The 135,358-nt window shown below is 32.4% G+C and overlaps 7 protein-coding genes, 1 non-coding gene and 1 pseudogene across 16 annotated transcripts; 6 read left to right on the forward strand and 3 right to left on the reverse strand.

Annotated features, from left to right (window-relative positions):
- Positions 1 to 39,208: 39,208 nt before the first annotated feature.
- LOC133682117 (F-box/LRR-repeat protein At4g14103-like) lies at positions 39,209 to 44,500 on the reverse strand (annotated as a pseudogene).
- Positions 44,501 to 47,057: 2,557 nt separating this feature from the next.
- On the reverse strand, positions 47,058 to 48,140 carry LOC133682951 (uncharacterized). Its single transcript, XM_062106479.1, has 2 exons — positions 47,636 to 48,140; positions 47,058 to 47,542 (listed from the first exon to the last, which is right to left on the reverse strand). The coding sequence occupies exons 1-2, from the start codon at positions 48,138 to 48,140 to the stop codon at positions 47,058 to 47,060; spliced, it is 990 nt and encodes a 329-aa protein (XP_061962463.1).
- A 28,903-nt stretch (positions 48,141 to 77,043) lies between these two features.
- LOC133682624 (uncharacterized) lies at positions 77,044 to 82,405 on the forward strand. The gene is made up of 7 exons (XM_062106047.1): positions 77,044 to 78,305; positions 79,784 to 79,900; positions 80,692 to 80,870; positions 80,955 to 81,048; positions 81,203 to 81,280; positions 81,409 to 81,510; positions 82,029 to 82,405. Exons 1-7 carry the CDS (start codon positions 77,814 to 77,816, stop codon positions 82,164 to 82,166), a joined length of 1,200 nt encoding a protein of 399 aa, XP_061962031.1. The 5' UTR covers positions 77,044 to 77,813; the 3' UTR covers positions 82,167 to 82,405.
- Positions 82,406 to 86,738: 4,333 nt separating this feature from the next.
- LOC133683091 (BTB/POZ domain-containing protein At2g04740) lies at positions 86,739 to 91,002 on the forward strand. 2 transcript variants are annotated; one of them, XM_062106608.1, is made up of 6 exons: positions 86,739 to 87,316; positions 88,784 to 89,061; positions 89,179 to 89,543; positions 89,862 to 89,898; positions 89,969 to 90,102; positions 90,513 to 91,002. In XM_062106608.1, exons 1-6 carry the CDS (start codon positions 86,839 to 86,841, stop codon positions 90,859 to 90,861), a joined length of 1,641 nt encoding a protein of 546 aa, XP_061962592.1. In that variant the 5' UTR covers positions 86,739 to 86,838; the 3' UTR covers positions 90,862 to 91,002. The 2 variants fall into 2 exon arrangements, with proteins under 2 accessions (XP_061962592.1, XP_061962591.1); XM_062106607.1 differs by having other exon boundaries at positions 88,784 to 89,543.
- A 117-nt stretch (positions 91,003 to 91,119) lies between these two features.
- Positions 91,120 to 96,477, reverse strand: LOC133683090 (fimbrin-5). Its single transcript, XM_062106605.1, has 15 exons — positions 96,310 to 96,477; positions 95,882 to 95,982; positions 95,621 to 95,791; positions 95,243 to 95,487; positions 94,985 to 95,156; positions 94,853 to 94,891; positions 94,617 to 94,685; positions 94,383 to 94,499; positions 93,893 to 94,104; positions 93,255 to 93,410; positions 92,983 to 93,182; positions 92,546 to 92,712; positions 92,356 to 92,452; positions 92,047 to 92,138; positions 91,120 to 91,652 (listed from the first exon to the last, which is right to left on the reverse strand). The coding sequence occupies exons 2-15, from the start codon at positions 95,966 to 95,968 to the stop codon at positions 91,416 to 91,418; spliced, it is 2,061 nt and encodes a 686-aa protein (XP_061962589.1). The 5' UTR covers positions 95,969 to 95,982; positions 96,310 to 96,477; the 3' UTR covers positions 91,120 to 91,415.
- A 5,429-nt stretch (positions 96,478 to 101,906) lies between these two features.
- Positions 101,907 to 105,176, forward strand: LOC133682310 (rho GDP-dissociation inhibitor 1-like). Of its 8 annotated transcripts, none has more exons than XR_009836657.1 (7): positions 101,907 to 102,718; positions 102,825 to 102,891; positions 103,206 to 103,424; positions 103,514 to 103,638; positions 103,796 to 103,921; positions 104,033 to 104,069; positions 104,691 to 105,176. XR_009836657.1 is itself a non-coding variant. In XM_062105595.1 (6 exons), exons 1-5 carry the CDS (start codon positions 102,443 to 102,445, stop codon positions 103,871 to 103,873), a joined length of 765 nt encoding a protein of 254 aa, XP_061961579.1. In that variant the 5' UTR covers positions 101,907 to 102,442; the 3' UTR covers positions 103,874 to 103,921; positions 104,033 to 104,281. The 8 variants fall into 8 exon arrangements, 2 of the variants coding, with proteins under 2 accessions (XP_061961579.1, XP_061961578.1); XR_009836658.1 differs by having other exon boundaries at positions 104,697 to 105,176; XR_009836656.1 differs by lacking the exon at positions 104,691 to 105,176 and adding an exon at positions 104,142 to 104,221.
- Positions 105,177 to 113,073: 7,897 nt separating this feature from the next.
- On the forward strand, positions 113,074 to 115,152 carry LOC133682805 (fasciclin-like arabinogalactan protein 7). The gene is made up of 2 exons (XM_062106335.1): positions 113,074 to 113,382; positions 114,184 to 115,152. The coding sequence occupies exon 2, from the start codon at positions 114,204 to 114,206 to the stop codon at positions 114,990 to 114,992; it is 789 nt and encodes a 262-aa protein (XP_061962319.1). The 5' UTR covers positions 113,074 to 113,382; positions 114,184 to 114,203; the 3' UTR covers positions 114,993 to 115,152.
- A 1,087-nt stretch (positions 115,153 to 116,239) lies between these two features.
- Positions 116,240 to 116,313, forward strand: TRNAI-AAU (transfer RNA isoleucine (anticodon AAU)). Its single transcript has one exon. It is a non-coding gene; the product is annotated as a tRNA-Ile (tRNA).
- A 9,483-nt stretch (positions 116,314 to 125,796) lies between these two features.
- Positions 125,797 to 127,166, forward strand: LOC133681645 (fruit protein pKIWI501-like). Its single transcript, XM_062104737.1, has 2 exons — positions 125,797 to 125,954; positions 126,310 to 127,166. Exons 1-2 carry the CDS (start codon positions 125,940 to 125,942, stop codon positions 126,811 to 126,813), a joined length of 519 nt encoding a protein of 172 aa, XP_061960721.1. The 5' UTR covers positions 125,797 to 125,939; the 3' UTR covers positions 126,814 to 127,166.
- The last annotated feature ends 8,192 nt before the right edge of the window (positions 127,167 to 135,358 follow it).

Here is a 135,358-nt window from a genome sequence, read left to right on the forward strand (position 1 = left end):
TTTTATAAAACAATTGTTATTTTATTCTCAAATATCACTGAGTATTTTTTTATTGTACAAGATCTTATATTTTATTACGGATTTCACAATTAAATGACTATTTTATATGTTCATACTAATATAACTTCCAAGAGCAAAATTCATCTCATTTATATAATTAATTTGTCTTTGCAAGCTTCGTTAGGAGTATAATGTTATTTTTATTTTTTTTATTTAAGATACCTAAAGCTTAATTTTTCTTAACTTTTAGCCAGGAGTATTCTTGTATTTTTGCTTTTCATAAGCAAAATACAATTACTAAAGTGTCATTGCAAGCAAAAAATATATAACTTGCATTAAGAGGTTTTTTGGTATTTTCATGTTGGTTTTTTTGTTGATATCATGTTGGGTAAAGGATAATATAATCTTTTGATAATTTTTTTTTTAAAAAAGCAATTGTTGGTACATGCAATGCATAAGCCAGCGAGTAAAAGGAGCCCATGTTTTTTGTGGTGCATGTATGCTTCTCAGGCTGACAAACACCACCATCCACGGTGGTGTTGGAAGCGGCTCCTCGAGATCTTTATAATGGATGAGCGCAATGTGGCACCAATAAACTTTTTTCATAAGAAAAATGCAATTACTAAAGTGTCATTGTAAGCAAAAAAATATATAGCTTGCATTAAGGGGTTTTTTTTTGGTATATTTATGTTGGTTTGTTTGTTGATATTATGTTGGGTAAGGGGAAATATGATCTTTTGATAAATTAAAAAAAGAAAAAGAAAAACAATTGTTGGTACATGCAATGTATATGCCAGCGAGTAGAAGGAGCCCATGTTTTTTTGTGGTGCATGTATGCTTCTCGGGCTAACAAACACCATCATCCACGATGGTGTTGGAAGCGGCTCCTCGAGATCTTCATAATGGATGAGCGCAATGTGGTACCAATAAATTTTTTTCATAAGAAAAATGCAATTACTAAAGTGTCATTGCAAGCAAAAAAATATATAGCTGGCATTAAAGGGTTTTTTTTTTGGTTTTTTTGTGTTGGTTTGTTTGTTGATATTATGTTGGGTAAGGGGAAATATGATCTTTTGATAAATTAAAAAAAGAAAAAGAAAAACAATTGTTGGTACATGCAATGCATATGCCAGCGAGTAGAAGGAGCCCATGTTTTTTTGTGGTGCGTGTATGCTTCTCGGGCTGACAAACACCACCATCCACAGTGGTGTTGGAAGCGGCTCCTCGAGATCTTCATAATGGATGAGCGCAATGTGGCACCAATAAATTTTTTTCATAAGAAAAATGCAATTACTAAAGTGTCATTGCAAGCAAAACAATATATAGCTGGCATTAAGGGGTTTTTTTTTGGTATTTTTGTGTTGGTTTGTTTGTTGATATTATGTTGGGTAAGGGGAAATATGATCTTTTGATAAATTAAAAAGAGAAAAAGAAAAACAATTGTTGGTACATGCAATGTATTTGCCAGCAAGTAGAAGGAGCCCATGTCTTTTTGTGGTGCGTGTATGCTTCTAAAGCTGACAAACACCACCATCCACAGTGGTGTTGGAAGCGGCTCCTCGAGATCTTCATAATAGATGAGCGCAATGTGGCACCAATAAACTTTTTTCATAAGAAAAATGCAATTACTAAAGTGTCATTGCAAGCAAAAAAATATATAGCTTGTATTAAGGGGGTTTTTTTTGATATTTTTGTGTTGGTTTGTTTGTTGATATTATGTTGGGTAAGGGGCAATATGATCTTTTGATAAATTAAAAAAAATAAAAAGAAAAAAAGCTGTTGGCACATGTGGTGTATATGCCAGTGAGTAAGAGCCCATGCCTTTCGAGTGGTGTGTGCAGACTTCTCGGGCTGACAAACACCATCATCCATGGTTGTATTGGAAGTGGTTCCCCGAGATCTTCACAGTGGATGGATGCGATATGGCACCGATGAACTATTTTCTCCTCCTTCCCCTTTTCTCTCTCTTCTCCTTGGTAAAATACAAAGGTGTCTTTTAATTTATTTTTCATATTTATTTTAGTTCTTATTCTTTTGATTTATGTTTGATTTATTTTTTATCTTTTTTTATTAATTTTTTTCTTCAACTTAGTCTCTCATCACTTGATTTTATTTGTTTTTTATATCAATTTTGGTCCTCATTCTTTTAATTGCTATTTATATGTCTTTTAGTTTTTTTTTCATTTCTAATTTGATCTTTATTCTTTTGATTAATATTTGATTTTTTTCATCTTTTTTTTTCATTACCTTTTCTTCTTCAATCTAGTCCCTCTTCATTTGGTTTTATTTTATTTTTTGTCATCATTCTTTTAATTGCTATTTATTTTCTTTTACCATTTTCCTAATTGAATTGTGTTTTTTTATTTCATCCCTTAGTTTTTTTTTGTTTAAATCCCTTTTTTATTTTATTTTTCTCCTAATTTCACCCCTCAATATTTTTTTATTAAGAATTTTACATTGTTATTTCTTAGGGTTTGCTTTGTCCTGAGGCTCATGATATGGTCGAGAGTGTCAAATATTAATACGAGTTGACTTCACTCTTTTTTTTTAGGTTCTTTTTAAGTTTTATTTTTTTTTACAGTCTCATCCTTTAATGTTTGATTCATTAGGAATTAATCTTTATGTTTTTTTTCTTTCCTGTTTACGGGGTTATCCCAATTTTATACTCATGATCCTAGGGTTAACGAGTTAACTCGAGTTGATATAAATATTTTTTTTCAATTGCTTTTTTTTTTCAATTTTTTTTCAATTATGCCTTTTAACATTACATTGTTTGATAATTGAGCTTCATTGTTATATTCAACTTGTTTTTGATGGGGTTGCCCTAGTATCACAATCGGGTCATAGACTGGTTGGGCTCCGATATTTTTTTTCTTTTTTTCATTATAATTTTTTTGTTAGTTTATTTTTTGTCATTGCATTTTTTTTATTTCATGTTATCGAAATCATATAATTTTATTAGACCTAGTCAAGTCAATCACTTGCATCTCAGTTTTTTCTTTGGAAACACTTATGTCACCTTAACATTTTTTTGTTTTACAATGAGAAAAATTTGGACTAGTCACGCTGTGCGGATCACTTATTTAGTTTTATTGCTAGATGGCTTACTTTAATATTGTTTTTTTTTTGAATTTTTGTGAATTGGGATGTATGCCATATATCACAAACACAAAACACATTATAAATACAAATTAGATCAATTGCCTACAATATATTGTGGGTTAGATAATTTATTTTTTAAAAATGTAAAGAGGAAATATCCAAACATTGTTAATGTTTCTCTAGTAAAATAAAATTAAACTATGTAGGAGTTGATCCAATATAACTTGATCGACTTAGCTGGTTTAAAGACAACCTAGAAGACCGGTAAAAATATTATTTTATTAAAAAAAATTCAAGACGATATTTATTTTAAATATTAAGATGGAAACTTATTGAATTGACTCGGGTCAATGAAGGTTACCTTACTAAATCCATAACTTAGGTCGTGAGACCATGATAAACTCATAAAAAGTAAATCAAAATAAATTAAGAAGCCCTATTCTCAATCAACCCAGTGTTGAAGGATGAAATTAAAAAAAAATTCTATTAAAAAAAGAATGAAAAAAACTTAAATCAACCTGAGTTAACTCTCCAAACCTATGACCTTGTTCACAAGACCTAAATAACCTCATAAAAAGCAAACCAAAAAATGACTGGAGTCAACTCAGCTTAACCTGTGAATCGGATCATGAGATGAGATAATCTCATAAAAAAATTAAAATAAATCATGAAGTCCGCTTCTCAACCAACCTATTATTGAAGAATGAAATAGAAAAAAAATTCAATCTAAAGAAAGAATACAATAAAATAACCCGAGTAAACCTGTAAAACCCGTGATGTTTGTCATGAGACCAGGATAACTTCATATAAAGTAAATAGAAACAAATCATGATGCTTAATTCTTAATCAATCCAATGTTAAAGGATGAAATTGAGGGGGGAAAAAGAAGAAAAAGAAAAGAAAAAACTCGAGTCAATCGAGTTAACACGCCAAACTCGTAATATAGGTCATGAGACTAAGGTAACCATATATAAAGCAAACCATAAAAAATATATAGTGGAAAATAGAAGGGGGAAAAACATAGATTGAAAAAAAAAACAAAGAAAAAAAACACTATTATAATGAATAATGTTTTGTGAGTTGGTCTAAAGTAAAAACACCATGTCTTTTAGTTTTTTGTTAATTACCCTTAACACATTAAAACATTAACACAAAACAACTAAAATTAATACAGGCTTTACTATTTAGAATTAATTGTCCACACATTTACAACATACTATTCATTGACTAAACATTTTTGTTCCATTTTTATATTTTGATCCCTGTAGTTTGCAAAGTTTACAAGTCAGTCATTGACCTTTATTTATTTTTTAATTTATTCTTTGAAGTTATCTTATCATAGTTTTATACATTTAGGTATATTTTAATTTGTTTTATCTAGTTTACCTAATTTATCGGTAAAGTTTTCAATGTTAAATCAATGACCAATTTTATAAAATAGAGTTTTAGCTTTTACTTAGAAAATAAATTGAGAAATAGAGGAAAAAATAGATATAAAAGAAAAAAAACATACTTATTTTTTCATAAAAGATCAGCAAAAGTTTCATTTAATCTCTCGAGTTTCATTTTTCTCATAACCTCTCGAGTTTCATTTTTCTCATCTTTCATCTTTTTTCTTTTATGTTACTATATTCTAATTCTAAACTTAATTTTTTGTCACGTTTTATTTCTTAGAGATTTAAATAGAAGAGCTAAAGACGTTGGAAAATTTAAGGAAAGAAAAAGATATTGAGTGGCTAGATTTTAACTATCAATAACTTTGATTTTAGTATCTATAGGCTTGAGTTTAAAAGAAAAACTTAATGGAGGTGGTTTCCACATTCAATGATGCTGAAAAAAAAATAGATATGGGCTTGGATTTTTTTATTTGAAATTTAGTTTTTAGGCATGTTGGAGGTTGTTTTGGGTTGTTAATTAGGATATTGAGATTCTTAAGATACTTTTTAGGTTTTTTTAGATGAAAATAGATAGAAAATTGAGTTTTTTATGGTCCACATACTCTCTAACCTAATTTTTATACCACCTTCGGTGACCGGAGCTTAAATTTAACAAACAACTTATTGTAACATGGATTAAAATAAAAAAAAATAAGCAAATGATGTTTCTTTCAAATTCTTTGAAATAAAATAGGCTCTTGGGCTTTTACTTAAAGCCATGCGCTTAGCTTGACCTTTTAAGCCTGCACACTTGGCTTTTCATTTTATTTTTAAGTTTTTAATGTGTTTGTTTTATTTTATCATAAAATGTTTTTTAATTAGGATTATTACAATAAAATTTTAAAAATCATTCATTCATACCTTACTTTTCAAATAAGATTTGAGCTTTTATGATAATATTTTCAATTAGTTTATATAAATTATATATATCTAATATGTAATTTTTTTAAAATTACTCATTAATATTGAATGAGATTATATTTTTTATTTTTATTGTTTACATAATTTTCTTTAATTAATTTTCTTTTGTGTTTTGATTGTAATTTGCTTCTCATATGATGCTAAATTTTAATTTAAAAAATTAATTTTCTAATAAAAAAACATTTTTGCTAGAAAAAATGCATGAATTAGGAATGAGGATTTTGACTAAAGAAATATTTTTTTCTCATTGATATAAATCATTTGAATTATTGTAAATGTTTATTTTAATTATATTAGGTTTTTATCCAAAAACTCATGCTACTTACAAAACTACGTGTTTTTTTTTTGTCAAAACAAAAAAGAAATGCATTGATAAGAAAATTAAATTTTAACTAAAAAATATTTTTCTTATTATTTAAATAATTTGAATTCTTAAAAGATTTAATAGAAAGAAATGCATATAGATCAAGTTTAGACTTTCTAGAGTCTACCATATTAGAATCATATTTGCATTTTTGCCATTGATTTTGTGTGTTTGGTATTGTGGTGCATAATATTTTTCAAAAGTGCTTTTTAATTGAAAATGCATTAAAATGATATATATTTTTTTTAATTTTAATTTTTTATTCTAAGACATCAAAACCATCCAAAAACACATAAAACACATCAATTTAATGTTTTTTTTCAAGCGACAAACAATTTTAAATGCACTTTAAAAAACATGTTATAACACAAAACAATTCAAGAATAACCTACCATCAGCAGTGGTGGGAGCAAATAATCTCAAATTACTGGACCAATTGGAATATTTATTGTATATATTTATATGATCTTGAAGAAATCACAACAATTGGAAGTTAGCTTTTCTGTTGTAGATTTGTTCATACATATAATCCACTAATTCAAGTTTAAAGTGAGGGTCAAGAACTATGAAGATTTCGAGAGCCCAATTATTCTCACTTCAAAACTCAAGAAATTTCATCTTTATTGATCCAATATACATATGTTCACTCCTTTTCTATTTTAGAAAATTCTTATAGACGAAACAAATATTCTGAAAATATACATCTATGCTTGAAAAATCGCTTATATATATGGTTGGTTTCTTGCTCAACAATTACCATGATATTTGGTTTTAGGTCCTTCAGTTTGATAACACTTTCTTGATTGCTCCTTCTTATGCTAGCAATATGTGGAGTTGAAACACCTATTTTACAATAATAGTCTCATCCTCACATGTTATTTTGAGATTGATCGCAAATTCTATCTTAGCTACAGAACTAACTAATATTTCTTTGAACCAGAAATCAATGTCGTACTCTTGAGCAAGTGGAATGATAAGTTTCTGACTATTGCAATTTAAAGAGAAAAAGACTTTTATTTTTCCCATATAAATCTGGGAGCTTCACTAGAAGATATACATAGAATTTTGTTTTACAATGTAACATAAACATGAATTCAGAAACATATATGAATTCAAAAAAAATAGTAAACCCTCTCATTTATCTTTATCCTATTTTATCTTTAGCAATAACAGTTGAGGATTCTTCATCCTGGTTTTGGTTTGAACTTGAAAGTGATTGAGTTAAGTTGGATCGTGCCTCAATTTGCCCTTACAAGTTCGACGAGAGCTCACAGATGTTAAGGTTATGTCTAATAGATGTAAAGTGAGTTGGAGGTAAGGGCTTTCTGAGAGCATCTACAAGTTGATCCTTTGATGACAGAAACTTTACATCCAGTGATTTGGACGCAACCTGATCTTGAACAAAGTAATAATCTATAGAAATATGTTATGTTCACGAATGAAAAAGAAGATTAACAGTCAAATACGTTACATCAATATTATCATACTATAAAGTAAGTGGGGATGATAATTGAAAATGCAATTATGTGAGAATAGATTATAACTAGATTAGTTTTATAAAGGTGTTAGCAATAGCTTTGTAGTTTACTTTTGTGCTAGATTGTTTTCTGTTTTCATGAATTCTAAGATATTAAGTTAAGACCAAGGAAAATAAATTAACCTAAAGTTAAAGGTTTATCATAAGGACACCCAACCCAATTAGAGTTAGAGAAAGTATTAAGAGAAGGCGATTTAAACCGTTGGAGTAGCATACCATGATGTGGTATGAACCTGAAGTAGTGTAAGATCCTTTTGACGACATGAACTCACATACTTTATTTACAACAAATATAATATTTGGACGAGTAAAACTTAAGTATTGTAAGCTCCCAATAGTGCTACAATAGAGTGTTGGGTATGAGAAGGGATCTCTATAAAATTGACTTCGTGTAGCGGTGGAGATCATAATGAAGAAATTGGTTTAACAACTGTCATATTTGTTCTTTGAAGAAGGACTTGGATGTATCATTATTGAGATAATAATAATACAACTTTTATTAAGTGAGCTTTAACTCCAAGAAAGTAGTTTAGAGAGTCAAGGTTTTAAGAGAAAACTTGGATTGAAGAATAGAAATGAGTTGGTGAGATTTAGGATGAGTCAAGGCTAGTGATTACAATATCATCTATATAAATTAGAATGTACAAAGTGTTGGAAGAAAGATAGGTGTGATATAAGATAAAAAAAAAGAGTAATACAAAGTTAAAAAAAACTCAAGAACAAGAAGAAGATTGAGAGGAAGATATATTTTTATTAAATGTTTCTCTTTAAGCTCTCTTAGCTATTCTCTCTCCTTTTGTATTTCTTAAAAATGTTGAATTACAAGCCTTTTATAGGCATAATGTCCTAAATAATCAATGAATTAAGTTAATACAAGGAAATCCTAATCTGAACAGGAATTGTATTTTGTCGACTAAACTGGTTAACCGTTTCTCAATCGGTCGAGCAATTTATTTAATCCAACCGATTACTCGGTCTTAACTAGTCGACCTGTTCCCAACTGGTCGATCGGTTCAACTAATTTTTAGAAATCAATTTATTTTCAACATCCTTCCTAAACTTGATTTCTTCATAACTCCCAACATATTTCTCATCTTGATAAAAATATCATTTTTTATTAGCTTTGTGAAGATATCCGCGACTTGGTCTTGTGTATTTACATACTTAACTTTAACTTTCTAGTTTCTAATGCAATCTCATAGGTAATGAAATCTTGTGTTAATATGCTTACTTTTATCATGAAATATTGGATTCTTTGCTAATGCAATAACCGATGAGTTGTCTACATAAATTTTAATGGGCTTCTCTTGTGGCATTCTCAATTTCTTCAATAATCTTTTTAGCCATATGAAATGACAAATACATGATGTAGTAGCTACATATTCAACTTTACATGTTGACAAAGTGACTATAGATAGCTTCTTTGAATTCCATGTAAATTTTATGTCTCCCATGTAAAAAAAAAAAACTCGTAGTGCTCTTTCTATCATCCATATCTCTAGCCCAATCACCATCATTATAACCCACAAGTTCAAAGCTATTAGAATAAATATAGAACAAGCCAAAATCAATGGTACCTTTGATATACCAAAGAATTAGCTTTAATGCTTTGACGTGTGTCATGGTTGATGTCTTCATAAATCTACTCACAAATTCTACTCCAAAAAGAATATCTGGACGAGTACATGTCAAATATCTCAAACTCCTAACTAAACTTTTGAATGTTGTAGAGTTTATCTTCTCTCCTTCATCATTATTTGACATCGTTACTCCACACTTAACCGAAGTATTTACTTTTGCACAATCCTTCATCTTGAACTTCTTGAGAACTTTCATTGCAAACTTCTCTTAATTCACAAAGATTTCATCTTTTTCTTGTTTGATCATAATCCTTAAATAGTAGTACATAAGACCAATATCCTTCATCTTAAACTCCTTGATCATTGTTTGCTTGAAGTCTTCAAACATCTTTGGATTATTTCCTATAAAGATCAAGTCATCTATATATAAAATTATAATAAAAATATCACCCCTCTCTTTGATCTTTACATAGATAACATATTTAAGGGGGCATTTAACAAATCCATTCTTTAATAAAATAGCCATGAATGTGACTATACCAAGCTTTTAGGATTTGCTTCAATCCATACAAGGCTTTGTTCAACTTTAATACCTTGTCTTCATATCCCTTCACTTCATATCCAATATGTTGCTCAATGTAGACCTCTTCTTTAAGAAAACTATTAAGAAAAGTTGATTTGACATCCATTTGATAGATTTTATATCTATGTTGGGCATGAGTGGTAACGATTAATCGAATGGTCTCCACTCTATTAACTGGAGCAAATACTTCATCATAGTCAATCCTATACTTTTGACTATGGTCTTTTGCCACCAACCTTGCCTTGTACCTTTCTACTTCTCCTTTGGCATTTTTCTTTTCTTTGAAGATTCACTTTACACCTATCTATTATTCTTTTTAATTGATGAAATCTTATCATCCATAACAATTCTCCATTTTATAATTTTTATTTCTTTTTCAAACACTATATAATCACATGTAGCAAGGTGATAATATAGTATTACATCATCATCAATAGGATTAGTTACCTCATATAAGTCATCAAGACACCTCATCTTTATTGGTGGACTTAGTGGAGTGTCACTACATGTGCTTTCATTAGAAGAAGAAGAAGAAGAAGAAGAAGAAGAAGTTGAGCTCATTGGTGTTGGTGGGGGTGTAACTATAGGTTCTTAATGATCTTCATATCTTTCTTCCTTTTCATCAAGAATCGGTAAGAAATCATATTTCTCACCATCATCTACCTTTCAATCCCATGATCTATCTTCATTGAACTCAACATCTCTACTAATCACTATCTTTCATGCATTAGGATTGTAAAACTTGTATCATTTGGACTTTTATTCATAGCCCATGAAGATTATTTTTTTGCTTTTATACTTCTTACTTGATCATCTATATGCATAAAACTAATGCTTTCAAAACTTTTTAAGTGAGAAACACTTTGTTTTCTTCCACTCCATACTTCTTATAGAGTCATGCCATTCAAGCCTTTAATAGGACACCTATTTGATTAGTAGATAACACAATTTACAACTTCAACCCAAAAAATTTTAGGCATCTTCTTGATATTGAGCATGCTTCTTGCCATGTTGAGGATGCTTCTATTTTTTCTCTCCACCATACCATTTTTTATAGGGATCTAGGCACCGTTAGGAGTCTCTTTACTCCATTATCTTCATAAAACTCATTAAAATCATTATAACAAAATACACCCCCTATTCGTCCTAAATGATTTTATAGAATAACCATTTTTATTTTCAATTAATGCCTTAAACTTCTTAAAATAACTAAATACATTAGACTTTTCTTATAAAAAGTATGCCCAAGTTTTTCTACTATAATTATCAATAAAAAGTAGAAAATACAGATTTTTACCAAACAAACATGGTTTGATAGGACCACAAACATCGATATGCATTTCTTGTAGGAGTTAACTTGCTTATGATGTAAACTCCTTCAGAAAACTCTTGTAAAATTGCTTGCCCACTAAACATCCTTCACACAACTTATTTGGATGTATAATAGATGGTAGACCCTTCAACATCTCTTTTTGTGCCATCATTTTCAAGCTATCAAAGTTTACATGCCCAAGTCTTATATGACAAAACCAAAACCCATCCTTCACACATGTATTTAGGCATTTAGGCACATTCATCTCTATATTTAGCAAGAACATTCTATTCTTTGTCATGACTATCTTTGCAATTATAGCTTTTTTAGTGTCAATAATGTCAAAGTACAATATTTCATCTTAATCTTATACTCCTCCTCCAACAATTATCTAAAGCTTAATATGTTTCTTTTCACCATTGGTATATAATAGAAATCACCAATAAATTGATGACTTTCATCTTTTAATTTAATCAAAATCATATCTTTTCATTTAATGACAACCTTGGAATGATTTACAAAGATGACATTATCTCTAATTGCTTCATCAAGTTCCATGAACTTGTCTTTGTCTCCACACATATAGTTGCTAACTCCATTATTTAGATATCACATGTTCTCTTTATCTTGTATTCTCTCATAATGCACTAATAATAGGGTGGCTTGATTCTCCTCTTTTATTACTAGATTTGCTTCTCCTCAACCTTCTTGGTCAGACTCTAGAAATCCCTAATATAATGACCTTTGTTTGACAATTATAATATTTAACTTTTGATTTATCAAACCTGGATTTCAAATTACCACTATCAGTATAATTAGTCGATTGGTTTGCTTCATGCGGTTGACCAATTGACTTGTTGAGGTTGTCTTTTCCTTCTCTTCTAAATCTGTCTCTTCCTCCTCTTTCTTTGGTTTATCCACGTCCTCTACCCCTTTGTGAACATCAAAAACCATCTTACTTTGAAAAAAATGCTTGTGCACCCACATCCTCTTAAATCTTATTAACTCTTTTCTCATAGGCTTGTAATTTTGTCATAAGACTTTGGATTAAAAGAACATTTATATTTTGTGACTCCTCTATAGCGACCACCATATAATATAACTTTTTTTATAGTGAGCGTATGATCTTCTCTACCATATATGTCTCTTCCATCTTCTCCTCATATCTCTTCATTTGATTGTATATAATCAATACTCTTGCAAAGTATTCGAAAATATTCTTCGATTCAAGCATATTTAACTTTTCAAAGTCACTACGTAGCTTTTATAGATGTACCTTTCCACATTGTTAGCTCTTTAATTTAATTCTTGCAAAACTTTGCATGCTTGCTTGCTGGTGGTTGCATTATCCACTATCTCAAAAGTGACAACATCCAGACATCGATGGATGATTGTTAGTGCCTATTGAACCTTCCTTCGTGCTTTTTGTATAGCCTTCCTTTAGGTTGAAGTTAATGTTGTTCCATCTATAGGCTCCTTAAAGCCTTTTTTATCTGTCTCTCATATATCTTTGAAGCCTAGCAAAGCTTTTACTTGAATACACCAAGTTTCATAGTTGTCCTTTGTCAACCTAGAACATTGAAATGAGAAATTTGGATTTACTATGTTAAATATTCAAACTTATGCTCTGATACCACTTATTAAAAGAAAGACAGGTGTTGTATAAGATTAAAAACAGTAAAGCAAAGTAAAAAGCTCAAGAACAATAAGAAGATTGAAAGGAAGTTATACTTTTATTACATGTTTCCATTAAGCTCTCTTAATTATTCTTTCTCCTTTTGTAGTGCTTATTAATGCTGAATTACAAGGCCTTTTGTAGGCATAAAGTCTTAAATAATCAAGGAATTAAACTAATACAAAGAAATCCTAATTTCAACATGAATTGTATTCTACCGACTAAACAGGTCGATCATTTTTCAACCGGTCAACCATTTTATTTAATCCAATCGGTTGACCTATTCCAAACTGGCCGATCAGTTCAACTAATTTTCATAAATCAATTTACTTTCAATACACAAAACTTTGGCCATGCATGTAAATGAACATAAATAAATCAAATTTAAAACCAATAAAACCCAAGGCAATTAGTTGCGAGCTGAGTTTGGAGTACCAAGCCCGTGAAGCTTACTTCAAGCCATAAGGAGACTTTTTTAGGTGATTAACATGATTTGGGAAGACAAGATATTGAAAACTAGGTCATTCTGCTATATAAATATTTTCTTCAATATCCATGAAAGAATGCATTTTTCATATTCTACTGGTGAATGAACCAATTAGAAGAAATAACAAATGATTTATAAATATAACTAAATAGTAGGCTTAACCACTGGACTCTAAGTTTTTCCTTACTTAAAACCCACTTGTTGGTGATATAACCATAAATCATGCCTTATATTTTTCAATATATTTATTTACCTGTTGTTTAATTTTGAAAACCCACTTGCAGCTTACTATATTCATATTAGGTTATGGAGTACCATTTTGCATAAGGTCTATGAATTCTTTATTTATAGCTTGACGCCATGTAGGGTTTTTAATAGTACATGTAAAAGATATGGGTTATGACTCAACAAGATCTAAAGGAAGAGCTATAGTATTTTAAACATGAGGTTGACGAGCTAATGTACCATCTAAAAATCGTTTGGGTCTGAAAATCTATTTGCGTGCTCGAGTTTGCACCAAAACTAGGATCAATAGTTATAGAGATTAATGGTATGGAGTCTGTATATACAAGTTTTTGTTGAGAACTTAGTAAAACACTTGGTGGTTGGGGTAACCGAATAGTTAAAGGAAGTGAGGTACCTGCAATAACATTAGTAGAATGACAAGGTACATGTGTTAGAAAAAAAGAAAAAACAGACTCATTACGTATAACATCTCTTGTAATATAAGTACGTCCAGAGGATGGATTAAAATATTTGTAGCCCTTATTGTTGTGGATACAGCCAAGAAAAATTCAATGAGATGAACGAAAATCCATTTTATGCTTATTGTAGGCACAACAAAATATTTTTTAAAAAAAGTGTAATCAGGAACTTATATAAGAGGAGTTTGGTGATTGATGATTAGGAAAGGTAGTCAATTAATAAGATAAACAACTATGATATATGCATTGTCTTAGTATTTGTGAGGAATAAAAGCAGTAGCATGCAAAGGGAGCATGGTTTCAACTAAATGTCGATGTTTACATTCCACAGAACCATTTTGTTAATGAACATGAGGACATGATACAATGAGAAATGACAAATGATGGAAAAAAAGTATGAAGTTTGTGATATTTCCTCCCTAATCAGATTGAATTGTTTTGATAGGTAGGCCAAACTAACATTCAACATGATTTTTAAAATTAAAAAAAATAGATGAAACCATAGATTTGGAAGAAAAGGGAAATGACCAAATATATTTGGAATAGTCATCTACAAAGAAAATATGATAAAGATTGTTATGACTAGATATGTGGGATGAAGGACCCCATGCAATAGTAAATAACAAATCTAAAGGACCTTCTGAAGTAGAGTTAGACAAATGAAAAGGGAAGTTTATGATTCTTGCCAAGTTGACAAGAATGAAAAATGTTATTAAACCTAATACTATAATTAACTAGATGGTGATCAGATAAAATATTTCGAACAATACGAAGAGAAGGATGGCTAAAATGATTATGTTGTTGATTAATAGAAGTCTTAACATGAAAAAGAACAAGAAGAGGATTATAAATCTTAGAGAGCTGTTGCAAGGGATAGAGACTATTGAAGATTGCTTAAAGAGTTATCAAGATTCTGTTACTTTAATCTTTTATTTACAACAATAATAAATGGTTGTCCTAGTCTTTAGGAGTTATTAGTTTGTTAGCAGGTTATACCATGATTTGGTGCTATAAGTTAGCAATTCAGTTTATTTCATTTATTATATATTTGTAAGGATTGCTTTCAATCAGCAAGTAATCAATTCATCTCAGTTCTATAAAACAGTATACAAGAGTTTGCTGTGATTAAATTTCTTTTTACTTTTTTTCTCCACTTGAATACTTTTAAATGGTATCAGAGCTTTCTTCTTAGAGGGTCTGTAATGGAAGTTGAAGCAATCTTTTCTTATATTACCTCTCCTATCTTTGATGGAGAGAATTATCAACTTTAGACAGTGAAAATATAAACTTATTTGGAGGCCTTAGATATTTAGGAAGCTATTGAAAATGATAATGATGTTCCTCCATTACCAAATAATCCAACCATGACCCAAATCAAAGGCCACAAAGAGAGAAAAACAAAAAAAAACAAAAGCAAAAGCATGTTTGTTTGTTGTTATTTCAACAACCATTTTCATAAGAATAATGTCTCTTAAATTAGTAAAAGATGTCTGAGATTATCTGAAGAAAGAATATACAGGAGATGAAAGAATTCGTGGAATGCAAAGCCTAAACTTGATACGAGAGTTTGAGCTACAAAGAATGAGAGATTCTGAGACTATAAAGGAATACTCAGATAGGTTGTTTGGTATTGTTAATAGAGTCAGATTGTAGGGAACCACATTTAGAGACTCTATAATTGTTAAAAAGATATAGGTTCCAGTACCAGAAAAATATGAAGCTTCAATTACTACATTGGAGAATACAAAAGATCTATAAAAAATTATATTGACAGAACTTTTGAATGCCTTTCAAGCTCAAGAACAACAAAGACTTATAAGGTATGATCGTTTTGCAGCAAGAGCTTTACCAACCAAGCATCAAGATTCTGAAAAGGATAAGAAGAAGTTTTTCAGGAAAAATTAGGCTTCAAGTAGTAAATTTACTGTCAATCAGTTTTAGAATAAAGGAAAAAATTTTAAAAGAAAATTCCCACCATGTCAACATTGTCATTTACCATTCAAATGCAGGAAGAGACTTGATGTAAGGTGTAGCAAATGCAATCAACTTGTACATAAAGCTATTATTTACAAAACTAAACCTCAGAAACAAAAGGAAGATGCTCAAGTTACTGGTCAAGATATTGAAGATCAAATGTTTTTAGCCACGTGTTTTTCAATTTAAAACTTATTAGATCATTAGCTTATTGACAGTGGTTGCACAAACTACATGACTTTTGACAAAAGTCTTTTCAAAACATTGTAAAAGTTCAAATTGGAAATGGTGATTGTATAACAGCTAAGGGAAAAGGAACCATTGCTATCATAACAAATTCATGTACAAAAACAATTTCAGATGTTCTCTATGTACCTAACATAGATCAGAATTTGTTAAGTGTTGGATAACTAATAGAGAAAGGTATGAAAGTGATTTTTTAAGATCAATTCTGTCATATTTTTTATGTTGCTCAATAAAAAATACTACAAGCTAAAATGAGAGATAAAAGTTTCTCATTTTTACCATTTAAGAAGGAGCATACAACTTTTTCAACAAAGCTTAATAACATAGAAGTGTGGCATAAAAGGCTGGGATACTATCATTAACAAAGAATGCTTAGTATGAAGAGAATGATGTTGTAAAAGGTGTGCCTTTATTTACTGATCAATTACCAAACTGTCAAGCTTGTCAATTTGGCAAGCAAAGTAGGAAACCATTTCCAAAATCAACTTGGAGATATGCACAAAAACTCTAGTTAATCCATACTGATGTGGCTGGTCCTTTAAAAACACCGTCATTAAAAGGTAGCAGCTATTACATTATTTTCATTAATGACTTTACTAGAATGTGTTGGATTTTTTATTATGAAATACAAATCAGAAGTAGCTGTGATCTTTTAAAGATTCAAGAAGAATATGGAGAATCAGAGTAAATGCAGAATTCAAGCCATTAGATCTGATAATGGTAAAGAATACACTTCATCAGAGTTCAACCTATACTATAAAAATGCTGGCATTAAACATCAATTCATAGCTCCTTACACTCTATAACAAAATGGAGTTAATGAGAAGAAAAACAGATACATAATGGAGATGGTCAGATGCTACATGAGAAGGATTTGCCCAAGAGTTTTTGGGCAGAAGCAGCTAACACAACTATTTTTCTTCAAAATTGACTTCCAACAAAATATTTGGAAGAAAAGACATTATTTGAAGCTTGATACAATTATAAACCTTCCCTAAGCTTTCTTAAATTTTTTGGAAGCATATATTTTGTTCAGGTTCCACAGATCAAAAAGGATAAGTTTGATAGGAAGTTTATACCATGTATTTTTGTAGGCTATAGTTCTGTTTCTAAAGCCTACAAAGTATATCATCCTCAAACTCATAAGATGGTCATTAAAAAATATGTTCATTTCTATAAAGAGGAACAATAGGACTGGAAAGACTCACAAAACAATGAGCTGTTTGGAGATCAAGTTAAAACTCAATGACAAGATGAATCAATTGATCATTTACCAATCGGAGTAACAAGATCTCTTATAGACATTTATTAAAGGAGCAATATAGCAGTTTATGAACTAGAAGGATATGAAGAAGCTCACTAAGACCCTAGATGACAGAAAGAAATAAAGGAGGAGATATTAATGATAAAAAAAAATACACCTAAGAACTGGTTGACAGACCACTAGATAAAAACATCATTGGTGTAAAGTTGGTGTTCAGAACTAAACTAAATGTAGACCAGACTGATTGTTAAGGGGTATGCTCAGATATTTGGTGTTGATTATTCAAATACTTTTGCTTTTGTAGCAAAAACGGACACCATCAAACTATTATTTGTTATTGTTGCACACAAGAATTAGAAGGTATTTGAATTAGACGTTAAATCATCCTTCTTAAATGGTATTCTGTAGGAAGAGATTTGTGTTGAACAACCGATTGAGTTTGTAATTCAAGGAAAAGAGTTTACTTGCTAAAAAAGGTTCTCCATGGATTAAAGCAAACACCTAAAGCTTGGTATAACAAAATTGATAATTATATGATAAGTTTTGGCTTTTGAAAAAGCTTCTTTGAAGCAACTCTCAATGTAAAAAAGACTAACTGTGATATTCTCATGATATCACTCTATGTTGATGATCTTCTAGTGACATGATCTATGAACAACAAGTTAAAGAATTCAAGCAGAAGATGATACAAGCTTTTGAAATGACTGATCTTGGCCTCATGACATATTTTCTTGGAATGGAAATCAAGCAAAGCAAGAATGAAATATTCATTTGCCAGAAGAAGTATGCAAATGAGATTTTGAAGAAATTTTAGATGGAGAATTGGAAATAAACAACCACTCCAATGAATCAAAAAGATAAGTTCAACAAAGAAGATAGAACCGACAGAGTTGATGAAGAGAAGTTTAGAAGCTTAATTGGTTGTTTGATGTATCTAATGACAACCAAACTTGATATACTTTATGCAACAAGTCTTCTATCTCGTTTCATGCATTGTCCAAGTGAAATACATTTAAGAAGAGGCAAATAAATTTTAAGATACATCAAAGGAACAATCAGTTTTGGTGTAATTTCAAAGGAGGCATAAGTTAACATTGTATGGCTTTTCTAATAGTGATTGGGGTGGGTTTATTGATGACATGAAAAGTACTTCTGAATTCTATTTCTACCTAGGATCAGGAATGTTTTCATGGTCATCTAAAAAGCAAGACATTGTAGCAAAATCCACTATAGAAGCAGAGTTTATTGCAGTAACAACAACAATAAATCAAGCATTGTGGCTTTAGAAGATTTTATGTGATGATTTGCACATAGAGGAGAAACAAATAATAGGGATCTCAGTGGATAATCAAGCAGCCATAACATTTTCTCACAATCCAGTGTTTCATGAAAAAACCAAACACTTTAATATCAAACTCTATTTTTTACGAGAGGTGCAAAAAAATGGTGATGTTATGTTGATCTATTATAAGTCTAAAGATCAACTAGATAACTTGTTTACTAAACCTCTTCTAGTGAGTAGGTTTAAGTTTCTAAGATAAAAGATTGGAATTTGCAGCTCCTAAAGCAAGAAGGAGTGTTAAAGATTTCTTCAAGAGTTTTCAAGATTCTGTTACGTTAATCTTTCATTTCCAGCAACAATAAATGGTTGTCCTAGTCTTTAAGAGTTGTTATTTTGTTAACAGATCATAATATAATTTGGTGCTATAAGTTAGCAATTCAGTTATTTCATTTATTATATATTTATAATGATTGTTTTCAATCAATAAATAATCAATTCATCTCAGTTCTATAGAGCAGTATACAAGAGTTTGTTGTCATTAATTTTCTTCTTAGGAGACCGTTATTACTATTTCCTTTGAGTAGGAGGGCTCCAAAGATTGATCATTAACACATAAAAAAAGGATGGGTGAAATTTAAAATACACATTGTTATCCTTAGCAAATTGATAAATTGATAAACTAAAAGGATTTTTTTTTTATGTGGGGAACATGAAGAATGTTTTTTTAAACAAAAAGATTTAGAAGATGAAAAAAGATATGAAAAACCAACATGATGTATATTCAAACCTTTTCCATTACCAACTATAACGTGATCCTATCCGGTGTAATCCATAGTCTGTAAATTCAGATTGCCCAAATCAGATGTCACATGATGAGTAGTACCTATATCGGAGTACCATGCCTGATCATATGATGGCGAAGTGGTTGTGACATAGGCTTGAGGTGCTGGTGGAGTTTGAAACTCTAGATCAAATTTGTACCAACATTTTGGAGCTGTGTGGCCAACTTTAAGACAAATTTGGCAAAAGGGAAAAGAGGAGCTCGATTTATTTGTTTAAGGGAAGGATTTGGAGGTTTACGTCTTCGTCCATACCCTCAACTGTAGGTGCCACGAGGAGGGATACTAGCCAGAAGAGAATTTTCCACGTTCATTATTCTAGGGAAAACGAGTGGCCAGATTTACAGAGATATCAACAAAGGCAGCAACTCGTTCCATACATAACTCACGTGTGAGAAGATGACCAAATTAATAACTCATCAAGTTGCATTGGTTCTATAAGAGTGTTAACCGATGTAGCAAGCCAGGTAAGATATGAGAAATAAGCTCAGAATCTCTCAAAGGTTGTCCAATGAATGAAAGTATGTCAGCAAGACCCTTTGCCTGTTGAAAATAATCCTGGATAGAAAGACTACCCTTTTTTAGTGTGCCTAGTTGATAGATATTGTTCATTTGATGAGCTCGTGGAGAACATTTTCTCCAAAGTGAGCCAGACATCTCTGGAGGTTTCAAGACCATTAATATTGGTGAGGATGGGTTCAGAGAGGGAACATATTAAGGTTCTCAAAATGAGTTGATCTTGCTGGAAACAAAAATCATAGGCAAGATTTGACATGGGAATATGAGTGGAGTTTGTATGAAGCATTTTAGAAGGTATGGATTTAGTACCATCTATGAAACCAAAAAGTTTTTGGCTACAGAGATAGGGGAGCTTTCCATGACATAATTGTCACGAGTAGGTATGAATGTTATATGGTGAGTATGATGTGTAGGTGTATGATTGAAGTTGGGATCAGGAGAGGAAGTGATAAAGGAGGACATGATTAACACAATATATAAATCAATAAGCTCTAATACCATGAGGAGAAAAAGTCTGTGAGGTTTTGTTTTCCCCCACGGATCTGGGAGCTGCACTAAAAGATATGTAGACTTTTGTTTTACAATGTAATAGAAATACGAATTCAAAAATATATGTCAATTCAAAACAACAATAGACTCTCTCATTATCTTTATCGTATTTTATCCTTGGAAATAATAGCAGTTAAGGATTCTTCATGTTGATCTTGCTTAGAATTTAAAGGTGTTTGAGTTGAGTTGGACTGTGTCTCAATACAGCTGATCATCGTGTCTTGATAGTCCTGGTCTGATATTGGTCATCCGGAATGATTTTGAGCAATAAACAGGTTTTTCGTAGTATGACATCCAATCTCTGTAGCTTAGAACCATGGAGAAGTCAATGAATTGTGGAATGGTTTTGATCTTTTAAGGTTTGAAATATGTTGAAGTTGGTGGCGATGGTAGCAAATAGATGAAGGCGGATTTCGGCAGCCGACAGAAATTCCATTTTCTCAGAAAGAAAATCTGCAAATTTGAGATCACCATCTGAAATTGCCTTAACACAGTCCATAAATTAGTTGACAAGAGAAGAGTCCATCTCTGTTAGCACCAGATTAAGATCCGGTGGTCGTGTGGATGGATAAATAGAATACATTATTTCTTTTTCTTTCTTTGGTAGCTTATAACTAAGTTTCTGTGATCCATTAGCCCCCCATTTCCTACCTCTTTCCTTGTTTCTTTTCTTTTCTTTCTTTGTTGACTACGCATTGCTATGTTCATGCACGCAAATAGCCCTACGTATGCTGTCTTTACTCGCGGTCCACACCCCTTTGCCACCGAATATTTTTGCTATTATGTTCACACCCACACAAGACATCTTCTATTTGGTCGAATCTAGCAGGACCCGAGCTTACATCTTTCCTTTTTTTTATCCTTACGTTTCTTTCCAAGTTCTTTGGCTCCTTCCTAGAAACACTCCATTAATTAAACTCATTAATTGCTTCATTCTGCATTGCCAATTGATCATCTTAGTTTAAATTAGCATTTCACACGTTCAATCTTCATCAAAATGCTTTGTCCCATAGCACGCACGCTCACACGCTAAACACTAGTCCTCTTCTTGCATTTGCCATGTGGTCATTGCCGAAATATGTAGAATGGCTTGTTGGCTTCTGCCATGGGATAGAAAGGATGGCCAGTCAAAGTTTCTTTGCAACCAATGATGACAATAACCAAGGAAATGTTCAAGCTATCAACATTGTAACCGAATACATTAATATTTGTCTTCTTGGGAACTCTGTTAATTGCAACCATTGATGAAAACCTTATATGTTGACCTCAAGGACTGATCAGGAAAGAAATATTTGGTAAAAACAAAGAGTTTTTGCTATATCCCTTTAACCTGAACATTTGAAGGCCTTTAAGACAGTTATAGCTCTGTAATTATGTTCTGCTTTTACAATATTACTTGAAATCAATTACAATCAATCCTGGCAGTAATCTATGATATAATGTAGCATATTACTTGATCTGCTAAAATTTGGTAATAACACGAAACCTATAACTAAAAACATAGAAAAAACAATAGGAAGCAAACTGAGCACACTTAGATGTCTTCTTTTGAATGGATGCTATTTCAGAACAATAGATTCTGTTAACCTAAATAAATTCGTAATTATTTTCAGGATCATGGTTCTTGCAATAAGATCCGAGGATTTGCTTTCATATAAAAGAAACCAAATAAGATACTTAGGCAGAACAAGCTCTGGATGCCAGTGACAGGATAAGGGATCCGACGTCTCTAATCAAAGTGCGCGCGCGCGTGTGTATATATATATATATTTATGCATCTCTTGAAAAGCAATAACTCAACTCATGCAAACATGGACATTATCAAGGAATGTTTTCTTTCAGTTACAGCTTTCTTGATCCTGGTCTGGGGCAGACTAAGGTACCTTAGCATTACCCAAACATCTCAAAACCCAGAAAAGCAACCTCTGCATTTTGATAACATGGCCTCAGAAATGTTGCAACCACCACTTCAAGCATTACATCCATCATATACACCACCTTCTTCTCCTGGCGTCGACATTGAATCCCAGTTACGAGAATCACAGGCACAACCCTTTCTTACCAATTATAATCGAGAATTATCTCAAACCCTAGAAACACAGCCCTTACATTTCACAGCACACAGAGATATTGTTGCAAACAGCACAATCACAGGCTCCTCATCTACTATGAAAACAGAGCTACAATTACCACCTCCATCACAACAAACACCTTACCCTGCCATCAATCCACAACAAATCAATATGGTCATTGTTAAGCAGTTAACTCTAGAATGGCCTGACGTTATCATAGCATTTTTTTTATGAATCAGCAATTTAAATAGCTCTCCAATACGAAAAACCTCAACATCCCAAACTCCCTGTTTCCTTATTCTTGCTTTCTTTTGCCATACTACTCACCTTTTGTTCTCTTCTTGTTTCACAATTAATAAGCAATAGGTTTCCTGATGTATCCAAAGTATTGGTATCCCTTGCTGCCATTGCATTTTTCACCACCATCACATCTCCATTGACCCTGAGCCTGAGCCTGAAGTGAAATGCTAGTAATATTGCTCTAACCATTGTACGTCTAATGTTATCTTGTGCTAGAAAAATCTGCGTTGCGGGAGAGTTGGGTTGTCAGATAGTGATCTTTGTGCATGTTGAGAGTATTAATGATTTGCAGTCCTTTTTCTTAGGCAAACAGTATTGAAATTCAGGTCTCGGAAAAGCAGAAGTACTAGAGTTCCAGTTGTCCCTTGCTGGTTGAAGCGGATCTTCCTCCTTTCTCTGCCTCACGATTGCTTCAAACCTCAGCTGCACATAACGACTGTCACTACCATAATTTTTATAAAGTGAAGAAGCAGAAAATTTGTATTTGGTTACTTGAATGAATGGAGAACTGCAGGAACTTTCTAGACTAAACTGCACTTGAGGAAGAGAAGAGTTAGATAGTTACAGGATTCTCTTAATTGTCATGCCTAATAGACTTGCCAAAAAGCTAACTAAACTGAGCTAACATTTGCGAGCTAATGACTGTATTGTTTTGTTTTTAGTATTAATCACAGTGATCAATCCACAAGTGACTTGAAAAAAGAGCATCAATGTGGTATCAGAAGACCTCCATTTCTCTTTTACTAACCAAATAAATTGACTATAACTGTAATACCCTTGTACAAACTCCTGATACCTAATTCTTTGATGTGACCTGAAAAAACAAAATTTTAGGAGCTAATTGAGATCTGTAGTCCACTAAGTAGGTTATTATTACGGCATTTTTTTATTTTTTAAAACTTTAAGCTCATTTTCCTTAATAAACTATAAACAAGCTCTTCCAACATTTAGTGAGTTTTGAATTCTTATTCTATCATGAATCTTACGATACACATTTGTTTAAAGGGTTTCCAAGACACAGCTACTTCATTAATATAGAGATATATCCACTAGTGAGTTTTGAATTCTTAATTTTTTTTATATTAAAATTAAATTCTTAGTGTTAGATATCCAAGTTGTATCACTATACCCTTTTAATATCACTAGATCACTAGTATAGTGTAACTCATAGTCCAAGATGTACTTTAAATATTAAAGAACTCTATTTATTTCTTTTTAATAATCTATAATTGGATTAGAAGTAAATCTACTTGGTTTGCTAATTGATTATGCAATATCTGATCTTGTACAATTGAGAACATACACTAAGTTCTCAATTATTTGAGAATATTTCAATTGGTGTATTCCCTCACCTTTATTTTTGGACAACTATACACTTTTGTTTATTGATATTTTGACAATGTTGTTGTAAAAATTTATTGAGAATTTTCTCAATATAATGAAAAAGAGACAATATCAATCTATTAGATGTCTTAATAATTTTGGTTTCTAATATGACATCTGCAACATCCAATTCTTTCATGTTAAATTTATTAGTTAATGTTTTTCTTGGTGGGCTTGATCATGTAATAATTGCTATCTAAAATTAACATATCATCTATATAAAGACATATAATGACATAATCTTTATGTAATGTTTTGAAAAATAAATAGAAAAAGACAACAATGTCCTTGGAGGCTTAGAAGTAGGTATAAATGAATAAGTAGTATTGTGGTAATTGAATAAAACTTGATATGTATAAATAAGATTAAAAAAAAATCTGATTTGAGAGAGTGAGAATCGGCAAGAGAGAAGAAAAGGGGAAAGAAGAAGAAGAGAAAAGAGAAAACGATAAAGGAAGGAGAAGACAGTTAGAGAAAATAAGTTTAAAAGGTAAGATTTATGCTTTGATGTGTATAATTATGTTATTTAGCTTTGATTTTCTGTTTTTGTTGAAGATTAAGGTTTTGAAGATTTTTTTTTGGGTTTGATTGATCAATTAATTAGAATATTATGTACTAATTGTTATGGATAATGTGTTATTTAGTTTATTTGGAAGATTTTAGGTGAGGATGATGATTTTGAGTTATGATTTGTTTAAATGATGAATTTGAGTTAAAAATTTTGGTATATCAGTAGGTGATCTGTGGAAAAATCTGGGTTTGAAATTGAAGATGATGAAATTTCATTTTGGTCCCTTAATTTATAAAAATTACAATTTAGTCCCTAAACTTTGGAAAAAGTACAAATTGGTCCCTAGAGCATAATTCGAGATTTTGGACAGAAATGAGGATTTATTATGGGAAAAATTCCAGTATAGTTATGAGTTCATGACATTTTCAGTTTTTTCCTCCATTTTGATAAAATTACAATTTGATCCCTAAAAATCTGATAAAATTCCAAATTGATCCCTAGCTATAACTTTAGTTTTTTAGATTGTTTTGATGAATAATTGAGGGTTATTTTGTGAATTATTATCAAGTTTTATGATTTGTTTTCTTTGGAATTAAATTTCGAGAAAACTATTTAATTTTTGGGTTTTTGGGAAAAATGACTAATTTGTTCATAAACATATAGAGTTATGAATTAGACTCTTAGTTAAGTATATTAAATAGGTTGTAAGTTATTTTCAAGTTTTTTTTATATGTCTCATTTTGTATTCAAATAATTCTGATATTCTACATGCGGGACATTAGTATGATTTTCTTTGGTATCTGTTTTCGAGTTTTATTAGTTTTTGAGTCATGTGAGTGAATAATTTTTCATATGCATGAGAAATAATATAAATATTTGAATTGTTAATACGAATTGGATCATGCTTCTTGATAATACATATGTTGATTATTATCCTTATTACGATAAGGCATAATCAATTGTTGAATCTGAATTCTTGATATGAGCCAATATATACTTTTGAATTGATTTCTGATTTGATAGCTCCTTATGTGATTGATGTCATGAGTTAAGTCTTGAATTATGAATATGTTTGTTTGATTATGATATGAACCTATGGTATGCTAGTTAGAATATTCATGTTAACAGGGTAATATTAATCTTTGTGTACATCGTATCTGAAATCCTAGTTGGTCGAGGGAGTCACCAACTTGTGTGGACTGATCATCTCAGAGTATTAAGCCTCATGCTTATTATATTTAGATTTTCTAACAAGTTTTACCTTATGATATTCTTATTATGGCCTATTTGAGAAACTTTCTTATAAGAACCTAAAGCCATAATTGTGTATATATTCCTCATTGTCTTAATGATATCCGAAGAGGTGTTAAATATAGTTGTAATCAAAAGAAATAGGGTGACAATTCTAGGAAACAGGTAAAGGAAAGTAAATACTACTGCAAGTATCATATTGGACCTTGTCTTATCTGAAAAGGGGTTAAATGGTACTTTTAAACCCGTGGAGCAGAAACTAAAAAGCAATGCAAGGTTATTTGCCTTAACATGTGAGGAAGCTAGTAATGGCAATGATGTAGTTACAGGTACTCTCCCTTTTAATTATGTTGATGTTTCACATTCATTTATATCAGTAAAGTTTATTGCATGCTTAAGTAGTGTATCTAAAAGGCTATTTGTTTACACGGCTGCAGTTGCTTTTAAAGTAAACCGCATAAACTAGGCGTTTGGTAATATGAAAAAGGCAATTTAGTATTTGGTGGGACCCATAAATTTTTTCCTCAAACCGTCGTTTCGCATACAGCAACTGGGAGCTGCTTCTCGTGTAATTCACATGGGCACTGTTCACAACAGTGCCCATGCCAGGTAATGCCAGGTGAATTATAATTCACCTGGCAAATTGAGAAGCATACGTGAACAGTGCCAGGTGAATTTTTTGGCACTGTTCACGTGAACAATGATCATTGGATCACGTCCGACCCGGTAAAAAAAATTATTTTTTTTAAAATTGTGTTTTACTTGAAAAACTAGTGTTTAATATTATTTAATAACACTACATAAATTAGAAGAACATCGCATGATAAGGCAACATTTATGGAATTTGATCACAATTTCAATTTTGTTTCTGATGATATTTTACCTGATTTTGTTGCACACTCAAAAAACTATGGAAACTATAGTTCTTATCAGATGAATTTCATACGTGATGAAATTGTAGATAAGTTAATGGAATAATAAAAAAATATTTGATATAAAATATTATTTATTTAATGATGTAATAATGGTAGTTAAATCTACAATATTTAAATTAAAATCCATCAATATTAATATATATCTTTTTTAGTTATTTTATAACCTCAATTTAAAAAGCATGTTTAACCAAACACATTAAACTATTTTTTATTAAACCACAGTTTTAACCAAACATATATAAATACCAAATCAACTTCAACCAAAAATACTTTTTATAAAACAACTTTTTTTCAAACCATAATGATAAAAGCTACCACAATACCAAACAGAGATGAACCACTATATATTGTCACTCATGTTGGAGAAGTTTTCTTTGCACTGAATGAGGACAGAATTTATTGGCTCTAATCGTTTGTGCTTAAAATGATGAAAGACCAACTTTTATATCCATTCACATTCTAAAATATATCCCCGGTGATCCCCATATGATCTTGAATAAGTTTTTCTTAGTAAAAAACTCTGACTAAGATGACAACCCACATAGGAAGGCAAATAAAAATCTCAACAGTCAAAGGTTGATGCTAACTATAATCACACTCTATACTAAGGACAAACAAAATTTAAATATCAAAGATCAAGAAGATGTCGTGAAAAATCTAAAAAGCCCGAGAAATTCAGATGCTGGAGGGCATGCCTAAAATATTCAAGAGGTTGACTTATCGATAAGGAGATTTGTTTCCTATCTTATAATTATTTGGATTTGAATCTTAAGAGTTATATCCAAAACGATTTATTAAATTATTATGAAGATGTGTTTATAAAATATTATAAGAATTAGACTTATTTTTGACATGCAAACTAATGTGATGTCATGAAATAAAGGAAACACTTCAATGAAAAAATATCCACTATGAAAAAAAAAATGAATAGATGCTCGAATATGGAAAGAACATACTACTGGCCTTTGGGATGTAGGAGATGTCTTAGGCGAGGACAAGATTCTCCTCCGCTACTCTCCATTGTCTAGGGCTTATGCTTCTATGCTCAGTGCCCTCAACTCAATGAACAAATTTCAAATCGGAGAGGAAGACAAATTTCACCTCATTAAATCAATTTGACAATGGAGCCCACAGGAGCTCCTCCTCCTTAACCGGCCCCTGCCTGTCAAATGTTTTTTTCGTTGTTGTCAGTTGGGAACTTGGGAATCATTGTCGGACATCTAAGCCAACCACCCCACCTTTCACTGTTGTCATGTTACAATCTCAAAGAAAAGGTCAATTAAGTGCGGCTAAAACGGAGATCTGTGAAAATTTATTTTGAATTAAATTTATTTTTTTATATTATTTTAATGAATTGGGATGATATTAAAAAGAAATTAAAAAAATATATTTCTTTTAATAAAAAAACATTTTAAAAACCAACCATCTATATATATCAATTCTTTTATGCCGGATCTGTGGAAATCTTGTAAGAACTCTGCACAATAAATTATCAAATTAACATCATGTAAAGTATAAAAACAACTGAAGTACTATGAATGGTGTTGTTAAGGTTCGGGAGTTTTATTTTTATATGTTATTAAGGTTTTATGAGTTTAAATATTGTACATAAGTAGTATTAGAATCGTTTCCACCTTTAAATATCGATTTTGGTCTAATAAAAAAATTACAAAAAAAAACATGGTCTTTGGATTGTTGATTTATAAGATTTTCTTTTAAAAAAATAAGATCTAAGAATTAAAATTAGAAATTATCACTAAAAAAGCCTGCCTTAGGTGAGAGTCTAGGACGAGACATACAGATCGGAATAGGAGTGATCTTTTAAGGATTTTTAGAATTTGATTGTCCATATGTATTAGTATCTTTTCTTAATTTTAATTATGAATTTGGGTCCAATAAAAAAAAGAATTACGAAATGAAGGATAGATGTTTATATGCAATTTCATATAAGATTGTTCTGAACCAATAAAGTATTGGTTTAGCGGTTAAGACATTACTATATCTATACATGGATGAGAACACAAGTTCGACTCCCAGAAAATATACTTATTGAGATAGACAGCCACGAATCTCGAACAAAACGAGACTCATTCTTTAAAAAGATGTAAAAATATCCGGATAAAAATAAAAAATACCTAGATAAAAACAAAAATAAAATATAAAATTGTTACGAGGAGAAGCTCTAACAGTTAAAATTTGAAACTTTTATTAAAATATCGTAAAAGGAGTGGAATATGAAGACATGAAACTGTTTTTATCGTTTCTCTTATTTATTTATTTTTTTAAAAAAAACCTATAATTTCATTAATGAATGCATATCATTGCTTACAACTTCCCTAGCTACTAATTGAGTGAGGCATTAACTAAAATGATGGCCAAATAGCGATAAATGTTAGTTGGATAGAAGCCAAATGAGGACCCGCTTGTAAGAATTGTGACCATAATTAATAACCAATCAAACCACCACAGCATAAAGCTAGGGGAGGTCCATAATCTTACATATATAGAGTCAATCATTCTTGAGGGTTTCCGGCTTTAGGAATTAAGGGGAATCATCAGAAAGTAAAACAATTTTCACCTTTAGGTAACTGCTAATAATCGATCATCCACGAAGGGGGCGGGGGTGTACTTTTGTTATGCAAGTCAACACTTGCGCAAATCATGTATCTGATTGATAGATCGATGATATTCATATTTACAAAAAGATATATAGTTTCGAATATTTATGTATCAGTTAATCTATACTTCAACGATGATTTTCTGGGTTTTTTAGGTCTTTAATTCCTCCACCGAGCAACCATAAATGGACAACAAATGGCAATAAATGCCTTGTTGCTAGCACTCATGCATTATGAGACCTGCGGAGAATTCTTAGCAGTCAGGAATAGTGCTCTTTGCCTAATGCAGAGTTTAAAAGAAAAGTTCATATATATACATAGTAAGAACCTAGAACAATGTCTCTTCCAGTACGTAAACACTTGCAAGGCACCTCATTTTGATGGATCAAGGTCGACATACAGGAAGGAACGAAGCTTTAATTAATTTCTTATGAGTTATGCGCAGTCGATTGGATTTCCAATCACAGTTAACATATATACTGTACATGTCTGATCACCTTCTTCATATACAATGCAATGTCTTGTAGCGTTCTATAGCGTTGCGTGATCATGAATTTCGTATCAATTCTACTGTGGACAATATTAATTTGCCACACGAAACCATGTGCTGAAGTTTATTATGAGTTTGGTAGGACTCGCACCGCGTCACCCGAAAGGGACCATTGTTAGAAGAAAAGCGAAGCTACACCCATTTTCTTAATTGCGATCGATTCATGGATTTATGGTGGACGAAGCATCATATTTATTCTGGAAAAAACTTTACTGCAAAAACAAGTGTACGTGTGATTTTATTCTGATTCACTTTATTACCAGCAGGCAAGATCATGTCTGGGAATTGCCCCAGGTTTTGCCAATCATTTAAATGAAAAATATTTTTTAACTAATTGTAAGTAATTGCCATTCATTTTTTATAAAGATTTTGCTTAAAGCACTTGCCTGTATAGCATAGAATATAAAAAAAAGGAGAGGAAGTAGTTTAAAGAATCACAAATCAAATATATTAATTATAAGAAAGTGATCATGATGTGTACAAATTTGGAATCAATCAGCCATAATCTATCTCAAGATGAAATTTTTTTAATATAAAACTAATTAAACTTCACTATTAAATTCAATACATGAAATCTCATTAATTATCAATTGTCTTCACCCTATCCAATATTGACCTCTTAGTTAGAGTAGCAAGGGATTTTTCATGAAAGACAAGCAGAATCACACGGTTTTTTTTCTCCATTTTACAGAAAATTGGTTCATTTATTTTGATTTTCAAATAAAATCATTGATAATTATAGCACAATTATTGGCGTCTTTCCTCTCTCTTGCTCCCAAATCATCAACCATGAATAAGATGCGGTGAAATCGAATTGCAACAAACCCATTAGAACAACAAACAGGAGAACCGACTGAAATTTCTATAATAAATTATATCTTAAAATCTTACCTATTAATTTAAATTTTTAAAATTTAAAACCATTTATAGTACTAAAATTCAATCACTGTATATAAAGGTGTGACAGATGATGAGACTCCCAAAATCAAGGCCAGATGTTTCTAAGCACAAAAAGTAATTAAAGAAAATACAAAATTAATGAAACCAAAAGAGATGATCTATTCCCTTAGGGTAGGCTAAGGCCACTAATTGATCTGAGGAACACGTAAGAGTCATTGACTGTTAGAAGGGAAGACAAAGAGAAGCACCCCAACGTGTGAAACAAAAAGGGGACTGATGTTCATTTGATTGGCCCCACGTTCAAGAAAATTAAAACCCAACCTTTGAAAACAACATTAACGGGAAACGCTCGTCATCTTCTTGGGAACGCCCTTTCCTCTACCCCTTTCTCTCCTTTTCTATTCCCTTTTTATATATTAATCTTCTTGTTGAGCGTTCAAGTTCTAGGACGACACACTACTCCTCTTTACTTTTCTTGTTTAGCTATCTCTTACTCCTGATCTCTTTCTTTCTCGGCACTAGAGAGATTAATTAGAAGCAAAGTTACGGAGAGATAAATGAAAATGGGTCTCAAGCTGATCAGGAGGAGGAAGAAGAAGAAGCGTGATCAATTGTCTGGCAAGATCAGATCATACGTGCATGCTATACATTCAAACTTACCTGCAAGTTTCTTTGGCCCAGAGAAGGATTAGAGATATACACATGGGGTTTGCTTTTGGGAAGTCTGGTCTCGGAGAAGAATTCACCGAGGCAAACAAATTATAAATTTAGCGGCGTACATGGGAAAGCCAGGCATTTGACTTGTTCTTCTTTTATCTTGTTTATGTTCATGTTCTTGGTTTCGATTCTTGTTTTTCTTTTCTTTTCCTGTTATGGCTTATAAAATATGGGGAATGGGGTTAGCTAGAGAGATAGGGTTACAATAAGAAATATATTCAAACTGCTCTTAGAATTTCCAAGGCAGATTTGCTGGCAATGAAATTAACAAGGTTTGGCTGGTTTCCCGGGTCTGATGTCTTCTTTGCAATTTGCAGTCCTTTTTTTGTCATCAAATGATCAATCATGGAGTACTTTCTACATATAAACAGTATTATAATTAATGTTAATGCATCACTGTTTGATGATTGAATGTTCTTTGGTTTTATTTTACTATTTTATGTATGAATTAATCCATTCTGTACCGTATGTGGATAAACTGTTCATATTGCTGATGTATAAAATCAAAGGAGAATGTCTATGCAAGAGACTTTATCAATCTTGATTTGCAATAAGAACTCAGTTTTTTTTTTTAAAAAAAAAAACCTAATTGATTTTCAATAATTTTAGTATTTTACTAGCTATATATATGAAATATTGTGTAGTATCATCAGGCAATTAATTTGATTTCCCAGCCATACTAGAACCGTGTGAGCCAAGGCCTTGCCTTCAACTCATGCTGGTCCTACTTACTTGTTTGGTGTGGTGTTGTATCAATGGCCGAATTTAAATATATTTGGTGCTTCTCATCTGCAGTGTCGGTTTCAGGGTTTTGAACCTTCACCCACCACCATGATTAATTTAACATCTGTACATATAAATGATTTAGACAATACTTTCAACCAAAAATAATTCCTGGATAGTAATATACTACATGACTATTTGTGTGTGTTATGCTGTGGACCAGAATAATTGTTATATAATATCGGGGAAATTTTCTAGTATTATTTTTAAACCTAGTAAAGTAGATTAAATTTCTTCTAACTTGATTCCTTTTTTATTTTGGATTTTAAATTATACTGCATAAGAGTTATTTTAAAGTGACTCAGTTAACGTTATAAATTTAGAGAGTATATATATATATATATAAGACCCAAAAAAAAAATCTAAGGACAAAGATAACCAAAATAATCAGTTAAATCTTTTGATTTTAAAATAATATTTCAATATGATATTTTTGTAAACATTGAGAAGTGTATATATTAGATTAACCTGGGTTAACTGACTAAACTTGTGATTGAATTTCAATAATATTTTTTAATTTAATTATATGATAACAAAATATGAATATCAATTCAAAATCAATCAAATATTGAATAATAAAATTAAAAAAAAAAACCGTAAAAAAAACCTAGACACTTGAGCTTGAGACAAGCCCACATGCTTAAGCCATAATTTTTTGAAGGAGTCGGCGACTTGCCTTCCACCCCTTATAACTTTCTTTAAAAAATTAGATTACATGTCATTTGTTGGGTTACAGCCTTAATTTTAAACATTATTGTGTTGGCCAAAAAATCCAGGAGAGGGTTTTTTGGGTTGAAAATCCATTTGTCAACTTATTTTCACATAAAACACACTTTCAAAACATCTTAAAAAGTCTCTAAATTATATTATTACCTCAAAACACCTCAAAATCAACCCAAAAGGTGAAAATCAACTAGTTGAAAAATCTTTAAATATATGAGTCCGATATCGTTTTTCAATGATATTTAAAAAAATCATCACCGTCAAACTTTTAATGTCCAATAAAACTAGTTAACATCAAGAATGACAAGTTACTTCATTGAAAAATGATCAAATCAATGATTTTTTTCTATCATCACTATTTTCAATTGATGTTCTCTTTTTTCTTTTAAAATCATGAACTAAAAAATAAAAATAAAAAGAACTTTTGGATAAAATTAAAATTGGTAACGATTTGGGATTAAGCATCTTTTTTCAACATGCTTTACATTTCAATCATTTTTTTAATTTGGTATATTTATTATATTTATTAATTTTTTAAATAGTGAAGCACCTCAACTCACCTTATTTTCCAAAAAAATTTATTCCTTTCAATTTGAGTTATTTTGTGGCCTGGTTAGATTAAATTAGGAACAATATGATAATATATAAGTATATATTAACAAAAATATCTTCAGGGTTTTCTTACGTTTTTTTTTTTTAAAAAAAAAACATATTTGTTACTTCTCTTCGAGTTTTTTTTTTAATTCTTAATTAAATTCAAAATTAAATTCAAATTCAAATTCAAAATATAATATGAGAAAATAGAAACTGATTCATGATTTAACAAATGATGTCTCAAAGGGCTAAATAGTATGTGTCTGCCTGTCGTGGCACTCAAATTGTTGTTCGATGACGTAAGATTATTGGAGAAATATATGAAGCAGAGTGGTATTTTAGTTTTGCACGTAGTAGAAGAGTAGAGGGTGTCGGGAGTTAGGCCATTTCAAAAATTACGGCTCGCATTACGCCCGAGGCTTAAATTACTTGTTGACCACCAACTCTACTCTTCCTTGTTTTCTTTTTAAGTAGCGGCCCCTCCCAAGGTTTATGTTAGTCCATGTGATTGTATAGTGTTTTAAAACATGTCCTTGATATTTATAAATTCACCCCTTCAACTTATTTGGACACGTCTTTTTATTTAGAGAATATTATTTTTTTTATTAACGTGGGTGTTTGAGTCTGCTTGCGCATACCTCGACTAATCCCGCGAACTATGAAGTTACCGACTATGTAAACCTCTAATGATCATGAGGGTACTCGAACTCGTGATTATTGTTTTATTTTCACTACTATATTGAGAAATATGAGCTAGTGATAAAATCTGAAGAAAATCAAATAGTCTGATTATTTTTTTTTACTTTGAATAAAATTATAATTAGCAACTCTAATCTTCGTCGATCATTTATTAGAAGGATGTTTTGATATGCTCATATGAAGGATATCTTTTTAAAAATAAAAAATAACAATAATCAAAATTGGTTCCTGTTGCAACTTCACCTTAGCTGTCGATTTGTATTTAAGAGTAATTGTAGCCTATTGCTAATTAATAATGTTTTTTTAAGTTAGTAGAATTAAAGGTGTGTCTACGTGCGTGCATGCCTGTTTTTTTAATTTGTAATTAATTTATTTATTTTTGTTTTCATGTATGATCGTGGGAAATGTAACGGGGACTTTGAATGTTCAACGACAAGAATGCCTTGGAATATTATAGTTTGATTAAACATTGGATATAAAAAAAAAATATGATGTTAATATTTGACACTACAACAACACCTCATTGACACGTGAATGATTCCTTTTTCTAAGATAGGAAGCGGGAAAATCTTATTTTACTTCGAAACTAACTATCAAATTTATTTTATGAGAAGAGAGAGAGAGCAAAAAAGAGAAAAATAATTAAGTGATAAAAAGTAAAAATTATTTTCATAAAATCATCTTCGATGGGTTTGATCAACACAACTTTCTCTTTTTCGTGTTTATTTTATTCATGAACTCAATATTAATCTCTTTTTAGAGAGCAGATTTTTCAATATTCCCAAGTAAAATGACCATAGTGGGTTGTTTGTGGTTTGATCAATACGATGAGAAAACATAATTATTATGATTATAATATTAATTTTATATATAAAACTAAAAGAACAAAGTGATTCCTTGTAGCATTGCATATAACTCAAGATCCATGGTGTTCATGATGGATTGCACTATGGAATCTATAGTGTTCATGATTTCTTCTTCTTCTTCTTCTTCTTTGTTTAGGTCCCTTTCCACTTTTTTCATGGCTTGGTCCTCCCTAGTCAAGATTTAATTTCATCCATGTCATCCTTATAAGCCATTATTACAGTTACAACTCAAAACTAAAGAACTAAAATGAAGACATTGTACACACACTATAAGTTATATCTCTCCAGGTTTTTTTCAACATTCTCTTGGCTAGAGCTCTGGTGGTTTTGATTTGATGGAGTTGGGCTTGAAATGGGAATTCTTGTATGTTTCAGCTTTTCCCCTCCTTCTCCTTACGCTCTGGGCCCTTCGTCTTGGCATTCCCCGATGTCCTCTGATCAGATAAATATAGTTGCCCTTACCATTCCATTTTAGTCCAGTTTGCAGTTACCACTTTTCCCAATGCTTACACGACTTGTTTTGACACATGAGCTCTTTCCATTTAATGCCTTTGACTTTGGAGACTGGTTTCCTCAACTTTCAACATCCTCTCAGGACTGCCATGGCAACTCGGCCTCAAACAAGCCCTACTTTTTCCTATGTCCGGATTAATTGGTGTCCTTTCAGGTTACAAGCAAACTATTTTTGCCCTTTTGGGTTTTCTATTCTCTACTTTGTTTGGTCTTGACCTTGTTATCCTCAAGCCTTGCTTTGTCTACTGGTTTGAAACCCAGGTGCAGTTTTTAAGTGAATATCTCTTGCTCTAAACTCTTCTCGACTGTCATGTCCTGTATTTTGATATTATTCTCTCTATTTTTTAGAATAGTTATGAGAAAATCTCATTTATTAGAGGGACTTGACACTTGAGTTTTTTTCTTTTTTCTTTTTTCCCTTTTCCTCGACACTTTTTTCATGTTTATTGCTGTCTATTATTCGTCGTTATAAAAAGATATTTCATTATCCATGTACCTGCATTTTTGTTCCTTTTTATTTTATCACAGGCGTTTATCCACTACAAGTTCAAACAGGTTGGTCCTCACGTTTTCATTCAATCATTTCTTTAGCTCTGTTATCTTTCATGCTGAGGGATTCCTAGCCATATAGGGTTATTTGGTGCTGCTCTTGAAGAATGTGTAAGGGCTTAATTACTTAGTGAAAATTAAGGGTTTTGCAAGCATTTATGGCCTTTTGGTTGAAAATGTAATCAAGAAAAGAGAGCTTAGGAATCGACACCACCATAGAAAATATGTAACCATGAAATCGGTAAGCATTGATAAGAATGGACAGGTCGTTGAAAACTTTCATTTCCAATAAGTACCAGTCCTCCCACCGAACCAAAATACTAAAGTCTTATCTTCTTTTGACTTTTGTTTAATGCCATACCTGTTTCGGTGTCTGTTGTTTGAGTTGTTTCTGCTTCATTCACCTTTCTCCTCCTCTTCCTTTGCAGCTTATTTTACTTTCATTTGACTTTGAATATTGGGAATTCTTCATTTTTTTTTTCCAATTTAATTATCGGTTGATCTCGCCATTATCCCTTTTTTTCTTTACCTGTCATGTTGCTCCTACTTGTGCTGCCTTATAAGGGTTGCTGTTTTGTCTTCTCTCTCGAATTTTGTTTTTTTTAATGTTATTTTGCTCTCTCTGCAAACAGGCTTACCTGTATAGCTTCATCTCCACCTTTTGCAAATTGCTTCGAATTCATATTTGTAGATACGTCGCCTTCCTCTTGCTTTACTTTTTCTTAGCTGAAATTCAAACCTTCTTCATTCATTCATGCTACAAATTCCCTTCTATCTTTCAATGATCTTTTATGTTTTCTTTAAATTTGCTCCTCGAATCCTTCTCCTTTGGTGGTCATTGCTTTCTTCTTTTTCTCATATTTCAATCATTCAAGACTTTTTTATGCTTGATAAATCAGTTTGCACAGGTCCACCGCCATGCTTTTTACCCCTTTTTGCTTGAGTGGTATTTGTGTTTTCCTCTAGGACTATTTTAAAATCAGATATCTTCTTTCTTTCCCCCTCCTTCATTTAGGGCAACATCCTCTCTCTCAACAACTTGCTTTGCTTAGTAAATGTGTTTACTTATATTTTTTTACTTAATTTTTACCTGATAAATTATTATTTCTTCTGTCAAACTCACTTCTAGTTGCTGCAATGGTTTCTTGTGCTCACCTAACCTACATGACCAGCGTGTCATGGGCCCAGACTCAGAAGAACCACGTAAAGAAATGATGTTGCCTACACTTTTAATGCCCCTGCCTCCAAATCAGAGAAATAAAAACAACATAAAGCCTTAATAAAAGGTTTCATCCTCATCATTTTAAGTTGTTCATATAATAATCTTCGAGACATTATTTAAAATAAAATATTTTATAACCATCTTGGTCTAGTAATAAACAAAATTTGTTATAATGTGATTTCATGTTTGAACCCTGTAATTATTAATATGATAGCTGCTAAAACTTTATATGATCGTTAACTTTAAGATCCATAGAATTAGTCGAGGTATACATAAACTAACCCGAACACTCATGTTAATAAAAAAAAAACATTTTATAAACCACACAACCTTGCAATTATAGTTGCTTTAATTAAAAAAAAAAAAAAGACTACTTCATGGATATTAAATTACGATCAACCTATTTATTCTTAAACCATTCAAGGGGCTATCTATTCTATTATCGGTACACTTCTAATTAGGTTAAGAAAAAAACATGAAACACTTCTCATACTTTATCTAACAAGATTTCTTGATTTTACAAGTCAATTAATTGTTACACAGGGAATGCTGGCAATTAAAGATAATGCAAATGGAGTTAACATACTCGCACTCTTTTCGTAGAAGAGAAAAAACTAGTATGTATAGAGGGGGGGGAAAGGTCTTATGCAGTATGAAGGGATATCAGTACTGAAAAACAAAATATAGAAAACAGTAAAAATCCCTATTGCTGTAGGGATTTAGACCCGTTTATTTACTGGAAAGTAGTTTTTTTAAGAAAATAAATTCCGGAAAAGTAAATTATTTTCTGATGTTTGATAGTGGAATGAAAAATAAATTGAAAAACAATTTCCAGTATTGGTTATGTCATGGAAAATAAGCTGAAAAATAACTTATTAATATTTTATTTTTCTCAAATTTATTAAAATAATAATGAACAAATCTTACAAATTAAAAAGTTAAATGAGAATAAAATTGAAAACAAAATATAATTTCATAAATTATCTCAAATAAAATAAATAATAATCAAAATAATAGAAATCAAATCTAAAAAAATTAAAAAATAAAAGATGAAGAAATTAAAATAATAATAATTAACATTTCATAAATTATTTCAAATAAAATAAGTAACAATCAAAAGAATGAGGATCAAATTTGATAAATAAAAAATTTCAATAAAAAAATGATAAGGAAAAAACAAATAACAATTATAAAAATAAGGACCAAAGTTAATATAAAAATTAAATTTTAAGAGATAAAATTGAAAAATAAATATTCAAAACAAAATATATATAGCAATTAAAAGTTTGAGTACCAAATTTGATATAATCAACTAAGACATTTCTAAATTTTTTACAACTTCTGAAAAGTGTTTTCCGTCCAAATTTTTTAGAAAAATACTTTTCTGGAAACCAAGCCAAATTTTTTTTTAACCGGAAAGTGTTTTCCGTTGACCAACTTTTCTGATGGCAAACAAATACAGAAAAGTTTAGAAAATAATTTCTCAAAAATCAATTTCAAAGAAACATAGCATTAATACGATAAAATGACAATTAATCATCATAAAATATGCTGGATCTCTTATATTTCGAACATTATACATACATAATGGTTTTTCCTTGTAAAATTGAATTTCTTCTGCTATTGTAAACCATAAACTTGCCATTTACATATTATCTTTTAATGGAAAATAATGCCTATGACCTGAAATACAAAAACATTAAACATAATGAATTATGCTCCTCCTTCTATCATTATAATGATGTAGAGTTACTTGATTTATGTTATAACATATTGAATTATGCTTCTCAATGATTCGGCAGTTTTCTCCATCTGAATGATTAAAAGTCAGTAAGAAGAACAATTCCGATCTTACTTGCAGAAAACATAGCAAGTACGTATCTTATAGGAACTGACCATGTCCTTGTATAAGATGAAGACTTCCACCTTAGGAGAGCATTTGAATATCTATTGCAAGACCAACCAACGATCATTTCCACTAGCTTCAATCTCCAAACGAGTTAAATTCTGAAAATCAGGAAGATTGTCAGAGAAAGGCAACTTCTTATGAACTGTGTCTGATAGCGTCTGTAACGGGGATGTCTATGTGAGGGAGGGTGTGATCAGACCATGGAAAATTTTAAGCACAACAGTAAAATGACGAAGAAACTTACCTCATAGTAGAATCACACAATTTTCAGTTCTTGACAATAGGCATGATCGGTCTCAAAAACTGAACTGTCATGTCAATATAATCATCTACTTGTATGGTGAAGACATGTTCATAAGCAACACGGAGAGCTGCCTCTACTAGTGAGTACAGAGGCTGCAGCATCGTGGGACACCAGTTAGTTTAAGAAGCTCAAGGTTAGGGGCAAGAATAAGGGGTGTCTAGAAATATTGTAGTAGTTGTCTTTTAAATTGTTTTTTTATTTAAAAAAATATTAAAATAATATTTTTTTATTTTTAAAAAGTATTTTTAATATAGCATATCAAAACGATTTTAAATATAATAAAAATAAAAAATTAATTTTAAATAAAAATAATTTTAAAATTTAACAAAGCAATGATTGCACCGCACCGCCCGTCAAACACCACCCGTGCTCTACAACTAGGATCCTTCACGTAATAAGCAATAAATGTAAATCTTATGATCAAGCGTTCCAGTGAGCTTGAGCATGCATATACAGGCGTTCCTGGCTTCATGTTCAATTTTCAGTGCTTCAAGGACCGGGGAACCTGCTAATAGTTTCTCTATGGAAGCATGATCATCAAGCATCAGGAGGTCTTGAAGATGAAGGACCTTGAGACATGGAAAGCGTACACCAACCCCAAGAAGATCAATATCAATTCGATAACTAAGGTCCGAAACCACTAATTTCTCACAACAAAAAATTCTCCGAGGCAACAGAACATGATCAGACGTGTATAGTATAAGCTCCTCAAGATTGTCCTTAATTGCAGCAGAAATCCATTGCTTATACAGGAAGAAGGATTGCTTCCATGTACTCTGAGATGAAATTTTGCAATAGAGTTTTCAGGAGTTATGAAAATAAGAAAACCTATCCTGTTAACAGAGACCAAAGAACAATAACAAAGAAGGGTTGCAGAGAATTGTGTATATATTATTTGAATGTGTCTCTGTACTGAGATACAATAACTATATATATACATAAGAATATGAGTTAGTTTAGGAATGAAATATGACAAATATGTAATGAAATATGACACAGATACATTTGATATGGTTGCTAATATTGTGCAAGGCAAATCTCCTATAATCAAGGAAATCCTATGTAGATGTCCAGTAATCACGCTAACACCCTCCCTCAAACTCAAGGTGGTATAGTAGATGCCATCTTTAGTTTGCGTAAGAGATCCTGAAAACGACCTGGAAGAAGTGTTTTGGTGAAGATATCAATTGTTTGTTGTTTAGAGGAGACTAAAACCAATCGTATAGTGCCATAAGAAACATGATGTCGTACAAAATGACAATCAATCTCGATGTGTTTTGTACGCTCATTAAATACATCATTATGAGAAATTTGTATAGCACTTTTATTATCACAATGAAGCATAGTGGCAGAAGAATGTGGAACACCCATGTCAGTTAATAGCCACCGTAACCAAATTAATTCAGAGGAAGCATCTGCAATAGCATGATATTCAGATTCGGCACTAGAGCGAGCAACAACAGTTTGCTTTTTGCTACGCCAAGAGATAAGAGAATCACCCAGGAAGAAACAATATCCAGTTGTAGACCGACGATCAGTTGGATCTCTACCCCAATCAGCATCAGAGTAGCCAGACAACACCAATGAGGAGTTGGTAGAGAAGTGTAAACCATAAAAGAGAGTGCCTTTAAGATAACGAAGCATCCGAAGCACTGTAGAGAAGTGAGTGGAGCGAGGGGCAGACATGAACTGACTCACTAAATGAACAGCATATGAGATGTCAGGTCGAGTAGCAGTGAGATAGACAAGACTCCAAACAAGTTGTCGATACAAAGTAGGATCAGCAAGAGGAGTGCCATTTAGAGGTGTAAGTTTGCAATTGACTTCCAGGGGCGTGGACTCTGTTTTGTTGTCAGTGATACCAGCACGAGAAAGTAAATCAGATGAATACTTGGCTTGTGATAAGTAATAGCCTTCAGAAGATTGAGAAACTTCAAGATCTAGAAAATAACTAAGATGACCAAGATCTTTCATCTCAAAATGCTGACTAAGATGGTGTTGAACTTTGAAAATACCAGAAGCATCATCTCTTGTTATTATCATATCATTAACATATATTAATAAAAGAACAACACCACGATCAGTTCGTCGAATGAACAATGCAGAATCATGAGAACTGGAAAGAAAGCCAAACTAAGCAAGAGTGGAACTGAATTTGGCAAACCAAGCCCTAGGGGCTTGTTTTAATCCATACAAGGCTTTCTGAAGTTTACAAACTTTATGAGAAGTATGATAACCAAGAGGAGGAAGCATATAAACTTCTTCTGTTAAATCACCATGAAGGAAGGCATTTTTAACATCCATCTGAAATAGCTTCCACTTTCAAGCTGCAGCAATAGCTAATAGTCTACGGACAGATGTTAACCAAGCTACAGGAGCAAAAGTTTCTTCATAGTCTATACCATACTCTTGAGTGTATCCTTTGGCAACCAAACGAGCTTTATAACGCTCAATAGTTCCATCAGAACGAGTTTTAATTTTGTAAACCTATTTGCAGCCAACAGGTGTCTTGTTAGGAGGAAGATCAACTAAGTCCCAAGTATGAGTTTTCTGCAAATCCTGAAGTTCCTCACGCATAGCTTGCTGCCAAAAAGGGTCAGTATTTGCCTCTCAATAAGATCGAGGCTCATGAAGAGTAGCAATAGCAGAATAACAATGAAAATCTGCAAGAGAATGAGGAGTTTCCTTACCCGAGTGGAACGACAAAGAGGATTGACAGGAGTAGTGGCAGGGACAGGTGCAGGATCAACAGCTGGTACAGATTCAGGGGGATCATGTGGTAAAGAGTTATCAGTGAGTGCATCAGAATCATCTAGATTAGGACTTGGAAACAAATAAATGGAGGAATTAGTGAAAAAGAAAGAGTCAGTTTGGACAAAATGGTGAAACTTTGAAAGAGAAGAGAACATGGTGTTTTCCCAAAAGACAACATGACAAGAGATACGTAATCTATTAGAAATAGGATCCCAACATCGAAACCCCTTGTATTCATTCCCATAACCAAGCAAACAACACAGACGAGCTCGGGGTTGTAATTTTGTATGTTCATGAGGCTGTAAAAGCACGAAACAAGCACATCCAAAAGATTTAAGAACAAAATAGTCAGGAGGCTGACCAAACAATTTTTCAAAAAGAGATAAATTATGAAGAATTGAAGTGGGGAGCCGATTAATAGTATAGACAGCATTAAGAGCCGCTTCTCCCTAAAATTTTTCAGGACATGATGCTGAAATTAGAAAAGCACGTACAGAATCAAGAATATGGCGATGCTTTCGCTCGACTCTACCATTCTGCTGTGAGGTATGAGGACAAGAACGTTAAACCACAGTGCCTTGCTTATTCAAGAACTGAAGTAAGGAAGAATCTCTATATTCCATGGCATTGTCTATTCTAAGAATTTTTATGGAACAAGAAAACTAAGTTTTAACCATATTAGCAAAGGTAATGTATATTTGTGGTAACTCAGAACGATGTTTCAGAAAATATATCCAAGTAAAACAAGAATGATCATCAATAAATAACACAAAATATCAAAAACCATTGATAGAAGAAACAAGAGAAGGACCCCAAATGTCAGAATGTATTAAGCTAAAAGGACTATTTGAAATAGAGACATTATTGGAAAAAGACAAGGCAGGTTGTTTTGCAAGCTGACAATGTAAACAATTGAATGACTCAAACTTAGTAGATCCTAATAATCCACGAGAAATTAAAGGTTGAATTTTGCTAGCTGAGGCATCTCCAAGTCGAAGATGCCATTGGTGAATGGAAGAATTTATGGTTGTAGCAGCAGACATAAATTTCTGAGGTAAGTGAAGTGATGCAAGCTCAAATAATCGACCCACTTTGCGACCCGTTCCAAGAATCTGTCCTGTTTGTGAATCCTGTACCTGAACACCAGAGGAAGAGAAGTTATGTCTCGTTTGGTTGGTTTAGTGATATCTCCAGTAACAATACGCCATAGCTTACGACCAATTAAGAAGCTTTTCATTCCTTGAATCCAAAGATTATAGTTTGAACCAGACAAAACAGTTGTAATGGGTTGTGAAATATCAGGTTTTTTCATGATGATGACAGAGAGCAAGGCATACGACAGTTGTAGACTCCAATAATATTGTCAGAGAGGTGTTTCTATGAATGCCAAAGAGAAGCAGGAACAGATTTATTGCAAAGACACAGAGACCATGGAAGTATATGAGAAATTTTGGATCTAGAGTCTAGGCTCAGATACCATGTTAACAGAGACCAAAGAACAATAACAAAGAAGGGTTGCAGAGAATTGTGTATGTATTATTTGAATGTGTCTTTGTACTGAGATACAATAACTATATATATACATAAGAATATGAGTTAGTTTAGGAATGAAATATGACAGATACGTAATGAAATATGACACAGATACGTTTGATATGGTTGCTAATATTGTGCAAGGCAGATCTCCTATAATCAAGGAAATCCTATGTAGATGTCCAGTAATCACGCTAACACATGAAATCCCCAAAGGTGGTCTCTCTTTCTGCTGATAGTTGCCATCGAATGTGATCATCAAAATTAAAATTGGCAAGTGATGTCCAGCGTTCTCTCCAACTTTTGGACAAAATGCTGGTTCGCACATATTCTTTTAAAGGAAGAAACGAGAGTACATGATCAAGAATCTCATTAGGCAATCTACAAATCATATCTTTATTCGCTTTCTTGTAACATTTTTGTCTATTGTCTTTTGTCATGGTCTTCAAAGGTGAAAGAGTAAATCTTTAAAATCAAAGTAACTTGAAAGAAACCAAATTATACAACACTTGGAATATTATAATAGGAAAATCATTAATCAAATTATAATATCACTTGTAAAATAAATTAAAGAAATGACATGTAAAACCATTTAGAATTATAAGAAAGATACATATTGTTGAATGGTTTGAAGAAGAAGAAGAGAATTAGGCAAAAAAAAAAGTCCAAGAAACGAGGACAAGATTAACCAAGAAGGTATATAATTAAAAAAGCAAAACTAAATACTTAGAGCAACTTCAACGCATGAGCCAAATGAAAAGCCAAATGTTAATTTTACTTTTTCATTTCTTTACTCCAACGCAGCACCCAAACAAATAGCTATTTTGGCTATTTGTTCACTGGCCAGCCATTTCTACATTTCCCTGTAGAAATAGCAAAAGCAAATAACTGTTGACCAACGGCTATTTTTATAGTCGTTGGTCAACAACTTTTTTTTTTCTTTAAATGCAGGAGGAATTTTCTTTAAATGGAGGAGGAAAGAACTTGTAGATTTTAAAATTTTGTATTGTGCCTTACCCTTCTCTCAAATTTAGAAAAACAAGAATCAATTATTCTCCGGTTAATTAATAACATCAGTTGTGTTAATTAGCTGAAATTAAAAGGTATGTTTGTTTAAAAGCTTTTTCTATTTTCTCTTTTATATCTCTTGATTTTTTAGACCTTTTATTGTTAATTTAATATTTGTGATGATTTTTATCTCTTTATTATTTTATGTTTTTAATATGGGTTAAGGAATACAATTTTTATTAATGTTGTTATCTTTGATAAAATTGAGAGGAATTAATAATGGTAATTGATATTGATAAAAAGATAGAGTGACATATTTAAAATTTATTTTTGATTGTCTGTTTTAATTTGAGATCAATTATATTTTGTCTTGTTGAAAATGCAATTAAACCAGTATATCAATTCTCTTTTAGTTCCAAAAAATGGTCAAATTGTTATGTTAGAACAAGTAGGATACAATGCTTATTATTAATTCACATGTATGGAAACTACAAAATTGCTAGACATTGAATGTGAGTTTCTTTTACACTCTCTTATAAGGTTTTCACTTGAGTTTTTTTTTTAATGTAGATGGATTCAAATTTTCCAAACTCTTTTACCAACTTTCTTATGAGTGAGTCAGAAGATATTCTCTCTCAACCAAGTGATTCTAATAAATTAATTGATGACTTAACATACTCAAATTTAAATGTCCATTCGACAAAAAAATCACAAAGAAGTAAAAATTTCTCACCAAAGAAAGACTGTTTACTTGTCTCTGCATGGCTAAATATAAGCAAGGATCCAATTACAGGAGTTGAACAACAAACAAAACAGTTCTGGGCTAGCGTATATGCTTACTTTATAGAGAATGGAGAAAACTTGAATAATCATTCCCAAATAAGCATCTCAAGTAGATGGCAAGAAATAAATAAAGAAGTCGGTAAATTTTTTGGATTTGTTACTCAAATTGAAAATCGTCAGCAAAGTGGAATGACCGAAGAATCAAAGGTAATTTTAATTTTCATTTCTATGTTAAATTGTTTGACACATATTTTAACATTATTTATTTTATTTATTTTTTTACCAGATTAATGATGCTCGGCAAATATATGCTTCTTGCGTTGGCAAATGATTTCAACTAAAACATTGTTGGGTTATCTTAAGAAAAGAACCCAAATGGCAATTTGAGCGTGCAAGTCAACATCAAAGGTCAAACAAGAAACAAAAAAGTCATGTCAATGCAAGTCCGGCTTCATCAACTCCATTTACCCTTGATTCTGTTAGTTTAGGAGAAGATAGTGAACCATCGATTTATCAAGATAGACTAATCGGTCAGAAGGTTGTAAAGGAACGACTTAAACGTAGACAAGGAAAAGATAAAGTTGGGGAGGTAAGTGTAACGAATCTCTTACAACAATTAAGGGATACTTTAGTTGAAATTGAGGATCAGAAGAAACAAGACAGGAAAATTATGTTAGAGCAAGAAGCCATCATGATTCAACAAAATCAAGAGAAACAAGAATTGGACAGGATTGAGAAAGAACAAATTATGAAAATGAATATTTCTAATTTGGATCCAATTTCTGCAGCGTATTTTCAAAATAGAAAGTTAGAAGTTATACAAAAGAGGGGTTTTAATTTTTATTTAACTTTGATTGATTTATTGTAATGTAATGTATTTTTAATTAAATATGTAGAAAATTCTTGGTTATTTTAAATATATTGTTATGAAATTGATATCAATTCATAATACTTTTTTGAAGTTCCTGTAACACTTAACAATAATAAGTAGGATTAATTAACTTAAAAGATAACAACCATAATGAAAAAAAAAACATAAAAAACTTGAAAATTATGATAACATAAGAAGTTCAAATCTAAAGATTCTACTCGTTGCCATATTGTTCCCACAAATGTTCAATCAAATGTTCTTGTAGTTGAGAGCTAGTTGCTTTATCCCTAATTTGATTATGAGTTTGAAGAAAATCATGTAGTTCTGGTATTTCACTATGTGACACTGATATAAAAAAAATTGACTTCATGTTCATGGTCAAATACAAGGTTCATTGCTCCTTTATCCTCAATAATCATATTATGCATTATTATGCAAGCTTTCATAATATATGCAAGCGTTTCTTCATCCCAGTATTGAACAGGTCCACGTACAATTGCAAAACGAGATTGGAGCACCTCAAATGCCTGCTCCACATCTTTTCTTGCAGACTCTTGCTTGCTTGCAAAATATTTTCTCTTTGCTCCTAATGGTCTTGGGATTGTCTTAACAAAGGATGACCAATTAGGATAAATCTCATCTGCTAAATAGTATCCCATTATATATTCATGCCCATTAATTGTATAATTGACACGAGCAGTACGACTTTCAGCAAGTGCAGCAAGGATAGGTGACCAATCAAGAACATTAATATCATTTAATGATCCATGCATTCCAAAAAAGGCATGCCATATCAAAAGATCTTGTGAAGCCACCACCTCTAGAATTATAGTTGGTTCACAACAATGACCAGTATACATCTCATCCTAGGCAATTGGGCATTTCTCTCATTTCCAATGCATGCAGTCAATGCTCCCTAACATCCCTGGAAATCCACGCTGCTCTCCATTTGATAATAATCGACAAATATCGGCCTCGTTTGGTGCCCTTAGATACCAATCACCAAAAACTTCTACGGTTGCTTTGACAAAAGCTCTAAGACTTTCTATCGTAGTGGTTTCTCCAATTCGAAGATATTCATCAGTAAGATCTGCAGGAATACCATATGCAAGTATTCTGTGAGCTGCAGTTACCTTTTGAAGGCAAGATAAACCAAGAACACCAAGAGCATATGCCCTTTGTTTGAAATATGGATTATGAGCTTCCACTGCATTTGCGATCCGAAGAAAAAGATGACGACTCATCCTAAATCTTCTTCGAAATTGACTTTCAATGAATTTAGCATTTTCTGCAAAATAATCATTATATAACCTTAACTCATCTTCCTTTCTATTACGATTGACAATATTGTGACCAGGAATAGAGCCATGATACCCTGTTCTTTGCCCTTGATTATTCGATTCTTCTTCAGCAACCATAATAGTAACAACTTGAAAAGCAAACACAAGAGTGTCATCATCAAAATCAAAAGCATCATAAAAATTAAAATTAGAATGATTCATGATGAACTTTAATGAAATATAACAAAGATTGAAGAGAAGAAAATGACGAGAAAAAATGTTAAGGTATATGAGAATATTTATAGATGGATTATTTTTTCAAATTGTAAAATCTTAAAATGTTGGCGGTAATTTTTTTAAAATTTGAAATTTTAAAATTTAAAATGTTGGCGGTTATTTTTTAAAAATTTAAAATTTAAAATATTGGCGGTCATTCTTTCAGAGTTTGAATTTGAATTTACTTTTAAAAAATTAAATTTTTAACAATAACATATAAAACTTAAAATTAAAAATATTCATATAAATAAATTTTAAATTCAATTTTAAATTATATCTTTTAACTTTCATATTACTTCATTAATTTTAAATTACTCATATTAATTATATAATTAAAATATCATAATTATATTATATATAAAATATCTAAATTAGTTATATAATTATATTAAAATTAATTTAACATGAAATATATTAAAATATAATTGGCTTTTCTAAATAGCTTTTTATCAAAGGAATGCACATAATCAAAAAGGCTATATTTACACTATTCAAAAAGCTATTTTCTTCATTTGGCTCTTTAATATAGCATTTCCCATTGGAGATGCTCTTACAAGATTAACAGTGAGGACTTTATTGAGGTAAAAAGATTAATTTTTCTGAGGAAAATCAATGGTTATAGTGCCTCTAATGCTCTGTCCCTTCTTCAATTTACCTCCAAATACTCGTGTCCCAGTGACATGACATGGGTAAAAGTATGAAAAACATATCTAACTCCCCACCAAAACTTTAGACATGGCTTTACAGAAGGCTAGATGGGAGGAAGATGGAGGACATGGAGGTGACTGTGTGAAGTAAAGGAACTTGAGAAAGAAGACGGCTAGAATATTAAAGGACAGACCATTGACTTCAATGTCTTTTATTTCTTTTTGGGAAAGGCCATTTGAATTGGTATTTTGAATTTACCCTAGGAACGTTTAATCCAAACAAACCCAGGAACATCAAGGACAAGGTTTTTACTAAGTTCCAAAACCACTAATTTCTTACAAATGCTAAAAAGGCTCCTAAGCAATTGACTTGTGATTAAACTGCAAAGATCAAGCTCATCCATATCACACATAACTGCAGCAGACAAATCATATTGCCCAAGAAATATAAAGTGGGATTTTATAATAGACTGCACTCTAATTAGAACATTATCCACAAAACCTATATCCTATTGAAGCGGCATATAGCATAGATAAAAATTAAGGTTTTCAAATATTTAGATTACATATCTAAGCTATACTAAAATTTTGAGAAAACTCTCTAGTATTTTATTAAAAGTCTAAATAATAATTTTTTTCTCAAAATAAACTAGATATCTCTATTTATATTAGTTCTAAATCCTTTATGGAAAAGAATTTCTAATTCTTAATTAAAATATACTTAATTAATAAAATTCATCTAGCACGAGTTTCTAAATAGTAAAGTACTAATTAAATTTAAAATTCTAATCTAAATAGAAAAAATAATCCAAATATACAAAAAAAAAATAATGCAATCTGAAATTTTAATCCAATATAAAACAGGACCTTTAGAATTTTTTGTCAAAATTTCTACTCAATCCAATAATCAGATTAAAAGTTACACTTAACTTACCAAACTCCATCTTGAACTTTTCTTAAACTCCTCAAAACTTAAAATACTTAACTATTAACAAATTATCACAATAAAAATTATTGTGCCTCCAAGAAATTTCCCTACATCAACCATTTCTCACGTTCTGACTATCATGTGGCCTTTTACGATGAGACATTAACCTATTATGAACCTTATCCACAAATTCTAGCTAATCCATAGTCTATTTGAATCAATCAAAATTAATTCCCAGCATTTAAATTTTAACAAAAAATTAAAGATATATTAACACTGATCAATATTATCTATAGATATATCTTTCTTTCTTTTTACTCCTAGTATCCTCTTAGTATTCAAACAATCTAAATAGTTCCTTGGAAGAAAAGACGAATCCGCAAATTTTGATTTCAAGGGATGGCAGTATATGCAGTCTTTGACCAGCCAAAGCAAGCCAAATAGAATTGGAAAGATAACTACTTAAACGTTCGTTCAAACATTTGGGATAAAATTTATGCCATAATATGATAATAAGCACAAATACTTTTCGTATTACTAGATTGTTAATTAATATAACAATAGTGAATCCACCCCTAATTATATAGAAACTCTGCTGCTACAAGTAATAGATCAACTATGTGAAGGGAAAATAAATGTGATAGAAATATTATAAATGCACAGTATCTTACCTACAAAATGAAAAGTGTACTCAACCCCCCTCCAAGATCTTCCTTTTCAAAGGTTTGAATAACTCTCTTCTATGCACAGGCAAATTGGTTATGGACATAAATTTCTTTCCTGTTTCAATCATGTTCTTTTTTTCTATTTCAACAGTGCTCCTTGCCTCTCAAATGAGCATCAACATATCCGAAACCAACCATAGTCATCGCTTCAGTTGCTCATCCTATGAGGACATAGTTATAATTAACATGTAAAGATAGCTAATATTACTAAGGGTATAGACGATAAGAAAAATTATCATAAAATGATTATGAACAAAGATGAAACTGTCCAAACAACTAAAGGAAAGAAAAAGGCAACTACAATTATTTTAGCTTTCCATATGAAAATTCACGATCGGTATCACAGTAGATGCTATCATAAGTGTTTTGAACCATAGACTCTTTAATCTGAGAGGGCCATACATAAGTCTTAATGTAAATTCATACATCACTTACCCGCTAACAAAGTGTTTTCAAAGTGAGATCAATTACAACCAAAGAATAAAAAGATCAGTTCACAGTATGCACTGCCATAATTCATTTGAGACCACAGAATAAATACCACTAACAAAGAAAGTTGACAGTGGATAACTTGTTGAATAAAAATATGGAAGTAGAATGCCTCTACCTCCTACACAATAGGGGGTACTGGAGGAGGAGGAGCATTTCAAGGCTATTCCTGTACTTGGAGACACTACTTGTTCACCGTTTATCCCTTGATAGAGAAGGTTGTGAACATAGTAGCCATTTAGCCACTTTCCATACACCTTTTCTTCCCTACACTCATGTTCTTCTTTCCCTCTATATCACTGATTGTTTTCCTCTACATTATTTGTATTGGCTAGTAACTGAACATTATGTTCCTCCAATTTGGCATTTTATCAAGCAGTTAAAAAGTCAAGTGTAAGAACCATTCCCCTTCTCACCAACCAAATTTCCTACATTGATCCTTTCCAACTGGATAGTTATAAGTAGGATAAATACATGTCTACAGTAGGAAGCCTCAAAATCATCAGTTATAGCATGAAGTACATAAATTTATTAATATAATTTCTGCAAGAAAAAAAGAGCTCATGGGACATAATAATAACCTGAATAATTGAAATTAGTGGTTCCTTGAATACTTCGAGGGATCTTCCAATGTCCCTAGCTGCGAAACCAAAAACCCCAAATCATCTACCAATTCATCAAACCACGACAACACAAACATGACTCTTCCTTGTACTAAACCCAAAATTCAATATATTACCTACGATTCATGCATAAACATCCCAATGCCATAATTACAATGGAGACTCAAATAGGCTGCAGTTTTTCCACATTAATAATCTAAAAATTCACTAGAGCCTTCAATATTGCGAGAATGAGATGCAGAGAAACATTCAGGAAGAAATCTAAATTTATAAACTAAGAGTAACACTCAAAGTGAAACCAGCCACTCTTAGTTACTAACCTGAATGTATGAAATCTAAAATGATAATTGTTTGTCGTTACCAAACACGGCATCAAATTCAGAATGGCTTCTTCTTACATCATCATCTTTCACAACCTCAGCGAAGACAATCAATCACATCGATAGTCAATAAATCATTACCCATTTTGCAAAACATAAAAAGAGTGTCCCTGTTATTAGGGCCCACAAACTAGTTTGTAGAGCCCACGAATCCTAAAGACTCAAAAGTCATCCAACGCAAACCCACTTTTCAAGTTGAGCTTTGGTCTCTTTTTTTTATTTGCTCACAATTCACCCACTCAATACCTTGCACGTGCATTAGCGACATGTTAACTAGTACGGTACCGTACACTGACACTTCATATTCCTTTCCCACGTCAGCAATAGATTAATAGGTAGCTTGTCAAAAATCTTAGTGACCATTGTACCGCAACCGCCTCAACAACAAACCCTATTATATAAATATATTGGTGTGAGAGAGACATGGCTTTATAGTTACGCGCTTTGATTTTTAGTGTGTTTTTTATTTTCTATCTGCAATTCTTTAGGGTTTGGTTTTATAATTTTCTATCTTGTTTTCACCAATTTCTTTCTTTATCAATCACCGAGAATTAAAGAAAGAAGTTAAAGAAAGTAAGCAAGTAGTTCTCTCTGTGTTTGATCTTTGAGAAAGAAGGTTTGTTTCTCTCCTTTGATGTTTCTGCAAGTAAATACAGTTTTCTTATTTCCTATGACTTTGTTCCTCGTTAATTCTCGTACCTTTCTTTAATTCCAACTGACAGCTATATCGTTATATAGCAGTAGGGTATAGTTTGTACCATAAAAACCAGAAACCCCTGAACTACCTCATGGTTATCGTTTCCGTCCCGATGATGAAGAACTAGTCTGTTTCTATCTCTACCCTAGAATCACAAACCCTAAACTCTTCACCACCATCCATACTCGCATTAGAGATACCCATATCTTTGGCGACCAAGCCAAAAAACCTTGGCAAATCTGGGAATCCTTCCCCAAACATCATGGCGAGGATCTCTTCTTTTTCACTCAACTCACCAAGAAAGGGAGGAATTTTGTGCGCAAAATTAGCTGCGGGCTTGGTACATGGCATCAAGAGTTCAAAGACCCTTCTTTTAATGTCTCCATCGACCCCGACTGTAAAGTCTCTATCATCAGAAGGCTTTTCACTTACCAAAATCCGAAATCTGACCAGAATGGCTCCTGGTTCATGTTTGAGTACAGCCTGCCATCACTTTCTGAACAAATTGTCTTGTGTCGATTAAGAAAGAAAGAAGTCCACTCCACTGAGACAGTACAAACTACAACAACCGCAATAACTAAAAAGAGGAAGAGGGATGCTGATAGTTAAATTATTAATGATGCAACAAACACCATACCACAAAAGCCCAAGATCGATGAATTAGTTCAACATCAGCAACAGATTATGGGTTTCTATGTGGTCGTAGAAAACCAACAGCAGCACTTGGAGCTTGAACCGGTCTTTGATAATTGGGCAGAATTCGACCATTCTGAGTGCTTTTCTTTTGAGAATGTGCAGGATCTTGAAAGTTATCTGATGGCTGATGATTTAGATATTACTTCCACGAGCAATGTTGCACCCGAACCAATTGTATATGCATTTTATCCTATAGAGAACTTGCAGTCAATTGAGGTTGAGTGCGTCGAAAATGATGAGGAAGCTGCCTCAACACAGGATGATGATTTCTGTTTTAAGATGATTGATTTTAGTGGCGGATATAACGAGGCAGACAGGGTTCTAGCAAGTCAAGCAACAGCAAAGGCTAGTGTTTATTGGGTTCAGGCTACACCAGATCTGGATGGAACCTGCACTGCTGATGCTGTTGATTATGGTCTTAAACATGGAATTTGTGATTCAAGCCTCAACAATTGGCTTGGGTCATTTTTTTAAATGCTGCTAGAAGCAAATTACTTGCCTGATTGAAGAAAATAAGATTCAGATATTCCAAACCCTTCCTACATGGGGAGTTACTATTGATACCACGTCCTTTTCTTTGCTTTTCCTCAAGATGAACGCAGCTAACATCCAAGGAAGCTGTAATTAGATATTTCTAAAGTGTTGTAGTCTTTTTTCTATTTTTTACTTAATTAGTTTCTGTTAACATGTAAAGAAATTGTTATATCCCCTTTTTCTTAACTGTAGGCTGTTCAAATCTTGTTTGTGCAGGTGTCTTATTGTATTAACCTTGGGTTTATGTTACTATAATATAGCAGACTGTCGGAGTTTAACTATTAATAAAATCATGTTTTATTACTCACTTTTGTTCTTGTTGTCCTGTCGAGAGTTTTGTGGATTTCTACTCAGATCAAACCTATTGAAAGTAATCGCATCCTTTCCAACTATATAGGTTTGTAATAAGGGTTACTTTTTTTAGAGAAAATATAAATCATGAAGGGAATAGGCATGAAAAGTACAGATTTTGACCCTAGTTTATACTACTTTCTAACATCTAAACACATGTCATAGGCATGAAAGGGTTAGGACATGTTAAGTAGGACTACTCGACCTTTCTCAATAACGCGATTAAGCAATGAACCGTCGGCTATCTCCATTTTTTCCAAATGAATATATCATGAGGATATTTAGAAATTATTTTTTTCTTAACCAAAAAAAAACCTATTCACTGTATACTGAATGCCAATGAATAGTGAAGTCCTAAAACTGTTCCAAAATTTTGATATTTCATTTCGCAAGTCAAACGTGCTCATGATCTTGAAAGTTCCTGACTTACTTGCGTTCACAAATATAGAAGATGGAATTTTCCTTCATCATCAAAATAGGAAGCCATAAAATCAAGAAATCAAAACATAAAAGAGCAAATCTCTAGGCTAGAAAGTAGAAAACAAAAACTCCTTAAAATCTGAAACTATAATTCCAAATTTTATTTGCAATATTACTTCTTATTTTATCTCCTAAAAATCCAACACCTCTCCAAGCTGGAGCATAAATATCTATCATGCTCAACTCACAAAGAGCTCAAAACTAGGTCTAAGGAAGTCCTTTAATGAAGAAACTAGTTATTTGTTGTGTAGTAGAAACAAATAATATGCACAAAACTCTATTATCAATCTTTTCTTTCATAAAATGTCTATCAATGTCTACATGCTTCGTACTATCAACTATTTGTTGGGTAGTAAGAACAGATGGCAAACATGCACAGAACTCCACTATCAATCTTCTCTTTTATGAAATGTTTGTCAATCTCTACTAGCTTCGTAATCATATTTCTCTAAACATAAGTATAGTATCCTGATATGAATCTTCTATCAATGAATGAACCTATTCAATCTACATCAGTGTATGTCTTTATTATTAGTTGTATAGTCTTCTAAAAGAGTAAACACTTTCCTGATGTACTTTTCAAGTATCTGAGAATCTGATAAACTACCTCAAGATGTTTTGCGTAGGGTGAGAGCATGAACTAGCTTACTAAACTTACAACAAATGCAATACCAGGTCATGTATGTGATAAGTAAATCAGCCTTCCCACTAATTTTTTATAATATGTTATATTCACTAGATCACTATCCTTGTTGTCTCCAAATTTCTCATTGGGATCTATTTAAATGTCTACTAGCGTACAACCACCCATCCCAGTTTTCTTAAAAGATAAAGGATATACTTTTGTTAGGAGACAATGATCCCTTTCTTTGACCTAACAATCTTCATTTCAAGAAAATACCTCAGAGACTCTAAATCCTTAATCTCAAATGTTGATGAGAGGGAACAATTCAATTGATTTATCTCAAGTACAACAGCCTCGATAAGAATTATATCATCTGCATAGATAATTAGTATTGCTCTATTCTCATCTTGTAAATGTCTTATAAACTTTGTATGATCATTTTTTTCCTTGAGTATGCCTTTGATTATTAACAAACATAATGAATTTCTCAAACCAGGCTTTTGGTTATTGTTTTAACCAATATAAAGAATTCTTCAATTTATACACTTTGGTGCCAAGCTTTCACAAAATCTTGAGGGTGTATCAATGTATACTTTTACCTCTAGGTCTCTATTAAGGAATGTATTTTTTACATCCAACTGTTAAAGAGGTTGATTACAATTAGTTACAAGTGACAAAGGAACTATTATAAAGTTGAGATTTGTGATTGGAGAAAATGTCTCTATGTAATAAATGTCATAGGTCTATGTGAATCCATTGACAACCAATCAAGCTTTATATTGTTCTAGAAGCCATCTGATTTATACTTAATTGTAAACACTCATTTGAACCATGCAATTGTCTTTCCTCTTGGTAAATCAACTAACTCCCATATACCATTTTCTAAAAAGTTTTCATCTCTTTAATTAAATACAACTTTTTTCCATTCAGAAACTTTCAAAACATCATGTACAATATTTGGAATATCCATACAAGACAATAGTGAGGTAAAGGCATGAAAAACAAGTGATAGGTTTTCATGTGACAGAATTAGAAAATGGATGTTGGGTGCAAGACCTCACGCCTTTACAAATAACAATGGAAATATCATAATCACTAGACTTGATATTAGAACCAAACTTATGTTCAGAACTAGAAGACCTCAAAGCTTGAAATTGAAATAAACTAAACGTGCGGTATAGATTTAGTAAGGATATTACCTAAAGGCTTTATGGATTATGGGCAGTGCAAAAGATTGGATGAATCTTTCTTTCCAATTGTCTTTTATCGTGAGTAAACAACATTAAATTGTATCCATGTTGTGGTTCTAGTTTATGTTTCTCTTTTAACTATGATGAAGTATTTTCTCCAATTGCTAGATTAGAGAGTATTTTATTAATCATCGCCACAACTGCCTAACATAAATGGACATTTATCAAATGGAGGTCAAGTCAGCCTTTGTAAATTACTTTCTTGAAAAGGAGGTCTATATTGAGCAATCTATGAGTTATGAAGTGAATAGACATGAAGACAAGGTTTTAAAGTTAAACAAAGTCTTGTATGGATTAAACCAAGCCTTGCGGGCTTGGTATAGTCGCATTGATGGTTATTTCTTAAAGAATAGTTTTGTAAAATATGTAAAGATAAAAAAGAGTGATGATACTCTTATTGTATGTTTATACGTGGATAACTTGATCTTTATAGGAAATAACCCAAAGATGTTTTGAGACTTCAAACAAACAATGATCAAGGAGTTTGAGATAACAGATATTAGTCTTATAACATACTACTTGGAGATTAAAATCAAACAAGGAAAAGATGGAGTCTTTGTGAGTCAAGAGACTTCAATTATTTTACTTGATTTCAACAAAACAAAAAATCAACAATCGATATTATTAAGCCTTGTGTATTGACTTTCTTTTTATTTAAATAATCCTAGTCGTACAGATGCTAAATACGATTGCCCTAGGCACAAAGAGTACAAATATGACATGGTGGAAGTTCCTAAAGAGTAAATAACATTGAGAGAGATGTGTATATTGCTTCTCTTTGCATTATAATGCATAACCGCATAATAAAAATATATACGACATGTATAAATTATATATTGTGGTAAATATTTATCTGTTTCAATAACAAATATTATATACGATATGAGATGGTGAACTAAAAAAGATTCTTTCAAAATCACTTATTGTGTGTCTCATCAGTAAGATTTGTGATATTATAAATTATAATTTCTAATTTCTTTAGATTAAATCATAAGCAAGTAAAGCAATATAAAAAATTCTTCAATCTTAAAAAATAAATAATTAATTATTTTATAGCTCTAAGAAAAAAAAAGGTATGGACAAACTTACAATTACTAATTAGGATCAAAAGTTTTATCCATAAAAATAAACATGAGAATAAAACATATATTCTCACGGGATAATAAGCTAGGATGATTGTATTTTCAGAAACTAGAAATGTGTAGGGTAAGTAAAGTCAACTTGTCCTACCTCCTATCATTTGTATGAGGTATTTAAAAATATGATAACAATTGTTTTTCAAAATATCTTTTACTCAGAAATGTATTAAAATAATATTTTTTATTTTTAAAAATAATTTTTGACATTAACATATCAAAACGATCTGAAAACACCAAAAAATAAAATAAAAAATTCAAATTTGTTTTCAAAAATACTTTTGATACGCAAAAACAAACAGACTTTTAATGATTAGCATATCTATGTTTTTTATTCTTAATAAATAATGTATCCATGGTTAGGATTCATATTTAAAACTACTTATGAATACTTCCTAGAATTAGTTTATCAAAATTTTCAAAGATTTTAAGTAAACTATATTCCAATATAAGTATTATTCTTTTTCTTGCATAAAAATGATTGGTTTAAAGTGACTGAAACATAGCTCTTGTAATTGATACATATAACTTCTGTCTGAAAACTTTTCTTAAAAATTCCAATTAATCTCTCTCCCAAATTATCGTATACTAAGAAAGAATTTTTTGTTCTGCAAAGTGTTTTTTCCATTAAAAAAATGTGTCAAATATGCAAAGAGAAAAACTTATTCTATTTGTCGATATATTTTAATACAATATATCAACATATTGTATACATAAAGATGAAAGATCATTGTTCACAGCAATTTATTTTTGCAACCGCACATACTGGTGCAACTCCATTGCAAATTTCAAGATGAATTTGAAAATGAATGGCATGGATTGCTCATTAAATAATGCATTTAGAGGCGTGAAATCCTAGCTTACAAAGCTTAGTAACAAACATGCAAGAGTAGTGTTTTGGTTTGCAGAAATGGAAAGCACTACTACGAAGACAATCCATGAAGAAGAAGAAGAAGCTATAACAGTAGGGCTGGTAGACTTATTAAGAAAATCTGCATAAACTCTGCCCAAATCAAGCAATAGATTCCTACCTAATTTTAGCATTCCAACTATTACAAATCTGTTCATTTATTGCAAATAATATTCTTGCAATATTATAGCAAATGTCTGTATGTATCAATTACCTAAAATAAGCTCTGCTCTTGTATATATTTCACTCAACATTAACATGAAATTGTGTGTTTCTTCCATTGAAAAGTGTGGTATCAAAGTCTATTCTCTTTTTATGGATTTAAACAGCTACTCACTTTTTTGTTTGCTCGTGAGAGAATAAGCTTTGATACCATAAAAGATGTTGAGTGAAAAGAATTTATGAAATGGACACCCTCGTTCTCAAAGCCACAATAAAATCTCTCAAGGCCCATTCAAAGACAACTGCAAGCCTTCAACGACTTGGTACACTCAAAGGCATTATCAACCGAAATGCCAATTTTGTGATCAAATAGGCCATACAGCCAAGTCTTATCCACAACTTTATCGATCAGAGGTCACAACTAATTGCACAACTACATCTTGACAACAAGATTAGAAATGGCTTTCTGATTCTATTGCTTCTCATAACATTACTGGTGACTTGAAAAATATATATATTCATTCTGAGTGTGATGGCACTGATGAAGTTGTTATTAGTGATGGATCAGGTTTGGCAATCTCACATATAGGTTCCTTGACTTTAAAATCACCAACACGGACATTTATACTTTGTGACACTCTTTGTATTCCCAATATTTGCAAAAATTTAATTTCTATTCATCACTTCACCTCTCAAAATAATATTTTTCTTGAGTTTCACCCCTTTTATTTCCTTATGAAGGATTGGACTACGAGGGCGATCTTACTAAGAAGAGCATATGAAAATGGTATTTATCATTTTCCGAACTCACTGGTGGGCTCCTCCTCTAAAATTGTTGTAAATGTGCATGAACAAACCTCGTTTGATGGGTGGCATAAGCATCTCGGTCATCTGCCTTTTAAAATCATTAAAAATCTTGTCAATCATTTTTCTCTTCCTATTACGCATAATAAAATTAACTCTTTATGTTCATCTTGTTCTATCAATAAAGCCCATCAACTTCCTTTTCGGCCCATAAGTTTTCAGAGTCGTGCTTCCCTTGATATTATTTATACTGATGTGTGGGGACTTGTTCATTATGTTGGTCTAGATGGTTCTCACTATTATTTAATTTTCATTTACTATTACACAAAATATATGTGATTTTATCCCATTAATGCAAAATCATGTGTTAAGAGCATTTTTCCTCAATTCAAACAACTTGTTGAGAAACGGTTTCAATCAAAAATAAAAAGTTTTGACTTTCAAAATAGTGGTGAATACATAAGTCTAAAACCCTTTTCTCTCTCTGCATGGTATTAGTCATTATACCACCTCCCCTCACACACCTCAATAAAATGGTGTCTCTGAACATCGTCATCGTCATCTAATTGAAATTGGTCTCACTCTACTTCACGATGCCAATCTTCCTCACTCATATTGGCAACATGCTTTCCATACTGCCACATATCTAATAAATCATCAACCCACTCCTCTACTCCAAAACAAATCACCATTTGAGAGTCTTTTTGGCCAAAAACCCAACTATCTTAAATTAAAATCTTTTGGGTGCATTTGTTATCCATTAACCAGACCTTACACCACACATAAAATTCATCCCAGGTCCATTCCGTGTGTTTTCATCGAGTATTCTTTAACCCAAAATGCCTACCATTGCCTCAAACCTAAAAAAATAAAGTTTATCTCTCCAAGCATGTACTTTTTGATGAGAAACAAACCTTAGCCTCCATCAACTCTTCTTCCTCTTCATCGGTGTCATCCATTTTGAGTATTGCCCAACCCGTATCCATTCCAATGACTTCACCTTCTGCTCCACTAGTGTTTTCAGAATCTGTTATCGTCGTGGATCCATCTTCTCCAGGTAACTCCTCTTCCTCTTATTCTCTTATTCCTTTAAATTCTTTAAATCATTTTACTACTTCATCCTTGTTGACCCTGTGTGTGATTGAGTAAAACAGTAAGTCTGCCAATTTATCTTCCCATGTTTCACCATTAGGTCTAATCGATACACAATTGTCTCCTTCATCTCACCATGTGTCTCCCTTAGATCCTACAACCATACCACCACCCCTACCTAGCGGACACACTTCATGACTACCAGATCCATGAATAACATCTTCAAACCCAAACATATCAATTTTATCACTAAACATCCTTTTCCTCAAGGTTTAAAACCAACATGTGTAACCCTGCCTTGTCCATGCCAAATTGGCATGAAGCCATGTCTGATGAGCTTACTGCTCTTATAAGACATGGCACTTGGGACTTAGTTCCACCCCTACAGGTTGCAACCTCGTCAGTTGTAAGTGAGTTTTTCATGTTCAGTGAAAAGTCAATGGCTCAATCGATCGCTTCAAAGCTCGACTTGTTGCCAAAGGCTATCATCAAAGACCTAGGATTGAATACAAAGAAACTTTTAATCTCGTTGTAAAACCTGCAACCATTCAGTCTGTGCTCACTGCTGCTGTCATGCAAGGTTGGACCTTAAGACAAATGGATGTTAACAATACCTTTTTGCATGGTCAGCTTACTAAGACTGTTTATATGAGTCAACCTCCAAGGTTCGAGGATCAGACGAAACCTCATCATGTATGTAAGTTGCGTAAAGCTATTTATGGGTTTAAACAAGCCCCTCGGGCATGATATTCAACACTTAAGCATGCTCTTATTCAATTTGGCTTTCATAACTCTAAGTCTGACTCCTTATTGTTTATTTATCAAAGTGGCTCAGTTATGTGTTATTTGTTGGTATATGTGGATGATCTTGTGCTTATTGGGAATGATTCCAGATTTGTGCAATCTCTTATTCAACAGTTTGGTGCTTCATTTTCATTGAAAGATATGGGTACTCTTAACTATTTTTTAGGAGTGGAAGTTATATCAACTCTTGCAGGTTTATTCTTGTCACAACATAAATATATCAGTGATTTGTTGTCTAAAAGCAACATGGTTGGTGCTAAAGATGTTTCCACCCCCTATCTACTGTTACATCCTTAAAACTAGTTGATGGTACTGTCTCTGTTAATAGTACTGAATTTCATCGAGTACTTGGGAGCCTTTAATATCTCTCCCTCACTCGTCCTGATATTTCCTTTGTCGTCAACAAGTTATCCTAATTTATTCACAAACCCATCAATACACAGTAGACAGCAGTTAAAAGACTATTTCGGTATCTGAAATAGATTATATTCCATGGCATCCAACTCCAAAAGGCTACCCCTTGGCATCTCACAACATATTTTGATGTTGATTGGGCTGGAAACATTGATGATCGCACTTCTACTTCAGCTTATATCAGTTTTTTAGGGACACAATCTCATCTCCTGGAGCTCCAAAAAACAACAGGTTGTTGCACGTTCATCTGCAGAGGCTGAATACAGATCTTTAACTAATACAGCATCTGAAACAATATGGTTACCCAGTCTTCTCAATGAACTTGGATTTTCACTTAAAGCTCCATCTTCCCTTCTATGTCACAACCTTGGTGCTACTCATCTCAGTTTCAATCCGATTCATCACTCTAGAATGAAGCATATTCAGATTGATCTTCACTTCATCCGTGATTTAGTTCAAAAAGGCACTATTAATGTCAAGCATGTTCACACCCAGGACCAGTTTGTAGATTTGCTGACACAACCTTTATCCGGGCAACGTTGGCCTTATTGATGGAAGTCCTATCTTGCGGGGGTGTATTAAGGAAATCTGCATAATCTCTACCCAAATCAAGCAACAGATTCCTACCTAAGTTTAGCATTCCAACTGTTACAAATCTTTTCATTTACTGCAAATAATATTATTGTAATATTATAGCAAATGTCCATATGTATCAATTACCTAAAATAGGCTCTGCTATTGTATATATTTCACTCAACATTAAAATGAAATTGTGTGTTTCTTCCATTGAAAAGTGTGAGTAGCTATTAGATCTTTTAAGACTTACCTTAGCTCTCTCGAAGCCGACAATTATCCATCATATCTTATCCTTCTTATCAACAAAAAATACAGCTGGAAGATCACAATTCTTATCAGAGGCAAAGGGTGGGAGGCTATCTGGCCAACTTTCTCATTTCTCGACCTCCATAAAACATGGTTTGATGATGATGATGATGATGATGATGATGATGATATTGAAATAGGCTGTAAAGATCAATTTCATCTTCATATTGGTAAAAAGCCTTAAACTTCACATTCTGTCTCAAATTTAGATAATAAGGTTCTCTGCAATTAAACCCCCTAACAATGGACTTACAAGTATCGTTGATACATGCCTAACATCTGTCATGAAAAGAAGGTAAGGTTCAAGAACTTGATCAGTATATCCAAGGAATAATACTTAATCTGCAACATGGATTTCGTGATGGGGTTGTGCCAATATGGAGAATATAAAATCTTTCATTTGCTTTCTCTTACAGATCTTATTATGAGAGGTGTGCATATACATGATGAAAATATACTTGAAAATAAAGAGAGATCACAAACGTCAGGAAATGAAATTACAATTGAAACATTTAATAATATAATGTAGAGAACTCTGTAGAACAATTAGAATCAAGAAATAAACAAGATTGACTGAAGATATTTGACACCATGAGCTCATATATTTATAATATTTTATATTTAATGTTTGATATATAGAATTGAATTAGTATGATGATAACAAAATTGTATTTGATAAAGACATTATTGTTACTAATTAAATGTTTCACATTTATAAGTCATGTTAAATAAAGACTAGTATTGTAATATACAGAATGGACTATGTCAAATCGATAAATACAATCATCATTACTCTTATTAATTCTTTATGATATGTGATATAATTAATATATATAAGTTTTTAGTATTACTCTATGTGCATTATGTTGATCAACAATACTCTAAAAAGTTTAGGGGATTTGTTGTGCAAAATTGCAATTGAATCCTCTCACAAAACATTATAGACTCACTATTCACGGTATTGTTTTTTGCAACCCAATTTTTTTTTCACCCTTTAAGACCAAATTAGACGCCAATTTAAGTTTTTTTTTATTACAAGATAGGGGACAAAGTGAAAAGGTGGATGAAATAGACGGCTTTTTTCAACTTTGAATAGAATGTATATTGTATACCTCATACTTTTAAAATTATAAATATTAGGTCTCTCTAATTTTTTAAATTTCAAGAAAAAAATCAATTTTAATCCAAAATTTTATTTTTCTTATTTTTTTAGTCTCTGGTTTGAGAAAGGATAGAGAAAGTCACCAGATTACATCGATAGAGAAAGAAAATCATCTTTGACACCAATTTTAGCCATTAAAATAGTTGATTTTGGTGTTAACGAATTCCATTAAATGAGAAAAGCTCTACTTAAGTATTTTTCCACCTTCAGATTGTCTAAAAAAACATATATGAGCTCGGAAAGATTTTTGATATTGGACTAATTTCGGGTTTTTGTATAATGATCTAATATCATTGATGAGTTTATCAAGATATCTAGGTGTTTTGAATGAAAAATAGTTAATATTTATTAAACTATGAAGAAATATAATATTACATGAGCAAGTGTGAGAATGTAACATTATGTATGAAGAAATATAAAACCGTTTTTTTTATAGTTTTTATTTTTTCACGTGGAAAGCCTTTTATGTTAGGAGTCTACTTTCTGTTTTTTCTCCCCAGGTATGACTATATGCCCAATTCAAGTTTGAAACTTTATAATATATATATATATGGGCTTTTGAGTAAGTTGGATTTCGAAAATAATATGCTCATAACGAGCCCAAAGCTACGCAAACGACAGCCCGGTGTAAACAAAGAGTGTATGCAGGTGGGACCACATAAATTCATTACTTTAATTTGCTCTCCAATCCCCGAGATTTACATGGAAATTCCGTGCCCCTTTTTATTATTATAATTTCATCTAATAAACACAATTGAAATTTGGTTTTTGTGTCTCCTGCGCATGTAATCTAATTTTCAATTAATTAATAAATTATGAAAAAATATATTAAATTATTGTAGCCACACCTATAAAATATTATTTATTAAAATAATATTTATTTATTTTTAATTTCACTCTTTCTCAATACAATTTTTTTAGAATTTTTATTCAAATTTTAAACATGACGTGGTTAAATCACTAGTCACATTAATATAATATTATTCATTAAAATAGTGTTTTATGGCTTTTTTTATTGTTTATGTGTAGTTCTTTTTAATTTTATCTTTCACCAACCCAATCTTTTTTTATAGTTTTTTTTAATTTTATCCTTTAAATATTGAGTTCTTTTAATAATTGTGCTTCGAAATTGTTTTTTATTTTTTTTCTATTGGGTTATATATCAATATCATAAGTTTAGATTATTTTTTTTCAATTTCAACATTACATCTATTGGAAGTGGGGTTTTATATTTTTTATTTCTTTCAATGAATTTATCAAATCTCATGACCCAAATCGCATGTTTAACAGGTTAATTCAGGTTAACTCGGATCATTATTTAGGTCATTTTTTCTAATTGGTTTTTTTATTTCATCCTTTAATGTTGGGTTGTTTGAAAATTAAAATTTGTAATTTTTTTAATTGTATTTCTAATGGATTATTTCGATCTCATAACCTAGATAGCAGTTTGGCAGGTTAACCTGAGTCGACTCGGTTTATATTTTTTTTATGTTTTAATTGGGATTTTTTCTTACTTAATTTCTATGAGGTTATTCATATCTTATGACTCGAGTTAAGGGTTTGGAAGGTTGACTCGAGTTAAGGGTTTGGAAGGTTGACTCAAGTTGACTTTGTTTATTTTTTTGGTTATTTTTTAATTTGGCTTCTTTTTTATTTGTTTTCTATGGGATTATCCTGATCTCATGACCCGAGTTATGAGTTTGGCAACTTAACTCGAGTCAACTCGATTCATTTTTTCAAATTCTTTTTTACTTGATTTTTTTTTAACGTCACCCTATCACCAGCCAACAACTCAATCTTATTTTATTTAATTTTTTTCATTTCATCTTTCAATATTAGTTATTTAGGAATTGAGCTTCATATTTTTTTTTAATTTGCTTTAAGTGGAATCATCTCAATCTCATGGATTTAGTTTTTTTTTCCTCAATTGCAAGCTTCAACATTGGATTTGTTGGAAATGAAGTTTTGTAATTTTTTTATTCACTTTTTATAAGGTTATTTTGGTTTCATGACCTAGGTCACGGGTTTAACAGGTTAACTCGAGTTTATTTATATTGTTTTTTTCCTGTTTTTTTCTTAAAAATTGATTTCATACTTCAACATTTGATTGATTGAAAATTGAGTTTCTTAGTTTTTTTTTATTTATTTTTCAAGAGGTTATTTTAATCTCATGACCCGAATTTTTTTTGATCCATAGTCTCAAGTAACCTAATTGAAACCTACCAATTCTGGTCAATGATTACCTAACCTGCTGAAAGAACCAGGGTAAAACCAGCTCCTTCACTGTTCAATGAAAGAGTTGCCCCTTTTTTTTTTTTTTTCTATTCTACCTTTTAAGTTTTTATTCTTTTAATTTTTTTAAAAAAATTATTCGAATTGATTTTTATAATTTATTTTTTGTTTATATAATCTTAAACAAATATTATAATTTTTTATTAGTGCTTAATTTTTGTGGGAACCTATTTTTATTATCATATCGTTGAATAGAAAATAGTTAAAAAAATTGTTACACTTAGTAGAGTCTATGATTTGAATCGCGGATTTGATGGATTAAACCACAAAGGCCAATCAATCTAATATATTATTATCTTAGTACTAAAGAGATATCATATTGAATTTTTTTAAAGTCATATCTCGCTTTTTATTGGTCATCCGAGTTGCTTTTTGGATCTGTCAAGTCAATTAGGTCATATCTAGATAACTTCTATGCAAGTTAATTTTAAACTTAGACTATGTAAGGAGTTGAGTTGAGAGGTTCAAGGTTAGTCTGTTGGTTAAGCCCTTTTTTTTAAAAAAAAAATTTCATCTTCCAATTTTATTTTCGTGGTTGAATCCATTTTGAATTTTTTATTTAATTTCATCCTTTAAATTTTATTTGATTTTGAAATGGTCTTCATAATTTATTTTGATTTGCTTTTTATTAGGTTATTGCAATCTCAAATAAATATTATGGTATTTGATTAGTGCTTAATTTTGCAAGTGTCTTTTTTGTTATTATATCATTAAATTAAAAATAGTTTTTTTTAAAAAAAAAAGAGTTGTTAAACCCAATGTAATGCATGATCCGGGTCACAAATTTAGCAAGTTAAGCTATAAATCGATCCAATATAGAGTCATCTCAATATTAAAATAAAAGAATCATCTTGAATTTTTTTAAAATCAAACCATAAGTTGTTTTTGGACTCACTAAGTCAATTTTATTATTTCAAAGCAACTTTCACATGGGTTAATTTTAAATCAGAGCTAGGCAAAAAATCGAGTTAAAAGATTTAAAGTTTGACTTGTTATATCAAATTTAATAATAATACCAAATAATTTAATATGACTTTGATATTTTTTCATGATAAATAAAATTTTGATCTAGCTTGCTATATAGTATGTGACCGTAAAGTTGTTTGACCCATATGAAATCAACCAACATATCATAATAAAATTAGTCATTCTAATCAGGATTTGAGAAGTTGAATGAACTTGATTTGTTTAGCCAGAAAAATAATAAAGAACTTTAATATGTGTCTATTTAGTTTTCGAAATGTCTCAGTTGGTAGCATCCTGTGCAGATATGTTAGGTGGGAGGATCGTTCGTCGAGGTTCCATCAATTTCAATGAGAATATAAATACAGGATTATGCTCCTAATGGAATTGCCGCATATATTAATTTCAAGCACTATTACAACCAAAAATCTTTAATGTACTTTTTTTTAATTGCAATTTTATCAAAATTTTAATTAAATATATTTTTTTAATCAAATTAACCACAACTAAATATTTCTAAACCATTTTTTTCTGAACCCCGTAAAAATACCAAACACTCTTCAATCTCATCATATCTATCCGCCCTGTTAGAGATAAGTAAAAAAAACTAATAAATTAATTAAATTAAAAAAAAATAATTAAAAAATTCAAACTATAAAAAAAATCCAATTAAATCGATTATAATACTTTTAAAAAAATCAGTTTGGTTTTGGTTTCTTAAGTTTAAAATAAAAAAAACTGAACCAAACTAGTTTAATTAGAAAATAAATCAAACTGAAAAAACCGAATCGAACCGAATAGAACCCATTAGAAAGTCCAAAAAAAACCCAAAAAAAATATAATTTTCAGTTATTAATATAAAACAATCAAAACAAACCGAAATCCAACCAAATTAAACCAAATTGAATTAAAACTGGTTAGTTAGAACCGGTTTTAGTTTTGATTTTTTATATATATTTTACAAAAGTTCAAGTTAGTTATTTCTATAAATAAGAATTCAACCGAATTAAAAATGATTATCCATAGAAACTGTAGCGTAAAGTTTCCGGTTCCCCGGCACCGCTTTCTTTCTTCTACCTCAATATAGCTAGCTTGTAAAAAGAAGCAGCCTGACTTGTTCGCAATTATTCTGCGAGTGATAATAATAAATAAGCAATACGCTTGGAGAAGTAGTAATTGATTAATTTCTAAATGAAAGGAAGGCTTTGCTTTAGCTCCACTCACTGCTCTTGAAACGGACATGGTCTTGTCTTCCCACAGAAGAAAAGACTTTTCGTGCCGCCATGTGAGAGCAATAATATCATCAACGACAATCATTCATCGAAGTGGATCCAAAGAGTAATCTCTCTCTCTCTCTCTCTCTCTCTCTCTCTCTCTCTCTCTCTCTCTCTCCCCCTTCTGCAAGCATTGCCATGGATGACGAAGAACAGTGGTGCCACCTGGATTACAATGCTAGCAGGCAGACGTCGTCTCTTCTTCCTTCCTTTAATTTTTCTGAGTAAATCTTAAATTTGATTTTTTATGTTATAAAATAAAAAGAAAAAACTACCAAACCTTTTGTTTGTTAAAATGATTTTTATTTAAAAATATATTTAAATAATATTTTTTTATTTTTTTTAAATTTACTTTTTATATTAACAAATCAAAACAATCTAAAATATTAATTAAAGAAAAAACAAACCAACTTTTCGTAAGATAATTATGATGAGAATTATGACTGGCTATAGATGATGGGTGAATTTACTATTGCATCTTAATTTACAGTGGTAAGAAAACCAATCACTTCTTTAATTAGTAAGTGCTTGCATTGAATGGTCATGTCAATGGGGGTACCGCCAAGATCTACGGAGAAAAATGGAAACATGCATGGTTGTTTGCCACTTCAAAGATTTCTGCACCAAAATTTATTTAAATATTTTAAAATGCATCTCTTTGGTGTTCATGTAAAATATATTTTTTATTTAAAAATATATTTTTTTAATTTTTAAAATTTATTTTTAATATTAGCATATTAAAATAATAAAAAATACTAAAATTATAATAAATTACAAAAAAATCAATTTCTAATATCAAAAAAGTTAAACAACATTCCAAGACAAAATCATATGCTATGGAACCAATAATTACAGTGCTCGTACTCGTCAACTAAATTAGTAAAATTATAACAATTTAGTAGGTGATTCAGTGGTAAAAATTTAGAATTAAAAAATTTGTTTTTTTTATGGTCTCAGGTTCGAGGTCTATTATTGCTAATATGATGGTCACTAGAGGTTTACATGGTCATTAACTTTAAGGCACGTGAGATTAATCGAGGTGCGCGCAAACTAGCCGGACACCTACATTAATAAAAAAAAATTTAGCAAAATTGCTCAGCAATCTCAAAGGTTTTCTGAGACTGATTTTAATTTTACTATATTAATTAATCATTCACAATCCACGTTATTGTAACCTTATACTATATGGCTAAGGGGATTTGCCTTAAAGCAGTAGATTTTCTTATACATTAATTAATAAACGGTGAAGTGCAAGCAAACCAAGCATAACAATTTTCCTTTTCTCCTTGGAGGATCATTGATCACTTTCTTGAATGATCCTCACAAGTGGGACCCAGCGCCAGACTGGCCCACTTCCTAGTTATAAGCCGGCCCTTTTGACCCATAAATCCCTAAAAGTTTCCACATGTCAACTCGTGATTACAAATTCGTGGGCCAATAGAGACATGCTAGACAACTAGCCTAACTTATGTAGACTAAAACATTTAAAAAAAAAACAAATTGTTCAGCAGCGAGAAATTCTTTTACAAAGTTATTAAATCTCATTTATAGTTTAATGTTGAATTTTTTATCTTGATTTTTTTTTATCTAATTTGAAACTCAAATTAAATTTTTTTAGAGTTACCTTGATGAAATTTAATTAACTTAATAAGTTTTAAAATAATTTAAATAATAAGTAAAAATATAATTTTTAAAAAAAAAAATTAAAATGATATTTTTATATAAAAAAATATTAATATAATAACATATTGAATTAGTCAAGAAACTAATCTATTAAAATTAGAACTGCAAAAATTAAAAGAACTACAATGTAATAAAAAGAAAAGTAGGTGAAAATAGATTTTTTTTTAGCAAATTTTAAATTGGCAATGAGATTTTTTATTGTTTTACATCTTGGTTTTTTTTGTTGAGTTTTTTTTATTTACTTAATAAAATTTTAAAAACTTATCATTAATTTTAGCATAATAAGGCCGCAAAACAAATGTGGGAAAAATAAAATACTATAAATTATTGTAGTGTTTTACCTAAATTTGTTAGTGTTATATATATATATATATAATCCCATTATATTTGAAAAATTATATTTTCTCTTTTATTCTAATTCTATAAATTGTCAATCACCCATGTTCTTTATAAATTTTATCAAATAATAACTTAATTTTTTTTATTAAAATTCAAATAAAAAGCAAGGAAGTATATAAAAATTAGATTTTAAAATTTTTAATTATTATATTATATTTTTTAAAAACATTCATGTTATTGGTAATAATATTTGAAAATACAGAAAATATATTTGAGGATCTCATAAAAAACAATTAGGTTGGTGACAGGTAGTAATTAAAAAAGGATAAAATCTAAACATGCCAATTAAAAAAATAAATATTTAATATTATCTATATTTTTTTCAAATATAAATATAATACCACCATTAAATACTCCTTTCTTCATTAAAAATATAATTACCATCCGTGAAAAATATCACTGTAAGAAGACAAACGCGTGGAAGGCTCCAAAACTACACATCGAGAGGCTGAGACCACGCAAGACAGACAAGGACACGGACACCAATCTCTCTCTTGTCGTTTGTCCTGATTTGGACACAGTGATATCTTGTCACGTGTCAAAGCTCGCACGTGAAATATTGGCACTGTTGGCTATCTCGTGCGAGGACTTTAGTCTAAAAATTTGCCAGCTCGCCCGCAACTTCAGATAATCATTGCTGGTGTTGTGTGGTCGTGGCTGTCCCTCACAACCTCCTCTCAATTTATTTTTTTCAATAACCAATAACGCGTCCAGCAATCCATAATGACTATATTGCCCTTGCTGCTACTATTTTATTTTCTACCATGAATATTCCGGGATATTTTAAAAATATCTTTTTTGTAAGTCGTAGGTAGGGTAGCTTTTCACTTTCACTGCTGTTATTTTAATTTTCTCTCCATTAAAAAAATAATATTTTTCTACGTTTTAATTCTACAGTATCGAACTAAAGTTTTTATCCGGGACAGTTCTGATTGGTAAAGAAATAGAAAAATAATGATTTTTTTTTAAGAGAGAAAAAAAATGCTACTTAACATTTTCTTATTATGGATGTTATACAAACCAGTATATAGTTTTGTGGTATTTCAACCACTATTGTTTATTTTCAATAATTATTGTTTTAGCTTTTTTTCTTAATTAATAGATTGTATAAAATGAATTCATAAAGTTTTAAAAATTGATATACAGTCTAATTATTCGTATTCAACTATACATTTATATTATATTCATTTCTAACTTTTCTATGTATCTAGAAATTATTTAATATAACGAAGAGGTTTTTTTCCATTATTTGTTTCATGTTGTTGAATATTTGAAGGTTTAATATTTAGATAATGCAACGTAGTATATCATATCTGATGAGGTTCTAAAATCCAAGATGTTTAAAAATAAGACTCATGTGTTGGATAATCAATTAATCTCTTAGTTCAAGCAACCCAACCCATTCTCCATAGTCAAAACATCTATGGCTTGAAATGGAAAGTTCAAGTGGTTGGTGGTTGGTAGTTGGTGGTGCTTAATAAGTTAAGGTGACTGATACTTGCAAAATATTTTCTTTGATGGATGTGGAGACTCTCATGTGCTTAAGTTAGTAACTTTATAACGAGAGAAAATACATTGATATTTTATAGAGATAGACTTTGAAAATATGTATCCTAAAAATGTTAAGAATTAAAAGATTGAGAATCTAGAGCTTTGAAAGGATTTATTGAGGTATTTATAGCTCATGAGTCCTTTTGTTTTGTAGAGAAAAGGAGTTGACGAATCATTTTCATCTTTGTGATATTTTGAGTTGTATTCTACTCAAAATAATATTTATTGGATTAGTATAAAATATGAGACCCGTGTGGAGTCTTGAGAAAATTTCCAAGGAAATGTTGGGCTCGAGCAAGGTGTCTGAGCCCATTAGAGGTGAAAAATGGGTCTAGACACGCTACTTGGACCTAAGCATGTTGGGCTTAGGGCATGTAGGATGTTGGGCCGCATGTCGACCACAAGAGGTGTTAGGCGTGACAATACGCTCAGCACAAACATGTCACACCCTACTAGGTGTGCGCCTAACATGGGGTTGGGCTACCATGCCCGAGGCCATGCACCCTGGGCCCAAGCAAACAACCTAAGTCCATCCCTCTTGGCAGCATATAGGCTCGGGCGTGGTAGCCCGAGCCTATGGGTTTTTTTCCTTGTAAGGGGTTTTTCCCCCCGTTAAAATTGAGTTTATCTATAGCCCTCTAAGTCTTTGTGATATTAATACGCAAGGACTTGTAAAAATTCTCGGCATGATGAATTAATGGAGTTTTCTTCATATAAAAAGAGAGGAAGAGACTCCAAGTTTATTTAATTAAGAGCTTGTATGTAAGGGTGTGCACCATGTTTAAAGAAATTTCTAAGTATGTAGAGAGGAACCATGAAGGAACTCATATTTAGAAAAATTTCCTTGAAAGTGAGGTAAGATATAAAGGACTCCATAATAAGAAAGTTTTTGTAAGAGGTAAAGGGAACCTAGAGGGTAAACCTATAATTAGAAAAAATTCTAAATGGTTGAGAAAAATTCATGAAGGGTGATTCCTTAAGATAATGTGAGACTCAAAAGCTATGTATCAATTCAAGATTGTACTAGAGAGAGAGAGAGGAGGATTGTGGCTTTCTAGTTGATGGTGTGGGGCTTAAAAGTTCACCATTAGAAAAAGATCTCACAAAATAATGGAAGGTCTATAGCCTCTCTGGTGATAGTATGGGGGGTTTGAGAGCCCCCTACTAGAGAGTGAGGGAGATATGTGACATTTCTAGCATTGTCATGAGGCGTGAAAGCCCCTACTAGAGAGTTTTTTTTTTTTGTATATAATGAGTAGCATGTGGCTTTCATGATAATGAAATAAGGTTTGAGAGTCCCTTAATCAAGAGAGGTTGTACTTAAGAGTGAGACATCCAAGATCATCCATAAAGATAATATAAAGCTTAGGAGCCCCACTAGATAGTCATGTCAGTCCGAGACTGCATTAGAAAGGCGGGAGATCCAAAATCAATCCCTAACAAATTGGTGAGGGCCTTTTGACACTACCTGAAGAATATATCAGTTTGAGACTGCACTAGAGATTGAGAAATCTTGGGTGTGAATTGGTGAAAGGCCTTTAAGCATCACTTAGAGAATGTGTCAGTTCGTGATTGCACTGAAGATTTATAGATAGGAAATTTATATGAGAAATATATTATTTTATTTTAAAAATAAGCTTACAATTTCTATTAAGGATTGTCCATCTTGAGGTGATCCAAGCAATAAGTATGAGGAAGGTTCTTAAGAGAAAGATGTCTTGGAGGTGGTTAGTGTTCTCCTTGACTGCCATGATAACTTTAAATGGGTGATCTCATTTTGATTTAAATGAATAATAAATTCTTTGGATATATCAAGCGCTTACGAGGCTAATCCCTCATGGTTCTTCCTCAAGCTTTCATTTATACTAGGAGAATGATTTTGCTTTGAGGGTTCTTCATGTTGGTTGTTCTTGTAAAAATAAAAAGGCCCATGTTGTAGCACACTGACCTCTTCCACCCGTATGTGATTTTCCATGACTTGTTTCATCTTGAGCAAGCTTTTATCTGGTAAGGTATAAAGTCTTCTCTAGAGGGCATGTTCTCTTACCCCTTTTATCAAGGCCATTAAGGTTATTGACTTAAGTAGCTTTTCCACTTTGACACATCTCCTCATTGAACCTTTTCAAATTTACCCTGATAGAGTCTCCCTTTTACTAGGTAACACCAAATAGCTACGTGGAGCTTTTCTTGGTAGGTATGTTGGTGCTAAAGCATGTTACTAGTTTATGTCAAAGGTTACTAAACCTTTCGATGAAGTTTGGCTCTAAATTATTGTACCAAACATGCGTATACCCTCGAGAGGTTATAAAGAATATTTTACACATTGAGTCATTGTCTTAGATGACCAACTCTTAGTTGTTATGCACATTCTACACATGCTCTATTAGGTTGGCCATGCTATTATAATTGTATAGATTCATTTTTTTATTATTATGGAAATATAGTCCTTAGAGAGTCAAGTGTTCGATACTTATTTAGATAAGAAAGAATCCCTCACCTGAATTCATTTGTCTATTGGGCTCTTAGGAGTCTAGAGAGTCTGATATGGAACAACGACTACGATAATTAGTGTCTATCTCATGGTAGCTAGGGGTACATTTAAAGTACTAGTTTTGTGCATGCATATTGCAATGACGCGAGTGACATCTTGAAGGACTCTTATAAATGTCATTATACCTAGTCCCCTTTAGGTAGTATAATTGTCTACGGGCACCGAGTGCGACCAATAGCCGTGGCGTTAAGGTGTTGTGTGTTGCTGAGGGTGTCAATACTTGTTAGGGTAGCAAGGTATGATTTTTTATTTGGATTGCCAACACGGCCCAAGTGAGGACTTGCACTTGACTAGTGAGTTGTTGAAGGTTTGGTTGGGCAAAAGTGCCCGCAGTAATAGGTAGATTCGTTATACATCTTGACCTAGGTGTGTCTTGGTTGTGTGCCATGAAATAATCTTGAAGTATCAAAAACAAGTTTTAGAAAGAAACTAGTGGCTTTTTGATAAGTTTCCCATAGACACGCCAATAATAATCTCCTAAAATCCAAGATGCTTGCGAATAAGGCTTATGTGTTGGATAATTGATTAATCTTTTAGTTTATGCAATTTGATCCATTCTCCTTAGATAAGGTGTTTGGTGGCTTGATGTGAAAAGCCTAGGTGGTTGGTAGCTAGTGGTGCCTGGTAAGCCAAGACGACTAGTAGTTGGTACTTAGAAAATATTCCCTTTGATGGATGTGGAGACTTTTAGATGCTTAAGTCATTAACTTTGTAGAGAGAGAAAGTGCAAAGATATTTTATAGAGATAAACTTTAAAAATATGTAAGCTAAAAATGTTAAGAATGAAGAGATTGTGAACCTGAAGCTTTGAAGAATTCATGAGGTATTTATAGCCCATGAGTCTTTTTTTTTTGTGGAGAGGAGAGGTTGAAGAGTCATTTTACTCTTGTGATATTTTGAGTTATATTATACTCAAGATAATATTTATTGGATTGGTATAAAATACTGTAGGACCCGTGTGGAGTCCTTAAAAAATTCTCAAGGGAGTGTTGGGCATGAGCAGAATGCATTAGAGGTAAAAGATGGGTTCAAGTGCGTTGCTTGGATCAAAACATGTTGGGCTTGGGGATGGTAACTTGAGTCCATGCGGGTGTTAGGACGCATGACCAATACCAAGGGTGTTAGGTGTAATAGTATGCTCAACACGAGCATGTCACGCCTTGTTGGGCGTTCTAGCTTGAGCTTGGGTTTCCATGATTGAGCCCTTGGGCCTCAACAAACAACATGGACCCATCCCTCTAGGCAATAAATGGGCTCATGCATGGTAGCTCGAGCCCATGAGGTAATTTTTGGGGTGTTTTCTAGGAAGTTAGATATTTTTAGAGTTTTTTTTTTAAGTCGTTAAATTTGTGTTTATTAATATCAATAAATTTTAATTCAATTTGTATTAATACTATTTTTTATAGAAAAAAACACTGGACTTCGAACTTATCTTTTATAACAAGAAAAAAAAACAATATATATTGAAAAAAAAATATAAAGAGATTTACATCATATGACAATTAGTCAGTTTTTTTTTCCGTCTTAAACAAGTCATTGCCTCCTTGTTTCAAAAGCAAAAGCATGAATCATTTCGCAAATATTTTCATATATCGAGGAGACATTCATATCTCAGATTTTTTTTTTAATATAAATATGTTATTGGGAAATAATTCTGTCAAATATTTTCAAGAAAAAATTCCAGTATTCATTTTCTCTTTTCATCCCTGTTCTAAACTAATTTGTCTATGAAAATACTTTACTAGAAAATAATTTTTAAATAGCAAGGGATTTGTAATATCAAATAAATTAAATAATATGTAAGCCAAATATAGATTTTGTTTTCTAAAAAGAGATTTTGAAAATAATTTATTAATTTCTTCCAAACTCTTAGAAAATTACAAAAAAATTGATGGCAAACACACGTTTCTAAAAAGATATTAATAGTAATTAAACCTATTTTCAATAGTTTTTTTATTTATTTCTTAGGATTTGTTTTAAAAATAATTACACAACACAAGTACATGCGATCTTATGTTCTTATTGTTCTGTGTCTATATATATATATAGATATATATATATATAGTCTGCTTGAGCTGCCTTCACTCAGTAATTCACACAAAAAAAGAAAAGAAAAGGAAAATAGAAAAAGAAATTATCGTGCTTTGTGAGGCAACCACATCTTTAGAGAGGGTAGTTTTGTAATTGAAGCAAATCATCAGCATCTCCGTGCAAATCTTAACCTAACTTCTGTACGCCCTTTATTATCCGCTCTTGTAACGCTCTAGCCAAAAAAAAAAAAAACAAAAAAACAAAAGTTTCGTCCAAAATGACAGATCAGACCCCCAAAAACAGTGAACAGTTGCAGTTTCGTCCCTTCCATAATTTCCAAATCCAGCTCCTCCTCTCTTCCACTTTATCAAATCATCACACTTCCATATCTTCTCCCCAACCTCACACCTCAGTGACAGAGTTCACCTTTTTTCCCGTCAAGTCCCTTCTTATTTTCATGTTTTCTCTCTTTTTCCTTGAAGCTTTGCTTACCCTGAAAAATCGGGTCTTTTTTATTTTCTTTGTTACCCATTTGTTTTAAAAATCCTTCCTTTTTTTGTTTTGAACTAGAAAGACAGGAAGAAAACTTGACAAGCTCTTCGACCATCATCCCTATCTTTCTCTCTGCATATTCCTTACCAGGAAGATCTGTTTTGCGAGTCTTGTCTGATCAATCTGTTTGAATAAAACCTGTGCTTTTCTTGGTCCCTCTTGCGGTTTTAATATTTATTTCCTTTCAACTAGTAATTGGAAAGTTTAAAGCTTTTTTTTTCCCCCTATATCAATTGCAAGCTCACAGGATAAGACGGTCTTCCATTTCTCTACTCATCCCAAGCCAATTCAATTTAGCTACAAAATTGACCGTTTCTTATGTTTCCAAGCCATTTGTGGCCTTTTCACATTTGACTAATAAAATCATAAAAAAAGAAGCCTTGTCCTTTTACCACCACTTCTTTCCTCATCTTTGCCTTGCTGATCTATCAGGGAAATTAAAAAAAAAATGTATCAAACACATAGCCAAAGAGAATTTGCCATAGAATTCCAACCTCAAATACACATATTGAGGCCAAGCATCCATTCAAGAAGGGCAAATATAGTGGTAAAATTCCAAGACCTTTATGGGTTCACTGTAGAGGGCAATGTGGATGATGTTAATATATTGAATGAGGTTAGAGAGAAGGTGAGGCAACAGGGGAGGGTTTGGTGGGCGTTGGAGGCAAGCAAAGGTGCTAATTGGTATCTGCAGCCACAGGTTTCTTCATTAACTGAAGGGATTGCACTCAAATCTTCTCTCAAATTGTCTAATCTGACGAATGCAATTACTTTGAAGAGGTTAATAAGGAAGGGGATACCCCCTGTGCTGAGGCCTAAGGTTTGGTTTTCTCTCTCCGGTGCTGCAAAGAAGAAGTCTACAGTGCCTGAGAGTTATTACAGTGATTTGACCAAGGCCGTTGAAGGGAAGGTCACAGCAGCTACAAAGCAGATTGATCATGTGAGTCTTAATTTCTGTTATGTTGCAGCATGCCAATGCTGGTTTTGATATAATTTGGATTGGTTTCTTCGTTTATTCTGATTGATGAATTATGTTGTTTGGTACTTTGGTGTTTTTGTGCTGCCTTGATGATGGGTTTGGACAATTTTCTGTTGGCTTTGATTATCAAGTTATGATATTAGATTTGGTGGTTATGCTGGCTTTACTATCATGCGTGAATCCGTTCGCTTATTTTGAATTGCAATGATGGTTGTGGCCATGTGAAATTGTTTTGTTGTCTTGCTTAAAGCCTGATGTTTTAGATTTACTTGCGATGTGCTCTGCTGGGATACCAGATTTCTTTCGAAAAGATAGGTCCTAATTCTTCAAATGTTGAAAGTTTTTGTTTAGAGTGTTGATGCATGAGAAGATAAAGGATTTTTTTTTAGATTCATTTTCTGATAGAATCTGGTGATTATTTTTTCCTTTTGCCTAAAGCAAATCCAATTATGTGATTCAGCATTATTAATTTGTCCTTTTTTTTTTCTAATGTCAAAACCAATAAGAGCATATCATTCACGACAAAACCTATCAAGAGTACATGTAATTCTGATGTTCCTCCAAAATGACGCTTAATAAGCAAGGTGGAACATTACTAGTACAAATAAACACAGGAGTGCTCCTAGAAACCAGTTTAGCAATAGCATGTGGGGTGTGATTATTACTCGGTCTCACATGCTTAAAGAAGAGGAATTTGTGCAGTTACTCAGCTGCAAAATACCATTATAAATGGCTTCAATTTCCCAGGATCAAGAGCCTTGCACAATCTCATTCGCCACTTCTAAGCAATCGCATCCAGCTTAAAGCCTTCATCCCTTTTGAACTAGCAACAGAGGAACAATAGACTGCTTTAGCAAAAATCAAATGACCATGAGTATCGCAAATTACAAACCTTCTTTCGTTTCAGCATTATTTTTTGTTGCCATTTTCAAACTCAAATTGTCAGAATCTGTTGTTCCTACTGATTACTGATCTAGATATATCGTGACAGGTCAAGATATATCGTGGCTGAATTCTTACCATGTTCATCAAAGTCTAACAGTCTTTCTTTATTTGCTTCTTTGATGTTTCTTGTGGAGACATGTTGTTCTGCTGTCTGAACACATTGAATGGGGGAAGTAAGAATCATTCAGACGAATGAAAAAGTACTTTTGATGAGTGTTTATTAAAGTACCTAATTGCTGTATGCCTTGGAGACAAACAACTTATACAATGCTGGTTCTCTTGTACATTTATTAATGATTGGGTAAATTTTCCATAGAAAGGAATTTAGTCATCTCTTCGTTTATTTAACTTTTTTTTTTCAAGCTTATGTTACTTGGTCTGCTTGGCAGAAAAATTATTGTACTGTTTCCCAATAGTATCCCTTACATTACAAGTGTTGTTCATTTTGCTGTCAATTTCTTTTTTTCACTGTGTTAATTTGTTCTTGCTTGCAGGACCTGCCACGGACCTTTCCTGGTCATCCATGGTTGGACACTCCAGAGGGCCATGCTGCACTCCGACGAGTTCTTGTTGGATATTCTTTCCGTGATTCAGATGTTGGCTATTGTCAGGTAGGTTATTTATGGGGCTGACATTGTTTAATTAAAAAATGTACAGTTATGCGATTGCTCAATGTCAAATGAAGTAATTCAAAAGTTCTTCCATGTTTCATCTTGCGCACTGTGGTTGATAATAATGCCCTTACATTAATTTTTGTACTCTTAGAAGCACATCAGCATGAGCTTGGCCTGGAATTATTCTGTATATATTTGGCAGCAGAGCAAGATGAATGCAGAGTTATATTCAGAATTCTTGTATCGTAGTCAAATTCTTGCTGCACCTTGCTCAAGTATTTTAGCTGTACCGAGCTGATAGCCTCTAGATGTACTAAATGCTTAGTCTCCGTTTCTTTCTGTTTTCCTATGAGCATAGCTTCTAGATCAATCACCCTGAGATTTACTATTTACTGCATATTTTCTCGATGTACTTTTATGTGTAATATCATGTTCATCTGTGTTCGTATTATTTCCTAATCATCACATTGTCTGATCTTGCCCCAAATCTTCTTCATTACCACTTTGTAAATCATTAATGGCTCCTTGTCATCTAGGAAGAATCTCCATTTGTATTCCCATGCTGGAATTACTGCTTCAACATGCATATCTGGCATAGCATATTTATCTTCCCAGACTATTCATCTAAGGAACCAAAAAATGATATGCTAGTAGGTGTGTACCAGCTAGGCAGCTACTGATTTTGTTTTTGAATTGGCCATGGTTTAATTTCATAGATTTCCATTATTAAGTTCTTAAATAAATAAATTCTAATTTCATAAAACGTGTTCTAATTATCTTTGGAGCAGGGCTTAAATTATGTTGCAGCACTGTTGTTGCTTGTGATGAAAACAGAGGAAGATGCTTTCTGGATGCTAGCAGTTCTTCTGGAGAATGTCTTAGTTAGTGACTGCTACACAAATAATTTGTCAGGATGCCACGTTGAGCAAAGAGTTTTCCAGGATTTGCTTGTTAAAAAGTGCCCAAGGTATTTTCCTTTTGATGGCCTAGCTAATTGGCTTTTTAATGGTTGTCAATTTGCTAAGAAATTGGGAATAAAAAAACAATGCAGAATAGCTACTCATTTGGAAGAACTAGAGTTTGATGTCTCCCTTGTTGCCACTGAATGGTTCCTATGCCTCTTCTCTAAGAGCTTGCCTTCGGAGGTTGGATTGCTGCTCTCCCTCTCATGCGTGCTCTCTCTCTCTTAGACACATGCTTTCTCCTGAGTAGAAAGATCGTAATGTTTTCATTGATGAATAACATTTTTTTGTTTTCATTGATGAATAACATTTTTTCCTTTGCCTTGCTACATTCCAGACAACTCTGCGGGTGTGGGATGTCCTTTTCTATGAGGGAGCAAAGGTTCTGTTTCATGTAGCTTTGGCAATATTCAAGGTGCTAGTGCTTTGCTTATGCACTGGGCTTTTTATTTAAGATGTTTGAATTTCTATAAACAAGCTTAGAAGTTTCTTGAACATCATTATTAAGCAAAACAAACAATAAATTGAGATTTATGATTGCAGATGAAGGAAGAGGAGCTGCTTCAAACTCACCATGTTGGTGATGTAATTAATATATTACAGAAAACAACACATCACCTCTTTGATCCTGATGAATTATTGACGGTAAGACAGTTTACTTGCTGCCTCACCCCCTACATAAAATAGTTTTCTATTGATCATGGCAAAGCACATTTTCTATGTTTTTTTTTTTGCGAGGAAAAGGAGGAGAATTTCGATGAGTGAGAACATGTTAGAGAATGTAATCTTTGGTGCAGGACAAACCATAATTTAGTTTTAATTGATAGTTAAAGAATGATGGGGCTTCTCTTGATTTAGTACTAACTTGACTTGTCAAACAACCCAATGGATTAGTCGTTAGTTTCTCAAGCTATGAGCATGATATTGGTTAAAAAGCTGATTATAGATTATTTTCCCCTCCATTTGGTGTCCCTAAAACCCCTTTTGCAAGGAACCACTCCCATCTTCTTGTCCTGTCCTGTTCTGTAATGGCAATCACCTAATTCATTATAATGACGACTAGCAAGTTAGTCAGGCACCGGCATTTTCTTGTTTTGAATGTCACTTCCCTCAATTCATAAAGAAAATGTACACTGAAACTTCCCCTTATCTAAATCTTTCAGGTGGCGTTTGATAAGATAGGTTCCATGACAACTAACACTATATCAAAGGAAAGGAAAAAGCAGGAGCCAGCAGTAATGGCAGAGCTTGATCAAAGATTGAGAAGGCTAAACTCAATCAAAATGGATGACGAGAAATAGCAGCACTTTTAGCACCTTGATCAAAATTGTTATATAACACATCTTAGAAGTGGCTTGTTTCCCCTGAGGAGAATATTTATTGATCCCCCCTTATCTCTGAAAGGGAAGGACAGTAAAGTGTGCGTGTTGTTGTTTTGAAGGATGTTGTAGGTGGCTGAATGTAAATTTGAGCTTGTTTTGACGCTAGCATTTAAATTAAAATGCAAGTCAGACATTGCTGACCTTTTACCGCCCTGCAATTTTCATCTGATCTGAAGCATTCTAAAACTACTCTGGAATTGTTTTATTCCCCGAAATCACGGACTCGTGTCCGACTCAAGGTAAGTTTAGCAGTTTGATATCAAACTGCTCTAGAAATTGGAATGAATTCTGTCACATTAGAAGGCAAGTGATTAAAGGACCCCCTGGTGTGTAGTCTATAAGCCATGTTGAGCCTTGCAATAAACAGTCCATTGCAGTTTGTTGGAAAACCACCATAATTATGCTATGGAAGCCCTCAAATGAAATGGCCCAACCCAAATGAGTGTCTCATCCGTGTTAATAAGTGAAGAACTGTTCTTGTGGCTCGCTAGTGCCTTTCAAAAAACCCGAGTTGGAGCTTCTTTTCTGTAAAAGAAAAAACAGAGAGAAGACAACAGCAAGGTAGGTTATATCCTAGCCAGTAGCCAGCTCTGGATTGGTGGCAGTTGCCACTGTAAAAGTCATTGATGTGCCCTCTAATGATTAAACAAGTAATCCATTCTTGCAGATATGATAGAAAAAACTAAAAACAGCTGTTTGAACTTTCTTATATTCAGTTTTCAACTCGATCTGATGGCAAATCTGGAGAGCCCTAGTCACCTGCCATTATTCCACTAGCGCCGTGGGATTCTGGTGGCTTGCTTTCCAAATTGCTATGGATGTCAGCGGAGCTGTTAGGGAAATTGATTGGAGATATATCCATGTCGATGTACATATCATCAGCTTCAAATGGTATTGCAATATCATGTTCTCCCGGTAAGACTGAAGCAGTACTGCGTCTTCCCTCATTTTGCATCCCATTCAGATTCCCATGGGAATGTTTCTTTGTATGGTCGCTCTCCCAGCCTTCGATGTCGACATAACCAAAACAGCCCTTGCTCTGCTCACCAGTGACAAGTGCTCTGATTCCCTACACGTCTGCAATCACCCCGAGGAACGCCAAGTGGATTAGGGAAACCATCACATAATATTCATCTCCGGATAAATAATCATCCTGTTCTTTAGATACGTGACCATGCTCTCGTGCTATTGGAATGCGCCAGGCAGTCCAATCAGCACGACTCCAAAGATATATCGGAGGTGTGTTCACAGTCCAATCTTCTATCTGCTTGCCATTCGCAACAGCTGATCCAGGCAGATAAAATGACTGTAAAACCAAATAAAATTTGCTACGTTAGAAGCTTATATTTCATATAATTCCAGTCAGGAATTGCAATGAGCTGCCTCCCCGCTTTTTATACCCTTGCCTGAGAGTAGTCTATCATCCTCCCATATTAAAGGATTCAGATGGAGGTAATAAGAGCAATGAGCTTTAGTCTAAATTCTAGAGACTTGCTAATAAATTGATTAGCAAGTTGTGCATCAATCCAAATGAGGGATTCAGCCCTATGATCTGATAAATAGAAATATAATGAAAAATAGAAAATTAAAGAATCAGGCTTATGCATCTGAGTTAACAAATCTGAACACCCTGCTAATCAAAAAGCCAAATCTTTACTCTTTTCGTACCAGCTGTGAACTGTCTAGCAATTCCTCTAAGGTTCATCCAATCTCTTCTCAAAACAGAAATCGTTCTGCGAAAAAGACACTTCTAAGCACCTTAAAAAGCTGGCATTCACCAGCAAGCAGGAAAAAAGCAACAAAATCAGTATGAAATATGTTAAGTGACGGGTTTTCTATTTCCATTTCATTGGATGGGATAACGCATGACAGTGACCTTTAACAATACCAGAAACCACGTAAAGATCAAGGACTGTAACTATCAATTACACCACAACCCTTCTGCCTAATGCAAATTACACCCAAAGCAAATGATAAAGCAAACTTATAGAATAACTCTCTGTTCATGAAGTTTGCCCATCTCGATGAAAGTTAAAGGAAATAGAACACAACCCTCATTTTTCGCTGTGAGACATGCATCGAGCTGTATGTTTCATCAGTAAAGATTACATACATGAACATCCTTGCCCAAAAAGACATAGGAAATGACATGATGTGGTTCTCACTGGGATGAAGTCTTACAAGGGAGCATTTGGAGACCGTCCTGCTCCCAGCAGTTCATATAAATCGGTCAATATAGATTTCAATGAAGCACATACAAAGCTAACAGACCCCCTTAATAGATAGATCGATTACAGTGCAGCAAGAATCCACAATGGGTTACGAGGCATTGAGACTGATGAAGTTGTAAAAACTTCATATTGAATTAGGCTTCCTCCTGTCCTGAGCTAAAATGTAATATACAATATCTTTGGTTTTAGTTATTCCTATAATAATAATAATAATAATAAAATTTACAGAACAAAAGACTCTTTAATATTTAAATTAATAAATATAGGAGTAGAAAATAGAAATAAAAGATACTAATGTGATGCAATAAGTTTGAATGACTTGTGATGTTAAGCAACGAAGCTTAGATTTTATTACTCTAATGCGTGGAGGGGAGTTGCATCTATTGATGGAAACATTTGCGCTATCATTGGTTGTTGTGTTTGCACATGACAGGGAGAAGTATGAGCATAAAATAACCATTAGGAAAAAAAAAAAAACTAAAAAAGGGTGATGCATGCTCTACGTAGAAAAATTTATGTGTACGTAACTTCTTGAAATTATGAAACATATATTGAGGTATATGTCCGATAATTATTTGACAAATCTAGGTGAAAGTGTTAAATATTAAGACGACAACGTATTAAATTGAATTGAAATAATTTAATTAATTTATTATATTTATGGTTAGTGTCATGAGACCATGATAATCACATATAAATCAAATAAAAAACTAGTTATGAAACTTAATTTTCAATCAATTTAATGTTAAAGAATAAAATTGAAAGAAATCAATTAAAAAAAGAATAAAAAATAATTTGAGTTAACTCGAATTAACTTACCAAATTCATTATCTAAGTCATAATACAATAATAACCTCATAAAAAATAAATTGAAATAAATTATTAACTCAATTTCCTATCAATTCAAATGTTAAAAGATGAAATTGAGAAAAATTCAATCTAATAAAAAGAACATAAAAAAATAACCTGAGTCAACTTAAATTAACCAATAAAATTCGTAATCTAAATCATGAGATCTAGGTAATCTTATAGAAAGCAAACAAAAAAAATGACACTTGTCAACCTGAGTTACCCTCCAAACTCATAGCTCAGGTCATAAGATTGAGATAATTCTATATAAAGCAAATCAAAACTAATTATGAAGCACAATTACCAATTAATCAATTGTTGAAGAATAAAATTGAAAAAAAATTCAATATAAAAACACACAATAAAATAACTTAAGTCAACCCTAATTAACCCGCAAAACTCGTGATTCCATGAGACCGAAATAACCTAATAGAAGTAAACCAAAAAGAATCATGAAATTTAATTTTCAATTAATATAATATTAAAGAATAAAATTGAAATTAAAAAAAAAACTCGAGTTAATCAGATTAACCTGTTAAATTTGCAAGAATGGTTATGAGGTCTGGATAAGCATATATAAAGAAAATTGTAATAAATTATAAAACTTAATTTCTATAAACTAAATGTTAAAGTATAAAATAAAAAAAAACACAATTAAAAAAAACAAAAAAAAAGTATTTTTCATTTATATATATATATATATATATAATTTTAAGATCAGTATATTAAAATAATTAAAAAATATTATTTTAATATTTTTTAATACACATATATATTTAAAAAAACAAGATGAAACAAAGTGCAAAATATAGAGATGAACAAAAAATTTAAAAAATTGATTAAACTGAGAAAATAAAAAAAAATAATTGAAAAACCATAGTTTTAAGACCCGGCCCGGTCCAAGGTCCAGGTTCCGGGTTTTGACCGGGTCAATTCTTTTTTATTTTAAAATCAAAATGACATCGTTTTAGTAAAAAAAATAACAAAAGTCAACAGGTTGCAACCAGGTTTTTGACCGGGTTTTCTCGGGTCAACCCGCCGGACAGGGTTTTAAAACTATGAAAAAAACCGAACCGAGAAAAAAAACTAATTGACCGGTTCAGTTTTAGTTTTATAAGTTTGAAAGCAAAAAAACTAAACAGAAAAAAACCGAGTCAAATAAAAAAAACCGAGCCAAACTGATTTGTATCTGTTTTTGTTCTAAAATAACAAAATCGAATTGAAATTAATCGGTTTAAACTGGTTTTAGTTCGATTTTAATTTTTAAAAAATATCATTAATTTTATTTTTAAAAAAATTAAATTAAACTGAAAATAATTACCCTATATATATAAAAAAAACCCCAAAGAGAAGAAGATGATGGGGTTCTTTTTGTGGGGCCTTGGGAGTTCCCTACCTATAAAACCGAAGAAACATTTCCCTCCAGTTCACTCTTTCCCACCTCACCTCACCTCGCCCGCTCAATCAAATCAAACGCCCGATAGAACCCCATCCATCTATCCATCCAATTGATGCCCCCAAATCGCCCATCATCCGGATGGATAATCGACCCGGACCTGGACGAAATAGACCTTGACCCCTCCGATTTCACTTCCTCTCTTCCACTTAAAAAAGTCCCCAACGGCGACGTTTTCCAAGCCTCCCGTGCCGGTGACGTCGAACGCCTCAAATACTTGCTAGAATCAGGCGTCAATGTCAACGCGCGGGACCAGTGGGATTCCGTTGCTTTGTACTACGCTTGCCTCGCCGGACACCTTGATGCCGCCCGCATGTTGCTGGAGAGTGGGGCTATTTGCTCCGAGCACACTTTCGACGGTGACAGGTGTCACTATGCCGCTTTGAATTTGAAGGTCAGGAAGTTATTGAAGGCTTTTGAGGCCAGGCCGCCGCCTTTGGCACCGTTGCAGGCCGCCTTGAGAGATACTTTTTTGAGCTGCGAGGCTAATAGGGTTTATTTGGAACAGAGCGAGGCTATTTATCATGTTTCAGGTTGGTGCCTTAATTTCCTTTTTTTCCCTTTTCATTTTGAAAATGACTGTATTTGCTCATTGTTTGGTGAACTTGTCAAGTAATATTCTGTATTCAAATTGTTAGAGCCGTGTTTGGTTTGCATCAGGATTGGAAATGGAATTGGAGAGGGACCTCTTTTTCTATTCCTTTCCTTATGCAATGTTGTTTCGTTTGCTAATAGCGTGGATGAAGATTCCGCAAGAAATGAAATATTGTTCTTCACGTGGGAAATTTATATCACATGTTTTATTTGGAAGTAGAATTGGAATTCAAGTCCCATTTTCGAGTGATCCAAACATGGCCTAAGCTTATATCTTTCCATTTGATTTAGGATAAAACAATCGTTTGAGCATCGTTATGGTATCACTGGGACTAGCCTTTTTTTTTGTGCTTAATCAGACTTCGTTCCACTGCATGCGTCTTTAGTGGTGTTTCTCTGGTAGATGTTCGGTCAGAATGGAAAGCTTTATCCCGCTAGTTAATAGAACTGCATTATTTCTCGGGTGCATGCCTTGACCTCGTGTTTGTGCTTCATCAATAGCATTTTTAGTTGATTCTATCATTTTCTTTCATTCTATTATGTTCTCAACCAATCTTTGCATAAGCTGTGGCAACACTTAAGTTGTTTGGAGCTATCTGTCTCACTTGAGATTTAATTAGATTTATCCTGTTTAGGGAGGGTTGTGGCGGATTTAGACAAAGTACAGCCTTAACTTCCATGGAATCATAAGCATGAGTAAATGGGTTAGAGAATTGAAAGTCAAAAAACGTTTGGATATTTTGGTGAGACTGAGAAATCAATTCCACAGATGATATGATGCTATAAAATCTGAATCAATTGAAGAGACTTGTGCTGAGAAATGGAGAGGACATGGTGAGCTTATTTGTGAGAAATGGGGCTGGGTATTTTGATATTTCAGTTTGTGATGAATTTGTGTAGCATGTAAAGGTTTATTTAAACATGGATGATGTGTTTTCTGTGTCCTGGACTAGCCTTTTTGGTCAACAATCATGAAACCTGCCTTCCTCGAGGTTAACTTTTTGGGAGTAGAAGATCTGATGAGCATGAGCTTCCTAAGACCCACATGAATTGTTCAGAATCGTCTTTCACCTTTTTGTGAAGGTTTTGTTTCTTATGCATAAATGTTACAAACAATGGATATTTCAAAGCAACTCTATTCTAGATCTGATGAGCATGAGCTTCCTAAGACCCACATGAATTGTTCAGAATCGTCTTTCACCTTTTTGTGAAGGTTTTGTTTCTTATGCATATATGTTACAAACAATGGATATTTCAAAGTAACTCTATTCTACTTCCATAATCTTGAATTTGTGCACATTGCAGCTTCATGAGTTTTTGATTGTCGGTCAGATTATCGTGGTTGTGCATTTTTTCTCCTGAGAACAATATGGATTTGACACTCGACATGTGATATTGTTGAGTAGGTCTTTCATCCAGTGGGGTATCCAATGCCAATCACTTCCCTCCAGATGTCGTATTTTTTGTGCAAGGTAGGCCTATTGAAGCTCACAGAGTCATACTAAGTGCCCGGTCACCTTTTTTTAAGAGAAAGTTCAAAACTGATTGGAGAGGCCGCAGTGAAGTGAGATTAGCAAGGGAAAAGTTGTCATATCCTGCTCTTTACAGTCTCGTTCACTTCTTTTATTCTGACAGACTGGAGATTGCTGTAGATGACATGGAAGATCTGGTAAGAATCTGCAAGGTATGCAAATGTGAATCTTTACAAAGGGTTCTTGAGAAGGAATTGATTCACCAAAAATATGCAGAGTACAAAGCACTGAGAGATCTAGACAACTCTCAGAAACGTTATATCTTACAGGGCCTATCACTTCCTGAGGAAGACAGGCTTCCTGCTGCCCTGCACAGGGTCCTTCAGAGCTCTTTGGCAAGGTCCACTATGCAACAAAACCTAGAGAACGATGTTGATAGGCTAGTATCTTCTTTTGATGTAGTGCACATGAATGATTGTGTAGATGATCTTGCCGATATTTGTGTAAGAGTTGATAATAAGATTTTTCGTTGCCATCAAGTGGTTTTGGCATCAAGGTCAGAATACTTTAGAGCAAGACTGTCCCATATGAAGGACTTTCATGAAGGGAAAGTGGGGTTACCTAGTGATGCTGTTCCTTGTTTTGAAGAACATGATTTAAGCATGGAGGCATTTGAGAAAATGGTGGAGTATATGTAAGTGCTTTCTTTTCTTGTAGAAGGCTAATCCTAATTAAAATTGTCTAGAGGGTAGTATTCATTTCCAGGCTTGGTCCATTGGCCAGTGCCAATTATTCCTTGTAGTAGTGGTCCCTGGGCTCTGTAGATTTAGAAATAGTCTTAGGTGTAGTCTGAAATGTGTTGCTTAAAATCACAGCATTCTCCTTGCAATGTGTGTTGCATAATCAACCATTTTAATTCTTGGAATCATTATATGCATCAACGAAATTCACTTTGTTATTGGCAATGCTAAGCACTACTGTCATGGGACTTATTTTTACTTCTTTGGTTCAGGTATACTGATGGTTTAAAGGATATAAATCCAGGGCAGGTACGTTATGTGTCAAAATGGCATGTGCCTGACTTGATATTATCAAATACTGACTCTATTGTTTGAGCAGGCAGAGGAAATGTTTGATGCTGCTTCAAGATATCTATTATTTCCCCTTAAGCGTGCAGTTGCTGATGTACTGTTGCCACAACTGGAAATGGTCTCACCAGCAGAACTGTGCCATTGGCTGATACTGTCAGACATGTAAGATGCATGTTTATTGACCTTCTTATTTCTTAAAATTTAATTGATTTCCTGGTTTGAATGTATTTGGGATGGGCTTGAAGTTCAATTTATTCAAGTGTTGAGAAGGAGTATATATTTGTGTTGTTTCAATCATGTGTCAGGGTGTGTTGAGTTGAGGCACATTGAAAATAGGTTTAGGAATCTAATTATCAGCCACCTTTCTCAATGAACAGATTGTTCATGCTATCATTCACGAATTTAGTGGTTAAGCTCCTAATTTGAAGTCCTGCTTTTCTGATTTTTCTGAGGGAACCAGAATTCAGTTTAGCTGATGGCCATAAAATTGACCTATTGGTTGAAAATGTATCTTACTAGTTAGAGCCAAGTGGTGTCTACCGAGTTTTTAATTGGTGAATTTACATGCGTAGGTATGGTGTCATCAAGATCAGGGAGTACTGTCTGGATACAATAGCCTGTAACTTTGAGACATTTGCTGATACTCGTGATTTCCGAGCAATGCTTTTAACGGTGCCTCCACCATCTGGAGATTCCTCACTCCGCACAACTGCCCCAAGCGCTCCTGGAGCTGCCCTGAATACAGACCAGGGAAATCTCCTTGATGACTTGCGAGAGAAATGGCTTGAAGCTGAAGCGGCTGATCTTGACAAGAGAGATGAGAGTGCATTACTTTTTGACAAGCGCCTGGAGATGCTTATGCTTGTGGCAAAGAAAGAATCTGAAACAGTAGTTGATGATATTCAGGATTCCCCTGCATGAACTTTCCTCTTATGTGAATTTTGTTTTACATAATTTCCTTTGCACACCCTCGCACAAAGTTGGCAAAAGAGAAGGTAACGTTTAGACATTCATTGTATAATTCTTTTTATGGGTTCTGTCCTTATACTATTGTTTTATTAAGATTTGTGCCCTTCCATTAAATTGACAAATGAAAATTATTTTTTAATGAAACTTGAGGGGAAAAAAATAATACTGACCACCCTCTCTCCCTCTCCCTCTGTTCCTACCAAACAAATATAAAGGTAGAATCTATATATATAAAATTACACGACGAAATACATTAAAAAAAAAAAACAAAAATACATGGGCAAAACGTATCATTAACCCAATTATTTCAGCATGATGAATGCAACACTGTGTTGAAAGAATATGCCTAGGAACATCAGGCTCTAATTAAAGAAAGCAATTTACCAAGACTTCCCTTCTGTTCTGCACATAGAAACAGTGTATCTGCTAACGGCTGCTGTATTTTCCTTCGATTCTTATCTTTGGAAACGAATCAGTAATGAAAAAAGTGCTGCAGCACTTTCAGGTCATTTCATGTAAGGATCTTTTCCCTCCACATGTGTGGCATCTGAAACTGCATCTTCCACCGTCAAATTGGAAATCTCACCAACCAGAACTTCCTCTTTCTCGCCATTTACAGACGGGGGAGGGGATGCATCAGGAACATCACTGTCTTCAGCAGCAGAAGACTCTGAGTCACCCTGTTGCTGCAGGCTCCAGTACATTATGCTTGCAGTCAATGTAAGGATCATCTTCTGATTTACCTGTCATAATCATAAACACGAAAGCAAAGTTGATCGTTACGATCTGCCAAACTAATATACTGTACTCTGGTTAAATCCAGTTCTGCTGAAATCAGTTGGGGCCAACTCGGTACCATCCGTTGACAGACTTCTTTGCATTTCTTTCAAAGAGTTCATTAAAGACCTCAAGTAAGGTCGTCAAAAGAGAGAGCTAAAGAATCTGGAAAATAACACTTGTGGTGCATGAAGAGGACTCGGGGGCCGAACCAGCCTTGATGATTCATGGTGGCCTTTTTTATTAAACTTTTTATCTAGACCTGAACAAGTAACCTACCAGAGACAAATGGGAAGAAGACATGGCACTTCATTTAATATTCAAAATATGTTCGTTCTATGTTCAGAACAGCGAACCCACCTCTATAATGTCCTCGGGTAACAAGAAGATGGAGCACCCAAGCTTTCGGGCAACACTGATAATATAGGTAGCATTCAACTTCTTATCCTCGTCTGCAGCGTCAGAAAGAAATAAAGTGAGACATGGTCTTCGTGTCGATTGTGTCAAACTAAACTAGGCACACAGGTTCCAGCGTAGTGCTGCTTAGGAAGCCAAAATGGTTTGAGCTCGGCATGTTCCCCATTTGTTCGGCGATTGCCATACAACTCCAACATCCGCAAGCAAATAAGAAATATGTTGAGATTAGAGAGATAAAGGATTATGATGTACCAGTTTCTCCTTTCGTAACCACACTCCAGTTGACCACTCTAGGCTCCACTGCGCTAAGAAGCTCAAGGAAGAAAATTCCATTTGAATGGTTCTTATCCTAGAAGCAAGACATCAAAACAGAGAAAGGTAAATCCTAAGGTAGAACTTGGAATAAAATTGTCTAACAAGGTCAAATCTTTTCATTGATTACCTTGAAGCTCTCCATTTGAGACGTTCTACCTGCTTTCTTCACTTTGTTGTTTGCCCATTTTAGAATGTCAGCATCTGTAATCTCTTTACCCTGGGAGTGGGAGGAGTGAGATCTTAAGTTTTTCAGGAGTTGAAGCATCGTAAACCTCATCAGTTGCCATAAATAGGCTGTGGGGAAAAGAGAGGGAAGAGTCAGGTCTTCGCAATATCAACTGAAAAGCAGTCACAAACAACTAAATTGGGACAGAAACGTTGTCAAATAAAAAAGGAAGGGAAAAGAAAATTGTGAAAGAGATTGTTGCCGAAGCTATTTTAGAACAAACAAGTTGATTACACATAAGCTGATTAGAGAAGAACGGCAACCACCACCACCGATGCCTAATCAGCTATAACCAATCAAGAAGGAAGAAGTCAGTGGGTTGAGTTGAATAAGATTACCTAATATGAGCTTCTTATTTCCTTGGACAATGTCATTTCCAGCTACATTCACAAGGGAGAAGCACAAGTCCTTCCCTATCTGTATTACTTGGTTGCAATTCTCAACTTTTCTAAATGGCATCTTTATAGGAGGCTTGGATGCCAGCTTCCAATTAACTGATCCAGGAGAAACTTTGTCAAGAACTTCTAGAAGAACCCATCTGCAGCGCAAATCATAAACATCAATGAAGGTTCAATGAGGCTTCGTATTGAGGAGGAAACGAAAATCTCACCCGTTCCTGATATCCTCAAAAACATTATTGACATATGTAGCAGTTCCAAGACTGTTGATCCACAGTCGGAAGCACCTCTCTTCTCGAGAAGTTTGGGCATCATCTGTCATCATCTCAGCGAAGGACATCTTACTGGTATCAGCAGACAGCCCATTTCTGCAAGAGAAATTCAGGTACTGGTGACACAAATTTCAAGAATAATGCGTACAGAAAAAGCCAGCATTTGCACAAAAAGGACTTTCTAATTCAGTACAATCAAGTTGCATGGAGGGCACTAAATAGGAAGCTTTTAGCAATATGGAAAAATCATTGTGAATGAACAAGAAGCTGGCTGGCAGAATGAAAATTCCATTAGCCACAATATATTGATGGTAATTGGTACGACGGTCAGACTGGAGTGAAAGAAATTGATAAAATAGTTGACTAGATAAATCTTATTTCGCAACCTAGACAAGACCATGGTTCTCCAGAAAAGGTTGATAGAAGAAGCAGGGAGATCAATGACCTATTTTAAATATTTTAATGACAAACTAAACTTCCAGAAGCAAATATGGAGACGCAACGGGACAAAGAGCATCAAAAGGTAGAGGAAATGCAAGCAAAAATGTCACTTAAAAATGTTAATCTTTTCTCAGTACCTGTGCTGGAATATTTGAGCCACAAATGCAAGATTAAGATTTGGTGATCCCTCAACAATGTCTTTAGAAGTGAGATATCCTTTACAATCCAGCTTCTCTGCCTGCACAAGAACCATGTTTGCCCTCTCTGTCGGATCCTTGGTATCCAAGGAAGCAGGGCTACTGTGTTCTGGGGCAAGAGCCTTGAGAAGGTAAGCATAGGCCTCTCCATCCTGCAAATTCAAGGGTTAAAATTATGAAGAGAATAAGAGATAAAACAAGAATACCAGAAAGTTTTAGTTTACAAAATCCCAAATGAAGTTTATTTAATGGAAGAAAATCTACAACAAAAACTGATTTTGTTAATGCAAATATCTGCTTCAAATGCTCAATTGATTAAAAAGTGCATGGGAAATCCACTCAGCCAAAGTTTAAAATGCCACCAATTGCATAAGATATGAACATGAAGTATCTTGGCATGGATAAATAATAAATTGCTGAATTTGCTTACCTTCACATCAGAAGAGAAGTTTGTAACCTGTTTACTGTAGCCAGCTTTCTTCAGATGGAAATTCATCCATTTCAGTAGAACCTTTTCAGGTCCCAAACCCAAGAGCTCCTCCACATCCTGCAAATTTCTGTAAGTAATAAGCAAAACATATGGGATAGCACAAACAGATTTACCCAACATCCCTCATACAATCGAAGCATGGAAAGAAGGTAAATGAAAACGACAACTTCTGACCTTGCTGTCATCCACCAATTCCACAAGTTGAGGAGTTTTCTTAAGATTAAGGTCGGCTAATAGCTGAATCTGAAAGTTGCCACCATATTGGAAGACGACATGTTAAAAACATAGACACCTAATCTTCAAGTCTTTCAATTTAAACAAGACTATCACCATCATCATTGTTTCTATATATATCCTGCTTCACAAAATGAATTTTACACATGTAGTGGACGAAATTTTAAGTTGAATACCTTAATAATTTGAGAAATCAATCCAAGTACCAGATGGGGCTGCAAAAGAGAGACTGGAAATATTGAGCATAACTGAAACCACAAAGAAAAATATAACAAGATTGCAAGGGAGAGCTAGGCAGACCAACTTACTCTTGCTTCAACAAGGTCCTGTGTGCCGATATTAACAACTGTACAGCCAATAGCCTTTGCAGAATTAAGGCAAAGGGTGTGGTTCTCATTCCTTTCCCATGGATTAAGGGTCCCTTTTGTGTTAATAGCTCGCTCATCTATGGTCCCAGGAACAGCCACATTTATAAGCTTACTGCATTAAGCATTAAAAAGCATCAACATATATTCAAAACATCCTCCAACAATAAAATTGCTGTCAAGCGGATGCGACTCATCTACCAAAGAAGAACTCCATCTTTTACAAGATCAAATAAGTCATTTGTTGCTGCATCTAATGGGAGATATTTCTTCAAGAAGCGATCTTCCGCCAAGTAGCTGTTAATGTGGGACACATAGGAAGCCTTCTCTGACTCGTTGATGTTATGGTGAAATGTAGTTGTGGCTGCCTTGAGAAAGGAAACAGAGCTTTTCAGTTTCTTCCCACCTGATTTTTTAGTTGCTCGGCTTTGCAAATTTATGTATGCCTGCCAATTGAAGTTTAGCAAGGTCAATGCTTAAAATTTAAACACCAAGATAACAAGAAAAGCATTTTAAGCAGTCCTCAAACGAGAAAATAATCAAAGAATTAAAAGCCAAGCCAAATAAGCTTTAATTAACCTTAAGGAAGGATTCGAAGTCGAGTTCTTCTTCCATGTTGAAACCAGCCTCCCCCAACATAGCCTTAATACCATCCTCATTAAACATCTCAGTGAAGGCCCTCAATTTAGCAAAAATAGGTGGCAAATCCCCCACCGTGACACTACCGGACTGAGTCCTCGTCGACACAAACTAAAACCAATCCAAAAAAAAAAAAAAAAGACATTAGAATATTAACAATAACGAGAATGTAATGAAAAGAAGAGAGAGTGAGTTAGTTACCTTAGATTTGAGGGAGCGTAACTCGACTTGAGTGAACTGGCTTTGAAGCCATGGATCAGAAACAAGTACACCCACAAAACCCGACATCTTTGCTTCTTGTGCTGCACAAATTCATTAATCAGCTAATCAAGCTAAAACTGATTCCCCCCCACCCCTGCATGCATGCATTCCTTGATTAATTATGTAACAACAAAACTGATTCATTTAAACAATAAAAACATTAAAATTTGTCAAGGGTTTCATAAGAAAGAGGAAGAAAAAGAAGAGAAACAATAATGGTGATACGCATGAATAGGATATCTGATCAAACGTCATTGAATCGCGAATGTATGTAAAATCTATTGCAGCATATGAGGGTCAAATCCAATAAAGAAATGGTATTTTATATAATCCAAAAGAAGAAGAAAACAAAAGCAAGAGCCAATGACCTGAAAAACTCAGAGATTGATCATAAAGTCCTTCTTTTGGGGCAATTTGTACTTGAAAGATAATGGAGAAAGAGAGAGTCAAGTGATGTTTTGGAAAAGAAAAAGGATATATGATTTGACGATGGAATGAGAAGGAGAGAAAAGCGTGTTGCCTGTAAAGACCCGCGAAGACGCAGGGCCTAATAGTAGTATGAAATTATTTTTTATAGAGCGAGAGAGAGAGGACCCAAAAATGCTGGGCTGCAAGAAACACATCGAGCCGGCCAGCTTTTATAGTTTAGTTTACACTTCTAAAGTTAGTGTCTGTAAATTTTATCCTAGTTTTTTTTAATTACTTTTTATTTATAAAAAGTCAAATAAATATTTTTTAAATGTTATTTAATAGTTCTGATGTATTGATATCAACAATAATATATATATATATATATAAATATCATTTAATTTGATAAATTTTTAATTGAAACACTTTAAAAAAAAACATTATATCAACCCCGTAATACTTAGTATAGGTGCCATTGTAAGACTTAGTAGAGGTCGGTTCATGATCAAAACTACTAAGGTTTAAAATAGTGATTCGGGATTTAAGCCCAACAACATTGATTAGTTCTCACATTTAAAGTATGAGTATTGGACTCGAAATGATGGTAAATGTGATAAGAATTAACAAGTATTACCAAATAATTTATTAAAGATGTCAATTGGGCAAATTATATGGTTAAGGGCTCAGAAGATTAAAGAAGCATTAAATAGGCTAATTCAAGATATTTATACCAAATTAAGCATTAAAATTAAAACAATGGATGATCAGGCTTTAATTAATGTAGTTCATGCAAAGAAATAAGCTGGTTCTTGGGCTTGAGGCATGCATATTAGGCTTATTTTCCTAATATGCAGTTTTATGTTAATGGGCATAACCTCTGATCTAACCGTTGGATCGAGTTTAAAGTTTTTTAGAAGATTTTAAAGGTCTTGTTTCCTATAAAATTAAAATTTCATAGGGATTAGACATCTAAAAGACTTTTCTATTAAGCCCAAAAGTTAATATTCGAGATTTGCAGTATTTCCTAGTTGATTTAGGTTTTTTTTTCTATTTTATTTACAACTCTTTTGTTATTTTTTCAGTCTTGTTTAGGAAGTTTAACCTAGTATAAATAAGATTATTTAATTTGTATTTAGGTTTTGGGGTAATTTTGAGTTCAAAACTAATATTGTGTGTGTAAGGTTGCTCTTACTGTTAGTTTTCCATTGAATTCTTTCAAACTTATCAAAGATTACTTCTTTATGATGTTCATCCTTATAACTTCAGTTCTTGGTTTGTTATAATCAATGAGTTAGAGTTTTCATCCAATAATTATGATTCATTGGTTCGATTGATCATTAGATCATGTTTTTTTTTTTCAATCTAATTTTAGCTTTCTTAGGTTGTGTTCAATCTTGATTATGAGTTTTAGGGTTCTTATACTCCGGGTTTACATTAGCTAGTATCAGAGCTTAGCACCAAAATCAAGTTTTATGTGTTTTGAATTTCAGTTTGTTCGCTAGTTTAGCTTAGTGTTGCATTTTCTTTGAATATATATATATATATATATATATATATATATATATATATATATATATAAGAAATTATTTAGTTTCTGCTAAAATTTATACATAGAAAAAAGGATCAAATCACAAAATTAGATTGATTAAAATCAGTTTTGTTGAAATCAGGAGCCTTAGAAAAATTCCATATATAAATTGATTTTATTGAGTTATCTTGTGTTGAATTCAAATTCTTTTCAACTTGATTTTAACTTTTCTGGGCTGTGATCAATCTTGATTATGGGTTTTAAGATTCGTGCCCTTCAAGTTTGCATCAAGATGATAAATTGAGTTTTGGTCCATCTTTTACTAGTTATGTTCTAAAATAGTCTCAAAAGCCACTACTCGTACTCAATATGGGAAGTCTAGGTGAATTTAAGAGGAGGGAAAATTAGGTTATCAATTAAAAAATTATTCTTAACTTAAAGCAAAATATAACATAATGATCAACTCAAGTATCAATAGAGACAAACTTAAAAACTTAATTTTCTAAATTGGCTAGACCGATTTAGGTATTGGAAAAATTTTCATGTTTTGGAAATTTCGTTCTTATTTTGTGTTCTTTTGGGTTTGGTTAGGTTTGTTGGTATGGAAACCAATTTCAAAATAAATTAAAAATTATTTGGCAAAACCCTCTTTACATAAACTAATATGTGCATATTTGGTAAAGGTTATTAATCTTAAAGAAGTGATTTAAGACCTGGGTCTGGCTACAAGGTTCTACTTTTAAAATTATACAAAGTAAAAAATAAATTTTGGATTCAAAATTGACTTTCTAGAACCATAAAAAATGACCTAGAATAAGGCTAAACAATATCAGCATGTGCGTCTCATGCACTTCTAGTTTGAGTTGTAGGTTTGGTGACAATAAATGCTTCTCACACACTACTATTGACTTTCGAAAAACCCATAAAAGTGCTGGGATTTTAAAATAAAATTAAGGTTGTGACTTTTGGGATTCTTTTTTAAGATAAATTAGATGAGTTTTTAGTGTTTAGCTGAATAAAAATAGAAGAAAAATCCAACTGAATAGTTGTAGAGGCTACGAATTTTAAGGGTTGTTGGAGTGGTTTTCTTTCTTTTTTCAAAGGAATTAGGGCTTATTTGTTGATGATTATCAAGTGTTTGGTAGAAGGGTGGTTGAAGAGAGGAGCCAACCAGTAAGAGAAGGTTATGGTTGGTCTGTCGTGGTTGGTTGAAAGTTAATGGGAGAGAGGGTGGCTAAGGTTTGGTTTGTTATCTAGGGAAGAAGATGAAAAGTGCTTTTTTCTCTGTTTTTTTTTTTGCACTGTGTTTTCTCTTGAATTTTCCTTTGCTTTGCACTTTAATGTCTCATGAATTTTTTGATGTATGCTTTTATGAAAAGTTTTTTCTAAACTGTGTATCTATATATAGACTATTCACCAAATATTTTACTTTCATCCTGATCTTTTATCTACTGATCTCGTATCTTTACCTGTTAATCATTTTATCCCTCTATTTTTTTATCCTTTTTTAAAGTTGTTTAGAAGAGACCCAAACTATTTGTTTTTATTTAATTTAATTTTGGACCCTATTTCTCACCTAATTGTCATTTCACTATGTATTTTTTTTATCTTTTCTTAAATGTGGGGTTAAAATCGGTTATGACTATTTTTTAGAACAAGATTCTTATAGGGAGGGGTATTGTTATAAAAGCTTGTTGAATAGCTTTGGAAGAAATCAATAGTAAGCTTTTAGTATAAGAATGAAGGCAATAACATCAAGCAATATAAGAGACATAGTAGCAGTGGTAATTGCATTATAACAACAACAATTAGAGTTAGCTAGTAAAGAACTAACACATGTCAAGTTAATTAGCTATTTATAGTTAGTTAACATGTTAGTTGGATAACAATTAAAGGAAAGGAATTCGTTGTATAGTGTAATAGAAATGTGAAAGGCAAGCAATAAAAAAATCAGTTTCTATAATACATTTTCTCAATCTCTTTTTCCTTCTTTTTTATTTTATACTCTTTTTTTCAATCTATACATTGCTTTATTAAGGAAAACCTTAACATAATTCTAGCCATGATCTATGAAAGGACAAATATAAAAGTACTATCTTGAAAATACAACAAACATGTATGATTTTACTAAAAAGGGTTTTTATTTTTATTTTGAACTACAGTTGGAATGATGATTTGCTGTTTATTTACTTATGATGAATAATCATCAAATATAATCATGATTATCTTTTACTAGTAAGAATTTACTTTGAGTATCATAATAGTGTTCAATTGATAAACCTAACCCGTTTTCTTATTTGGTGAACCTCTCTATTCAAGTTTAACGTGTGACAAAGCCTCATCTCTAGTTAACTAAACAATTAAAAGAATTTGGTAACAATCACTGCTCATATAAACAATAAAGCTACTCCTCAATTCTTATATTGTCTTTGTACTGTTTTTTGCTAAATAACTAAAAGAACTAGGGTGGTAGTCACTATTCATATGAACACTGAAGCTGCTATTTAATTCTTGCACCATTTTTGCTTACTTTTTTTACTAATTGAGAAATAAAGTGAGTAGGATTAAGAGAGTAACAAAATCTTTTAGTTCTATGCATTGTCTTTTTTTTTGTAAATTGAAAAATAGAGCGAATGAGATAAGAGAGTATTAACAATTTAAAACCCTTGATTACAATAGATTGCTCCTTCAAACTCACTTGTGACCACCACAAAAACCAATTGGACAGAATCTCACCATCGTAACCATCACAAATCATCTAGGCATGATGATACTAAGTGTGAAAGATCTTAAGAAAGAGAAAAGAATGTAGATAGACGAGAGAGATCTCACAATCACTAATCATATTCCTCCTTGAGGTGTGAGGACAGAAAAAGGTCATATGATGCAAGAGAGGAGAGAGAAAGGAGCAGAGAGATAAAATGCAAGAAGGGAGAGAGAGAAACTAATAAGAAGGATTCTTTAGAGAGAAAATGGTGGCGTTTCGACCACAAATGTAAATTTTTCCTTGAATCTATTTTGATTTTCAATGCTAGTTTTTTTTGTTGTATTTGTTTGTTGTTTTGTGCATAGTTATCTGACCCGGTCTAGCCCGACAGGTTGACCTGGATAACCTAGGGCCTTGACCGGGTCTATTTCATTCAAAACTCGGGCTTGCATTTGGCCCAGAGAAAACTGTTTGAGTTGCCGGGTCAACCTAGCTAGGACCTGGGTGACTCGACAGAACCTGGTAGAGATTTTTTATAAAAAAATTGTGTTTTTTTCCCTAGCCAAAACCCTCCCTTTTTTTTCATCTTTTTCAGTTAGTTACTAACTTATATTAAAGTTCACTATGTAAATACTATAAGAAGTTTTATTTTTTCAATGTGAAATTTGAAGCCCATTAATATATTTACTTTATGTTCACATGAAAAACATTGTGTTTTTTTAATGTGGAATAAAAAACTTTTTTGATTTAAATATTTCAACTTAAAAGGATATGATAATATTTTTTTAATGTGGAATAAAAAACAATTTAAAATAATTTTTTAGCATATATCAACATGGATTGTTTTTTAATTTCTTCATATGAAATATTAAAATCTTAAATATTTTTTAATTTTTTCTGGTTGACCCGGGTCAATTCTTGTGACCTAGGACCCGGCTTCTTACCTGGATCAACACTAGACCGGCTTTGATAACTATGGTTTTAACTATGGTTTTGTGGTATACTATAGTCATAAGTTTTTATTATTATTGTACTAGAAAGATTAACTTAATTTTGATATGTAAAAGTGACATGAGAATTTCTTGAATCATTGAAAAAAAAAAAAAAAAAAAGAGGATGGGAAGTTAACAAATTCATGCATGGCATCATTAATTAACGAAAACAGCTAGAAGACACCAATCACGTTCCATTGACTGCTAGTAAGTTTTTCTTTTCTTGTTAGATTATTTGCATAGATATTTAAAGAAAGAGTCAAAAGTGACAGTTAAGATCACCCTCAATCCTAGGCTGAGACTGTGCTTCATTAAAATCCGTCGACCTACCATGTCCCTTTACAGAACAGTGACTCTCACCTTCTTTCTTTCGGATCACCACATGACCTTTTCTGAGCTACCTCAAATCGAACTCCCAATCTTTTTTGCCTCTCTCTCTCTCTCTCTCGAGCTATCTCAAATTGTTTTGAGATTCAACAACAATCCACCCGAACCGAAAGAAAAAAGAAGGACAAGAAAAGCCAGGAGACAAGACAAACCTAGTTATTCTTTTTCTTTTTCCTTTTGTCTTTGCTGAGCTTTTGTTAGTGGATTGTGGTCTTTTATTTGTCTCTCGTTAGGTGGAGTCTGCACAAAAATATTTTTTGGCCTCTTCTTGCCTCTTTTTCTTCGACGCGGCAAAAGTCAAGTGATAAATAAACTTTGCTCCCATTTTGGATTCTCTTCAATCTTTTTTCTTTCTTTCTTCGATATAACAAATTCTTACCAGTAATCTTTCTATCGTCGTTTCTTTTTCTTTTTTTTTGGGTTCAAAGTTTATAAATTTGTAGTGCATTGTTATAGATGTACTGCTGATCTTAAAGTTGATGTCTTTGGCTATTGGAGCTACATCAAGTTTGAGAAATATGGGGTTTGATGACGACAAGAAGAAGAAGAAGAAGAAGGAAGGAGGAGAGAAAAGTGGAGTTCTGGAAACACGTGACGAGGATCATGATGGTGGAGTGAGGATAGGAAGCCAGATGAGTGAGAGTGAGACCTCTATGTATGCGACTGATCACGAAGAGGAAGATGATGAGAACGGAACCAACAAACTTCAGCTGGGTCCTCAGTACACCCTCAAAGAACAGCTTGAAAAGGACAAGGTTTGTTCTTTTGTTGCTGTTATAATTTTATGTTCCATTTTTAGTTATGAAAATGTATTTGTTAGTTCATTTTTCATATATTGGTGCCTGGATTTTGGAAGTTCAGGATGATGAGAGCTTGAGGAAGTGGAAGGAGCAGCTTCTTGGGAGTGTGGATTTGAACAACATTGGAGGTGCATGCATGTCGTCATATTTTCTTTTTCCTTATCTAAAATTATGCGAGTTTGTTGGATTCTAACTTCTGAAATTCTTTAAATATATCTTGGTTTCTGTTAATTCTTTCATTTCTATAATTAATGTTACATGTTCATGCAGAGAATTTTGAATCCCTTTGCTTGCGCGTATGCCGATCGAATTCTTGTGCCATATTCTGATAGCTAGTGTTGCTCATGTTCCAAACAAAGAATTTTGAACAGAATTCTTTTCCTTCTCTTTTTTTTTTTATTTAATCCTCTAAATAATCTTGTTTTTATTTTCATTATCGCAGGAACGCTTGAACCGGATGTGAAATTTCTTAATCTTTCGATCCTCTCTCCTGGTAGACCAGACATCGTACTTTCTATTCCTGAGAATGGGAAGCCCAAAGGCTTGTGGTTTACATTGAAAGAAGGCAGTCCCCATAGCTTGAAATTCTCCTTCCAAGTCAGTAATAACATTGTGTCTGGCCTCAAGTACACCAATACTGTTTGGAAAACTGGCGTCAAGGGTGAGCTATCTACATCCTGACTCGTGCCAAAACCTGTGATACAAACACTTGAACGTTTCCCCCCTTATAATCAGTCTTTGTTGACTCAGTGGACAGCACAAAAGAAATGCTTGGAACCTACAGTCCTCAGCCAGAGGCTTACACGCATGTTAATCCAGAGGAGACCACACCCTCGGGCATGTTTGCTAGAGGATCATACTCTGCAAGGTCGAAGGTTAGTTTTAAACGTTTTGAGGTTTTTCTTTGAATATAGTCTCAAAAAAAGGAAAGAAATCTTCATTTTAATAATCTGCTAGTAAACAGTACTCTGATGCAAAATCACAATATGGCATCTCCCTTTAATTTGTCCTAACCATCTCTGTTTCTCTCAGTTTTTTGATGATGATAACAAGTGCTACTTGGAGATCAACTACACCTTTGGCATTCGAAAAGAATGGGCTGCTACTTGAATGATCGATCATTCTTCCAACAACCTTTTCACACATCTGTCTCACTCAGTTATAATTCTTGAACTACTACTACTAGTTCCATGTCTTCCCTGATCTTCACGCCATGTTTAATTGTTGTCTCTAGCTCCATTAACCTCTTGTAATCATGTCTGTGGCCAGATATCTCACAGCAATAGAGACGAAGAAAGTGCAAATGGTAATTTTCTTTTTAACAAATGAAAGCTTAGCATGTCTTTAAGGTACTTGCCTTTTCTCATTTCTGCAGCAGGTTGTGTTACTCAGGTTACTCGATGTTCATATGAATTAGGAGTCACGAGAATATTTTATAGTCATGGAGATGACGGCTTTGATTGTACGTGTCTATTTAAATTCTTTTCTGGCATGGCTAGAATATTGTACTTGCTTTAATTTTTGTAAACCTCCTCAATTCTTTTTTTTTTTTTTTACTTATTAAAATCCTCGATTAAGAAAAATATTCTTAAGAAATAAATGACATTAATTTTCAAAAAGATAAAAAAAGATTTTTCTTGAAAAGACATTAAAATCATCGATTTAAGGAATAAGACATTAATATTTCAAAATGTAATGATTTTAGGTGGGCTGGTATTTTGTTTTAGGGGTTGGTAATCTCTTATTTGGGTCTATCAGTCTTGGGCTGTGAGACTTCAGTGAGCTCTTTGATAAGTGGAATCTACCCAACCCAATTCAATATACAATATTGTTTTCTTTCCTTTCCTCGGCGACATCAACATATAATAATACTATATGATACGACTCCCTCACGGAATGAAATTAACATTATTTTTCACCATGCAAGTTTCAGAATCAAAACCGACCTCTAGAAGGGCCACCAGACTCGTCAACAACAACAAAAAATGGAGCATATGAGCTTGAAAGGGCCACCGTAACTGCTATACACAGTTGAAAGTAACCTCCCATCTGACCTCTACCTCCTCCCTGGCTCCAGGTTGATATTAGCCTTTCCCTGCTTGTCAAGAATCCAACTTGGCACTGGACTTTTCTTTTCTTTTTCCCCAACATTCTTCTTGCTAGCAATAATTATTCTCACAGGAGAAAGAGAGAGCTTGTTGGGAATGGCAAGTAACTTTTAAGCTACTCTTTTCGAGTTATAGATTAAGTTCTTAATCAAGTTGTTAACTGAGAAATTGAATTTAACTGTATAGATGGGTGGAATCAGATTATGTAAGGTCGTGATTAGCTGATGAACACATGAAGAGACCCTCCACCGAATAATGTATATTTAGCTCGGAAACCCTCTTGATAATGATATTGATTAGTTTAATTGTAATGCCATGATTTCTTAAAAACAAAAAAAAAAACAAAACCCATGTGCGAAAATCAAGGTCTAACCAACTAATTTGGTCGATCGGTCTTGATATTGCCACAAGACCTTCACCAAGCACAAGACAGAATAATCTTCTTTATGGTTTTTTTTCCTTCTAGGTTCACAAGACAAATCCCACCTTCCTAACCCGAAGTCAATGTTGATTAAGTTATGATTAGGACATTAATCTTGCCCGATGTCCTCAAATCCCCATGACTTCACATGCCTCGTGCTTTCATAAATATTAATAAGGATACAGGTCATAATAAACCATCCCTTGAGATGCTTCATTAATTTGTTTAATTTTTCAAGTTTGAATTGCAAAAACCATTTAAGAATAAAAACCCAACTCCTAGTTGAAACTTGATAACCTGTTTGAAAGTGTGAATACGATTATATTTTAAAATGCTTTCATTTCAATTTAAAAAAATATTAAAAAAATATTTTTTTATTTTTTTAAAAATTATTTTTAATATTAGTATATTAAATTGATTTAAAAATATTTAAAAAATATTAATTTAAAGTAAAGAAAAAAAATTATTTTTTTTCAAAATGTTTTTAAAACCCAAAATTTTAAATCTCTTAACCATCTAACTGTTATTATTTATTTTGATAGGTATATTTATGTTCTCCTATAAATAATATTTGTTTATATATTACGGAATTATTATTTAAGAAAAGGAAAAGAAAATCTCCAAAGAAAAACAACGTGAGGTTTGGTTATATGAAAGATGACTTTCATGTGATGAACATATTAATAATATTTGAGTTAATTCCTTCGTTTCATTTTGGTCACCTTGTACACTAAGCACAAATAAGTGTCGGTGGAAAATATCGAAGAAACGATGACGTTTCCCTCGTAAAAAATGAGATCCTTGAATTTTGAGGGTCAAAGGTGGAATTTAGGGGCTGGGACAGCGAAATGCTGGTTGGCCCAAAAATCATGGCGGGCCCTCACTCTTGACCACCACGGCACCACCCTCACCCTCGACCACCACGGCACCACCCTCACCCTCCATTATTTCACACCAAAGCCATGCCCTACGATATTTTGATTCCATAAAACTCTCTCGCTTTCGTTTCCATATTTTGGGTTTTCCTAATTTGCTTTGTTCTTATTTTTGACCAATTTGATGAGATGTAATTCAATGTTCTTTTCTTCGAGAATCTAGACTTAAATTGATTTTTCAACCGAACCAAAACTGATAATTTTATAAATAGAAATAAAATGATTCTTTATTTTTATTTTTTTTTGTTACTTAAAACCAAAATTCAACATGGTCATGACTCATGAGAATCAATAATTTAAGTGGAACCCGAGTCTTGTAGTCAAATGAAATTGAAGGGATTATTCTATAGCATTGAAAAATACAGTAACTATACTTTGATTGGTTTTGGGAAATTGTGGCTTTAAAATGCGTTTTTAAGAAGAAAAAAAACTAAATTTTAATCACAATAACATAAAAAATTAAAATAATGGATTCCTTTTTTATTATTATTCAAAAGTTAGATGAATCTATTAATTTCATCTTGGCTTTATAGTGAGTCAATAGATATTTATCCAATATTATTTTGTGCTTTGAAAGAATCCAAATCTATTATAGGGTGATAACCTAATTAAATGTTAATTTAGCAATCTGTCAGCCTCGATATACTTGAGTTTAGTCATAAGATGGCCCCAAGGTATTATGGATCTAGTAAATTATCAGATCTAATATACTTAGGTTCGGCTGTGAGCTAAGCTCAAGTCTTCATGGATTCGGTAAGTTGTCAAATCTAATATACTTAGTTCATCCATGAGCTGAACTTAAGTCACCATGGGCTTAACGAGTTGCTAAACATAATATATTTGGATTCGACCATGTGTTGAGCCTAAGGCACCGTGGGTCTAGCGAGATGCTAGACCCAACATACTTGGGATCAATCATGAGCGAAGCCCAAGGTATAATGGGTTTGGCAAGTTGTCAGACCCAGTATATGTAGGTTCAATCATGAGCTGAGCCTAGGGTATCGTAGGTCTGATGAACTGCTAGACTTATCTCTTTTAAGTTAGGCTATACGTCAGACCCATTTAGTCTTGTAAATCCATGTTATGATCATATGGTTCTATCTTTAGATTATTGACATGACCTATTCATGTCAGGAATAATCATCTCTCAAACCTGTAGTTGTATATAATATCTCTCAAGGTCTATTATATTTTCATCTCATTAATGTTTATTAATGATCCGTAAGGGATACTTGTCTCTTATTAATGATCTGTAAATGATATTTATTCCAATTCATTAATGATATGTGTGTGTGTGTATATATAACATCCTAAACTTTTGACTGTATTTATTCTCATTTTAAATAATCAAGTACGTAAGAATTTGAGTAATTTTTTTTTAAAATCAAAATACTCATATCTCCTACATTACATTAACATAGTATTTATGTCTATACTTAGTTCATTTTTATAAAATTTTAGCAGTGTTTTATTTATGCGAAACTCTTATCCATAATCTCAGCATGTCAAATTCCTGTATAATTCCACATAAATATCACATTCAACAACTAGTATCTAGGTAGTCCCAGACATACCCTTAATCCATCATTCATTGTCTACACTATAATATCCTTTATACACACACACGGAACTCTTATCCATAACTTTAGCTTGTCAAATTCCTATATAATCCCACATAAATATCACATTTAATAACTAGTACCTAAGTAGCCCCAGTCTTTTATATATATATAACATACATGCATAAAGAAAATCAAACTTAACTAGTAATTTAATATTTCACTAGACAAAAACTCCAAAAGAATACACATATATTTCAATTAATTACATAACAGAGCATAAAAATAAGAAAACTCTACTTAAGATGGCTATAAAGACCTAACTACCATACTTCTACTGTAATGACAGATGTGGTGGACCTGAAATATACATATATAAAATTAATCATTTTAATATAAAAAATTATGCATTTTATTCATGAAACATACATTTATCTAAAACAATATGCAATATCCTTTTTGTCTTTTTTGTAAAACAAATACTTTGGATAATGACATCTTTATTTTTTTTTCCTTTTTCTAATTGTAGCATTAATTTTTTTCATAGTCCAATTACCCTGAATTACACATTGTTATTTCAAACATTTAACAACTATGCTTGTAACACATAAAATAATATGAATTATAAACCACTTGAATTCATAACCAAAACCTTTAACATTTCTTTTCACTTAACAAGGAAATAAGTACAACGTAATAGTTTCTACTTATTCAACTCACTACCATATTATCTCTATTTATTATATAAATAATAATAACACTCATGATCTTCTCGCACACATTTGAATATCTCTTCTCTTTCTTTATTTAAACGCTTTACAAACATGTTAGTGATCGAGGATACCACGTATAATTTATTTATGATCCTAAGAATTCATTCAAATATAAGATTTTCAATAATGTACTAACAATAATCATATTATGAATCTGCACATTTTTTTCCCACCTTTTATCTCTTTTTTAAAATTGACAGTCAAAAATACATTTGTAAGTCTTCATCAGTTTATCTCCTTTTTTAACAACACTTGTCTTAATATCCTTTATACACAATAAATTTCATATAAATGGTATCCTATGATATCCAAGGTCTATTAGCTATATTTCAATAATTTCAAACCATCCAATATCACATACAATTATATAACACATTATAAAGTGTTGATAAACAAATGATATAATTTCACCAAAACTATTACATCAGATAAATATAGCTAGGTTCTCTTTCCTTTATCTCGTGCTGATAAGTAAAATCTTTTTATCTCATTTATTTATCATTCCTTTGTTTTTTATCTGAATTTTCAACATCTAACATAATATTATCATCTGTCACCTATAAACTTGGTCAATTGATCGATGTCGACATCAATTTCTAAATTGATATCATTAGCCATCACCTCGAGTGTGGCTAATTAATAGTATGCCGACACAAATCCCTTTGATATCATTCGCTTCCATTCCATCAGATATCTAATCAAATTTTCTAGTACATGTCGGTGCCAATAAACCTATTGACATTATTATCCTTCTAATTTTCTTTTTCAGGAATAGCTAATTAAGTCCTTTATTTTTTTTATATATTCCTTTCATGTTTATATTGATACCAATGAATTTTATTGGTATCATTAGTTCTCCAAATGAGGAACAACTAATCAAATTTAAGAGATATCAATACCAATACAATTCATTAATATTATTAGTCTCTCAAATTGGGAACGATTAATCAAGTTTAAGAGTTTCCGATACCAATACAATCATTGGTATCATTAGTTTCTCAAACCGAGAACGACTAATCAAGTTTAAGAGATGCCGATACTAATATAATATATTAGTATCATTAGTCTTCCAAACTAGAAATGACTAATTAAATTTAAAATACGCTGATACCAATACAATCCATTGGTATCATTAGTATTCTAAACCGAGAACGACAAATCAAATTTAAGAGATACCGATACCAATACAATCTATTGGTATCATTAGTCTCCCAAACTGAGAATGACTAATCAAGTTTAAGAGATGTTGATACCAATACAATTCATTGATATCATTAGCTTTCTGAATCAGGAAAGCTAATCATGTTCATTTTCAACACTTTAATAGCATCACGTTAATGCCAACGTCAATGAAACTTTATTGGCATCATTAGTCTCCATTCTAGGAATGGCTAATCAAATCCTTAACCAATATGCTTTCATCTAAGTAAATACTAGTATCAATGTATCACATTGATATCATTAGCTTCTAAATTACCTTGGGTAACTAAATTAAATTCACATTTTTTTCCTTCTTTTTAATATTTCATTGAATATTCATGAGTTACATCTTTAAAGAAACTGTAGTTTAAAAAAATATCTAAATGATACAAATGAAATTGTCAAGATGTAGGACACTTACTTGTTTCACACGCAGGTCCTGTTTTTCCGATCCATGGTAAGTTTTCTAAAGTCTCTTTTAAGTCGGCACAAAATAATTCATCATATCATTCTAAAAAATGATTTATTAGATACACTATTTTTATTTATATCTACTTACACATCTATTAACATCCATTTACTTAAAATTCAACTATATAATTTCGGCGTTCTGCTTGGCCAAACACATACATAACTATCAATTTATTTAATTTTAACACCCTTGATGTCGTTCTATCCATACCTTAACCACTAACTTATTCATCTCTTTCACATATTTTGTCAAACACCTTATATGCAATGTTATTATTCTCTCATCTACACACCGATAAGAATTTATTCCTCATATCAACTCAAATTATCATAACTAAATCCTAATATACAATTTATAATCATAGCATTTATAATCTAAATCAAACACACGACTTCCAACTAAATCTCTCATTGTTGATCACTAATGGCTGAACTTTTACAAGTGATTTCAATTTCTTCAATATAATTTCTATTACACAATTTCTCAATCATTCATAACGTATTTACAATAGTTCAACCTTCTTAATAAGTTTATTTTAACTTACACTCATGAATATTCTTAATATTCATACATATTATTTTAATGATACCTCATCCACACACAATTCCTTAACATTTATTCAATCTCATTCTAATATATCTCATTATATTGCAACATATTTTTAATTGCTTGAACCTTTTAATTTGTAAAATAATCTCAAACTCATCTTATTCAAAATCCTACCATTACACAACATCACAACATTTTGGTTTAATCAAGAAACCAATATTTCTCAAGTTTCATAAAGAAAACTTTAATTAACAATTTAACTAACCATTAACCGAAAACGTATAACTCTTCCCATCCTCTCAAATTATTACTTCATCATGTTAATTTTTTTAACACCAAATGCATTATACCATCATTTAAGTAACAATTCACCATACTAAATTTTCAACAATTCCATTTTACACATTCCAAACATTCACACAACATTAAATTTACAATTATCATTAAGATTTCTACCTAGTTACAATCTCATAAACTTATACAATCATATTAACACACACCAATTCACCAAAATTACATCAACAATCCCTCTCTAAATTCATCTACCATGGCCAACCAATTGTGGTCAAAACAACCATTGGTTTATTTCAATTTTTTTTCTTAAGATTTTCAATTAAACAACTATATTGCATAATCTAACAACTTATTTCTCATACAAATATCATTTCTTCATTCATAATTCAACAGATCCCAACCCTTTTTTCAAACCTATTTAACACATAATCAAAATTAACTAAAACTTGAATATAAATATAAGGGAAAGCTTGTTTACCCTTTCAAATTCAATTTAATGACAATTTTCATAGTCCAAAGCTTCTATTACTTTTTTTTCTTTTTTCTTCTTTAATCTTCTACTTTCTCTCTCTATCCAAAAATCTCTCTTTTTTTCTCATAAATTTCTGTCAATGATCCATTCTTTTCCCTATTTTCTTCCACTTTCTTTCTAAAACTCTCATTTATGGTAATTTTTCAAGGATGATTTGAACAAAAATGAAGAAAAAGATCTCTCTCTCTCCTCCAAAAATGATTAACCATTTAAAAAGAAGAAGAAGCTGGAATTGTCTGGCCAATTATATTTTTTCCCTTATTTATTATTAACATAATATTTTTCTGGATTTTCTCTTAGCCACTGAGAATTTTGTATGGCCTTACCAAACTTTGATTGGCATGAAATTTAATCCAAGATAGAAAACACATGTTAAGGAAACTTCAAGTAAATTTTCAGTCCAGTTTGACTGTCAAATGAAGAGTTATGCTTGATAGCGTAGAACTAGTTAGTTTATGATTTTTCATCAAAAATCCGAATTCTCTTATTCCACCGTTGCATAGGTCATATTAAACATTTTACTAAATCCTTGGGACCATTTTATTATTTCAAAATATATTTATTTTTTCTTCTCACAATTTATTTTGTTTACATATTTTTATTGTTTCACGGTAAATTTACTGATTTTTTAATCGGGGTTTACACCAACACTTTTTCATGTAATTACTTCTTAAATTTAATTCCTCATTTTCAACTCTTTGGAATTATTTTATCACTTTTAAAATACATTTATTTTAAATTTTTCTAATTCTTCTATTGAAACCTATTTTGTTATGAATTTGAAACTAAATTTTCTAGTCCTCATTTTAATTTCATCAATACCTTTAAATTTATTTATAGATGTCATACCCTTCCTTTACATGTCATACGTATAAATTATTTATTTATTTATTTTTATTTACGTCTTATTACTTTTGATTTTATGTTTATACAAGGGTTTATAATATATGTGTATAGGGCATTTACCTGGCGTATGAGAACCAGAATAAAATAAGTTTTTTTTTCTATACGAAAATACAGATTTCATTCGCCTTCTTTCGTACTTATAAAAAGATCTAACTCACGACATAATGTTGGCTAAAAAATTCATATATATTTTTTTCTAAACTCATGTTTTATTAATTTTTTTTATGCCCAGAAAAAATCACGAAGGCCAATAAACTATTTCTGACTACATCCCGAAATAAAGAAAAATTAGTATCAGTGTATTACCAAACCCTTCTATGAAATCAAAATCCTTTAGGAGGCTGATTTATCATGAGATGATAAATTGAGAGAGATTATGATAATGTTAGGGTAGAGTGCAAGGTGGGCGTCACAAGAATTTTTTTTTTATATATATATATATATATATATATATATATATAATGAGTAGATACATGATTAAGAAATGCCACCCATTTTTATTTTTTCCTACCTTGAAAAGATTTCCAAGAAAGCATGCTTTGTTTTGCCCTGTAAGAAAGAACCATCCAAGTCTGGAAAGTGAAAACAACATCTAATAAATAATAATAGACAGCCTCACCTCCTCTCCTCACGCCCATGTACATTCTACAGTTACTTGAATGTATTCTGATTTGTACCTTTACATTCATCTCTTGAACCATCACCAGCTGCTACCGCCCCCACCCCCTTTTTTTTTTTTAATCTCTTTTCTAGTTAAAATCCATCTTTATATAGTGTCAACACATTACATTTTGCGTTGCAGCATTAGCGTTGGCACTTTGGCATTCCCTGGCCAAAACCAAAACAATTTCTCTCTGAAGTCTTGCTCAGGTCAGTACTTCTTAACCCTTTTTTTTTTTTTTTGGGGGGGGGGGGTGTTAAATATGCTAAAGGGTCTGTTTCTATTGGGATGAGCTGATCTAGATCTGTTTCTTTGCTTTATGTTCAACTACATTGTGTGGTGGCTGTGGTTTTCTTTTTTGTCCAACAGAATTTGTTTTGACTTGCTTTTACTAGCTTCCAGTCACGAAAGAGAAAGGAAAGCAACATAGATTGCACTGTTTCTCTCTCTCTTTTACCTTAAAAAGGACAAGATGTATTGTACTTTTAATGGGGTTTTGATCTTGGTTTTTGCAAGAATACTTGATCTTCTGGGGATTTAGCAAGTTGGGTATGGTATTTCATCCTTGTGATTTGTGCATGATGTTTCTTTTCTATGGCATTGGCATTTTTTATGTCATCAGTCATTGCTTCATTTCTCTGTCATTAGATTAGATCCTCTTCCAACCTTTCTCAATTAATTTAATATCTTATTTGTGCCTAGAAGAGAGGGTTGGTTTTGCTATAGTAATTGTTTTGAAACTATCTATAGATGAGTTGAAAAGGATCTTGTTTTTTTTTTTTTTTTGTTGAAGTAGTGATAGCCATGGCTTTCCATGGTCATTACAAAGATTTGGTTACTCGGATTTTATGGATTTGGGAATCTTACCTGGATTCTGAAATGCTGGGTTTGATTTCTCCAATTATTAGCTAGTTTTTCTGTTCATGCTGTGGATTCGCATTGGTTTGCCATCGATAGATTTGTGCTCATAAATTGAGATATAATCAAATGATGGGATTTGGTTCTTGCAGGGATTTAGAGAAGATAAACCATGAAGTTTTCTATGATTATTGTGCTTAGCAGCACACTGCTGTTTTCGTGCACTCCACTAGCATATGCTCAAAAAGTAGCTAGTCCTCCAGCACCAACCCCAACTCCATCCCCAGCACCAGCACCATCACCTCCTTACGTTAACCTCACTGATTTACTCTCTGTTGCTGGCCCATTCCACAACTTCCTTAACTACCTTGAGTCCACTAAAGTCATTGACACCTTTCAAAACCAAGCCAACAACACTGATGAAGGCATTACCATCTTCGTACCAAAAGATGATGCCTTCAAAAATCTCAAGAAGGCTTCTTTGTCAAACCTAACTCAAGACCAGCTCAAGCAACTCATTCTTTTTCATGCCTTGCCACATTATTACTCGTTGTCTGATTTCAAGAACCTTAGCCAAGGGAGCCCTGTTAGCACATTTGCTGGTGCAGGAGGATATGCTTTGAATTTCACCGATAAATCTGGGACCGTGCACCTTGATTCAGGATGGTCTAAAACTAAAGTTAGTAGTAGTGTGCATTCAACTGATCCTGTTGCAATCTATCAAGTTGACAAAGTCCTCCTTCCTGAGGCAATCTTTGGTACTGATATACCTCCAACCCCAGCTCCAGCACCAGCTCCTGACACCAGCCCTACTGCAGATTCCCCAACATCTGACGACTCAGCAGGAGCAGGGAGCGCCCCAGGAAAGTCCCCCCCAAATTCTTCTTATAGGATCAATGGTGTAGGTATTTGGAGTCAATTGGTTCTAGCTATTGCAGGTGTGCTGGTCCTGTTTTTGTAAGGCAGGATTTCATTATTGTGTATTAATTTATGAGAAGAGGGTATATCTGGATTATGTCATTTGTTTTGATTTAAAACCATTTTTTTTATTATACATGTCATTTGATTTATGTATGTGAACTTGAGAGTTTTATTTCTATTCAACTAGAGTACTCTTGTCATTTTCTTGGTTCTCATAGCTCTGTATATGGAAGCAATTATTTTGTTTTATGATATTTGGAACTTTATGACCCCAAATGCTTGTAAAAATGATGATGTTGAGAAATTTATGGCATTGTAATTGTGATGTGGAAAACAATTGCTTGCCTGTAAATGTTGAAAATCTTGATTTCTTCATGTGCTTTTCACCTAACCAGTTCTATATCTTTAATTAACGCTGCTTTTCCAGTTATCATCACTACTTTACCTCGAATCCAAGGGGAAAAAACCCTTAATAGGTGACACTGATCCAGTTATTAATGGATAGAAAGCAGAAAAAACTTGTGTTCTATCCACCTTCTTAGCAGATACCAGTCTATTCGTTGTGTTGAATACCTGATCTTGAGTTCTTTATTTGATATTAAAACCCATCTCCGAACAATTAATTTCCAAGGCACTGACCGTCAACAGAAACACCGCTGGCTTTAAAACTGGCAAAGATTAAAGGCTTCAAATTTATAAACATTATCAAAAACATGATGCCTGAATCTTCTTCACCCCTTTATTGTTATTGGATTTGAATCATTATATACATCCTTTCAACAGTTGTGATCTTTATTGGAGTATTTAAGATTCCAGTGGGTTCCCTTTTCTAATGGCATAATGTTAACGAATGAGGCCAGCATACTCATTAATCGTCATATGGACCACCCATTATGCCAACCACAACAAATAATTTCAAGGGTTTGGCAAAAAGCTAGAAGGATAGCCTAGCATGGCCGTATCTATCACTTGTTCCAGTATAGGAGCTGCTGGATATATAATTGTTACATCTTAGCAAGGTAGACGAAGCAGAACATTCAAAGAACTGGCCTGCACTCACCACTGATGCTGTCAGGGCAATTAACTTTCTTTAAAAAGAGGGATGCTTACTGAATATCAAATTTCTAACCATGTTATCTGAATTAGGTATGAACTAAAGATGAAGAAGAAGAATCAGAACGGGGACAGAGTTGATGGTTTTTTTAAATGATATGCTTGCAGAATTGGATTGGATCCAACCTATTGACTTATTTTGACTACAGTTAATTAGAAGATACCCAGCAGATTGGCCTATTAGCTCAGTTGGTTAGAGCGTCGTGCTAATAACGCGAAGGTCGCAGGTTCGAAACCTGCATGGGCCATTTATAATGTTTTAATCTTTTTATTAAATATGAACCCTATGTTCAATACTTCAATCTGTCAGGTTATGGGCTTGCGAGAGGAAACCCACAAGCAAACATCCCTACAAATTTCTCTTTGGACCTTTGCCCGCAACAGTCCGAACTCTTCAATCCAAAGAAACAAAAAACAATGCTTTTGAAAATTCACTAAATTTTGAAAAATATTTTTGTTTAAATTTATTTATTTTATATTTTTAGATTGTTTTGAACCCCTTTAAAAAATGCTTTTCAAAGTTGATGATGTAAAAAATAATTTAAAAATTTTTTTATTTCGAAGCATATCTGAGCGAAAATCACTTTGAAAAGCAACCGCAACCATATTCTTAAACACTACCGTAGAATTCTTTTGTGGAGGACTAGGTAAAGTCCATTTGCATTTAATTGACTCGTTTTTCATAATTATTCTAAATTTTGATTCCTCTAATATGAATAGTAAAGATTCTTGTATATGTGTGTAACGTTGAAGGAACAATGTTCTTGTCAATTTCTCTCAATTTTTTCCCATTTTTATGATAAGAGGTATTATTAAATCAGTTTTATATAAGAGGTTCATCGTAGGACAAAAATAACACATAAATTTACAAGTTTAATAAGTGAAAAAGAATGCAGTTATGAACCTTATATTCACAATTTTATTATCTGAAAATAAGTATATAGTGGTTGTCTCCTTAAAAGATTTACAAGATGTTTAAATCGATTAGAAAACTCTACATCTACTAAAAAAACAACCTAAAGTACGAAAGATAAAGGAAATTAAAATCAGAATCTGAAATAAAAATAATAAATCTTGAAATGTGGTTAATATATTAGTGAAACTAAATGGAATTACCTTCAACTCATAGTGCCTATAATTAGTCTTAAAAGTTTTCTTTTCCATACCTTTTTCAAATATTATTACCTAGTGATACCCAAACCCTAAATCTAAGTATAAAGAAGAAATATGAACCATGTTATTCATCCATCAAATCATCAATCAATACAGTAAAGAATATGTTCTTGACATAGAATCTCATAGTGTAGCATTTCTTCTTAATCAACAATATTGAAATAGAAAATGGCTTGTAGTTGTGTTAAATAATTTCATTATGTAACATCTTCTTTGCCAATTTCTTTACCTTTTTTTTTAACATAAAAGATATTTTGTATGGTCTAATATTGACTGATTTACTTTATCGTATCATGGGTATTTTGTGATCCAAGCTCCTGGTAGGTGGAAGATGTTTTGGTTCTGCAAACATAAATTGGTATTATTTTAATAATACCTTTATTGTTATATTTTACACTCCTTCTCTTGTACTTCAACAGCTTAAATGGAAAAACAATGCCCAACAAAACAATACAAGCCTTCTTTTAAACTTTTATGTGCATTGATTGTTGTGATCACTTGTAACCTTGCTTCTTCTATAGTCCCTTTCAACCTAGTTATTTTGCCATCTTTTTTTAATGACAATTTTATTTTAATAAAATTAAAAATAATTGGTGAATAAATCTTTAATCAATATACTCTAAGCACCATATCATATCTACCAAGTTTTAATATCCTCAAATCAACTTGGAATTCATAACTTTGCATGAACCATTTGAACTTGAGACTGTAAGTATCACATCTCATTATACCTTAATTAGCTACTATCACTGCCAATATAGTGGTCCTTTAGATGATTTCCTTGATTTCTTTAATCATTTATGCATCAATGAAACCATATGTGCTATCATTATTGATTAGAATGGTAATGGTCCTTCCTTGACAAGAATATTTAATCATGATTATGTTATTTGTATAGCTATCAACCAGTGCATTAAAGGACAATCCATATTCTTCGATTTTATCATCCTCGACCATTATTCCATTATTGTATCCTCCAGCTACATCTACAAATTTCTCATTTTTCTTTTCTACTCTTTCTATCATATGCAATCTCTCATGTTACATCAATGTCTCAGTATATACTTATTCCTATATTTAAAACAATGTCCCAACCTTTTTTTTTTACACATATAAGATTTTAGACTATTGTTTTGAGCTACATAACACATTGTTTTTTTAATGATTGAGAGGTTTAGAGTAGGAATCATTTGTTAGTTTTCCCAAATCATATGAATAGTTGGTTCTTAGTATGAATTTGTTATTATTGGCCAACACATTATTGGATTTTTCTTTCCATTTAGCTTGATCAAAAGCCTGTATCACGTTGTGGGTTTAAGAATCTTAAGCATAGGCTTAATGTCATCTTTGAGTCCATTTATAAAATTAGAAATATAATAGGATTCTGACAGTGATGAATTTAAAACATTCATCAAAGATTTATATTCTTTAAATAATTCAACATACTCCTCAACTCCTTTATGTTGCATTAACATATTGAATTATTCAACCTCATCATCTCTACTACTAAATCTTATACAAATAACTCTATTAATTTCTTTTTAATTTTTCAAATCATCTCCAACTATTAAAAACCCTTCATACCATATTTTTATCCTTCCTTCTAGGTATAAAAAATCTATCTCCACCCATTAATGCATTGGAGTAAAGTGCATATTAAAGAACTCTTTACATTTTCTTATCCAACCCTGTGGATTATCCCCTTAAAAACAAGTAGATTTATCTTTAGTAATAATCTTGTAGAAATCATAACTCCTCATGGCTTCTCTATGATTTCATCCTCTATAATTAGGAATCATCCTATCAGGACTTGAACTGACTTCCTTTTTCTCTATTGTTTGATTGGCCATAAATGACTTTAATATGGTCATCAATGCTTCTAGTTGTATATTAATTTATTTATTTCTTCTGTTTTTCTCCAACCATTGTTTCTGATTCTCAACTATTGAATCTTGAAGTTCTTGATTAATGTTTTGTATTTGCTCATCAAGCTTTTTGTTATGCTCTTCAAAACTTTCACCTTGTTATTCTATACCATTATTCATTGTTAAACAATACAAGATGCTTATAATGGCCAAGGATCATGCTTTGATATCAATTTGTTAAGGTTCCTTTAACAAATCAAAGTATAGATTGAAGAAAAAAGTACAGAATATGTAAAAAAGAAAAATAGATGGAGAAGATGCGTTCCAAAAACTCAAATCTTTATTATTTGTCTTACACATTTCTATTATAATGATATTTAATACAATTAATTCATTTCATCTAATTATTAGCCAACTAACTAACAACCTGTTAATTAACTTCTAACTTATTATTAATAGGTAACTAAATTGCCATGTATCAATTCTTTACTAACTAACTCTAATTGTTGCTGGTATAATGTACTGATGTTCTACTTACTGAACTAACTCTAATTGTTGCTGGTACAATGTACTAATGTTCTACTTACTGCTATTGCCTTCATTCTTTTCCTAAAAGCTTATTATTGATTACTTCCAGGGCTATTCAACTAGCTCTCGTAACAAATTAAAAGATTTAAATTTTGAAGGAAAAATAGTTTTCTTACTTTTTTCTCTCTTTTCATTTTGTTATCCTTATTTCATCAAAAAATAAAAAATAGCAAAACTATTTTCTTCAATCTATAAACTACATCAATATCTTGTTTATTTAAGAGAACTGCATATTAAGAAATTAATAAACTCAAATCTATCTTTATATGTTTAGATAACCAAAATGGTATTTTTACAAAGTAATAGCTATCCTCCAATCACCTTCCATGATAATTATTACCTTCCAAATAACGATGAAAATGTTGATGGTGATGATGGTTGTTGTGTGTGTATTTGTTTTATTAAAAAAAACTAAAATATATACCATTTTTTTAATTATCTTTGAAAAATATTTACTGATAACTTAATTATACATATACTAAAAGGAAATAATCTTTTATTGTAGAAATGACATAATTGTAAATTTTATCAATTGTTTTACTGTGGTGATGACAAATCTGTAATTTTTTATTTTTCTAGAAAATAAGTTTTTCTTATTTTCTTTTTTCTTTATACTTGGCATTTTTATCTTTATTTTCTTGTAATATTTATTTTTTTGTATATTTTTTTGGATAAAAAATATTATTTTTTTATTCTTTATACTTGGAATATTTATCACTCTATAATTGATTTATTTATACCATTTTTCTGTTCTTATCTTCATTGTTTTATAACTTGTTTTTTAGTTTTTTTTCTTTGCACTTTTCCTTAGAAAACTTATTATACAAAGATTAAGAAAATAGTGTTTTAATGTTGCAATTCAACATTGTCTTATTTTTCTATCATGTTAAAAATTAGTTTGAGATCTTACATGTTTTTATTAACTCATATGATCTTCATTATATTTTATTATATAAGTATTGATTTTTTTTAATTAACAATTATGTTTTTTACACAATGTCAAAAAATATATTATAACACCTAAATATTAATTATTTTGTGTTAGAAAAAAAATTACTCAACTTGCATATAGGTGAGTTGAATAAATACGTTAACATTTTTTTTTTCTATGTATTTCAAATAAATCCTAATTTATTTAATCTCACACACACACACACACATAGATATATATATATATATATATATATAAGCATAGCCTTTTGATTTACAATATGTTAACTGAAGCCAATCAAAAGACTAGAAGACGCAAACCTGTGAACAACGTATGCTATTTTCACCTCCAAAACAACATGCGAAATACATGAGGTAAAATTGGACTGAGTTGAACTCAGTTACCTTCTAGATGAGCTGACAAGGTCATTGCCACCCGACCTAACCGATTGGTAATGAACATTGAGCTTTGCTTAAATATTATTTTAATATTATTAAAAAAAAAAACACAAAACTTTCTCTTAACTAAAGTTACCACAATCTGGATGTTGCTTCGGAAAAGCCTAGCTTCCTCCGTCCATCGTCTATCAACAGCTCCCTAATTTCGTCCCATGGGCCCACCTCTTTTTGCATCCAAATGACCCTGTCCCATCCAATAATGACATGGAAACAGCATCATCCCACGTGGTTGGTGACGTGCATTTCACGTGGCACGGCCTGATTGGCAGGCTGGACCACGGAACCCATGTGGGCTCCACGTCTGGTAGGCCAGCCCACCGCCCAAAACCTGAACCTAGACCTAAAAGGCAGACCTTTACAGAATTGTTGAATTCTTTGCCGTTCTGGCAATCCTTTTCGGGGGATGAAACGACACGCTGGATACCAGTCATCTCCTGCTGCAAATGCATCTAACCTGGTGCCCGCCACCGTACGAAGTTTTCAATTAGGACTATTATCAGGGGGGGGGCAAGAAAAAAAAATTAGGAGGGGCCAAATTACAAACATTTCTTTGTAGGGGAAATTTCTGGGTAACATTATTGTGTAAATTTGTCTTTGGTTGCCAGTGATCTGCTAATTGTTTTTCCCTGCAGTTCATGCTCTAATTAGAACTTTTTTTGTAGCTTTTTTTTTATAAATATTTACAAAAAAAGAATAGGAAAAACATTTTCTTATAAAGGCCTCGCCCCCTGTCTCCGCCACTGATTATTATTGACTCGGGAATCAACGAGATAACTATTCTATATTTATCGCATCATCATCATCATTGTGATTTTACAGTGTTAATATCAATTTTGGTAAATAAATAAATAACAATGAGATAATTAATATATGCATTATAAATAATATTGCAATTAAGCCGGTATATGTTTTTTGTTTCATTTCCAGTAGTACATCCCTAATATTAATTTGATTATATGTAGTTTGATTACATGTAGTTCGATTATTTTGATGTGCTGGTCTAAAAAATAATTTTTAAAAATAAAAAAATATTATTTTGATGCATTTCGGCACGAAAAGTTCTTTGAAAAATAACTATAACCACATTCCTAAACAGATTCTTAATCCAGGTATGATTTGAACTCTTACTTTTAAGATAAGTTTAGGAGAGTGGTTGAACTAGTTTTCCATGGAGTTTCGAAATTATTTTTTGGTTTTAAATTAAAATTTTTAATTTAAAAAAATATTAATTTAATATAATTTACTGCGTTTCTAAACCTATCAATATTTTTAATGTTGAATATTGTATTGCTTATAAAATTTTTCAAGCAAGTTTGGGAAAAAAAAAAAAGAAAAAGGAAAAGAAAGACTGTTGACACGTAATCAAGAGCTAGGAGCTCCTCCAACTCAGCTAATCGAGTCTTCCTTCACTAACGTCAAAATCTGTCTCTGCTTTCCATCTCGTGGGATCCACAAGCTTTAGAAACGCTAGAGAGAGTAGATCAACTTAAAGTGCCACGTCAGAGTTTTATTCGTTTCTTTTACGTAAATTATAACCATTGGTTTTGGGCGACCCTTCAACTCCCACGAGACGCAGGCCCATAGGCCGAACTTCTTTTTCTAGAAAAGGCTAAAAAAAACAAAACAACAACAATAATAATATGTACATAATATAAAAACAATGATATCTATAGCTTACGGAGAATTTCATATGTTAAAATAAAAAAATATTTCTTTTGACGTCAATTCATCACCGGTGATAATAGTGGTGGTAGTGGTCATGGTGGTGGTTTTCTGATTTTGAGTGCCGGCTAGTGTGATTTTATAAAAATATCCTTGAATTTCAAGTACTTTTTTTATTAATATATAAGGGAATTTTTTTAAATTCAAATTCATTTTTAAAAATAATTTCAAACACATTCAATATAATTAAGTGTTTTGAGGATTTTATACTCTTCGGATTCCATCCATGTTGATTTTAAATTATTGAATTGGTAAAATTAATATGGATCAAAATATTATGTACTGCTATTATTGATGGTTACGAACCATAGAGTATAAGTCTTATTTCATAAGTCTTGTGTTGAAGTGTAAAGATCTAATTCAATGAATGTAAACTAGTTAGCACAAGATACATTACATATAAAAAAAATAAAAAATAAAAGTCAATTTACGTGATAAAAAGTCAAAAAAAAAATCAGAATGTAAATGCTTGATTGGATAAAACTTGTTTAAAATGATTTTATCATTCAAAGAAAAAAAAATCCTAGAGGACAAAGATTAAAAAAAAAAAAAGGATCAAAATGGTGATTTTATAAAATTCATTTAGCATAACTATTTAAATAGGACGAACTCGGGTTGACGTGAGACATTAACACAAAGAGCCAGCATACGATACATTTCAATCTTGGTTTGTTTTATTATGGATAATAATATAAAATATAAACTAAATATCTTTAATTAAACATCTAATTTCTCAAGTCTACATATAAATCAATGGTGCTTCCCAAAGACACCGTACGTTCACGGGTGAATTACCAGCCTCCACAGGAAACAAAAATCTCAAGAAATTATTGTGAGATGCATCATCATATATTATAATTATGAAGGTTTAATGGGACTAATTAATTCCATGCTAGGAAGACAAAATTCATACAATCATGAAGTTGAGAGGGCGGTGCGACAATATTTACCATAGGGTAAACAGCTTGGCAAGATCGATGCCAAGAAATAAAAACAAAAATAAAAATAGTCTGAAGGACGAATGGCAGGTGGAGGATGGAAAGCAGGTCACGTACGGGGCCGACTGCGCTAAGCACACAAGCACACAAAACCAAAAGAAGATGATGGCTTCCATGAAGATGACCTGACCTCCATTATTTTAGCCTTTTTCCCGATCAAAAGCATACAAACAACTAGCCATTAACAATAGTTAAACCCCATCTCCAGAAAATTTCCTAAACATCATTACCAAACATGCTAATCCCCGTTGAATTCAGTGAGGCTGAGGTGTCATATCCCACGATTCCTCAAAGTAGCTCCCTCACTCAATTGATTGAGCGTCAGGTCGGTTACTTTTGGTTCCGAGTATTATATACGTATTTAAAATTATAAAATAAAATTATACAGGGATATTTTACATGAAGATTTTTTCTTTTTACTTTAAATAATTTTTTAAAGATTAAGTTATTGTAAATTACAAGTTATTTAATTATCCGGGCTCTAACAATAATTCATACGAACCATCAATGAAAAATCTCTTAAATTCCTATGTAAGAGATAGAGAGATTGCTATGCCTAGAATGCTAGATTTCTATTATGTGACTTGCATAGTTTTTCTGTCTAATAGACAACTACTAAAAAATAAGAGGCGTAACTTAATATTTATAGGAAAATCTAAAAAACCCTATAAATTGGCAAAATATCAATTTTTTCCTTGAATAATATACATATATTAATTCATGATAATTTTAGAAATTAACTCAATCAAGTTCTTATTTGATTTTTCTAGGTCTAGAAATGTAATCCATGTATTAATTACATTTTAGTCCTTAATTTCTAAAATATATTTTAATTAAGTTATATTTAATTAAATCATCTCAGTTTAATTTTTAACTAATGGTTCTTAATGTATGCGACTCATTAGGTTCCTAATATGCTGGTCCAAATTATAATTATAATTATAATTATAATTATAATTAAATAGAATTAAAGAAATTAAACAATTTAATTTATTATCAATTCAACATTTAATTAAATTGTATTTGAAGATTAGAAGCATCGTCTAGCAACATATCATGATCATCCAAATATTAAAAAAGACATTAGTGGTTTGACTTAATCTTTTAGTGACTGGTTTTCTTAGAGTAATGAATATCCTTTCATCAATAATATATCGATTTAACATTAAAGCATAGAGTATGTTTGCCTTATTAAATCATGTTTGTTCTCCATATAATAGTCATTAATCGTTTGAATAAGATTTGAAACTCTTTTCAAATCTCATTCCATTCTGGCCAAAGATTTCTCAGTCAATATTATTTGGGAACAGATGAAATAGTTTTTCTAATTTACATAGAGTGATGACTCCTCTCTTGATCACTCAAATACCTTTATATAGTTCATGATATACTCAATGTTCACTCATTCGTTACCTCAATTAAGATAACATACAACATGATTAAAGCATAACATTATCTATATAAGATAACCTAGTAATTTCAAGTCTAAGGATTACTTACATAACCGTTACGTGAGCCTTTCTATAGACATATGTGATCTCTTCATATGGAATTCTCATGCGGGTCAGTTCAATGTACATATCCTATGACAAACGCTTACATATTAGTTATAGGTATCCCTTATACTTAAACTTTTGAGATCAACTTCTTTATTTCATAAAGGAAAGAACATAATATATACCAGTTTCTACAACTCTAATAATATTCAGTATTTAAAAAAGCATTGACTAAGAATATTTTAAGAACAATGCTTTGATGCAATATAAATTTTAGAATTATAACAACTTTATAATTTTCTTTGAAAAACATTTTTATCTCATGAACTTTATCTTTATTCTAAATTTATAAATTAAATATTAAATTCATTAATATAACATTATATAAATATTAAAAATAAATTAAGTCTTTATTAATAATAAATACATATTTACATGAATATAATAATATCATGAATTGATTGGGTACAAAACATATTATACTAACCCTTACATCTCTATATAAACCCACTCTCATTGATCACTTTGCATCTAACACTCAAAGCAATCTTTCCTCGTCTTCTTGTGTGATAATCACTCCTTTCTATTTTGCTTCTAACAGTTTTCTTTGTATCCCATTTGCTTTATTTTCCTTTCAGTTCCAATGGCCACTGTTGAGGTAACTCATTCACTATTAATCAATTAATGTCCCTGTTGAGAAACTTATTTAACAGATGTCGTCTTCTTATATGCTTCTTCTTAGTCATTTGATACATATCAAGTGTTAAAATTTGAAAAATCTTGATCAATTTTATGATCTTTGCTTCTTGGATAATCATATTTGAAAACTCATAATCCTCATCTCTCCCTCTCTCTCTCTCTCTATATATATATATATAACAAAAGGTAAAACCCCGTCAGCATTTTGGTGAACATTTTTCTTTATCACTGTGACACTTCAAGTAACAGTTCTTGAAAAATAGACAGTATCGGCATTTTGGTGAACATTCTTTAATCATCTGTTTATCCTGCAGGTTGTGTCAGCGCAGAGTGCACTTGCAGAGGAAAAAACTGAACAACCAATCAAGAGTGAGACCGCCACAGAAGAAGCAGTCGCTGCAGCACCAGAGGCAGTAGCTGAAGAGCCAAAAGAAGAAGTAGAGACACCTGCAGCATCTGAAGAGGCCGTGGCACCAGCCCCCGAGGCCCCAGCTGAAGTTGAGACTAAAGAGGTGGTAGAAGAGACCAAGATTCTTGCAGAAGAGCCAACAGTGGTAGAGAAAACAGAGGAGGAGACACCTAAGGAAACACCAGAGCCGGTTGTTGAGGAGACAAAAGAGGAGTCTCTAGAGGAAGTACCTGCAGAGCAGGTTGTTGAAGAAGCTAAAGAGGCTACCGAATCTGGTGAGACAGAGGCACCAGAACCAGAAGTTGCAGTCGAAGCTCCAAAGGAAGAAGAAGAAGTCAAGGGAGAAGAGAAACCTGTTGAAGCAGTGGAGAAGGTTGAAACAGAAACCCCAGTAGAAAAGACTGAGTAATGAGGTTATGAGAAAAAGGTTTTCGGTCTCTCTAGTGGGTACTTGTGTGTAAGTAGAATCTTGCATGTCTAGCGAGTACGTACGCTGAGTTCTTATTCTAGCTAGTGGTTTAATAAGGATGTTATGTTAATGGGGTCTCTAGGCATGAAAATATCCCACTTAGATCACAGCAATGTGAACTCACCACATTAGCAGCATTTGATCTTCGATTTGGGGAAGAAATGCTTGGGGCTTCATTGGGGATGTCATGGATGAACTATGCCATGGGATGTTCTTGTTGGTTCCAAGTAGGCTGATGAATTTTATAATGGTTGTGGTATTTTATAAAATAAGTAGCATGTTATGTTTGATAATTGGAGCTCATGCTCTGCTTCTCTGCTTCTTTGCCTCTTTGCCTCTGCACTTAGCGACGCCATGTTTTCAGGTTTGTAAACTGTTAGTCCTGAGAATTTCTCGTATATGTGGTTTGCCATCGTCTCCAAATTAAACCCGGTTTGGTTTGCCATTTTCTCAAACTAAAATAGATGGTCTATCATTAATAAGCGAAATTAGTTAAGAGTAGCGAAGCTAAAAGGGGCGAGGAACCTAGTTAGCTAGTGCTACAGATGAATCAGATTCTCTCGAGTGTTACCTGATAGACAGAGTAGCTAATAGACTGTATGGAAGAAGAAAGTAAAAAAAATAAAATAAAAGGATAAAAAATGAGCACTCTAGTCTAGATGATGAATTCTAACAACATCCAAAGTCCAAACCACTTGACAACGGGTTTTAAAACATAACAACATCACGTTGCCTATAAAATTATAATTGTCTACCGGATTTCAATTTGTACCTCTGCCTCTATCAATTCTGGGCTTTCACAGCTAACAGGGGGAGGGAATTTGATGGGGTGCCGGAACTCAAAGCTTGCCGGGATTGGTTGATGCCCGGACGAGTGTCTCCTTTCAACAGGACTGGGTGCAAAACTTTTTTTTGGGGGGCTGACCTGGTATCCCTTATTTTGATAGACGACCAAGTGACCCTCTTCTTTGATGGACCGATTTCCCATACCTTTTTTCGGTGGACCAACCTCACATCTCCTCTTTTGATGAATCCACGACACCTGGAATCGACCTCACCTATCCGCAAGATCGACCACACCTCCTCGCCTCTTTCTTTGACAAGTCAACTGTGCATCTCTCCGAATATATTTATTCTATAGTTATTAAACCTAAATTGCCCGGTAGATCGACTCGGTATCTAGACCGATTTGGATAAGATAAAAGGTTGGACTAAGCAAAAACTTGATAAAATCCAGTTAACCTGTTAGGTAGACCTGTGACCCAAACAACCGGACAAAACCTGGTGGAGACTCGTTTTTTTTCAAATATGTTTTTTCTCTTAACTAGAGACCCCTCTTTTTTATATTTTTTTAGTTAATTATTAGCTCTTTTTAAAGTTTACTATATAAATCTTAGAAGAATATTTTATTTTTTTAATATGGGATTTGAAACCCTTTAGTATATATACTCTATGATTACACGAAAAGTTATTTTTTTCAATGTGGGATAAAAAACCTTTTTGGTTTACATACTTCAACTTAAAAGGATTACATAGTATTTTTTCAATGTGGAATAAATGTTTTTTGAAATAATCTTTTAAACTTTATTATTTATAACATGTATAACTTATATTCATATGAATTGTTTCTTAATTTTTTCATATAAAATATTAAAACTTCAAATATATATATTTTTTAATTTTTCCGGATTGACCCAGGTCACCCATGTAACCCAGGACCAGACTCTTTGGTCAGGTCAATCATCGGGTCGGATTTGATAACTATGGTTTATACCCTCACATCCAACTGCTAGATCCTAAATGCATTACCTCTTGGTCAAACATGGTTTACTCGTCGCCAACTATAAAGATAAAACATATATTCATTTAATGATCATATGTCCTCCTCCTATAATGGGGCCCATAGAATGACATTATAGCATGTCTATACCTAGGGATGACCCTCATGATGTCATCCTTTTCACTCAGAAGTGAACTACCAGCCTTATCTCTAGGCAAGTTAATGTGGCTCATGGTCATATAAACGTCCATTAGTCATAAGATAAAGGGGTTCAAAAAAGGAGCTCACATTCTCTTCTTCAACCTCTAATTGTCTCTTGTATCTTTTTTGCAATGCATACAATATAACCTTAAAAGATTCATTCCTCCTACATTAGTGCTAACTTAAGCATTAAAGAGTTTACCTGACCAAGTTCTATGGGTCACCTTTTCGGTGATCTTTATCCAAGGTTGTTCTCTATGAGTTTTCTCCATGAAATTGGCTCAATACAATATTCAATATTCTCTCTAGGCGGATCTTCATGTGTTGTTTTTAACGAAATTGACTCCATATAATATTAGTTATGAGATTCTCTTTGAGTGACTCTCCATGAGTTATACATAAACGTTCTCCAATCCTAGCACAAACTATAACTTCTCTCGGGTATAAAGACCTTCCTCACCTTATCTAAGTATAAAGACAACTCTCCTCCAATGTGTGTGGTTACACCATGCCTAAGTATAAAGGCACTACACCACCTAGAACAAAGGATTATCATAACATATTTTTGAAGTTATCATAGATAAATCCTTAGCCATTTTAGAAAGTGTCTTGACTAATTAAACAAGACGGTCAAATAGTTTAACTTAATGACCCGTATCTCTAGAGGTTCGGTTCACACAAATCACATGTATGATAAAATTATTCTATCTCAAATTAAGTGAACCTCACTTTGAGATAATAAGCAACTGATAGGGGTGTCAGGACTCGAAGCATACTTGAATTGATGGATTTACAGAGGTGAGTCCTCTATCAATATGACAAACTAATTTACCCCTCTTTTTATGGACCAACCTTGTGACCTTCCTTTTATGGAATAACCACAAACCTTGAATCTTTTTTTTGGAAAATCGACCTCACCTGATACGATCAAGCAAGGTCAAAATCAGATTTTGATATAAAATGTTTTACTATCCAGTTTTATGCTATCAAGAATAACTTTCAACTCGACCATTAGATCGAGTTAAAATTTTTATAAGTGTTTCTATACATGTTTTTCTATATTGGGCTAAAATTTTAGGTCAATTTAAGTTCAGGAAGTGATTGTTTAAGAAGGTCAAAGTTACTAGATGAATCTTGTCAAATATGTTTGTTTGGACCTTCATCTATTGTTTGGATTATATCTACATATACATAGGGAAAATATTCTGAATAATGTGCTTGAAGTCAGGACTGAAATCTGCTGAGAATGTGCTAAAATTAAAGAAACTATATTTCCTTGTATATTATGGATTTCAGTTAATACAAAGATTCCTTAATACTCTTGAAAACATGTGTGGCAGCTATTAACTTGCTTATTCTACAAATATTCCATGAGAGACATTTATGGCAACAACTATTATCCATAATTTGTAAGGATTCCATATCCATTATAAAATGTATATGGTGGTAAGGAGGCTTGAGATTCTTTTATTTTTATTTTTCTTATTTTATAAGATTTCCTATCACATCAAAGGAGACTAAAGGGTGGTAATTTAAGGGAGAAAATTTCAACAATTTAAAACAAAGTTTCTTATCTAATTTGGAGCATGAAGTTTTGGAAAAGCCTCAAAGGAAAGCAAAAGAGGAGTTTTAGCCATGCATAGGGATTTCAAGCAAGAGAAATTTTTTTATGATGTTTTATTTATTTATTTTAATGTTGAATATTATTAACTTTAGACTTTATTATTAATCTCTGACCTAGATTTTTCAGTAATAATAAAAATTTATATTTAATCCAAGAATAAATAGGTTAATTAGAAAATAAAATAAGGAGATGTTAAAAATATTGGAAGGATTTTTAAAGATTAAAAAAAACCCTTTGTGTATGTTATTTTAAAAGTAGGTCGAGATAGATTATCTAGTTGAACAAAATAATAATTAAACTTGATGTGAGGGGCATTTTTATAAGTAATGAGAAAACTATATTGTTGGCTTCTCTTGAAGCCATTGATAATTGACCAAAATTTTTGGAGAAATAGAGAGAGAAGCTAGAGAGAAAACCTATAAAAGGTAACATACTTCTGCAACTATATCTCTGACATCCACTTTTGTATTGGGCTACTTTTCAGATAGATTGTTCTTCTCCCCACCCTCTACAATCTGACTAGAGGGATTTGCAAGATCAATTTTTTTTGAGAGAAATCAAAATAAAAAATATTATGGAAAAGAAACCTCCAAGAAAGTCTTTGTTGTTGATTGTTGTCTCTCTCTCTTCCACCGTTGGATCAAGCTTATTTTTTGGTATGTGATGTGCTTGGATGTGATATACATTCAGAACGATGGAGATTGAAAATGAACACTTCAGTATGAATTTGTTCATATTGAACAGTAGTTCGCCCAAATTCCAGATCAGTTTGGTTGTATTCTAATATAAAGAAATCTAATTGTAGAATTGTGGATATGTGTTGGTAAACATACTTATATATAATTTCACTATGGGGATCTGTCTGGTTTTGATTTTGTTGTGAGTTGGTCCGGTTTAAGATTTCTATCATTGTAGCAACTCATTGAATTACTCTACTGTAGCAACTTGGATATTGTTACATTTGGGTTACTGTTACTCTACAATTGAATCAGATTCTTTTTTTACCCGAATCACTATTAAAACTCGTAATACAGGCAGTCGTAAGTCCAGTGTTAATGAATTAAATGATAAAATAAAAATTGAATATGTATGTACAAATTTATAAAAGTGAAATATGCATACATACTGAATCAATAAAAGGTTGTTATTCTAGGGATCTAATTATGGATCAAAAGGTTATAATAAAATGATGGTGATGAATTTATCTTGTGTTGACAGGGGATACTATCGCAGCTAGACCACAGTTTAGAGCAGGAGTAGGGACTTTACATGCAACAAGTAGATGTCTTATACCTTATTAATTTTATTTGTATCACTTGAATTGTTGTAATTGCAAGTTCTTTAAATATGTAATTCATGAATATTAAATGAAAAAAAAGAAGATTGAAAGAAATTGACTTGATTAGTTGTCCAAGATAATTTGGAAGCTAATGATATCAATGCGATACATTGATATCGACATTTACTTAGATAAAAATATATTGGTCAAGAACTTGATTAGCCACTCTTAAAAATAGAGGCTTATGATGTCAATGGGGTTTCATTGATATCGGTATTAATATAATGAAATTAAAATGTTGAAAATAATATTGATTAACTACTCCGGGTTTGGAAAATTAATGATACCAATGAGTTGCATTGGTAGCGACATTTCTTAAACTTGATTAGTCATTTCTGGTATGAGAAACTAATGATACCAAGAAAGATCATCGGTATCGATATTAACTTAGACTTAATAGTCCTTCCGGGTACGAGAGACTAATGATATCAATGAGGTTCATTGGTATCGATATAAATATAAAAGGAGTTTATAGAAATGAGCTTGATTAACTGTCCCTGAAAAATAGAGAAGGCTAATGATTTTAATATGGACACATTGACATCAACATATAATTGAAAGCTTGATTAGCTATCAAATGGAATGAAAGTTAATGATACCAAGTGGATTGGTATTGACATACCTCTGATTAATCATAGTCGAGGTAATGGTTAATGATATCAATCTAATATTGATATTGACATTGATTCGTTGACTTGAGTTATGAGTAACTAAAGATATTATGATGTTAGTTTAGATAATTAGAGTAAGAAAGATGATGTAATGATAAATGAAACTATTTATATTCTTTAATATGATAATTGTATATTAATTATTCCATTAATTGATGTTTTGTATGCTTTGCATTTCAGGACTATCTCATTAACATTAGGAGTAGAGTTACTTTATCTTTATGTTCATATAGATTAGGTATATCATGTTCATTTTGGATTGTCATATATTTTTTTGAAGCATGTGAACTTTAATCCTTAACTTTTGTTTGTAGATACATGAAATTAAATGTTCACTTTTATATATGTACGTTAGATTTTATATAAACTCTTAAGCTTTGCAATTAATATGTTATATAATTAATTAGAGGTGTTATTGAGGTGAATTAAAATTATTGGTAAATGATTTATGTGGATTATGATCCAAGATGATTGGATAAAAAAATCAAGGATGTGTGCAGAAGTGAAATAGGTTTAAGTCAATAACTTGGGACATCCTGTTATAAGAAAAACTTTGCTGGAATTTGTGTAGAAATTGCGATAAAGCACCTATTAATTTGAAATAGGCTACCATTCTTGTAAAAAAAATTTCTAATATCTTTATAATTAAGAATGTGTTTTATCTTAAAGAAATTGGGATTGTTACATTTAATCTAAATTGGGTTTGTTTTGGCTCATTAAATATTGTTTTAGAGCTTGTTTTAGTAATAGACTTGTGTTAGTTGATTGTTACATATGGTCCATTAGCTTGCAACACAAAAAGAGCTCATTAGAGTTATTTAGAGGGAACTATATATTACTTTTATGAAAGCAAGTTTTGAAAGCTATGATGATTTGAATAAACAAGACTTCTCATTTGTTATGTATGTTGCAAACAATCTTTCTTTGCAGGGACAAAGATCGTACACCGATTTATCAAAGATGAACTAGCTTTGTGGTGTCTTTCGCATACTTTAGGTTCTTAGGTACATAGTTATCTCTGGGTCCAAATTATTTTTCCAATACTTACCTCTAGGTCGGGGTTTCAAACATGATATTCAATTTTTTTGGGTTGATTTTCAATTTCGTTGTAGGTTGTATGATCACGTGATCACAAGGTTTGCATCATCATCTCTTTATGAGACATGACTTAACCAACCTCATCTCCTTACAAGATTGTCCTGGTTCCTTCTCCATGATGGACCCTAACTCGCATTCCTCTTCCTTGATGGATCAACCACACATCATTTTAAATAGAACTTATACCTTTAAATTCAACTACTATATCCAAGGTACTCTAATTCCTAGTCAAACATGGTTTACTCATCTCTAACTATATAAACAAAATGTACGTTCATTAAATGGTTACATCTCTTTCTATTATAATGAAGCCTATATAATGGTGTTATAATATGCTTATACCTAGAGATAACCCTTGTGATGTCATCATCTTCACTTAACAATAAACTACCAGTCTTATCTTTAAGTAAGTTAGTATGTCTTATGGCTATATAAAAATCCATGAGCCATCAAGTAAATTTTTTTTGAAAAAGGACCTCACATTCTCTTCTTGAATCTCTAATCATTTTTTGCATTTTCTCTGTAAACACACATAACACCAGAGTTTTGAAACCCGGACCGACCCGGCGGGTCGACCCGGGACCCGGTCGACCCGAGCTTGGAACCGGTCCGAGTCTAAGTAAAAACCCGTCTGGGAGTTGGCATGGAGAAACCCGGTCGACTTGGAACCCGGGTAAACTCGGTTGAGACCCGGCTCCTTTCCTAATAGAGAAAGGCAAAAGCAATCTTGTACGATCTAATCTCTAACAAATGGCCTCAAACGTATTTTTGACAAGTACTGGCCTCTCCAAATCCTCATCTGAAGTCTTCTGTCTTCCCTTCCTCTTCATCATTACCCATTCCCATTCCCATCCGCATTCCCACGTTCAGCTTGAAAGGGGCATGCTAGACATGTTTCTGTTGGAATTGATGGAGCACTTTCTGGCTCAGCTGCAGTCTCATTAGAAGAAGGTTTGTAATCGACTACCTCTTCTTCAAAACTTTTTTTTCCTAACAGTTGATTTGCGACATCTTCTCTCTCTTTTTATTCATGCTACTGGTAAAGAAAAGGTTTAGATGTCAGGATCTCATTACCAGAAGTACCCGCCCCTACTGTGGCAACCAAGTGCCCTTGCACCAGCTTGAAAAACCTAATCAATTAATTCTTTTCCATCAGTGAAATATTTGATCTTTTAGGGTAAAGAAGAGGAAATTTCAAATCGGAGGGGAAGACAAATTTCACCTCATTAAGTCAATTTGACAATGAAGCCCACATGAGCTCCTCCTCAACCGGCCCCTACCTGTGATTAATAATTTTTCTTTTTTTTATTAATTTTTTTGGGTTGACCCGGGTCAACCCATGTAACCCGTGACCCGATCATTAGACCGAGTAAATTACCAGGTTGGGTTTCAAAACTATGCATAACACAACCTCAAATGTTTCATTCCTCATACACTAGTGCTAACCAAATAACTAGGTTTTAAATGGAAATAAAATCATAGATGCAATATTAAACTTTCTAAATTAGAGATCAACTAATTATTATTTTTTTTTTAAAAAATATATCGAGTGTGTTTAGTATTGTGATAACTTTTATGGTTGTGGTTTGAAAAAAGTTATTTTATAATAAGTACTTTTAGTTGAGGTTGGTTTGATATTTATATATGTTTGGTTAAAACTGTGGTTAAAATTGAGGTTGAACAAAAAGTAATTTAATGTATTTGGTTAAGAATACTTTTTAAATTGAGGTTATATATATATTAAGGTTTTAAATTTAAATATTGTAGATTTA

The sequence above is a fragment of the Populus nigra genome, chromosome 2, assembly GCF_951802175.1.
Source record: "Populus nigra chromosome 2, ddPopNigr1.1, whole genome shotgun sequence".
Taxonomy (NCBI): Eukaryota; Viridiplantae; Streptophyta; class Magnoliopsida; order Malpighiales; family Salicaceae; genus Populus; species Populus nigra.

Bases quoted from the DNA above. Each gene is read 5' to 3' on its own strand.
- LOC133682624 (XM_062106047.1), top strand. From the start codon at position 77,814: ATGTATCAAACACATAGCCAAAGAGAATTTGCCATAGAATTCCAACCT. The intron at 78,306-79,783 runs GTGAGTCTTAAT...TCTTGCTTGCAG, and splicing joins CTACAAAGCAGATTGATCAT to GACCTGCCACGGACCTTTCC. The intron at 80,871-80,954 runs GTATTTTCCTTT...AAAACAATGCAG, and splicing joins CTTGTTAAAAAGTGCCCAAG to AATAGCTACTCATTTGGAAG.
- LOC133682310 (XM_062105594.1), top strand. From the start codon at position 102,443: ATGTCTTTGGCTATTGGAGCTACATCAAGTTTGAGAAATATGGGGTTT. The intron at 102,719-102,824 runs GTTTGTTCTTTT...TTGGAAGTTCAG, and splicing joins AACAGCTTGAAAAGGACAAG to GATGATGAGAGCTTGAGGAA. The intron at 103,639-103,795 runs GTTAGTTTTAAA...TGTTTCTCTCAG, and splicing joins CATACTCTGCAAGGTCGAAG to TTTTTTGATGATGATAACAA.
- LOC133682951 (XM_062106479.1), bottom strand. From the start codon at position 48,140: ATGGTTGCTGAAGAAGAATCGAATAATCAAGGGCAAAGAACAGGGTAT. The intron at 47,543-47,635 runs GCATTGACTGCA...CTATAATTCTAG, and splicing joins ATTTCCAGGGATGTTAGGGA to AGGTGGTGGCTTCACAAGAT.
- LOC133683090 (XM_062106605.1), bottom strand. From the start codon at position 95,968: ATGTCGGGTTTTGTGGGTGTACTTGTTTCTGATCCATGGCTTCAAAGC. The intron at 95,488-95,620 runs GTTAATTAAAGC...TTCAATTGGCAG, and splicing joins ACTTCGAATCCTTCCTTAAG to GCATACATAAATTTGCAAAG. The intron at 93,183-93,254 runs GTGAGATTTTCG...TTTGCGCTGCAG, and splicing joins TTTGAGGATATCAGGAACGG to ATGGGTTCTTCTAGAAGTTC.
- LOC133682805 (XM_062106335.1), top strand. From the start codon at position 114,204: ATGAAGTTTTCTATGATTATTGTGCTTAGCAGCACACTGCTGTTTTCG.
- LOC133683091 (XM_062106607.1), top strand. From the start codon at position 86,839: ATGCCCCCAAATCGCCCATCATCCGGATGGATAATCGACCCGGACCTG. The intron at 87,317-88,783 runs GTTGGTGCCTTA...ATTGTTGAGTAG, and splicing joins GGCTATTTATCATGTTTCAG to GTCTTTCATCCAGTGGGGTA. The intron at 89,899-89,968 runs GTACGTTATGTG...TTGTTTGAGCAG, and splicing joins AGGATATAAATCCAGGGCAG to GCAGAGGAAATGTTTGATGC.